The 144179-nt window shown below is 45.8% G+C and overlaps 1 long non-coding RNA gene across 1 annotated transcript; it reads left to right on the forward strand.

Moving 5' to 3' along the window:
• Window positions 1-33862: 33862 nt before the first annotated feature.
• Window positions 33863-115042, forward strand: LOC128344413 (uncharacterized). Its single transcript, XR_008315841.1, has 4 exons — window positions 33863-33954; window positions 38347-38503; window positions 95852-95957; window positions 114568-115042. It is a non-coding gene; the product is annotated as an uncharacterized LOC128344413 (long non-coding RNA).
• Window positions 115043-144179: the final 29137 nt, after the last annotated feature.

The raw sequence follows: 144179 nt of genomic DNA on the forward strand, positions 1-144179 counted from the left end.
ATTTGTTTGCACAGGTTTTCTGACAAGGATTCCTACCTTTCTGAACTGCAAAATATCTTACTTCAGAGAATCAGGACTCCTGCATTAGAAATCTCACGTCACATGTGAAAAAATTGAGTGGGTGAGTTTTCTCTATATTAGTCCGCTGTGCATGCTAATAATAGCAGCAATTTGCAAAATCAGCTTGATGGGCAGACAGCATTTGGATGTTGGTTGGTCTCAAGTGTTTAGATTCTGGCATACAGATCAATGAAAGATAATGAGGTCAGCTGTGTTTCATGAGTCCAATACCTTGAGCCAAAACCACACAACAACTGCTGCTTCCCTGAGACCTTCTGTACAAGACTGTCTAAAAACAACACTGGTTTGATATGTTTGGGCATTCCAAATGGTCAGGGCCTGGCCAGTAAGTCAGTAAATCATCTTGGCTTAAGTCTGAGGCTGACAGTGGAATATGAAAGAATTTACATAATTAAACAACAGGCACAAACTGGGCTCAATATCTAAGGATGCAACCTATAGGTAGAGACTAATGAGGAAACCAAATAAGAGGATGGCAGTTGAAGGCAAAGAGACAGAGTCAGGATAAAATGCCTGGATTAAAGGGAGCGAGGCTGGGCCAGTTCTAGAAATGTTGGAGCCTACTGCAAAATTAGGTTTGGGGGCCCCCTATGTACAGCCAATTTCCTTTTGGCTAATGGTCAGGGAGGTTGTCAGCCCCTTGATCCCCATCACCCTCAGCTGCTCCTCTGCCTCGGTATCACAGATGATCACCAAAGAAAATGGCCCTGGTGCCAAAATGGTTACAAAGGATGCCAACCAATCAAACAACAGAGCTGAGAAAACTGCAGTGAAAGAGTTTTCTGCAGCAAAATGAAAGGCATCAAAGCTCCTGCAGGATCCTCATCTGATAACTTGGGATTTGGCAATTTGTTTTTGTTTTTCTGATTTGTGTGCCATGTAAGTCAGGCAGGTCAAACCCAAATGGGTTGAAGACAAACTTCTCAGTCTAATGTGTGTACATGGGCACCCATGTCAATTTAACATGAATTCAACAGCAAACTAGAGGTGTGTATGAACTGTTCGATGCCAAACCAGCTCAATTATTATTATTATTTCTTATTTACACAGTCAGACAGGTGTTGTTGACTGGTTTGTTTTATCCAGACATCAAGTCCCTCCCAAGGACCTGGGATGGCTGAATTTTATTGTCAATTGTTATAGATATCGTCGCAGAATATAGGCTGTTCCCAGTAAAGCTGCTTTTTGTAACTGGCTGATGGTGATTTCTGTGACCCCTATGGTGTTGAGGTGATCTTCAAGGTCTTTTGGAACTGCACCCAGGGCGCCAATTACCACTGGGATTATTTTGGTCTTTTTCTGCCACAGCCTTTCAATTTCAGTTTGTAGATCTTTGTATTTTGTGATTTTTTTCTATTTCTTTTTCTTCTATTCTGCTACCCCCTGGTATTGCTATGTCGATTATTTTCACTTGTTTTTCTTTCTTCTCAACTACAGTTATATCTGGTGTATTGTGTGGCAGATGTTTGTCTGTCTGTAGTCGGAAGTCCCATAATATTTTTACATCGTCATTTACTTCAACTTTTTCAATTTTATGGTCCCACCAATGTTTGGCTACAGGTAGCTTGTATTTTTTGCAGATGTTCCAGTGTATCATCCCTGCTACCTTGTCATGCCTTTGTAGTCAGTCCGTGTGATCTTTTTACAGCAACAGATTAGGTGGTCCACGGTTTCATCTGCTTCTTTACAAAGGCGGCACTTGCTGTTTGTGGTGGATTTTTCGACTTTTGCTCTTATTGCATTTGTTCTTAGTGCCTGTTCTTGTGCAGCCAGTATTAAACCCTCAGTTTCTTTCTTCAAGTACAAATTCTTAAGCCATTGCCAGGTCTTGGTGATGTCTGATTTTCCACTCATATTGTTCAAATATTGACCATGCAGGGGCTTATTTTTCCATTTTTCTGCTTGGTTCTTGACTTGTTCTTTCTTGTAGGCCTGCTTTGTTTCATTGGTGTTGAATAGTTTCGCATTATTGACCATTTTAAGTACATCTTCTTCACTGTCCTTGATATATTCTTCAAGGCCTCTTTTCTCCTCCTCTACTGTTTGATGGACTTGCAGCATTCCTCTTCCACCGGAGCTGCGAGGGAGGTATAGCCTATCGACATCACTGCGGGGGTGCAGAGCATGATTGATGGTCATTATTTTCCTGGTCTTACGATCTAGCGTCTCTAGTTCTCCCTGGGTCCAGTCAATTATTCCTGCAGTGTATCTGATAACAGGTATAGCCCAGGTGTTTATGGCTTGTATGGTGTTCCCGCCATTGAGTTTGGACTTGAGGATTTTTCTAACTCTCCTGATGTATTCACTTCCAATTTTTCTTTTAACTTCAGTGTGTGCGATGTTATCAGCCTGGAGAATGCCCAAGTATTTGTAAGGTTCTTTCTCTTCCAGGTTCTTGATGTTGCTTCCATTGGGCAGTTCTATTCCTTCTGTTTTTGTTATTTTCCCTCTGTTCATTATTAATGCAGCACACTTGTCTAGTCCAAACTCCATTGCTATATTGCTACTGAATATACGGACAGTGTTTAGCAGTGATTCGATTTCTGACTGGGACTTTCCATACAACTTCAGATCGTCCATGTACAGCAGATGGTTGATTTTACTTGATGTTTTAGATGTTTGGTATCCGAGGCCTGTTTTGTTTAGTATTTGTGAAAGTGGGGTCATGTCGATTACAAACAACAGAGGGGATAGTGAGTCCCCTTGGAAAATGCCTCTTCTAATGCTAACCTGTCCAAGTGCCTCGCCATTGATTGTTAACTGTGTTCTCCACTTGCTCATTGCTTTTTTAATAAATATCTGAATTTTTTTGCTGACACCAGTTGTCTCTAAACATTTTAGTATCCATGTGTGAGGCAATGAATCGAAGGCTTTCTTGTAGTCAATCCATGCAACATCATCATTATTGTTGTTATTATTATTATTATTATTTCGATTTCTATACCACCCTTCCAAAAATGGCTCAGGGCGGTTTAGACAGAGAAATAACAAATAAGACGGCTCCCTGTCCCCAAAGGGCTCACATTCTAAAATGAAACATAAGACACACACCAGCAACAGTCACTGGAAGCACTGTGCTGGGGGTGGATAGGGCCAGTTACTCTCCCCCTGCTAAATAAAGAGAATTACCATGGTAAAAGGTGCCTCTTTGCTCAGTTAGCAGGGGCAGTTCAATCCCCTGTTAGCAGTTCAGTTCAATCATGAACCGAACTGGAGGCAGTTGGGTCCATGATTGAACAGAACAAAGCCCACTTCGGGCAGACTGGTTTTGTATTGAAAGGGTGGCCAGGGGGGCAGCAAGAGAAGTCCTTTAATGTTCTTACCAGCCTGGCGTGAATGTGCAGAGACTGGAACTGCATCGCTGTGGCACAAGTGGCTTACTGAAGAGGGATCGCCGCACGCTTGGGCTGCTCTGGGGAGGGGGAGTGGTAGCTAAGAACCAGTGGCTGGTAAGAACTTTAAACTACTTCTCTCGCCGTCTCCCCCCATCTGCCCTTTAGAGGATCCTCCCCCCTTGCTTGTAAAGGGGAATCCTCATCAGATTCTCCTTTACAATTTTAGCCCCTCGAACCACCAAACCAGTTCAGTCAAATGGACTGGACGAGCCAGTTGGTTTGACTGAACTCATTCAGGGACAGGCAATATGGTTTGGATTAAGTCTGAATTTGAACAGAACTGCCATTTTCGGTTCGTGCACACCCCTACAGCAAACTATTCCTTAAACAGAGACTTGCTTTGGGAAAGCAGAACTCCTTCAGCTTTGGAAGTTGGCCGTACTTAAACATTTATAGTGTGGCTATGATAACATTTTCTTTTAGATACAGCTGTCAGCTTTTGATTCCAAACATTTTATTACATAGGTAGGGCAAGGAACAAAGAGTGGGATGGGATAGAGCAGGGAGTTGAACTTAGGGGGCTTCTGCTGGAATAGAGCTAATAGCAAGAGCTTTGTGTTGCTCCTATGGCTGGACTGGAGCTGTCAAATGCTGGAGCTGGTCTGTGCTGGGATTATAGTATGGAGCGGAGCAGCAACCCCCTAAGGGCCACTGTCAAGAAGTGATTTTTTTCCTGCTAGTACTCACCTACAACCCAGATGGCTGACCAAACTCTGTGGGGGAAGCCATGAAGGAAGCACAGACTTCCATCCTAAAGTTATACTACAGGTTGAGTATCCCTTATCCGGACATCCAAAATCCGGAATGCTCCAAAATCCGGCCACCACACCATAACAAAAACAAAAAACAAAACACCTCAGCTCGCTCGCTCACAGATTCCCAATTTTGCTACTTTTAAACATGCAGTCAAAACTTACTTATTTCAGAAAGCTGTTAGTGACAGGGGGTTTGTAATTCTCTCTAGTTGCGGCTTTGTTTTTATTGTGAAGCTTTTAAATGTTTTTGATGTTCACGCTTTGGCTCTAGAGGGAAAAGGGAAATCCCCCCTCCTCCACTCCCTGCTCAGTTTGGCGCCTGCTCTGTTAGCGTCTGTTTTTGCATTCTGGATCCCATTCTCAAGAGATCTCATTATGCAAATATTCCAAAATCTGGAAAAATCTGAAATCCGGAACACTTCTGGTCCCAAGCAGTCTAGATAAGGGATACTCAAGCTGTAGTAGGAATAAATTGTAGGGGCACTGGATCAGAGGCACAGCAGGCTGCTCTGGGGACCCCTAGAGCAGAGGCGTAACTAGGGAAAACGGCAACCAGGGCAAGCACTGAAATTGCGCCCCCCCGCCGCACCCCCCCCACCGCACCCCCCAACATACATCTGACTGACACACATGCAAGTAACATTAAGCTGTGTTCTTTTTAATTGGCTGTGAAATCTTGGCTTCTGTTTTTCACCATTCAATAATCCATGCAATTGTTATTACTCTTATCCGTGTGCATGCTTCTTTCCAGAGTCCCATCAGCAAAAAGACTGCTCCCTGCCCCAAGGAGTGCTCCATTTACATCTTTATTTGTTTGTTTGTTTAAAATACTTCTGTGCCGCCCAAAACTTGCATCTCTGGGCTGTTTACAATAAAATCATTTAAAATATGAAATCAATTAAACAATTAAAATCATTTAAACATTAAAATCATTCACATCAATATCATTTAAAACCCAGCATTATAAATATTAAAACTATAAATCTAATGAAAAGCCTGGGTGAATAAATATGTCTTCAGGGATCATTTCAAAAGGGACAGGAGCCAATAGAGAGGGAGAGGCAAGCATACTAAGGAGGCCTCTATCTGAGCAACTCTGGTCACACCTTTCCACTTCTGTGCTCCCTCCTCCTTTAAGATATTTGAATCTTCCTCGTTTAGATTCCTCATGTGAAGGAGTGTTTGAAAATCCCCCATCTGCTCATTTATTTGTGTCTCCCCTGTATGTCCAGAGGTGCACCCAGGTGATTTTGGAGCCTGACCCCCACTTCCCTGCTGGAAATTAAGTATCATCCCCCCCACACTCACACTTTGAAACAACTGAACTCACAAGAATGTAAGGATAAAATAGGTGTATTAATGCAAAGATTCATTAGCAGAAACATTTCAACAGGCAACTCCAGTCCAGATATCCCCATCCCACCTCTTTCTTTCCCCGCTCTGGCTCTAAAGCACCTCCTGGCACAGGTCCTAATCATCCTACTGGGGATGACCACACCACTCCCAACAGGCTCAAGACGATCTGGGGGCCCAGGACTTGGGCCCCGAAAGCCAGAGGTAATCATCATCACCGCCGCCGCCACCCCAGTGGCAGGCAAGGGGGCTTCCCGAACTTGAGATGGGCTGTAGCCGTCCCGCAACATGGAGAAGAAGCCCTGCCATGGGGGGATGGACTGCTGAAGAAGGGCAGAGAGTAGGCGCCATCCCCGGCAGCGGCTGCCCACTCGAGTCGGGCGCAAATGCGGAGGAGACAGACAGGGAAAGCGCAGGCAGCTGCTGCCGGTCACTCTGTCCAGCAGATGGCAGCCCGCCCGCCAGGCGCGCACGATCCTTGGGGTGGGGAGAAGAAACCCGAGCTGGCCAGGCAGACACTCCCCTGGCTTGGATCTGCCGCGGGGGGGGGGGGGGGACCAAACAGGGAAGCAGGAAACGAGAGCTGCTGCTTCGCTCCGGCGAGGCGCTCTCCTCCTCCTTCCCCTGAGAGCAGCGGAGGAGAGTTCGGCTTCCAGGAAGCTGAGGACAGGTCCACGCAACTTAACAGCCCAACCAGGTGCAATGCCAAGTCCGCCCGCCCGACCAAGTTCACACACACATGAATCATCACACACACCTTGTCCTGGTGCTTGCCAAGTTGCCTTTATGTTGCTGCTTGTGTTCGGCTGGCCGTTAACTGTCTGAATCCCGTAGTGCTTAGCTTGTGCTCAGCAGCAGCAAACGCTCCCGTCGCTCCGAGTCCGACTCCCTGCCTCATCGCCGACGCACGTGCTGCAGACGGCGAGCTGGAAGGAGGAGGACACCAGCACCACACATGCGTGACTGGGGGCGGGGCGGGGTGAGCAGCTGCGGAGTACTTGCTGTTCCACAGCTTATCCTGTGACAAAGATTGCGAAGGCAAGCAGGCAGGCACTGCACTGCAGTGCAAACTTTAGGCACCCATGCGCCAGAGCCGAGCAATGGGGGGGGCGGTGCCGGGACCGGGGGAGAGGGCTCCACGCCACCACGCGGACCGGAGCGGTCGGACTTCACTCGACTGCTGCGCTTTAAAAGAAACCGAGAAAGGCAGGAGATCGGCGGGGGCACTTTTTGGCGCCCCCCCCCACGTGACCAACCAGGGTGGCGCCCAGGGCACGTGCCCTGCCTGCCCCCCCATCATTACGCCCCTGCCCTAGAAGGTCTGATAAAGTTTCTGTGCTTTATGTATGGCATCCTTCCTTTAAGTCATATGTCTCTCTCTCTCTCTCTCTACTCACACACACACACACACACACACACACACACACAGCAACTTCAAAGTGTTAAGAATCTAAGGACATTGTTTATTTTAAATGAATTTAGATTAAATCAACCCCTGCTAACTTGGCAAAGAGGCACCTTTTAACGTGGTGAATGATTCTCTTTATTTAGTAGGGGTAGAGTAACTGGCCCTGTTCACCGCAGCAGAGTACCTCCAGTGACTGTTGCCAGTGTCTATCTTATGATTCTTTTTAGATTGTGAGCCCTTTGGGGACAGGGATCCATCTTATTTATATATTATTTCTCTGTGTAAACCGCTCTGAGCCATTTTTGGAAGGGTGGTATAGAAATCGAAATAATAATAATAATAATAATAATAATAATAATAATAATAACAACAACAACAACAACAACAACAACAACACAAAAATTATACAACACAGGCAGAATCTCCAATTCCAGTTGAATCAGAGACGTTTCTACCAAAGCATAGAAGGAGAAACTGCAAGAAACATAGAAACACCAAATAAAGAAGAAACAGTGCAATTCTGGGGGAAATTATGGGACAATCCAATAGATTATAATAAAAAAGCAGGCTGGATGAAAGAGGTCAAAAAATGTAACCAACAAATGCAAGATCTAATGATAACACCAGAATTAATAAGTGAAAGAGCAAAGAAAATTAAAAATTGGACCGCGCCAGGTGACGATGAACTGCATGGCTTTTGGCTTAAACACCTAACAAGCCTTCATAAACAACTATCAAAACAGTTCAATCACATTATGAAAGGCGGTGATATTGAACAATGGCTAACAACTGGGAAAACTCATCTCATCATGAAAGACCCAGCAAAAGGTGCAGTTACAAGTAATTATAGACCTATAACCTGCCTGCCAACCATGTTCAAATTATTAACTGGAATAATAGCAGCTGAAGTGATGCAACACTTATTAACTAACAAACAGCTTCCAGTTGAACAGAAAGGAAATTGCCCAAACACCAGAGGCACAGAAGACCAGCTGCTGATTGACAAAATGATTTTAGAAAACTGAAAGAGAAGAAAAACAAATCTAAGTGTTGCATGGATTGACTACAAGAAAGCCTTCGATTCATTGCCTTACCCATGGATACTAAAATGTTTAGAAACAACTGGTGTCAGCAAAAACATTCAGATATTTATTAAAAAAGCAATGAGCATGTGGAGTACACAGTTAACAATCAATGGCGAGACACTTGGACAGGTTAGCATTAGAAGAGGCATTTTCCAAGGGGACTCACTATCCGCTCTATTGTTTGTAATCGCCATGACCCCACTTTCACAAATACTAAACAAAACAGGCCTCGGATACCAAACATCTAAAACATCAAGTAAAATCAACCATCTGCTGTACATGGACGATCTGAAGATGTATGGAAAGTCCCAGTCAGAAATCGAATCACTGCTAAACACTGTCCGTATATTCAGTAGCGATATAGCAATGGAGTTTGGACTAGACAAGTGTGCTGCATTAATAATGAACAGAGGGAAAATAATAAAAACAGAAGGAATAGAACTGCCCAATGGAAGCAACATCAAGAACCTGGAAGAGAAAGAACCTTACAAATACTTGGGCATTCTCCAGGCTGATAACATCGCACACACTGAAGTTAAAAGAAAAATTGGAAGTGAATATATCAGGAGAGTTAGAAAAATCCTCAAGTCCAAACTCAATGGTGGGAACACCATACAAGCCATAAACACCTGGGCTATACCTGTTATCAGATACACTGCAGGAATAATAGACTGGACCCAGGCAGAGCTAGAGACGCTAGTTCGTAAGACCAGGAAAATAATGACCATCAATCATGCTCTGCACCCCCGCAGTGATGTCGATAGGCTATACCTCCCTCGCAGCTCAGGTGGAAGAGGAATGCTACAAGTCCATCAAACAGCAGAGGAGGAGAAAAGAGGCCTTGAAGAATATATCAAGGACAGTGAAGAAGATGCACTTCAAATGGTCAATAATGCGAAACTATTCAACACCAATGAAACAAAGCAGGCCTGCAAGAAAGAACAAGTCAAGAACCGAGCAGAAAAATGGAAAAATAAACCACTTCATGGTCAATATTTGCACAATATAAGTGGAAAATCAGACATCAGCAAGACCTGGCAATGGCTTAAGAATTTGTACTTGAAGAAAGAAACAGAGGGTTTAATACTGGCTGCACAAGAACAGGCACTAAGAACAAATGCAATAAGAGCAAAAGTTGAAAAATCCACCACAAACAGCAAGTGCCGCCTTTGTAAAGAAGCAGATGAAACCGTGGACCACCTAATCAGCTGCTGTAAAAAGATCGCACAGACTGACTACAAACAAAGGCATGACAAAGTAGCAGGGATGATACACTGGAACATCTGCAAAAAATACAAGCTACCTGTAGCCAAACATTGGTGGGACCATAAAATTGAAAAAGTTGAAGAAAATGAAGATGTAAAAATATTATGGGACTTCCGACTACAAACAGACAAACATCTGCCACACAATACACCAGATATAACTGTAGTTGAGAAGAAAGAAAAACAAGTGAAAATAATCGACATAGCAATACCAGGGGATAGCAGAATAGAAGAAAAAGAAATAGAAAAAAATCACAAAATACAAAGATCTACAAATTGAAATTGAAAGGCTGTGGCAGAAAAAGACCAAAATAATCCCAGTGGTAATTGGCGCCCTGGGTGCAGTTCCAAAAGACCTTGAAGATCACCTCAACACCATAGGGGTCACAGAAATCACCATCAGCCAATTACAAAAAGCAGCTTTACTGGGAACAGCCTATATTCTGCGACGATATCTATAACCATTGACAATAAAATTCAGCCATCCCAGGTCCTTGGGAAGGACTTGATGTCTGGATAAAACAAACCAGTCAATAACACCTGTCTGACTGTGTAAACAAGAGATGATGATGATGATGATGATTATGAAGAGGGCCCTTTTCGCTTGTAATTTCTTCTTCCCACTGAGATCCTGGATACTGTGTTGGTCGGACAAGCATGTTGGACCCAATATGCTCTCTGTTGGACATTATCCCATGGAGTTCCAGTATGGCAGGAGGGAACCCTGATAATTGCAGTTCCAAGTAAAATTCCTCCTATCCTGGTGAAACTCTTTCTGAGTTCCAACATGCCTGTTACAACGAAGTTAAATGGCCAGCATGGTGCCTTTCAATTGAGAAGCTGGTTATGGTGGCGCAGTGGTAAAACTGCCGCCCTGTAACCAGAAGGTTACAAGTTCAATCCTGACCAGGGGCTCAAGGTTGACTCAGCCTTCCATCCTTCCGAGGTCGGTAAAATGAGTACCCAGAAATGTTGGGGGCAATATGCTAAATCATTGTAAACCACTTAGAGAGCTCCGGCTATAGAGCGGTATATAAATGTAAGTGCTATTGCTATTGCTATTGCTATTATTTAACTTTTAATTGGTTAAATTAAGCCATTCAACTGAACAGTTGGTCATTTGAACAACTGTGCTGATCATTTAACTTTCAAATTGCCCACATGGCACTGAAAGGCACTACACTGGCCACTTGAAAGTTAAATAGCCAACCTGCTGAGGCAGACTGATTGCCATTTGGCCAGCTGCCATTTAAAAGTTAAGGGGGAAACTTCAAGAAATGTCTGATTTCTAATGTGACCTGGCATAAGAACAGGGAGGCCATGTTGGCCCTCCTGACAATTTCTCTGTCAGATCAGATTGGACCAAATATTTTTTTATGCTGCACCTGTCTACTGGACACCTCGTAGATAAAAGGCCTAATCCTGTGAGAACAAATCTCCCCTCACTTCATCTTCTAGACAGTTTCCAGCCTGGCTGGAAAATAAGGTCTCAGGAGGGCAGTAGACGCCACTTGACCAAGGACATACCGTATTTTATGGACTATAAGACTCACTTTTTTCCTCGAAAAATATCCGCCAAAATTCAGGTGCGTCTTATATGTTTTAACAGTTTAATATGTTAAAACTCTGAAAAACTGGATTAAAATGAAGGTGCGTCTTATAGTCCATAGCGTCTTATAGTCCGTAAAATACGGTAGTTATAAACCTGCAAGTAACTTACTGTTTCAAAATATGGCAGCTGGAAGAAAAGCTAAGAACGAACAAGCAACTCCATCACATGGATGGAGTTCAGTGAATAAGGATAAACTATTGAGAAACAATTGAACATGTTGGATCATGTGTAGGGAAATCTCTGAACTTTGGGCACAGTCTGAATAAATTACTGTATTGTTTATATGTTTTGTGTATTTGTCACAGGGAGGGTTTGTATATTTTGTTCTAAGGAAAAAGTCACCATTTAAATGTAAAAATTTATCTGTAATTTTGTACCTGTTTATTAATTATAGATAATTAATAATTAATAATTATATAATTTCTTATGTTATCAATTGCTATAGATCCAGATAAATCACTAGGTAATATCACATTGCCCACCCTAAACTGAACCCACTCACCTTGCTTTTGGGTTGTTGTGATGAGTTATTGTGTGACTCATTAGTATCACAGACAAGGCAGGCATATGTATTACAGGGTCTTCCAAGATTCCTCGAAATTTCCCATTATTTAAAAACAAACAGTTGCCTTACAAATGAGGCAAAGACTATGCAAATTATGACTTTTTCTGTTAACTCTTTGCCAAACTGAGGCAGTTTTCAACTTGATTCAACATTTCACTTCTGACACCATGTGGCTTCAGGGCTCAAAGTACACTTCTCAAATAAGCAACAGGAACATAAGCAGACCAACCATATGGAGTCCTATACACCTCTTGATCTAACAGGCTGGTGCATGATGGCTGCAATTTGGAATGAATTGCTCTAAGCATAAACATTTAGGTATATTTTACAGAAACACACATGAAGGCAAAGCAATGTTGTGGCATGAACAAAGTCAAACATCACTTGTGTCTCATGTAACCTTGGAGGGGCAACATATGCCCGTTTCCAGAACAAAGGCATTTAACTCAGCATTAGTCAGTCAAAGCTGAAATATCAGCTATACAGTACTGTAGCATTCAAGGGTAACATTGTATTAATTTAACATACAAGATACTGGCACTGAGGAGTTGAATTCTTTTAAACATCACTTCTTTTTATTACTTCTCTTCTGTCAAATAAAAGAGGCAGTCATGATTAAAATTTTCATATTTAGAGTTGCCAGGTCCAGATGGTGAAAAAAGTTGATATCCGTCACCAAAAGAAGTGGAAATAGAGGACACTTTTCACCAAAAAAAAGTCTCAAAAAAGTCTCCACTTTGCATAAAATTTGCACGTTTATTGGTATTATATATGTATATTTTGATTTAAAAATTGATAATTTGATAATAAATACAGGGCCAATTTCTCTCCCTATGATAAATAGAAGAGATTCGCCACTTTAAAAGATGCCTTTTTATTCACTTAGCAGGGGTACCTGCTAACTGAGTAAAGTTACTTAGCTAACTGCTAACTTCTCATTGCCGCCGCCACCACCCCATGAAGCAAGCAAGCTGCACCTGTTAGGCCCAGCTATCTGTGCTCCTGTATCACATGGCTCTGTATCAAAATTGTCTCTATTCCTCCTAATGCAAAAAAGGTTGTTTGGTCCTCAAAATAGTTGCATGTCTGAGAGAGTGGGGTGGGTGGGTTTGCTAGCGGGCAACCCTATATGTTGGTTCCAAAGGTTAAAGAGATTTCAAGTAGAGATCACTCCTGCACTTTTAATTGCCTTTGAAAAGCTTGGGGGAAAATCAAGTTAGTTGTAGCATTTACACTTCACACTGTATGGTCCCACTGTAAGCCTAAAACACACAGAGGCAGGGCCAGCTAAAGGTCCCCTGTGATGGATGTGTAGAGAAGGGGATTCCTTGCTCTGTTGTGAGGCAGAGGGTTGAGGTGTTGTGATCTGAGCACTGGGCAGGCATAAAGAAAGCGTCAGCTTGAAGTCAGCTGCAGTGTGTGCAGGAGATCACCCAGGGTCAGAAAGCCTGCCAAATAGCAGGAGAACTTGTGGAGCTGCTGTGCAGAGACTCCTTGTACCAGCAGCTGCTCCACTCTTGCCTGACTGGGCCTAATGAGAGCTGAAAATAGGCCTGGCAAGACTCCATGGATTTTTTTTTAAGGCATTTAAAAAACAACAACACCCCTTTCAGGGATGGGTCTGTGTAAAGCTGCATGTAGGAAATCCCAGTTCAATCTCCAGGTAGGGCTAGGAAAGACTTCTGTCTGAAACCCTGAAGAGCCATTGCCAGTCAGCAGGGAATGGTTGCAGAACCAGTGGTCTGACCCCATATAAGGCATCTTTAAGCAGACCCCATAAGCAGGCCTCACACTGCTAAATGGGTCCTGCTTCACTGCTAAGGGGCATCTGACCTAACCCATAGGGAGCGAGCCTAAGAGAGTAGTGGAGAGAGCCCTCAGTGGCACTTCATCCTCTGTGGGTTTGGGGGCTGGTCATCATTGTCCAGATCCCTGTCCAGATCCATGGGAAGTTACTGAGAGATGATGCTTGCATTAACCCCTACGGACTCTAGGACCCAGTGGCTGTCCTTTATCCTCCGCAGTAGACTTGTACATTTGCAGATCAGACTCTCCCAAGCCTAGTCTTTACTTGACATGCAATGCAAGGAAGACAACGTTCCAGCAGATGGGGGAGGATGGTATGCTTACTAGACTGATGCACAGTAAACCTCCTCTGGCAGATGGTGTGCCACACATTTTAACAATCAGCAGCCTATTCTAGGGTTTTTTCCCCCTAACTCGCTATAACTATTCTTGGTATCCACACAGATGGCCAATCTTCCTTTAAATATCTGACATTAAAATATTGTTTCCCCAGTCTGGTCCACCATGCGTGAAAGACAGAAGTATGATCAGATGTCATAAAATCACTGCACAGAAATAAGGCTCAGGCTCCCCAAGGTTCAACCACTTGGCCATATATCAGGAACTGCCGCCCATCAAGCCATATCCTGCCATATCCTATTTTGTTTAGATATATAAAGGTTAGACACACAACTGTTGGTTGGGCAGGTGGGGAGGATGGGGAAGGCAGGGATGTACCTACCTCCCACCCAGATGTTCATTGCACTGCTCAGAGAGAATTGGGCCTCCCACATGATCCGATCACCAGAGGACAGGAAAATCCGATCACCAGAGGACAGGCCTCTAGGTACAATGTGCACAATGTGATGTGCCTCCAGGTGCAATGTGCACAATGCAATGGGAGAATCCCCCATGAGTCAGCCACTCTAGATGCCTGGCTCTGTGTATGTCCAGGCTGCGTGCTCGGGCATACCCAGGACCCCAGAAAGGGGTAAAGGGTGCATTGGGTCCTTTAACTCAGGTAAAAGCCTGCATAAAAAAACTCAGGCTACCAATCAGGCCTCAATCCCAGCACTACGCATGAGCAGCCCTACCCAGAGAAGGGCTGCTCATGTGCACAGCCTCATTGTGTAGATGAAGAGTACAGGACTTAACAAGGTGCCCCATGTTGGAGCCATTGCCTGTCCAAGATATAATTCAGAAAAACAATAAAACAAGCTCTTAAGGCTAGCGAGCCAAACTCTATGCCAGTCCATGAGCATTTTTTCTTCCTAACCCAAAATGAAACCAGCTAGTGATGATTCACATTATTAATTCATCACAATATTGACTAAAAATTTGTCAGGGCACTTCCACAAACTCCCATGTTAACCATAGACATCTCTATAGCATACTTTATTTCTATATGAAGAGAGATTTTCTTGTGGGGAGGAAGTATTCAAATATGAAACTCCCCCACTTTCCCCCACAGTGGTCCTGTCCAGAAAAGGCTTTTCCATTTTATTCTGCTGAATGTCTGAACTAGCCCTGATATATAGAAAGCTAGACTTTCCTTTTAAAAGGATGTGTTATGAAGCCAACTGAAACTGCTGTATACTTAACTGGACCATTGGTCCATCGTGCCTGAGCAGGAAGTCCTCAACTTATGAATGGGTTGTGCTCCAAAAATTTGTTTGTAAGTTCGATGTTCATAACTCAGAATGCATATAGTTCACAAGAGCAGGGGCGTAACTAATGGTAGGGCAGGCAGGGCACATGCCCTGGACGCCACTTGGTAGGGGGTGCCAAAAAGTGCCATTAAAAAATTATTTTTTTTTTAAAAAAAAATTTAATTAATGGCAGCACCAGCGCAGCAGCAGTCTGCCCTTTGCGCAAAGGAGCGCGTGGCGCCCCCTCCCCCATGAGCGGTCCCGGCACACCCCCCCCAATTGCCTGGCTCCGGCTGGCTGCTGGCCGCTGCGGGGTCCTTGACTTGCCACGGCAGATGTAACACAGATGCCGAGGCCTGCCGTTCGGCCCGGCGCTGCCCACAGCCATCCCTCGCCTCGGAGGAGTCGGAGGAAACACGGCAGCAGGCAGAGGGACAAAAAAATTTTAGGCGCCCGCGGCGGTGCCGCGGTGGATGTAACACAGAGCCCGACGCCGAGGCCTGCCATTCGGCCCGGCGTCGCTTCTGAACTGCAAGGCGCGCCTGCGTGCCAAAAAACTGCGCAGGCACGCCTTGCAGTTCAGAAGCAACGCCGGGCCGAACGGCAGGCCTCGGCGTCGGGCTCTGTGTTACATCCATGGGCGCCTAAAGTTTTTTTGTCCCTCTGCCTGCTGCCGTGTGTCCTCCGACTCCTCCAAGGCGAGGGATGGCTGTGGGCAGTGCCGGGCCGAACGGCAGGCCTCGGCGTCTGTGTTACATCCGCCGTGGCAAGTCAAGGACCTTGCTTGCCGCTTGCTCACCCCCGCTCCTGCCCCATCTCAATTGGTTAGCGATGCCGGGTCAGTGTTGCTCTGGTGGCGGCCGCCGCTATGGGGACAAGTCCGGACTCTGCTTGCTCCCCCGCCGCCCACAGCCATCCCCTCGCCTCGAAGGACACACATTTGTGGTATTTATTATTATGTTTATTACATTATTATTACTACTATTTTATTTTATACTACTACTATTTTATTACTATAAAATACTACCGCCCTATCCATCCAAAGGCTCTGGGCGCTTGGGGGGGGGGGCGGAGGGGGGGGCGCAATTTCAGTGTTTGCCCTGGGCGCTGTTTTCCCTAGTTATGCCTCTGCACAAGAGTGATTGCTTGTTTGTATGTGCAGGGTGGCATTTGTAAGTGGAGGACTTGCTTCATGTAATATGTGATGGAGCTTTGTATGGGTGCTTGTAAGATGGGTATTTGTAATTGTACTACAAATGCAGTTTTTAATACAGAGTGCCTGTACTCTCTACACAGGCAGGAAATGGCTCTCCAAGGTTTCAGTGCAAATTATTTTCTAACCCTGTTGTGACCCTTTAACTGGTGATGTCAGAGATTCAGTTGGGACCTTCTGTATGCAAAATGTATACAGAACCACTGAGCTACGGGCACCCCTTAAACTTTGTGTTGCCTTGATCCAGCCTTAATCTGGGACCTATTTTAGGCCTTACTCAAAGCCCCAGACAGCAACCAAATATGTTTCACTGACTATTCCCTACCCTTCTACAAAACAAAGAATACACACACACCCCACATCTGGGCGTTTTCCAGCAGGGGCGTAACGAGGCTGGAGTGGGCCCAGAGACAAAATTTTAAAATGGGCCCCTCGCTGATACACACACACTCACTTCACGTGTGACTTGCCTCTGGGGGGCCCCCTCGAGGCGTGGGGGCCCCCAGGCAGCCGCCTTCCCTTGCCTAATGGTAGTTACGCCCCTGTTTTCCAGATTACACACTGTAACATACTCACACCACATCTGCTAAGTGCTCCTCCAGATTGCCTGTGTTTCCAGTCAGTGTCATTACGTTGTCAGCAGAGTGAGTTCACATTTCCCATGCTTTAATTCGAATTTTAATGATGCGTTTTTGCCCTACAATGTTGTAAATGCGCTGCAGGAAAGTAGCTGTATTTTTTCGTTGTAGGAAGCCTTGCCCCACATTTTATTTGTTTTAGCATTTTGCAGTGTGGACAGTTATTTGCCCCCACTTCATGCTTCAGAGAGAGAAACAGGAAGGGCAGGGAGAAATCTTGGCTTTCTCCTCCTTTCCTCCCACAGATCTCAAACCCCACATCTCCATCCTACTCCACTTGCTTCCAATATAAGTGAAGCTTCTCAACACAGAAGGGTAGGGGGAGGGAGGAGATCAGATGGGTATTATTATTATTGTTGTTGTTGTTTACACAGTCAGACAGGTGTTATTGACTGGCTTGTTTTATCCAGACATCAAGTCCTTCCCAAGGACCTGGGATGGCTGAATATTATTATCAGTGTTGTTGCTGTTATTATAGATATCGTCGCAGAATATAGGCTGTTCCCAGTAAAGCTGATTTTTGTAATTTGCTGGTGGTGATTTCTGTGGCCACTATGGTGTTGAGGTGCTCTTCAAGGTCTTTTGGAACTGCACCCAGGGCGCCAATTACCACTAGGATTATTTTGGTCTTCTTCTGCCACAGCCTTTCAATATCAATTTGTAGATCTTTGTATTTTGTGATTTTTTTCTATTTCTTTTTCTTCTATTCTGCTATCTCCTGGTATTGCTATGTCGATTATTTTAACTTGTTTTTCTTTCTTCTCGACTACAGTTATATCTGGTGTATTGTGTGGCATAGGAACATAGGAAACTGCCATATACTGAGTCAGACCATTCGTCTATCTAGCTCAGTATTGTCTTCACAGACTGACAGCGGCTTCTTCAAGGTTGCAGGCAGGACTCTCTCTCAGCCTTATGTTGGAGAAGCCAGGGAGGGAACTTGAAAGCTTCTGCTCTTCTGCAAGCGGCTTCATCCCCTGAGGGATCTTGCAGTGCTCACACATCAAGTTGCCATTCTTAAGCCATTGCCAGGTCTTGGTGATGTTTGATTTTCCACTTATATTGTGCAAATATTGACCATGCAGGGGCTTATTTTTCCATTTTTCTGCTCGGTTCTTGACTTGTTCTTTCTTGCAGGCCTGCTTTGTTTTATTGGTGTTGAATAGTTTCTTGTTATTGACCATTTTAAGTGCATCTTCTTCACTGTCCTTGATATATTCTTCAAGGCCTCTTTTCTCTTCCTCTACAGTTTGATGGACTTGCAGCATCCCTCTTCCACCTGAGCTGCGAGGGAAGTATAGGCTACATCACTGTGGAGGTGCAGAGCATGATTGATGGTCATTATTTTCCTGGTCTTACGATCTAGCATCTCTACCTCTGCCTGGGTCTAGGGATGTGCACGAACCGGTTCGGAGGCCTCCGAACCGGTTTTGAACCAGACTGGTCCGGCGGTCTGGCACTGAGGGGGGGGGTCTACCTTTAAGGGCGGGGGGTAGAACTTCCTCCTCCTGCCACTCTCCCCCCTCCGGCGCTGCATTTAAGATCGAAGTTTTGGGGGCGGCAGCATTCCTCCATGCCGCCCCTGCCCCCGTCGTTGCCCGGAAGTCGAGAACATACGAGCACGCATGCACCCGTCATGGCGCGTGTGTGCCTGTCGCCGCCGTGCGTGCCGAATACATCACACGCACGCTGCGTATGTGGCGCGCGTGCATGGCGGTGACAGGCGCGCGCGCCGCGACGTACACATGCGTGCTCGTATGTTCTCGACTTCCAGGCAACGACGGGGGCAGGGGCGGCAGGGAGGAACGCTGCCGCCCCCAAAACTTCGATCTTAAATGCAGTGCCGGAGGGGGAAGAGCGGCGGGAGGGGTAAGTTCCACCCCCCTGCCCTTAAAGGTAGACCCCCCTCAGTGCCGGACTGCGCCGCAGTGGTTCCGTGCACACCACTACATGTGTCCAGTCTATTATTCCTGCAGTGTATCTGATAACAGGTATAGCCAGGTGTTTATGGCTTGTATGGTTTTCCTGCCATTGAGTTTGGACTTTAGGATTTTTCTAACTCTCCTGATGTATTCACTTCCAATTTTTCTTTTAACTTCAGTGTGTGCAATGTTATCAGCCTGGAGAATATCCAAGTATTTGTAGTGTTCTTCCAGGTTCTTGATCTTGCTTCCATTGGGCAGTTCTATTCCTTCTTTTTTTCTTATTTTCCCTCTGTTCATTATTAATGCAGCACACTTGTCTAGTCCAAACTCCATTGCTATATCGCTACTGAATATACGGACAGTGTTTAGCAGTGATTCGATTTCTGACTGGGACTCTCCAAACAACTTCAGATTGTTCATGTAGAGCAGATGGTTTATTTTACTTGATGTTTTAGATGTTTGGTATCCAAGGCCTGTTTTGTTTAGTATTTGTGAAAGTGGGGTCATGGCGATTACAAACAACAGAGGGGATAGTCAGTCCCCTTGGAAAATGCCTCTTCTAATACTAACCTGTCCAAGTGTCTCGCCATTGATTGTTAACTCCACATGCTCATTGCTTTTTAAAATAAATATCTGAATGTTTTTGTTAACACCAGTTGTTTCTAAACATTTTAGTATCCATGTGTGAGGCAATGAATCAAAGACGTTCTTGTAGTCAATCCATTCAACACTTAGATTTGTTTTTCTTCTCTTGCAATTTTCTAAAATCATTTTGTCAATCAGCAGCTGGTCTTTTGTGCCTCTGGTGTTCGGGCAATTTCCTTTCTGTTCAACTGGAAGCTGTTTGTTAGTTAATAAGTGTTGCATCACTTCATCTGCTGTTATTCCAGTTAATAATTTGAACATGGTTGGCAGGCAAGTTATCGGTCTATAATTACTTGGAACTGCACCTTTTGCTGGGTCTTTCATGATGAGATGAGTTTTCCCAGTTGTTAGCCATTATTCAATATCACCGCCTTTCATAATGTGATTGAACTGTTTTGATAGTTGTTTATGAAGGCTTGTTAGGTGTTTAAGCCAAAAGCCATGCAGTTCATCGTCACCTGGCGCGGTCCAATTTTTAATTTTCTTTGCTCTTTCACTTATTAATTCTGGTGTTATTATTAGATCTTGCATTTGTTGGTTACATTTTTCAACCAGCCTGCTTTTTTTATTATAATCTATTAGATTCTCCCATAATTCCCCATTATTATTATTATTATTATTATTATTATTATTATTATTATTATTTTCATCATCATCATTATTATTCTACCGGGGTTCTTTTATGCATTCCCCTTTTAATTTGCTCCTTTGGCCAGAGACTCATATTAGTGCAGCTGAGCAGATTTTTGAATCCAACCTTTTCTCATGCAATTTTTACTGGGGAAAAAGAAAGCCCATTAAATGAAACCATTTACTTCTGTACAATCCCAATCGCTTAAGAGCTTCCCCATCTCTTACAACATTTTAAAAAGCAGTCAAGACATATTTGATCACCCAGGCTTTTAATTAGATACTGTTATAATTGTTTGATGATTTTTAATAGTTTTAACGTTGTTTTAAATTGTTGCAATATTTTTTTAATCTTTTTATTTGTTCTAAACTGCCCGGAGACTTGCATTTTGGGCGGTATACAAATATGTCAAATAAATAAAATGATAAATACTACAAGGCAAAATGCAGGGAGAAAGAATAGTCACTTACTTAAAAGGAAGCCCATTGAACTGAATCATGATTCACTTACTTCTGTCCAATCCCACAGCGCTCACTGAAGGAGCACTCCCCTCCCCTCTGCCTCTATCTATCTATCTATGTGTCTGGAGGTGCACTGCCATCCTCCCTCCTCAGGAGAAGGCCTGGCAGAAGGAAAGCAGTAAGGGCGATGGCAGAGAGGAGAAAGCCGCAAGGCTCCCCAGCCCTAGCGAGGCTCTGCCTGGGGCAGGCCCTTCCTTAGGGTGAGGCAACTGATGTGATCGCCCTGGGCCCCACGTTTGTAGGGCCCCCATGGTGGTGGTCCCACTGCGGCATGAGTGGTGAGCAACCTGCCTCACAGCCAAGGCAGCAAGTGGTGAGCAGCCAGTTTCGCTCATCTGCCATGGCTCCCAGCAGCATGGCAGCCTGCACAGCCGCCACGATGTGTGTGTGGGGAGCAGCAGTGGCCAGCAAGAGGCAAAGGGCCTGTTCCATGCAGCGAGGCTGCCCACATGCCTGCCTGGGCTATGGAGGGGGGGGAGTGGCAGTGGTGTCCAGCTAGCAGCAGGCAGCCTGCTCCACTCCGCCCGCCTCGACTCGGGGGCAAGAGCAGCAGCGGCAGCCAGTAAGCAGCCTGCTTCGCTCGGTGAGGCTGCCCATGCCCCTGCCTAAGCTCATGGGGCGAGTGGCGGCAGCCAGCAGCCTGCTCCACTCACCCACTTTGGCTCCCAGTGGCACGGCAGCTGGCATGGCTGCTGCCATGTCTATGGTGGGGAGCGGCAGTGGCGAGTGAGAGATGAAGGGCCTGCTCCACACAGCGAGGCTGCCCGCATGCCCGCTTCGACTCTGAGGGGGAGTGGCAGCGACAGCCAGCAAGCGGCGAGCTGCCTGCTGAGCAGGACATACTAGCTGTCAAACTCCATGTGCTTTTGTGTATAAACAGAAGCACATGGCTTTGGCAGTCATAGCAGTCACGTGGGGTGTGGAGTTGTCAGAAGGTCCTTACATCACCGGAAATGGTCAAAGGAGGTGCTTACATCACAAGAAATGGTCAGAGAAGGGGCTTACATGACCAGAAAGGCTCAGAACCAGGGGTATGCCCTTGCCCAGAAGTCTGCCCCCCCCCAACCTTTCACCCCACCCTAGAATATGTCCAGGCATGTCCTGAAGGTGGGCATGTGGCCCCTCTATGAACCTGCCTCACCACCCTGGACCTATAGGAACAGGTTTCAGATCCCAGATAGGTCCCATTGTGCATGCGTAATAATGGGTTGGTAGCCATTTTGTGCACATTTATTGATCAAAATGAGGGTCAAGTGACCCCTCTACAAACAGGACTAGGGGTTGTGTGTTTAGAGGGGCCCTTTCACTGTTGTACAGAGAGCATGGCTGATGCTAGGACTCCACTGCCTCCCACAGACCTATCATTGCCACAGACACCCTTGAACATTAGTCCTATGATGCCAGTGAGTCTGTCCTACCCTCCTAATGGCCTGAAAACCCACCAGATGGTTGGCCTTATTGCTGGTGAGGTTCCAGTTCTGGAAACTAACTTTGCAACAGACCCAATAGATGAGGATGATAAACTAGAATGTGATCGTGGCTGCTGTTGCACCAACCCTGCAGCCCCCATGGAAACTTAAGATGGAGACCCTCCAACTACTATCCCCAAAAAGGAAAATGTGAGTTCACCAGATTCTGAAACAGAAGCTCCTGTGAAACAAAAGCTGAGTAGGAAGAAAATATTGGTGAAGAAAAGACCTCAGTGGTTTTGGTGCAATGACAACTGTTGCCACAATTCAGAGGGGAACTTTTCTGAAGATGAGGAGTGTGGCTGCGATTCATGGTTGTCAAGCAGGTCCTAGAGGTCACATTGTAGGAAACTATGCTGTGTGTCTAGTGAAAATTGGTCATCTTGTGATTGCCTGACACCAATTTCAGGCAGCCCAAGATCTGCTTACTGCAGGGCGGTGTGCTTTACTTCACCATCTGAAAGTGAGGAGGAGGAAGCCATGGATGACAATGTGCTTACAAAACCTGAAAAGCCAGACCCGTATGAGGAAATCTACAATCTGGTAAGTTGATTGTGCTTTAATTGGACTGATTTGTGTGGCTGTCTTTAGCCTGCAGTATTAAAATATTGCCCTCTTCTATACAGGTCCGTGCCTTTGAGAACATGCAACTTGGGGATTTCAGTGTGTCCTGCATTTCCTGTGCATGTACTGATGGTAACCAATAAAAGAAACTTGTTTTAAATATGTGTGTTCATACCTGTGTTAAGCAGAACCATGGCAAGGCACAAGGAAATCCTAAAGAAAATAAATTACACCCCTGGGAGAGTGGGAAGTTTTGGGGATGTAAACCTATTTCTAGAGGCCAGGCAGCACAGTAAAGTGCTGAGTAAAAGGCAAGTTGAGACCTGGCTTTCAGAGCAGGATGCTTACACTCTACACAAACCTGCAAGGATTCATTTTAAAAGAAACAAAACTATTGTTTCAGGAGTGGATGCACAATGGCAGGCAGATTTAGTGGACATGCAGCAGTTCTGTAAACACAACAAAGGCTACAAGTACATTTTGACAGTGGTGGATATTCTATCTAAATATGCCTGGGCTGTACCTCTGGAAGACAAAACCAGCAGGGAAGCGGCCGCTGCTTTTATAGTTATTTTCAGAGAAGGTCGAGAGCCTGCAAGTTCCAGACTAATAGAGGGTGTGAGTTCTTAAATAAACCTCTAGGTTCACTGTTAAAGAAGCATGGGATTCACCACTTTGTCACCAATAATGATGTTAAAGCGGGCCTTGTGGAGAGGCTGAACCATATATTAAAAACTCGGATGTGGAGGTATTTTACCACTCACAACACCTTCAGGTATATTGATGTCTTGCCTGAACTCCTAAAGAGCTATAACCACAACTTTCACAGAACCATACAGTGCAGGCCGGTGAATGTTAGCTCCAGCAATGATCTGGCCGTTTGGAAAACAGTCTATGGTAGCAGTATCCATAAAAAGTCAAGTCTCATGTGTTAAGAAAAGGAGATCATATTAGGATTTCTAAAATTAAAGGAGTATTTGATAAAGGATATGAACAGAACTATACCACTGAGCAGTTTATAGTGGACCAAGTCATCAGAAGAGCTGAAAGGGCAGTTTACCTGCTAAAAGATTAGATGGCTGAGCTAGTTCTCGGCAGCTTCTATCCTGAAGAATTACAGAAAGTTAAAGTGGGAGAGGACAAGGCATACAGGGTTGAAAAAATTCTAGCTACAAAAGGCCACAATAAAGTAAAACAGCATTTAGTGAAATGGCTAGGCTGGCCTGACAAGTTCAATAGCTGAGTGCCAGCTTCAGACCTGTGCAATGGTTCACAGAGTTAGTGTTCACAGAGAACACTAGTTAAGCCTTTACCATCCAATTATCCAGGGCACTGGATCTTCCCGGAGAGCGGGGCTAGCTGAGATATGGTACCCACACACCTGGGACACCATCACAGTAGATACTCCCTTTCAATATGCCAAGGGTTTAAAGAAATTGACCTTTTACTTATGAAAGGGCTATTACTCCACCACTACAGACTTGCTGCATGATATTAATGAAATCACAAGCACCCAGAGCGGTCTAGAGGGGGCATCCTTGCTTTACGACCCAGTTACTAGAAATATTCAGTTCATGAGTCCTAACAACGCTTTCACCTTTTCCACGGGAGCTGAACTAGCCCACATATTAGGGCTCCTTCCTGACACACACCCCAAAGTGATGCCTTACCCTTCAAGCATAGCTGGTGGGTTCAAAACTCTGTTTGTTCTTGATACACCCAGCAAGGATTCCCTTTTCCTGCAGACATAACTGGAGGGTTCAACACTCTATTTGTATATACAGACATTGTAGAGTATCAGATAGTGGGAGATCATCATGTCCCCCTTTTGCGAAATATTACCATGAAGGGCCAGAACAGCGAGTGCGTTAACATTGTTTATGACAAGCCACACTATATCCCTGTGAGCAAGCGTCACATTGACATAATCACTGTAGAGATAAAGATGGACCAAAACAAAATCGAGCCATTCTGTTATGGCAAGGTGATTGTGAAGCTACACTTCCGTCCCAGGAGAGGCCTACAACTTTAAGAAAAACAAAAAATGCCAATTCTGAAAAATTATGGTGACCCTGCCCTTTACAAGAACTATTACAGGGCCCAGGCTGGAAGTGCTCTTCCTGGCTACATGGGTGCCCCTATCATGTATGGGGCTGGAACTGGTGGTATATTCTGGAGCCTTTTCCAGAAAGCTGTCCCTCTTTTGTGATGGGGGTTTGAAATTATTAAGCCACACATTAAAATAGCAGCATGGGGCATTGCTAAAGACATAGTGGGGCATGCCTCCCAAGCTGTTCTGAATTGGATGGATCCTGCCTCTTCCTCACAAGGGGGATCAGGACTGATGTATATAAAAAGAAAATGAAAAGCATTATGTGTGCAGCTATCAGGACCTCCCCGCCCTCTTAAAAGAAAAGGTGTGAGCCAGAAAAAAACTCAGAAGTACAAAAGATGTCCTAAGGGAAAGAGGAAGCACATTCTCGGTGACATCTTTTAAGCCTTAATGGCTTTTATACACTGCAGCTCTGAAGAGTGCATGGAATCTGAACTAGACCTTTTCCAAATCACCCCAACACAAACCAGTATTGAGAGAAGCATATATATTGAGGTGCTGCCACTGACCACACTAACAGACACTGCACCTATGGACTTCTTCATTGCAGAGGCTGGGGATTGTTACCTGGATTTGAATAACACACCTCTATACGTGTGTTGTAAAATTGTCAAAGAGGATGGAGCCAACCTGGCACAGGATGCTGCTGTGGGGCTAGTGCAGCCTTGTTTAGTCAGGTGGATGTGACCCTGGGAGATCGTCTTGTCAGTCATAGCAGTAGCACCTTTCCCTACAGGCATTCATTTAAGTGATGATGAATTACAGTGAGACCACTCTATCTACACAATCTTCAGCTGGCTTATTTTATAAAGACTGTGCCGGGTTCCATGAATCAGCTGCTCTAGATGGCAAAAATGAGGGCTTTATTAACAGAGCTGCCTTTACAGCTGAAAGCCGGAAGGTGGACCTATTGGGGCATCTACACACAGTCCTTATGTTTCAAGAAAAACTGCTTTTAAATGGTGTAGATGTGAAAATTAAACTAATGCATAATAAGGACACATTCTGTCTGATGGCAGACGGAGCTAACCCCCACTACAGGCTGCAAATCTTATCGGCATCTCTCTTCATCAAGAAATGTTCTCTGAACTCTGCTGTGCTATTAGCACACGCTGAGGCTTTGCTCACAGCCAATGCAAAACACCCGGTGGATCGTGTGATTATGAAAGTGTTTAGTATTCTAGCTAGAAGTCATGTCAGTCATGTACAGACCAAAGGCAAGCACCTAGAAGACCGACCTCTGCTCATTAATAGGGAAGAATATGGGAAAGGTTACACACTGTTTGCATTTGATCTGACTCCTGAGCAAGAATGTGGAGGCCACAATTCCCTGATTAAAATGGGGAATCTGAGGGCTGAAATCTCTTTTGCCAGACTACTTCAAGTAACCATCAATATGATTGTGTATGCAGTATTTGACAACCTCATCAAGATAAACCATAGGAGGAATATACTGTTCGACTATATGGATAGTGTACAGCTAACACGTGTGCTCTCTGCACACGTCCCTGCACCCAAAAGTCCCTGCACCCAAAAGACTTTATCTGGAGTTTTTCCTAGTGACTGGCTGCCTAGAAAGAGGCTGCTACAAAGACCTGTGAGTCTTTATATTTGGAGGATTTCAAAAGAAATGACCAAATGGTAGAGCAGTATGTTAAAAAGAAAAAAGAAATGCATGCCCAAACATGCCCCAAATTGTTTTCAAAACACACAAGTGTGTGGGTCTTGTAATGATTTTAACAGAGCAATAAAGCGCCCTTAGAGAGCTTTAAAAGAATGTGTGTGAGTGTGTTGTATGTTCCTTAGCTGCAAAGCAGCAACTACTAGCCTGCAAATTCATGCTATCAATTTTATTGTGCATCTGAAAAACATAAAGACATTAAAAATTTTAGCCAGGTAGATGATTTCCTCTGTTGTTGTTTTTTAGAAACCCTGCAAGAGGGTGGCTGGAGACACAGACACAGCACTTGGATTTTTTAGATACTCTAGAGCAACCCTGGTCGTATGATTTCCAGCAACAGATGTTGGAACATTTAGTTCAGCCAGAGCCCTCATAAACACATTCCAGCCTTTAGGGAAACAGTTGGATGGCAACTTGGGTGATTGCTTTGACCAGATCCAGCATGTTGGAACCAACAACAGTCTCACCCTTACATATAAAGGTGCCCTTCTCATCCCACGATGAAATCACAGCATTCTGCTTCAACTTGTTTAACAAAATCTTTGTAGCGTTCTTAGAGCGCACAGGCAGACTGTCCAAGACCTCTTGGAAGAGGTTCTCAGAATTATGGGAAACCTCACCAGAGGTCTTCTCGGGCTGTGGTAGAAACAGATTTAGTTTCCCCCTTTCTGCTTCTCCTTGTTTCACATGCGTTAAATATTTTTGAAGTAGGCCCTCATAAAGTTTAGCCTTTGCATATTCAGTTAAATTGGATCTCTGAAGAACCCCTTGCATTTCTGTGTCTAAAGCATAGATTGTAGCCATTCTAATGTTTTCCTCCTTGGGAGTGGGGTCTTTTAGCTGCTCTAGCAGGTGTTTGGGGACCAAGTACATCTTTTCAGCATATTCTATTACTGAGTAGTTAAAAGTCCCATTATCAATGGAATGGCGATGCTTTGCAGTGGTCCAAAAAACCCTCCAGACTGTTGGACCAGAAGCTTCTTCTTTCTCAGAGACAAACATTTGTTACTCTGACTTTTAATTAAACAATGCCTTTTTCTTAGCACACACATGCAATTAAATAATCAGATGCAGCACACAAAATGGCCTTCCTCTCGTGTGGAGGAGCCTTAATAAGAACTTTTAAGAGGGCAAGGTTTCTCTTTACACAGTTAGACATGTTGACCTGCAGAGAGGTAAGCCTCAATATAACAGACCCCTTAAAAACAGCCCCTTTTGTAACTGGCCTGTTATTTTTTCATGGTATACACCACAGGCCAATCAGGGCGGGGGTGGGGTGGGGAGAGCCCACTTCTGAGCCTAAAGGTTTCAGCAGTTGTGGGATTTAAATCCATAGTCAAATAAACATATGCCTTGTGAGTGGCATCATTGTATGCTTCCATGAAATATCTTACATTTCCTGGGGAAATCTGATGGGCCAAAGTGGCAATCTGTAATTTATCCCTAGGATTTTTAAAGAGCACCATATATTTAGCATTGAGGCTTATGGTGCATGTGGATTTTCCTTTGCAGAATACAGTCTGTGTAATGAGGTGGAAAAACCCAACTCAAATTCCTATGATGTACATACTGTTTGAAGACCTTCTCTATTTCTGAGTTTTCAGATGAAGCTTTCATGAGATCGTCCACTACAAGAAAACAGGTTTTATTAGGAGGTAACAGAGCATCATCATCATCATCAAGTTTCTCCAGTACACCCTGCACAAAGGTAATAAAGGGGTATTTACAGAGAAGTTGTTTGTACAAAGGCTACCAGCAGGCATAACACCAAGCAATTTTTTCAAGCATCTCAGACATTACAGAATGTGCATTAACCAACTTTTTTTAAAAAACAAAAAAACCCATTTCCCACTGTTGCTAGGTCGAGCTAGAATGTCTGAGAAGGGGTGTTGCCAATGGGTATCCATTTATAAACCATAAAGTGGAGTCTTAAACTTGTCAATAATCACTCTTTTGTCAAATGCAACCCTCTGGGTTTTCCTTAGAGGTTTGGTTTCAATCTTCCACTCCCTTCTGTTTCTAACTATCCCATTTTTCTCCACTACGATTTCACATGCAGGGGACTGGTCTGAGACATAGGCAAATGCTAAATCCTTCATGCTGTCAAAGTTAAGCTTCTGGCAATTCGCAACATTCAAAGTAATTCCTTTGACTTATATACAGGCAGTCCCCCCAGACAGTTTGTATCCATACGATTTTGGCCCAGTGTTCACAAATTCTGTGATGTACTGACCTGATGGCAACACTCCTAAAAAATCTCCAAGAGGTAAGTTGTACTGGCCCTCACAGCTCACAAAAGTCCACAGAATCTGTGTCATCATAGAAACACCTCTCCTGTCATTTGTCTAGTAACTTGTAGAGTTCCAAACATGCATAGGCCATAGTAAAACACACTAGAAAGATGTTTGTGGTACCAGAGGTTGTTAATTGGTCTTGGGCATTTTTCCAAGAGACACAGCTAGTTTAATCATTGAAAAAATCACAGTGAGATACCTGATAGGCATCTGAAAATAGGTAGTGAAATTGCTTGTCAGGGTCCCTCAGAATGTCTGTTTTAGGTAGATTTGTTCTCTGAGCAAATTTTCCCCATAAAGAATTTAAGAACAATTTGGCAATCTGTCACTTTGCAGGGTTGACATTGATCTGGGCCTCACACAAAAGCACCCCTTCTTTTTCCTGATAATCATGTATGTACTTCTTTTTGTCCTCTGTGCTAACATACCACTGGGGAAAACCTGACACTTCCTGCTTCTGGTGAAGAAATGTGTTGATATACTCAGAAAAGAGTTTGTCAGATTTGTTTTCAAAGTGCCACACTTCATAGATTTTCACAATCCTGTACCCCTTAGCCACAGCTGCTTCAAGTTCCACTGTGCACCAACTCCCCACCAATGCCCTTTGCTCGTTATTGTGTGTGCATGGCTCCAGCTGCTGGGAATTTGCACAGGTTCTACACAAAGAAAACATGAGTTTTTCATTCACCCTTACAGGCAGTACAGGAAAGAAGAGCCCACAAGGTGGGAACACTTCAACTTTGGCAATACCTAGTCAGAGAGTGGTCCAAAGTTTTCATAAATTATCTGGGGATGACCCAAGGGAAAGTTCCTATTTTTCATAATGAACGGGTAGAGAGACATGAAATCTGCATAAAGGATCTGCTCACACTCCTCTGCCCTGTAATATAAGTGCACACAAGCTGTCCTACCACCAAAGAGAGCATCTCTAGGTTCCAGAGGTGCGGGAAACTGCTGTCTTGCTAGGAAACACTGTAGCTATGGATCATTTTTGACCATTTCTTTCCACTCATGCATGCTCCCATATAGATATGAATTCATAGCCCAGGTGGTTTGGGGGGGGGGTTTAACTTCAGCTTTTCTCTCCTTAGCATTGTGGAGAAATTCATTTGTTTTGTCCAGCATGGGATGGTGTGAATGCCAGGAGTAACACTTAAGACAACTATGCCAGAAACAGCCATTGAATTCAAAGGCTATTTTTCCACCACCAGCAACAGAATAGCCATCCAGATAATATTCTCGGATTTCCAGTTACACCCCATGAAAATCTATGGGAATCTCAACCTTAAATTCACGACCATTCAGGGCATGTTGAATATGAATCTTTTCCTTGTGCTCTATGTATGTCAACCACTGAATAGCAGAGATGGAGAACTTTTTACACTGCTTGTGATAATTATCAGGAGCAGGTATTGCAACCTGGTATTCCTTAAGAAACTGGTAACAAAACATCTTTAAGCACACACTGGCCAGTGTGAGGTATAGAAATGAATCAATGCCAACAACAGTCTTGACAAGGCGGTCACCCTTGGGCACATTGGCTATCTTCCAGGTCACTTCAAGAATCTCATGTCTGTATCTTGTACCGGCTTGCTCCAAGATGTTTACATCTTGCTTGCAGTAATGGAACAGTTCTTTTTGCATATCAAAAGTGTTTGCCTTGTTCTCTTCATACCACTTTAAAAACTCTGCTTTTTCAGCTGGCATCATAGTTTCAGCACCATAGTATTTTACACCAGGCATCTTCCCCACATATTTCTCATTTTCTTTGGTGTTAAAGAAATGGGGGAAATACCCTTTGGAGCCTTAAAACCCCGTGGCTTTAGGTAATTTCGCCAGTACCACAGGCAGGTGAGAGAGGGAATGCATAAATTTTATATTTATGTTTTTGACTGTGATGCATAAGAGTTTTCCACCCTGAGTAATTGAGTCTACATCCAACCACTCTTTTATCAGTTCTTTTAGGATTAATACCCCCTCATAATTCCTGCTGTTATGGGCTAAAAATAGACAATCCTTAAAGTGTGTGTTGCTAGTAACAGTCTGGACACAATCTGCAAGGCATGACTCACCACTAAATTTCCAGGTTTCTCCAGCTAGGCTCCATTTTTCCCTTTTCTTGTTAAATTCTCAAATCCCCTGTTTCAAGGGGAAAAGCCACTGTTTCAGCTTCAAATGCCCTCATGAAAATGAGATTTGGGGTATGTCCCCCTGTTTCTTGTCTGCACTCACAATAATAAAAGACATATTTTACAGATATTTCTGGGTACTTAATTTTCCCCATGAAGCACACATGTTGTTCAGGTTCTCAGAATGCTCCCAACACACACGGCACTGCTTTCCCCTACACTTCTGCTTTGTTTCATGCTCTGCTTCAACATAATGTCCACACTTCCTACATAGTTCTCTTGCAATACATTCTACTTTTTCTTCTGCAGCAAGCTTCTTGTGTCTGTTTAAGCACTCACGGGATCTCCATTGTAGTTTTCATGTGGAGCACCTGACTATCTGACCCACTTACTTCATGCATGCTTTATTCAAATAATGGCGACACATGAACATGCAATCGTGGGTAGGTGTATAGGGTGAGTTACACACCTCACAAAAGTTTCTACTTCCAAATAGCCCCTTTACATTCATGACCCCGTAGTAGTGGTCATCGTGAAGTAACATAAAACAGGTTTGAGAATAGTGCGGCTCAGCACTTTTTTTAAAAAAACCCAGCCCTTCTCTTTATCCCAGCAAACTACAGGTATAGTGATCTGTAGATGACGCACAACAGATGCTATATCAGAAAAAGAAAACTTTTTATCTTTGGTCCAGCCAAGATCACTGTGTAATTTCTTGGCACCTGCTGTTATTTCTGAGGTTGTGGGACTCTCAGACCTGATTGTCATGAAACCTCCTGCAAAGCATAAGTTAGTGCCACAAATATTGAAATCTACCAAGTACCGCATATTTTTAGCTATTATGGAGCTATAAGGTATGGATTTTAGAGGTCTACGAACACTGCCCCCTGTTGGGGAAACAACAACAAGCTGTAATCTTAGTGTAGATCCTGCAAGTATTTTGGCGTGACTCTGCAACAGCTTACTAATGGTTATAAAAACTCTTCAGCATTTAGGTCACGTATGTGTATTCTAATCATACGAAGAGGATTAGCCAACCCGTCAGCCAGTAATACAAGTTGAACATAGTCATCTGGATCTATTCTTACATTCACATCTTGCTTCAGAAAAGGGTCTTATTCTCTCTAAATTCACAACACGGAATTCATAATAGATTGCCTGAGCTCTATAGCGGGGAAACTCCCTTTCCCACTCCCTGACTAGATCTAGATACACAGCACCATCCTCCTGTGATTCTTCATAGCTGGATGACTGAGAATCCATAGGTGAGTTTGCTTGAGACAGCACTGAAGAATCATCATCAGAGGGGGGTTCTAAAGAATGAGTGCCATCGTGTGGATTTCAGCCTCCACCTCCACGCCTTCTACTGTATAGTAGAAGGCCCTGGTTGTGGATTTTGCTGAGCAACAGTACTTTCTGTAGTCACTTCTGGCGATGTTTGTGTTTTCCCGCCGCCTGCCCTTTGGTGTATGGTGTATGGGAATAAACTATCTTGTTTTTAATTTCATTCACAAAATTGGAGAACCCTGCCATCTCAGGAACGCCACCAAACCATTTGTCAATGTCCATTCTACATTGATCCAAAATTCTGATCTTTCTTTCCAGCGTTCTGTGCTGTCTTCAGTGGTCCACTTTCAAGCACTTAATACTCTTCACTAGATCTGCGGGAACCAAGAGTCGGTTTCCTTGTTTGGTCAGCATGTCGTCATCAACCTTCCAATGATTCTGATCTGTTTCATCATCAGACTCTAAAAAGAAAGGGAAAATGAACATGCAAAAGTATAAATCAGTCCACCCCACAAGTCTGTTGTAAGTCTGATTTCGTTAAATCTAGTGCCCTAGGTGAGACTCAAACTCACAAACGTTGTACATTGCTCTGTGCCAATTGTTTTTGTGTAAGTGGAGCTACGGTCTAAATACAAGGATCTAATTACCAGTTTCCCCACAGTTAGATCTGGTCTTCTTTAGGGCCGTCTGCTCTTCTCCAGGTGTAGAGATGTGATTTCTTTTCATACCCTTTTTGCCGCCAACAGCATTAGCTAAACTTTCTGTGTGTGTAGTTTCCTCTGCAAGCAACAGAAATATCATTAATTACACAACACACTATCTGTACAGTATAAATGTAACACACAACATTTTAATAAAATACCCTGAATGCAATCTTGCTCAGCAGACCTGGTGAAAACCTCTTCCAGGCTGTTTGTCAGGTCAACGGTGTGGGGGAAACACCACCAGGCTATCATTAGTCCTTTAATAGTCTTAAACTATTAAAAAAAGAAGAAAGATATGCATCTTTAATAAAATACCCTGTACAGAGGGTCCCTGATGTGGAGTGGTCTCTTCCTCCTCCTGTTTTAATATTATGTATGGGTCTGTGGCGTTATCCTCTTCAGGGCTCTGGTTAGACTGTTGAGAGGATTTTTTACCTGTTGGGAGATAGTCAGTTTATAGGTAGCTCTTTTTTTTGTACAAAATGTTGAGGACAAGGAAAAATAAACCTACCCCTCAAGTGCAAAGATCCTGCTCCCTTGGGTTTCACTTTGTTAGTGACAAAGTCACCATTTGCAGGAACACAAAATACACCTTTAATAATATATAAGAGTCTCAAAACCACACTCACACACCATCTTCCCTATTCTGTCTGACGCTTCTCCATCTCTATGTGTTGTGACATGCCTCGCCATGCAGATGAAGAGAGAAAGCACGTATTAATTAAGGCATGCCCAGACATGTTAAGAATCACAGATCAATTTCAGAGAAAGTACGTTAGGAATCACAGAACCATTTCTTAGCAGTGTCCTTGACCATGAAGCATCTGAAGATTTACACCACAGCCCTGAACTACATAGAATGGGTCTGTGGAAAACCAGAAAAGAGGGGGGACAATGTTGCATATCTATTACAGCAAATGGAAAATGATATAACCCCTTTTTAAAATTCTTTACAGGTCACTGGTATAGAAGATTTGGAAAATATTTTCATACAAGTAATGAATGCCAGATTTGCTGATGGAAAAATCAACAGAGGCTGGCTCTTAACTATATTTCTGTTTGGTGCTCTGATTACAAAACAGTTACAGCCCCTACCATCCAGAGAAAACAGAAGCAGAATGGCACATTGTATTACAGATTACATTGTGACAACTAAAAATGATTCGATCCTTGTCAAAGGAGGATGGGTAAGTATATTTTATTTATTTATTTTACATTTATATCCCGCTTTTCCTCCAGGGAGCTCAGAGCAGAGTACATAGTTATGTTTATCCTCACAACAACCCTGTGAGCTAGACAAACATAATTGTGACTATGCGCTATGCATAGCGAGATCTTACATTGATTGATTGATTGATTGATTGTAGAAGAGCTGCATTGCAGAGAGTTGGTTTCAGCCTGTGAAAGTAAGAATTCTGCAGATCCAAGCAACAGTTAAAATTGAATTACATTTTATTTCCTGTGTAAATATGTATTTTAAGAATAAAATTTTAAAAAATGCTTGTGATTTAATTTTTAAAAGACCAACAAGGATGGGATTTGAACCCATGAGTGCATAGGACAAAGGAATAGCAGTTCTTCACCTTAACTACTCAGCCACCTTGTCTGATTACTTAGCAAGAACAGCTAAGTAATCTCAGTTAAAAGCTGAGCAACAGGCCCTTCCCACCACATGGGCTTTTGGGGCTAACCACTTTTTAAAACCATTACAACATAGAGCTTTTTCTCTAAAAACACAATTAAACTGGCAAAATAAAACTATTAAACAGAAAAATACAGGCTTGGAGACACAGCAAAAATTAAATTGCAGACTGGGAAAAACATGATACTAAACTAGCAAAAAACCAACACCCCACTTAATCTGCAATATGCAGCCCCTCAAAATAGATTCAAACACATTGAAAAACAAATCTCTGTTAAAAGCCCTCCCAGCCACATGGGGGCCTTGAGGCGGGGGAGGTAATAGTTTTTTAAAACAGTTAGAACACACTTAAACTGGAAAAATACTTGCTAAACTAGCAAACCCCACCCCAAAATAACCATTCTTCCAACTGCAAAAGAGTGGCTGCATGGCATGACTGTTTTTTAAAAAAAATCTCTTAAAAGAATGCCTCTTTAAAAAATATCTCCCCATATTTTTAAATCCAAACATTAAATTCCAATTAAATTCCACATCCCCAACCATGCTGAAAAGATTATAGCAAAATATTAAGCACCTCAGATGTTTAAAAAAGCCACTTTTTATTTTATAAAATAAATGAAACATCGTGAAAACACAGGAATTATCTGAACAAGGCAGCATGCCTGTGACCCTCTCCCACCCCTCCCAAAATAACCATGCTGTCAACTGCAAAAGAGCAACCCATATTCTAGGGTGGGGTGGAAGGCTGGGGGAGCCAAACTTCAGGGGTGAGGGCTATACACTGGTTCTGTTTGTAGAGGGGGTCACTTGACCCCATTCCAACCAATAAATTTACACAAAATGGCCACCAACCAATTATTATGCATGCGCAGTGGGACCTTTCCAGGTTCTGAAACCTGTTCCTGTTAGTCAGGGTCAGGGACGGTGCCACCATTGGGCGAAAGGGTTCAAAGAACCCAGGCTGCCCACCAATCAGGAGCCGCGAGCGCGGCTCCTGACATGCCCCTGCATCTGACGTCAGAAGCGGGGGGCGGGGCCAGGGGCCACCGCAGCCACACATATGGCTGCTGCAAGCAGCCTCGCCATGCTACTATCAGGCCGGCGGGAAGGATATCCCGCTGGGGGACTTACCCAGGACAGAGCTGGGCTTGCCCGCCGAAGCTACAATAGCCTCCCGCGTTCCAGAGCAGTAGTTCTAAAAATGCACACAGCACGCGTCTCCACTAACTTTCATTCAGACCAACAAGCTCCCATCCCCGCTGCTGATGTCTTATAAGCGATCAAAGGCTAGGGGAACTTTGGCTGCAACACTTGAACAATTCTCAGTGGCAGCACAAAACTGGAGTATATCCTCAGGGGCGGATTAAGCTTTTCCCAGTCCACAGTCAAAAATCACCCATTTACCTTAAAAAGATAAAAAGAAAAAAGCGCTTCTGCGCCCTAGCTACGGAGAGAGGGAAAGGTTGCCTCTTTTACCTTTGAAAAGGACACAGCGCGGCGGGACGAAGGAAGGCGGTGAATGCCTTCCAGCTCCCCTCCTGGCCTTCCTCCCAGGGGACTGCACGGACTCTGCTGTGCAGCCCATTTTTGGCCTTCCGCCAAGTGAGGAAAGCTATCCATTGCCTGGCAATGGCCCCATATTGCGGACTAAGGAAGGGAAGTCCTGGGAGCAGCAGCAGCGGGGAGGTGGTGGGCAGCAACAGGGGAGTCGTCGTGTTTGCACACACAGCTGCTGCTGGGGCAGCGGCAGCAGCCACCAAAGGTGCAGAAAGGCGTCGTCTTTTCAGGCAAGCTGCCTCTCTCTGTTCAGCTGAGGAGGCTGGAAAACGAGCTGGAGCGGCAACAGAACAGCAGCAGCAGCCTGCAGGGTGGTGGTCTCCTCGGGAGAAGCAGACTGGCATGGCTTGGGAGTTAGGGTGAGTGAGTGGTGGGCGGCGGAGGGATGCTTAGCCAGACATACGGAGGAGTGGGGAGGGCAGAGAGAGGCAAGCAGGCTCCTTTCTGAACGGGGCTGCATGGGGAGACCACACCCCCTCATCTGATGTCAGATGTGGGGCGTGGCTAGCCAGGCATGTCTGACATCAGAAGCAGGGGGCAGGGCCAGCGGGCCGTGGTGGTGGCTGCACACAGGCCGCCACCAGCCTAGCTCCGCTCCTGGTCAGGGTGATGAGGTGTGTTCATAGAGGGGTCATATGCCCATCTTCAGGACATGCCTGGACATATTCTAGGGTGGGGTGGAACGTTGGGGGGCCAAACTTCCAGGGCGAGGGTGTACCCCTGGTTCTGACCCTTTCCCCTCTCTGACCATTTCCAGTGATGTAAGGACCTTCTAACAGCTCCACACCCCACGTGACTGCTATGACATCACCCCAAAGCCATGTGCTTCTGTTTATACACAAAAGCACGTGGAGTTTGACAGCTAGTATGTCACCTAAACTGCTCACACCCGCCTCAGCTCTGGGGTGGGAGCAGTCGCGGTGGCCAACCAGCAGCTTGCTCCACTAGGCGAAGCTACCTGCATCCCCCCTCAGCTGGGGGGGTGAGTGGCAGCACCCAGCATGTGGCAAGCAGCCTGCTCTGCTCGGCGAGGCTACCTGCCTGCCTGCCTCAACTTCCGGCGGGGGAGCTGAGGGGGTGCTGTCTGCCGCCGCCATTGAAGAGAGCGCCCACCCAGGTGTGTCAGTTCCTCTCTTTCTCCCTTCCAGGTTTGCCACAGGATTTCCTTTTGCTCCCCCATTAAAAAAATTTTTTTTTAATCACATCACATACACTCCACAACTCCATTGGCCCAAATGGAGCAGGAGGAGGGGCAGATAGATGCGTTTCAAGGAGAATATGGACACTCCTGCTTGGAAAATACATTTCAGGGGATGGAAAATATGAATGGCCACCACCTTACAACAAAGCATTAAACAACCCTTTACTCTCATTTTGAAACCATTACACTATTCCATCACAGTTTGCAACACATTAACCATTGCAAATTTTGTAGTCTGGAAAATGTCCTGGTGTCCATGTCTCATTACAATAATGCTTTTTCTCTAGCTTTTTCTGTTTCATCATCAGATTTACAGCCATTTCCTAGTCCATCCTTTCCTTTCATCTCTCCCTTTCTTCATGCATGTTACTTATTTCCAATATCAAAAACAATTTTGTATTATCATAAAACATCATTTATGTTCATGGGGGAGGCAACTGACTTGAATTACAGCTACATGATTCTGCAATAAGGACAATGTGTGACTTTTTAATTGACATTCCCAGGGCAGAATGTTGCTCTGTATAGCTGTATTTGGCAACAGCTTTCAAGAAAGCAGAGCAGCAGTCCCAGGGCTAGACTTGGAAAAGAATATTCTCCAGTGCATTAATGTGACACCCCTACTAGGGTTGGAACTCCCTCCTTGGGAGATTGCCGGGGGCTGTCAGGCAGTCAGACCTCAGCAGGCAACAGAGTGGGGAGGTTGCAGCCACTGTTTTTCCCTGCCTTCCTCTGTCGTGGCTGGATGGGGTTCAGCAAGTCCCCCTTTCGGCTCCCTATATTTCTCCTACAGCCCAGCAAGGGCTCTCCCATCCTCCACAAACTCCGTGGCTCCCTGTCTCATCATCGGCCACTGCTTTATATGCCTTCCTGCACTCTCAGCAAGTCTTGTGAGAACCCGAGGTCTCATCCATCTTGTGATATGCTGGGCTCCTGCAAGATCTTGCAGCCAGATGTGCCCTCCAGGTAGTCTGCCTCCCCACCTGCCTCCACCTGGGCCTGCTGCCAGCCCTCCTTCTCTTGTGTCGGGACCAGGTAAATCATGCCACTGCGGTCAGGCTTGGCCCGCCAAAGCCATGGATGGTGTGAAGGCGTGACAATTAATTATAATTGAAGAGAATATTTCAGAGAATTATTCTATGAATTCTATTAAGTGCATTGGATAATATTCTTTTCCAGGTCTAGGACTCCCAGCTGTTCCATGGATATGAGAAGAGCTCTATGGACGGTGAAATGCAAAAGGTATCAAGCTACACCTGAGAACCTGGGAAACCTCCATACATCGTGGATGAACCCATTATGGAGGCTTCAGGATCCAGTTCCATGACATGGAAATGTAATGTAGCTTATTTAACATCATTTCTACCTATGCAATTTTAAAACAGCCTGTTAGAAAAGCAAAGGTTTAAACTGTAACATCAACTAGCTTGGTGGTAAACAGCAGAGAGATGGGAGGAATCTGATCATTTCAAAATACTGCAGAAAAGAACCTGCATCGGGGTGGGGGGGGTGACACCATCTCACGGACATATTATGAAGCTGCTCTCAGCTCATGCTGGATAGGTTTTTCAGCCAGCTCCTTAACTATTCTCTTTCAATGCTGGATAGAGTTAGGTAAAACTGGTAAAAAATAATTCTGTCTTCTGGATCTGTGAAGGGGATTTAAAAAGAAAATCTGATTATTCATTGGAATTCTAATCAGTTTCATTTGCACGGCCATTCCTCCCTCTGTTATTGATTGCTCATTTCACATAAAGGCCCCAAATGCATTGTAGTTTCACTACAGTGTCTGTCTGTCACTCACTGTTGCACTACATTGCTAGTTCTGTAGACTGAGGCTATAAAACAGATGTTCTTGTACAAAAGTATTAAAATACAGTCTTGCAAGGATACACAGCTATCAGAACACAGCATGTCACTGCTGGGTAGGAAAAAATAAGCCCTGAGCACTTCCTGAATTAGGCACACAACATGAGACTGAAAACTGTAGATTTTGTCTAGTTGTTTTGGAACACTACCCTTCTTGAACAGAGTTTCAAATTTCAAACCAAATTCTGAATCCAGCAGCATCCCTTTATCACAGGCAGCTAGCAGGGGCAAAGCTACAAAGGTTATCCACATGACTCTGTAACCAGGGTGGAGATGGCGGGGTGGGTAGTGGTGCGAGGTAGGATCACATCTAACTTCCCCACATTCTATCATTTCCTTTCTTTGGCTGCACCACTTTCTTTGGCTATGCCCTTCTTTTCTTCGGTGTGGCCATCTGGAGGCTGGGGAAACATAACCCAGCCTCCAGAAATCCCACAATGCACTGTGCAAGGTGCAATGCACCATGCACGATGCAATACACCGTGCAGTGTATTGGGGGATTTCCCTGCTGCCGGGTGCTCTAGCTGCCCAGCTCTGTGGCTGCTTGGGCTGCAGGTAACCCAAGCAGCCACATGACCAGGAACTGGGGTAGAAGGGTGCTCTAGCCCAGGTAAAAAAACTCAGGCTACCAAGCAGAGCAGCAGCAGGATCAGGACCAATCCCAATCCCAGATAGGGCTGTGCAAGCCTGACTATGGCTGCTCGTGTGCATGCCTTCACAGTTAGACAAGGGGTGGGGGGAAATATCCCTGGGACCATGCGGAAGGCAGGGCCTGCCAGCTGGGTGACATCTAGCTCTTTGCTCTCCCCCCTCATCAATGGTGGCACCATTTTTTAAAAAAGTTGAAAGAGGGCACAGAAGGAGCAAAGTGCACTTCTGGGTGGGCAAGCGGTGTCCCACACATTAGATTTGAAACAGAAATAATAGAATATTTCACATTAATAATCCTGAACATATTTTCACTTACATTCTGTTGGGTAGGCAGGTAAGGGGGGCTACTTTTCGGGGGGGGTTGCCCACCCATGCCCCTTATGCCCCTGGAGACACCCCATGCCCCTTATGCCTTTCTGAAGAAGAAGGCAGGTTGGGCAGAGGCTCAGCTTCACGTTTTGGCCCATTCCAACCTTGCTATGCTCCTGCCAGCTAGTATTGCCCTTGTCTGATCCCATCAATTGTCTGTGGTATCATTCTGACCCACTCTACAGTGACTTCAAATCTTGATTCCAGTTAACAGAGAGAGAATGAGGTAAGGGACATTGGTTTTTTGACCAATCTAAGCCACTGTCTGTCACGAACTCACTCAACAGAAGACGCTGGCCAGAAATATATGACACAACAGCCAGTAGCTCAAGTTCTAGTTTAAACAGTCTCACCAGGAATACAGAAGTGAGGAGTGAGAAGCCCAAATTCCAAAGTCACAATCTCTCTGACAAAAGCTCCAAGCAGATTTGATGTGTTGTTTTCAGCAGTTTGTTCAAGGCACAGGCTGCCCGATTTATAGTCAGCAGCCATTTGCACTTAATCAGCACTCCACCATCACCAGCTGCCATGGATTCAATCCGGCTCCTGTCTTCTTGCCAGCCAACAACTCCTCCGTAATTCCTTCACCTACTACTGACATTTCCCCGTTCTGCGTTCTCGAGGAGATAGCGGCCGTTCAAACTCTGGTTCAGATCCTGACCCTTCTCTCCAAAGATCACCCGGCCCTGCTGGCCCCTCCTGTGCCAAACACTCACCCTGGCCTGTCTCAATTACCTCTCCATTCACATCACCAGCCTGCTCCTCCTCAGGCGCCTCCCTACTTTCTAGTCAGTCATCTGCCTCCCACTCCTCTCCAATGTCCTCGAGTGGGGGCATGATGACACTATCCATCCATTCCTATTTTTCTGACATTATATAGCATATACCAGTGGCTCCCAGTCTGGGGGCCTCCAGATGTTGCTAAACTACAACTCCCATCTTCCTGAGCCACAATAATTTGTAGCTGGGGCTGATGGCAGGTGTTGTTCAGCAGCATCTGGAGGCCCCAAGTTTGGGAACCATTGGAATATAGTATACCTTAACCAGAAGTAAGAGAACCAGATGTGCTCGCACAGGGAACCCAATTCAGACCTAAAATGTATTGACTATACTGGTTGGAAAGCAATTATATTCTATATTGCATGCCACATGTAATACCACAAGACATCCAAAGGGAATGGGATGTTTAATCAAGGACCTTCACTTACTGCCTTAAACTAATGAAGCTACTAAGGTCAAGGCAGAAGCACTGGCAGATATATGTAATGGGAAAGGCAAATTGCCTGCCTTTATTATTTAAGCACAGTTATTAATCCTGCCCTACAAGTGCACTTCTCATGTAAAGAACAGAGGTCAGAATGACTTGCTTTGTAGCACTTTTATTGAAAGCAGGAGAGTAACAGAATTTGAATTTACACAGTGTACCCAAACCAAAAGGTAAAATATAGAAAAATAACAGTATAAACACAGAAAACCTGTTTGACTTTTAGAATATGCCTAACTGCAAAAAGGAATGATGCATTGAACTAAGAGCAGCAGCTAGCAAAAGACATCTGACAGGAGTAAATGGAACAGTCTCCGTTTTCAAATACTAATACAAACCATTAACAGGAGATATCAAGTCAAGAACCCAGATTATTTCTGATAGCTGATAGTACTTTGGCTGAGCTATTTCATGCTTCACTCCCTAAAGCCTGATGGTCAAGGTAGAAGGAGGTGTGGGGTGGAGAGAAGTAACAGACAAAGATTTTGAGGGTTTTGAATTGTAATTAAGTTTAGAGAAGCACCATGAGCCTTGAAAATATCACTGAGAACACAACAAGCAACAGGCAAGTGCCTGCATCACTTGGACTCTTCCACGGTCACGTCCAAAGGAGAAGATGCACACAAGTTTCTGCTGCTTCCCAGGCTACCTTACATCTGTAGACATGGCCTCATGCAATTTTCACAGTGCCACCTTCTGGCTACCTCTTCCATTCCAGGAAGAACCCATCCCTTTTCATTATCATTTTTGTGGCATTTGGGAGAAAAGGTGGACTCTTCTCAGAATGCAAGAGCAGGTGGCAGTGTGAAAGGTTCTCTGCTAAGTATGTGTACAGGGGGTACAAGCATGCTAGCAAGCAGCATGGAAGCTTGCAGCAGCATGTGTATAGGGAGCAAGATGACACTTGGAGCTTGTCTTTGAACATTCTGCAGTTTATTACCATCTGGAAATGCCCTGAATATTGGTCCTTTGGTCCTTTGGCCCTTCTCTAGCTCAGTATTGTCTACACTGACTGGAAGCAGCTCTCCAGGGTTTCAAGCAGGGTTCTTTCTCACCCCTACCTGGAGATACCAGGAATTGTACCTGGCACCTTCTGCTTGCAAAGTGGATACTATTGAACTACAACCCCTCTCCATAATCACAACTCTCCATAATCACAACTCAGGACCTTCTGTATGCAAGGTCCCACCCTAGTGTTTTTATTAATTTATTAATTAATTATTATTATTATTTATTAATTAATTAAATTACTAACTGGGGATCCCCTGCTAACTGGGCAAAGAGGCACTTTTTACCGTGGTGATTCTCTTTATTTAGCAGGGGGAGAGTAACTGGCCCTATCCACCCCCAGCACAGTACTTCCAGTGACTGTTGCTGGTGTGTGTCTTATGTTTCTTTTTAGAATGTGAGCCCTTTGGGGACAGGGAGCCATCTTATTTGTTATTTCTCTTTGTAAACCGCCCTGAGCCATTTTTGGAAGGGCGGTATAGAAATCGAAGAATTATTATTATTATTATTATTATTATTATTATTATTATTAAATAAAATTATAACTAAATAAAATTCTAGATGGAACAAAAGATTTTCCATTCATTCGTAGCAAGCCCTGTAATGTGTGCCACAATTCAGAACTTCCCAAAGGGAATGGTGAGGATAGGGGCCAGAACAGTCAGAATAGGGGCTGACTTTTTCAAATCCCCCATTGATTTTTCTGAACATGCCCATTGCTGCTGAGAAGCAGATGGTTAATCACACGGTGGACTTTGCTGCCAATGTGCTCGCTGCATTTCCCATTATCACACACTATGACAGCGATCTAAACAAGAGCAGCAACCGCAGCTGTGCCAAGTTGCCTCGTGCCAGCGGTGTCTTCAGTGCTTGCTACAGCCAAGCAGAAGTAACAAGAGCTACGGGAACATAGGCCTGACAGACCAGGGAAGGGTTGTTGGAGTGAGCAAGGAGCTGGCAGTGCAAGAATCTCTTCGGCTCTGACTAGTTTAACAGGGCCTGACATTAGAAAGTACAAGGCACACTGCATAACTTGCCAGGTTTTAGCAAAGGAAGCGAGATCCTCCTTTCAGTGATAAATTGTTTCTTTGTTTGGAACAGAAGGCAATAACGGGGAGAAGAGGAGAGATAGGAAAGGTCAGAAATACACAGCTAAGTTTCACCTGCAGATAGGGGTGTCAGTGTTTCAGTTCAAACATGCCGGCACCAGGGTGGAGTCAGTGGGACTAGCGCAGAGGATGGGCCTATTCCCACTCTAGCCAGTATAAACATGGACAGTATGATAGAGTAGGTAAACATAGATGATTTAAACAAATTAAAAATAAGTTCTTTTCATATGAAGTTGTCTTATAGAAAGTCACTACCATTGGTGTAGCTACATTGTCTGGCAAGGGTTCTCAGACAAGGGTCTTTCCCAGCCTTATTTGGAGATGCCAGGAATTGTTTGCAGGACCTTCTGTATGCAAAACAGGTGCTTTACTACTGAGCTACATCCCCATCTTCTAAGCTATGCCCTCATCTATTTTCATTCAAACCTTATCCCCCCCACCCCCCACATTAGTATATGTTTCCTTTTTTGTGAAGAAAAAGAGAAGACTGCCACATGAAGACTGGCAGCCCACAGGAATAAAATAATGTGGTTTTACAGCTCTTACACAAGCATCCATTAAGAGGAACCAAGCCTCAGTTTGCCTATGGACAAGGCCGAATATCAGGGTATCAAATTGCAGCCCTCCAGCCGCTGGACTACACCTCTCATCTTTCCCAGTCCCAATGGCCAGTAATCCCAGATGATGGGAGTTGTAGGCCAACACTTGCAGGAAGGCTACAGTTTGAGACCCCGTCTCTATATGGCAAGAAGCCTCCAAGAGGCTGTAGCAGCCAGTGGTTCCCGCCTGCTCACTTCTCCTCCCTCACTCCTCCAGCACTCCTCACTTATCCTCCCTCCCTGCCTAGCTGCTTGAATTTAGAGCATTAAAGAGGAACAAAAGCTGCAGGGACTTCCTTGTTTGTTTCTGCAACTCCAAGAAGCTGGGCATTGCCTGAGGGAGGATAGGTGAGCCAGCAGGAGGGCACATGGCAGCAGCATTGAGAGAAGGCTTGACTCTCTGTAGGTGACTGTGGCAGCTGTTAGAGCTGCTACAATCATCTGGAGCCTTTCCTCTATGTGGAGCTTCATTCACATGCTCCTGTATGAGCTGGGACCAACACTCTCAGTTCGATTCCCAAGGCCCTCATTCAATTTTAGTTCTAGTTATCAAATCTTTACTGCCAAACTAAGCTTCTGTGCCTCATGTAAAGCCATTTTCTTTTTTGGCTTTTTTATATAGCCAAGCACATGCTCAAAGCGAAGGCCATGAGTATAAAGCCATGCATCATCATTCCAAGGGGGCAGTATATCTTCATTTCATGTCATGATTATTCAGTTCTGCTCCTGCGGTTTTTGCGTGGCTAACATACCCATGTATCACTACTTCATGCTGTTTGGTTTTTGTTTTGCATCTCTGAGCTAAGAAGAAGATGAAGCTACATAATAAATTCCTCCAGCATTTACTCCTCTTCTCCCCCCACCTTTTCCAAGAACAGAAGCATATCTGCCTGCAGCAGCTAGTACTCTCTCTGCAGACAACTCCTTCTCCCCAACTCAACACTAATTCTTTATCCTGATTCACTGTACACCAGCAGGGCATTCACGTGTGCCTCCTCTGCAGCATTAACTTCTTTTTCTGGAACTTTCTAATTGTGCAAAGAGACCAATGTCTGAAAATATGGCTTCCACATGTTGAACTAGTTTCAACAAAACAAGGATATGTAAGCCCACCTATCACTGACCCAGCATTTTAAAATGAGTGCCCATTTATTAGACACTGCCTTCCAGGCAGAAAGTAGACCCAGAATGAGTTTGCTTCCCAAAATTATCCTCAACCACCTTCTCTGCAAGCTTCGATGCTGAATCTTTTGCAAATATTGTCTGCCTGGTCCAGTGTTTGCTATCTGCATTTAGCATCCTATGATATTTCATTTCAATATTTGGTTTTAGAGAGTTGATATTTGACAGTATCTGAGATTTAACATGTAGTCCTATTTACTATCTGACAGCATCTGATCTCTGACAACGATATTTCATACCTCATAGCATTTGATAGCTGACACGCAATTTGATAGTGTTTGATAGTAGACTTCTTCCCAATCAATCAAGATGCCAACAAGTCTAAAGTAAGTGATGAGGAAAATTTTCACATTCAAAATATTATTTCAGATATTGAAGTAATAGGCACACCTGTTCACCCCTTGCAAAAGGTTAAACAGCATCTGAAAATGCATCTTTTTATCTTGAGCATTTGTCCTCTGATATCAGCTTCTTTTTTTCCTCACCTTCCTTTTGTGTCCCTTCCCCTCTCCTAGCTGTCTTTTCTTTTTAAGGTTACCAGTTGTGGGCACAATTTTCTTCTTTTTAATGTAATTATTGGATGGTCCCCTAGTACCCAAGGTTTTATTATCATCATCATCAACAACAACAACAACAACAACAACAACTGCTATTACATTTCATTTCACATGGTCAAAATTTGGGTAGTAAAATTGTGAAGTGTAGAAAATTTAGAATATTTGTGAACAATAATTTCTACTTGTGCATGAAGCTACTAGAACTAAGACTACCATGTGGAGCAATTTATTGTGGCCGGGGATGGTGGGAGTTATATTTCAGCAACAGCTGGAGTGCAAGGGTTGCCTACCCCTGATCTAGAGGCTAGTGATGAATTACTTTTCATGGACAGACTCTCAAGTCTACAGAGGCCAGACCAGAACTGAAACTGCCACAAACCCCTGCTCGGAGATAGCTTACAGCCCCTCATAACTAGACAGCACAGAGAAGGCAGGGGGAGAAGGCTAACATTCAAATATTACTGCTGTTAGCCAAGGTATGAGAAGAGAAAGCATAAGAAACAAAGTGTGGAGAGAGAGAAAGCATCACCTTTAATATGTGGCAATGCACTAATAAGAGAGACAGCCCAACAGGTCTCAAGTGCTCAAATTTCACCAAACTGTGAGTCCAACATATAAATGTTTAACTTCTGACATTGGCTTACATCCAGACTAAATTACACTGGATAGTCCTACTGAAATTTAGTAGTCCTTCAGAGTGACTCCTGAGTAGGAGTAACTTCATCTGGATGTCAGCTATTTTGTTTCAGCTCCATCTTTAGGTTATGTAACTAGTGCTGCCTTCCCTGGCCATGCTGTAGGACCTTTACCACTATGCAGGTAAACTGGAGACCAGCACAGGTTCTGCTCATGCTCCAGATGGCTTTTGGGGATTAAATGTGCCAAATGAGGAACACAGAAAAAAGCCAAACTGATTCACCAGTGTGCTTGCGCTCTCTCTCTCTCTCTCTCTCTCTCACACACACACACACACACACACACACACTCATTTCCAGCATGTCTGTCTTGGTGTGTAAAGAACAAAATTACTTGCTTTCATATTTCATGAAAAATAGCTTTTGCTTTTATTAATTTTTATTAATATGGCATTATTCTTTTGCGCAAGGGCTGAATAGAAAATAAGCCCATTTCAACCCATTCAAGAGTGAAATTAAGTTGAACAACAAAGCAATTTCTATTAGTGGAGGGAGGGAGGAGGAGGAAAACCAAATTAGGGATGAATAGAGAACTCACAAAGGCAGAGAAGTGTGTCAGGCAATAGTGAAATTAAGAAATAAAAGCAGCTGCTCAGGCACCAGCAATACAATGGCACTGAGTTACACCTCACTGTGACAGTGTTTCCCTTAAATAATATATAAACATCAGAAAGCTCAAGAATTATGGTGAAGTTTGGAATACGAATATGATGAATATTTTTATACCACTTGGCAACAAAAAGTTCCCAAAGCAGTTTACATAGATACTAGCTGACCCCGCACAGAGCATCTGTGCGGCGCTTTGGGGTCGACTGTTTTCCCCTCCCTCTTCCTCCTGCCCTGGTCTCTCATCTCTTCCCCTTCCCTCCGACCCCACGCTCGCCAGCCCTCCCCCCTCCCCACGCAGAGCTGTGGCGGGCAGCCAAGAAGGGCCCCGCCGCCGCCGTTTTTTCTCCCTCCCATCCGCCTGCCTCCACAGCTTTTCTCTCCCCCCCTCTGCCCTCCCGCTGCTGCCTTTCTCTCCCCCCACCTGCCGCCGCCTTTCTCTCCCCTCGCCCGCTGCCGCCTTTCTCTCCCCCTCGCCCACCACCTACCGCCCACTGCCCACCGCCACCTTTCTCTCCCTCCTCCTCTGCCGGCCGGCCGGCCACCACCAGCACTTTCCTCCCCCTCTCTTCCTCAGTCCTCACTTCGGAACTCTTGCAGCGTGTTGAGAGAGTTCCACCGCCAAATCCTGGGCACGCATGTCCCAAAAGAATTAAATATATCTATAAATATATAGATAAATAGATAATTAAAATGGCTCCCTGTCCCCAAAGGGCTCACAATCTAAAAAAGAAACAGAAGATAGACTGTTCACTGAATCACTCCTAACAGCCCACATGTGCATGGGAATACCCAAAAGCAGTGCACTTAAATGCTCTATGACACTGAGTGATGCTGCTTCCCATTCTCCCTCCTCCTGTCTTTTGATGAACCCTCCCTCCCCCACCAGCTGTGAGGTAAAATTAGAACCCTGATGATTAGAACCCTATGCTTACCCGCCAAAGAAAGAAGGCCCCAGGGAATGGGTACTAAGATTTGTTTGTTTGATTGATTGATTTCTATACCGCTCTTCCAAAAATTACTCAGGGCGGTTTACACAGAGTAATAATAAATAAATAAGATGGATCCCTGTCCCTAAAGGGCTCACAATCTAAAAATATAAGGTGGGTGTTGTCGAATGGCAGTGAAGCACAGTGAATTATTCCTTCCACTAATCCTCCTCACCGTTGAAATATCTGCACCAGTCTGCCTCTGCACTGTGACTGATATACTATTAATAGAAATCTGGACTCATTTTGGCAGGAAACTTTATTAATTCCACACTGGAATTTTCAGGAATTTGTTGTTTACGTTCATGTCCTCCATGCTGGGCCCCAAATAACAATGAAACTAGCTAGATCTCATCATTCCTTTTTTCTAGCAGAAGTGTATCTAGCCTATGCATGGCCTCCAGTCCAAAGATACAGAATCCAGCCTTCCTCTGGGTCCTGTCGGTCATTTGAACTAGACACCCTGCCACCTGCTCCTTCCCCTGCTAGGGTTCAAGAATGTGATCACCTTGGAGTCAGGGTGCTTTTGGACCTGGACATTGCTCAGATATAAGGCAACTTTCAAAGCAGGTAGTAGTGCCATTCCACTTGACTGGAAAGTTCCCCTAACCCAGTGTAGATTGTAGGCAGGTTGGACCTTTGAGGTATGACTGAAGATCCCAGTCCTGACATCATCTCCACCTCCCTTGTAGCACCACCCTTCTTCCCCCTTGCCAAACTAATCTCAACTTCTGAGATGCCGCTGGTGCCGCTACTTGGTTTTGTAGATTGGTGGCAGTGGCAGCAGTGAAGGCGGAGCTTACTTACAGCAGCTACCACTGCAGACACCCTCCATCCTTGCCACTGATGTTGATTTACAAAACCAAGCAAAAGCAGCAGTTCAAAAGGTGACGCCAGCTTGGTGAGGGTGAAGGGGGCAGTGCTGGTAAGGGAAGCAGTGGGGCTGATATCAATGTTGGGGCTGATGTCGGGGGGGTGCCCGAGGATGTCTCTCACCTGGGATGCCGTTTGGGCTCGGATTGGTCCTGCACAGTAGAGCTGCCAAACCTCTAGGATTGTCCTGGAATCTCCAGGATCAATCTCCAGCTGCCTATTAAAAGCAATCCTGTGGATTCTCATGGCTTGGTATTAGAAAAAAATATTGAGAAAAATCTCCAGGAATAGCTTTAGTCAGGATTGGCAACCCTACTGCATACAAGCAGAAGTCAAATCACAGTGGCAGCAGGGTGAGCCTTATCAGAGATCTGTTCCTATTCCAACATTATATATTGCATGCACACATAATCTCCCAATAACTTGTAGAAGTATAAATATATTGTGATGACACTTGCCTGGCAGCTAAATCAACACCTGTCGAGGGAAGTTTGATGGGTGCCATGAACCGTCTTTCCACATGCTTACTCTTGACAGTAGTTTCACCTTTTCATTCAAGTGACAAAAGAACAGTGGAGAGCAAGCCAGCTTCTGCATTGAAACTGACCCTTAATTCTGTGCTGTAATGAAAATTGCAAGTATCCTGCAATCCACCCCAGTTACACGTCCTCTGTTTTTGGCAGCCATTGTGCTAGGTCATAGCTGGTATACAGCAACTGCTAAAAGCACTTGGAAGGCTGCCACCAATTGTATCTTATTCATTGTCGTGACAAGAATTCCTTCACTGCTCTTTAAATCACATTTCCCCGCCCCCCTTGTGCTGAATACAAGTTTCCTTAATGATCAAATACTCTGGAACAATGGAAAGTGGGAGAAAATTCATTCTCCTGTAATCAACAGGCCAGATTTTTTGGCAAGATAGCAAAATGCACACCGGCCCCAACAATTCTTCCTGGCTTTAATCGCTCTCACTCACGCCATTGCTTGGTACAACCAAAGCTGAATTAACTGATCATGGACAGTGTCTAGATCACGGCTGTCAAGCATGTGGGTCTTATCATTCATTCATTCATTCATTCGATTTCTATACTGCCCTTCCAAAAATGGCTCAGGGTGGTTTACACAGAGAAATAATAAATAAATAAGATGGATCCCTGTCCCCAAAGGGCTCACAATCTAAAAAGACACCAGCAACAGTCACTGGAAGTACTGTGCTGGGGATTGATAGGGCCAGTTACTCTCCCCCTGCTAAATAAAGAGAATCACCATGTTAAAAGGTGTCTCTTTGCCAAGTTAGCAGGGGTTATCAGCCATTTAGAATCTCTCACAAAGTTCACCAGCACCCTTACTATATTACAGACAATATATCCATGTTGAGGGCTGCCAAGTGGTGGCCCTCAGCTTAGTAAAGAGGGAGACTTGGCAATGGCTAGCATTGCAAGTCATGACTTCAGCCCCTCTCCCATTCCTTTTAAATTTGCAATACTAAATAGCACAGAGTGGCATTTTCTGAAAACTGCAGCCAAAGCCAAGACTGTGCCTACACCAGAACTCCTTGATTAATTTGTTTTCATTCTCGTTCCCCTTGTTGTCCCAGTGCCGCTCTTTGGGAGTGTCTCTTTTTGCTAATCTTTTCTCCCTCCCATTTGTGGAGACTCCATTGAGAACAGAAGACCCTTTGGCTTTTCTTCTTTTTTTTAAGGTTGCTATTCTTGGACTTCACCAAGCTTTGTAAGAACAATAGCTTTTTGTTGCAATCAGGCTTGTGTGTTTTCTCTGGCAGACGTGAATCTTGATCATGTCTATATGATGCCTGCTTATTGGGAAATTAAACCTTGGATTCGTTTAATCCCAGTGAAAGAGCTAAAGTGGGAACAGCAAATACTTTTCTTGCTTGATAAACTCCCCATTAATCCACTATACTTGAGCATGAAGCACTGTACAATTATGAAGTGACGGGGTCACTTTTGGGGGTCTCCCATGTGCTATGTGTTGGAAGTGAAGGACTTTGCGCTGTCTCTTGTCTCAAAGACAGTGGAGGACGGACTAGTGAGTCAGAGGGCTAGAGGGTCAAGACATTGGTCATCCCTTCTCTACCGCTCTGACACTATCCCTTTGGAATGTAGATTGCTACTCTTAGGGACTAACTTCCTTCCTTCCTGCTTTGCACTTGCTCTTTCCCTTTCTCTTCCTGTTCCTTCTACCTTGCAACATGCAAGCTCCTCTCCCCTGCACCATGTGTGCAGAGATGCAGAATCCAACTGCATACTGCTATCTAGCTAGATTAGAGATCCTAACTCCTCACTTTCCTATCTAGAATGGAGTTCTCTAATAAATACCATATATATAGATTTGAAACTATGAACTGGCTCCAAGTTACTTTACTCTCACTCAGCATACATGCATGCCTAACTAAATACCACTGTGTTGTGCCTCTGTGCACTCTGCTATAATGAAAAAGAGTTTCTCCTACCAGAGAGAATTCCCAACACTATGGGGGTAGCATTTATCTTCCAGTTTTTCAAACACACCCTAAAGGGTTTGAGGCAAGAGTCACTGTTGTGACTTGGCAAAGGAGTTTCTCTGAGACCTGATGCCCAAGGGGGAGGCAGGGAGTTGCTTTCATGTCAGTTTGGGGAACAGCAAGACTTACCCAAAGCATTCAAGAGCTGTGTGACCAAGGGCTGTGTTGGTAAAGATTTTTAATTTCCTACAGTTCAGTGACTCAGATACTACTCTCAAGCCTGCATGTGTCTCTCAGGGTTGGAGAAATGTGTGGGTATAGGAGGTTAAAAAAGAAACTTCCAGGTCCTGAGGGGTTTGAACTAGGAGTGCTGGGAACTAGCCTAGGCACTGGTCCCTTGCATGCTACACCGTTGAGAGCTAGCTATGGGCTAATCAAAGCAACAAACAGAAACCACCCTCTCTGAATCGAACTCCCTAGCCAGGAAGTCAGAGGATCAGGACAAACAAGCTGTTTGTCCCCATGGTCTGCTGCTGCAGTTGCTCACATCAGAAATCACTTTGTTTCCCTTCAGTGCCTGAATGCTTCTCTTGCCTACCTTTTTACTCATCTTACCCTGCCTGCCCCTAGCATTAACTTCCTTGATTGTTTTCCTCCTGCTCTGTCTAGCCCTTCTGATGGAAGGGAACCAATTTTCCTGGTTCGTTCTCTCGGTTAGGTTATTTGCTGGACACCAGAAGCAGAGTTTCAAAAAGAGCTTTATTGAGAAGGTTTGCAAACAAAGCTCTGGGAGGCAGCCGCGCCGACATGGGAGGGCCCGACCCTTAAATACCAAGCCACAAACAACTCTATTGCATACAAGCTGTTGCCCCAGATAAGATAGTAGACCTTAGCAACTGCATCCAAAGCAGGGGCGTAGCAAGGTTGGAGTGGGCCCAGAGACAAGATTTTAAAATGGGCACCTCATTGATATACACACACAAACACACTTCACAATATATCGTGCACTCACACTCACATCCCCATTATGAATACGGTGAATATCCAGTTCACATTGAATCTAGTTTTTTTACTCTCTGCTCCTGCTGATCTCCAAGAGACGCAACATAATTCATAGGGGGTGCAACATGAGCGGGTGGGGAGTCATGTGATGTGCCTCTGGGGGGCCCCTTGAGGCAGTGGGGCCCCAAGATGACTGCCTCCCCTTGCCTAATGGTAGTTACACCCCTGATCCAAAGTGTGCTGGTCATGTTTATAATCTGTTTGCAACCTGCCCCCAACCCCAAGGGTGAGGGTCTAGTCTTTGCTCTTGCAATAGCAGTTTTGGCACATCAGCATCAGCTCTACTTGCAAAGAACAGATAACCACACCCTGTTTTCAGACAACGGGCGCAGTCTTATCAGTCCAGCCAAGGCTGATCTGCTAGCATGTAGCTAGCAGAGAAATTAATAAAGGATTATACCCCCATAGAAATGACCACTTCCAACACTCCCCCTTTCTACCACTCTTAGACATTCTGTCTATAGGGGTCGTTCTCCCGCTATTTGGCATCGAGCCTCTGTTGCATCTCCCATACCTCCTCCCTGGAAAGCATAACGAGGCTGGGGGTCCTAGGGTCATTCTTTGAGCCTTGGGGTTTGGGTAACATAGTCAAAAGATTGCAGCAACACTGGAAACAGCAGCACCCAGTTAATAGCAAAAGAACAATCAGCAATATACTAAGTATGGGTTTGCGAAGCCAGGCTAAATTTGGTAGCCATGATGACCAGAGGTCATCCCACCAGCTCATTTTCGTGGGGGACAAAGTTTGGGTGATCTCTCTTATTTCTTTAATTTTCCCTTCTATGGGGGCCTTATTGTCTGTGATATTGAAGCAACAAAGCCCTACAAAATGCTCGCACCCATAGTTATATTTTAAGAGCAAGTAATCAAGAGCCACCCTATTTTGTAGAACCCCTGTTCTGACCTGGTCTAGCTCTTCCAACAAAAGGGAAATGGCCTCGGAGGTCTTCTTGACCATTTTCTGAAGAAGGCAGGCCATCCCATTTGTCAGCCGATGCAATATAATGGCAGAACCAGGCAATCCGACTATGGAAGCTGACAAGGCAATGTACTCAGCAGGGGCCAGCAACCGTGGCAAATAGGCAATTTTTTCTTCACACGCCTCGTTCCCCAAGTCCTGCTTAGCCCGATGGGGCTGGGCCAAGGCTCGCTGCAAGTAACCTTTGGAAGGTAATGCCGCCATGGAAGTCAGGTGCCCGAGAGCGCTGGCCCACCCTGGCTATAAGTGGGTATATGCGTGTGAGCTAAGTGGCCACACAATAGAAAGAAACCTAGGGGCAAATACACATCAAACTGCTCAGAATACAGGGTTTGATTATGAGAGCAGTTTAGGGAGAGGGGCAAGTGAGACGTGGAGAGGTTAGGCCCTTCCTCTGTGGCCCGACCCGGCCGAGTAAGGTTTCTGGACACCATTAGGCAAGTAATGGGGTTCTGGGCATTTCCCAATGTGCTTATTTGGGCCCTTCTCTGGATCGTGGAAGGTTGTGGTTTGGGGGCCCCCAAGGAAGAGGCCCTGATGGAGGTCCCATTCTCCAGGTGGAATCCTCCCACCTGCTGAAGCTTAGGGATGGGCCCGGATTGGGGGTGGGGGGTCGCTTTAAGAGCAGTGGGAGGGTTTACTTACCCCTCCCGCCGCTTCCCACGGTGGCGCCGTAATTAGTAAAGTAATTGGGACGGCAGGATACCGCCCTGTCCCCCCTTCCCCACAGCGGCTCTGCAAAGCTCCCAGTAATGCTTTGTGCACGGGCACGTCAGTGACGTGAAGCGCGCGCACGTTGTGCACGCGCGCAAGCATTACTGGGAGCTTTGCAGAGCCGCTGTGGGGAAGGGGGGGGCAGGGAGGTATCCTGCCGCCCCAATTACGGGCGCCACAGCAGAAAGCGGCGGGAGGGGCAAGTAAACCCTCTCGCCGCTCTTAAAGCGACCCCCCACCCCAGTGCCGGACCTCAGTGTGGCAGTTCAGTGCACACCCCTACTGAAGCTCCCTAACGGACCCAGGCAGACCATACATACAGGTAGAAAAGTTTCCCCAATGGACAGAGTATGGGCCACACAAAAGGAGGAGCTATTAAGGGCTGTGGAGGCTAGCTCTAGGAAGAAATTGTGACTCAGGGAGTACCGGAATTCATCCAGTTGCTCACCCCCTGCTTCGGGCATTGTCAGATTTGTTACCTGGGGTTCTGGCAGGCTAGCCAGAGGGATTTGGTTTTTGCTATTTCAAGGCTCTCAATTTTTCTACCCATTTCACAGCTCGTTCCTCCCTCTTCCCCAGTCCCTTTATTACTTGCTTTCCCAATTTTGAGGTTGGGTCCAGGCAACCATAAGCCTGCGGGCGTTCAAGTACTACTATCAGCTCATCCCTGGTACAGGAACCCTGGCTGGGGCGGTGGAGGAACTTAATTGTCCTTCTCAGTTGAGAGGTTCCAAGGGTGTCCTGGGCCGAGTTGGGGGGGCACTGACACTTGTACAGAATTAGGGCAATTGGCTGGCTTGCCCCCGGCTCTCCCCACAGGCAAATCACGATCAGGGCCAATCCCATTTCCAGGCAACCCCTACTCAGGCAGCCCCTCATCCCTCTCAAAGAGGTAAGCAATAGCCCAGTTCTTGGAGTTTTCTTCTCTTCTCAGCTTCAACTTGATCGGAGGTGCAGTAGGGCAGGTTTCAGGTCAACTACAGCAGGTTTTAGGTGTGTGTGATGAATCCACGCACTCTTTTCAGCCACCTTCACAGCCATGTGGGTGGTCAAAAGGACTTGGAAGGGTCTCTGCCAGCATGACTGGAGGGGTGAGTCTCTGCAGAAGTTCCGGATCCAGACCCAGGAACCTGGCTGATAGGGATGCAGGTGACAGTCCAGTGGCACAGTCTGCGGGAGCACCCCAATCTTTTGTAGTTTGGAAACCTGTCTACTGAGAGAAAGAAGAGAGGCATGTAAGTTATCATCCCCTCCCTGGAGGGACAATGACCTGGGATCGAGCCCCCAAGTGGTGCAGGGTGGGTGTCCAAACAACATCTCATATGGAGAAAGCCCACAGTCTCTCCTGGGCCTAGTTCTTAAAACAAACAGAACAACGGGCAACACCTGAGGCCACCTTAACTGGGTCTCTTGACACAGTTTTCCCAATAAAGTTTTTAACTCCCTGTTTGCTCTCTCCACTCCCCCCGAACTTTCTGGGTGATGAGGCGAATGAAAGCTGCAGGTGACCCCAAAAGCAGAGTAGAGGTCTTGGAGAATCTTGGCGGTGAAGTGAGTTCCTCGGTCAGCATCCAGTGTGACCGGAAGTCCAAACTAGGGGGGTCCTTCATCAGGGCCCGCAGGACCACCGCTGCTGTAGCGTGGGCTGCAGGGAAAGCTTCTATCCAGTGGGTTAACTGGTCTCGGATCACAAGGACGAAACGGTAACCTTGAGCTGGAGGCAAGGCAATAAAGTCAAGTTGCAAATGTTCAAGAGGGAGGGAAGCCCAAGGGCGCCCCCCTTTGTGAGTCCTAGGCCTCAAGGAGGCATTGAAAGCTTGGCAAGTAGTGCACAGTTTTGAAACCTTGGAGGCCTCTGTGTAGATTCCTGGGGCAAACCACACGGCTTGAACTGCATCCACGATAGCTTGTGTCCCACAGTGGCCCTTGGCATGGAGCTGCTGGCATAGGACGCGTAGAAGGGCTCTCGGTGCTATAGGGTGACCATCTGGCACAACCCCAAAATCCCCATCACTTTGGGCCTCATACAACCTTTCCCAGACAGGGGGTTCACTTGGAGTAACAAAAGTCAAATAGGGTTGTTGTGGTTCCATTTTAAATACCGGAGCGAAGACAGAGGTGGCTGTCTGCTGCCAGGCAGCCCATTTAGCTGCTGCATCTGCAAACGAGTTCCACCGGGTAACCCTTGACTCATCAGTCTGGTGGGCTGGGCAGTGCACCACGGCAATCTCTTGGGGTAGGAGAATAGCATCGAGCAAGCCCAGGACCAAGTCTGAGTGGGCTATCCTTTGACCGGAGGAGGTCAGGAAGCCACGTTGTTTCCACAGGGTTCCAGTAGCGTGACAAATACCAAAGGCATATTTGCTATCAGTGTAAATGGTAACAGTCTTACCTGAAGCATATTTGCAGGCTTCAGTCAAAGCAATCAGCTCAGTGGCCTGTGCTCCCAGTGAAGGAGGCAATCCTTCCACCCACACGATTTCATATAGACTCACCACTGCTGCTCCTGTGAACCGGACTCCGTCTTCCATGTAGGAGGACCCGTCGGTGAACAACTCCAGGTCGGGATTTTGCAGGGGCACATCCGGGAGGTCTGGCCTTGGTGTTTCCACCATTTGGATGATGTGCAAACAGTCATGGTGCCCCATAGTCCCCTCCTCGGGATCTGGCAGCAGGGTGGCTGGGTTCAGGGTAGTGCAACGTCTGAGAGTGACGTTGAGTGAGGCTAGGAGCTCTGCCTCATAACTAGCAAGTCTCTGGTGGGTAAAGGCTTGGGTTTGGCACTTCAGGAGGATGGCTGATACCTCATGAGGGACCCAAACTGTGAGGGGGTATCCCATGACTAAATCCTTCGACCGCTGCACCAACACTACGGTGGCAGCCAGGGCTCTCAAGCACCCCACTATGCCCCGGGCCACCAGATCAAGTTGGATAGAGTAATAGGCCACCGGTCTTTGCCCCTGAAAGTTTGGGTTAGAACTCCCGAGGTGACTCCTCCCTTCTCGTGGACATAGACGGAAAACGCCTTGGCGTAGTTTGGCAGGCCCAGCGCAGGAGCAGTTGCCAAAACTTGTTTGACCTTGTCCAGTGCTTGGGACAGTTCTTTGGTAGGTTCTACTTGGTTTGGCATGTCCTTGGTCGTGAGAGCGACAAATGGTTTGGTCAACTCACCGAAGGCAGGCACCCAGGGCCGACAGAACCCCAGGGTGCCTAGCAGAGCCCGTACCTGTCGTTTCGCGGCTGGTAGTGGTATGCGCAGGATTGCGGTTATTCTGTCTTGAGACAGTTCCCGTGTTCCTGGACCTATAATGTAACCAAGATACTGTACCTTGGGTAAACAGAACTGAAGCTTGGTAGGGGAGGCCTTGTGTCCTCTTTCCGCCAGTCCGTGGAGCAGGGTCAAGGTGTCAGTCTTGCAGGCCTCTTCTGTGGGCGGTGCGACCAGCAGATCATCAACGTACTGGATCAGCGTGGAGCCTGCTGTGAAGGTGATCCCTACCAAATCCGTGGCTAGTATTGGCTAGAACAGTGTTGCGCTTTCGGAATACCCCATGGGCAATCTCCTGAATGTTAACTGAGTGGACTTCCAGGTAAATGCAAACAGGTACTGGGACTCAGGGGCCACAGGTATACTAAAGAAAGCAGCACACAAGTCCACCACCGTGTAACTGGTGGCATCATGAGGTATTCCAGTGATAATAGTGGCAGGGCTGGGCACCACCTGGTGTCTGGGAATCACGTACTGGTTTATTGCCCTTAAGTCCTGCACAAATCTATAAATCGGGGACCCATTGGGCTCAAGCTTGGGCTTTCAGACCAGGAGAATGGGGGTATTTGCTGGGGACTTGCAGGGTACTAGGACCCCTTGGGCCAGGTAGGCATCAATCAGCTTTTGAATGGAATTCAAAGCTTCCTTAGGTAAAGGGTATTGGGAAATACACGGTGGGGGGCCCTCCTTGGTGTATATTACCACAGGGATGGCAAACTTCAGGAGTCCCTCATCGGTTGAAGACCATCCCCATAAGGAATCAGGTACCTCTTTCAGGGCTGCTGGAAGCCGAAATTCCGAGTCTTCTGTGGAGACGAACAGAGAGGCGAGCATGTGCTGCTGCTCAGATGGCAAAGTAAGTTTTAAAGCGTCAGGACCGCAGTGAATGGTGGCTCTCAGTTTACACAAGAGATCTCTGCCAAATAGACTTACAGGTGAGTGGTCAGTCAAAAGAAAAGAATGTTATATGGACAAGGGTCCAACAGTGGTTATCAGAGTGTCAGTTTCATCAACTTCAAACCCTTTCCCCCCCACCCCCACAATTCTCTGACTCCCCGTTACCTCATATGGTACTTGGTTGGGTTTAACTGCTAACAAAGATCTAGATGCTCCTGTGTCTAACAGACATGTATACTTTGTTCCTTAAATATCAATGTCCACATATGGTTCCCCACTGTTCCTTGATTGGTCCACGAGTATACAAGCAGCTTGCAACAAAACCCCTCCCTCCATCTCCACCTCCCCTAGTCACTGTCCATGGGCAGGGAGATACTCATCCACTTCACGGTGCACCGGAAACTGCTGCAGTGGCGGCGGTGGTGGAGCTGGAGTGAAGCTTCGGGATGCTTCTCCACGGTACTACTGGTGGTCGGCAGGGTAGCCTCGCTGGTTCTGTCTTTGCGGATAGAAGGGCAGATTTCCACCCCCCTGTCCTTCGCGCTGGCGAAGCCTGCAGTCGTGCTTAAAATGTCCCACTTTTTTGCAATAAAAACAGCGTGGTGGGTTTTGACTTACGTCTCGGTTTTGTCTGACTCTTGGGTTGCTCTGATCCCGGGGTCCACGGCTGGCTGCCTGAAAAGAACTCACCAACAGTTTGAAATCTTCCTTCCTTTCCTTCTTCTTATCTTCCTTTTCTTTCTCTGTCACTTTCTCCTTCCTACTTTCAAAAACATACATAGTGATGGCCCTTATTTCTCCTATTGGCTTATTATTCCAGCCCGGACAAGACTTCTGAAAGAAAGTTTGAATGTCTGGTGCGGCTTGGTTTACGAAAGCTGCCGCTATGGCTTTCTGATCTCTTTCATTTTCAGCATTTAATTGGGCATGGGTCAAAGCCCCTTCACACAAGCGCACATAGAAAGCGTCTGGGTTTTCTTCTGGCAATTGAACAATAGCATGAAATTTCTCCCAATTTATGGGCTTCTTCGCTGTTTCTTCTAGGGCTTTCAACAAGGTTTCCCTGGCTGCCTGATAGGTGGTCCAATTTCCATCATCATTATAGTCCCAATTTGGCCATTGCCTTGGCCAAGCCGTGAGGGGCTGGGGAGCTCCCTCAAGTTTCAGACAGTTTGCATAAACACTTGCCCTTTCATCAGGGGTCAAGAGAGCATCCAAAAGTTCTGTTACATCATCCCAACTGGGATTATGAGACCTTATTATTGTCCTAATACGTTTGATTACTTGTTGGGGGTCTTTCTGGAAGGATGGAGTTTGTTGTTGCCAGACCACCAGATCTCCTGGGGCAAATGGTACGTAGACCCTTACAGCCCGAGGAGGTCTATCCGCTCCTCTGTAAAAATGCTGAAGTTGTAAGGGGGCCATGATGGCTTCGGACATTGGGGAAGGTGGCTCGACAGCCACGTCAGATGGAGGGTTTCCTTCTCCATAGGGCGGTGGCGGTGGAGCATTACTGGACCTTGGGGGACAGTTACCATCGGACAGTTCTGCCCAACAATACCAGTAACTCATCTGCCTAGGCGCCAGGTCTTCTAACTTTCCTCTTAAGAGTTTTAATCAACAGTAGTCAAAGGTGCCCCACTTTGGCCAAATTGGATCTCCTGAACCGTCCAAATAACCTTGCCACACCGAATTCAAGGAGACAGCTCGGCTCTTGGACATACCTGTCTGGACAGGGAGTTTTCCCATGTCCCATGCCTGCAGGAATTTTCCCAATGGTGTCCCTGGCAGAATTTTACTTCCTCCGGAACCCATTTTTACCTGTCCTTACTATGATACTGGTATCCCTTGGTTTTCCACTTTCTGTGGAGGACGCCCTAATAGTGTACCAAGACCCAACTCACCTGCAGTCGTGGTACCACACTTTCGCTCTTTTTCCTCTTTCTCCTTTCTTTTTCCATGTGGGGACTGATGACTTTTGAAGGTCTGGAACTGGTGTGTCCTCAAAGGCAACCTCTTTACAGCCCAATCATGCCCACAGACTCTCCGAAGATATGCCTGTGGAACCAAGAGGCTCCCGTGCCGGCTGGCGGACTTTGTGGAGTCCCGGGGTAGTCAGGGCGACCAAGAGGTCCCGGCGGAGTCGCAAATTGATGGAAGGAAACCAATTTTCCTGGTTCGTTCTCTCGGTTAGATTATTTGCTGGACACCAGAAGCAGAGTTTCAAAAAGAGCTTTATTGAGAAGGTTTGCAAACAAAGCTCTGGGAGGCGGCTGTGCTGACATGGGAGGGCCCGACCCTTAAATACCAAGCCACAAACATCAGTGCTGAAAATAGATGGCATTGGGATAGTCTCAGAGCAAACCCTGGATAGCCTGATATATCATATTATCCTAAGCAGTCCAAAACATAATAATCAGAAGCCATAGCATTGGCATTTTGCCCCTGTTTCAACTCTTTATGCCCCTACTTCCTTCACTAGGGCCTCTCCGCTGTAAAACTTCCTCCAAGCCAAATTATTCTGGAGTCATCTGGGGTGATGTATACTGGATGAATCAATATGGCTCCCTTCTCTCTCTCCCCGCCTCCCGCCCCCCTCCACTCCCCCTCCCACCCACCCAAAAGTCTTTTATATAACCTGAAGCATTCACCAATCAATAGAATCATAATTTGCAAAAAGATGCTGTTTGAATCAAATGCTAAGCAGATTATTTTGCTGTGTTCAAGGCAACTCCTCTCTCTCTCTCTCTCTCTCTCTCTCTCTCACACACACACACACACACACACACACACACACCATTCTCCTTCCCAAAGGCAAAGGATCAATAAAGATATGAAAACTCTTTTGTGGGCGCCTGTGTTGATAAACAGCCCACAATTCATTACAGTGCACCATTCAATAAGAGAGCTTACTCTGGCTTTAGAATAGAATGTTTGCAGAAAGTAGTTTTTAGATTTTTTTTTTTTAATGGAGGTAGGAGCTAACTTCTGCTTAGTTCTTTTCTTTTTTAAAAGAGTGAATAAAAATATGTAATTTTAACGCTACCAAATAAAAGTTTCACAAACATCCATGATCTTTGTCCCAGTTATCTATGACAAGCACAATTCATGTGCATAGGGAGCAACATTCAAAAACATCTTCTTATGCCATGATCAGGCACCCTACCCTAACTCACAATACACCATCTTTACTGGTGGCCATATTCACAGTTTCCCTACATGTTTAAATTAAAGGCACCCATCAGTGGAGACTGATAATCCAGGGGTCATCTTTATAATTAATTATCTTAACCAGCCAGCGTGGGGATGTGGCAAGGCAATGCGTGCCAGTGAGGGAGGCACCTGATTGGCTGAGCTCTGTTTGGCCGGCAGAGGCACCTGATTGGCTGGGCGAGGCCATTGTGAGGAGGCGCCGTCTGGGCTGCAGCCTGGGCTGGGAGGCGGGAGGCAGCAGGATGGACTGGCCCTGGCCTGGCGCCAGAGGGGGTGAGTGGGCTTCTATATATTTAATTATCTTGGGACACGTGTGCCTAGGATTTGGCAGCGGAACTCTCGCAACAGCTGCGAGAGTTCCGAAGTGAGGACTGAGGAGGAGAGGGGAAATAAAGTGCTGGTGGTGGCCAGCTGGCGGGCAGAGGAGGGGGAGAGAAAGGCAGTGGCGGGCAGCAGGCGGAGGAAGAGAAAGGTGGCAGCGGGCAGCCGGTGGGGGGCGAGAAAGGCACGGCGGGCAGTGGGTGAGGGAGAGAAAGGCAGCAGCGGGCAGGGGGCAGGGGATAGAAAGGCAGCGGACAGTGGGCAGGGGAGAGAAAGGCGGCGGCGGGCAGGGGAGAGAAAGGCGGTGCTGGGCAGCAGGCGGGGGAGAGAAAGGCGGCAGTGGGCAGCAGACGGGTGGACAGAAAGGTGGCGGCGGGTAGCAGACAGAGAGAAAGGCAGCGGGCATTGGGCGGGCGGAGGGGGAGAGAAAGGCAGTGGTGGCAGGCGGACGGGAGGGAGAAAAAACAGCTGCAGCAGGGCCCTTCTTGGCTGCCCACCACGGCTCTGTGTGTGGGGAGGAATGGGAGGGGAGGAGGGCTGGAGAGCACGGGGCCGGAGGGAAGGGGAAGAGAGGAGAGACCTGGCTGGGAGGAAGAGGGAGGGGGAAACAGCCAGCCCCAAAGCACCGCACAGATGCTCTGTGCAGGGTCAGCTAGTACTATTTTATTACATTATTGAAGAATGCAAGCTTCCTAATAAATCATCATCATCATCATCTACTGTTGCTGAACTGTTTCAAAATCAAAACCAGGCAATCTCCCCTTTGCCTTCACCTCAAAAATCCAAATGCTGTTTAACAGAAAAGCAACAAGAACTATAGCAAAAAATAACTGAACACATGAACCAAACAACCACCATGGTTCGACCAATTGTCCCCAGACCCCGGCCCAAGAAGACACAGAGACATTAAATGGATGAAAACGGGCCACGCTTTATTAATAATAACAGATAAAGGCATAGCAGACTGAAAACCAGGTGATTACTCACCATCATCAAACAGTGCGGGCCCCTAGGCATAGGACAAGATCTGTCATCTCATCCTATCACCTGAACCGGGTGACACACCCTGACTCAGGATCCAGGCAGGTATATCCCGCCTGTTTCCTTCAACGCCAACCCCCTCTTTTGAAGAGGGGATCAGGACGGCTCAAGGTCTTCACCCACCCCGGACCGCACAGCCGAAAGGTCGGTGAAAACCCTAAGCAGGTTTCATGGCCATCAATTTCTCCCCGTGCCGCACAGGCAACAAAGGAGCGATTGACCAATCTACCTTTTTGACATCCAAAGGTGCTCACCAATACTCTATACCAGCCACATACCCCTTAGCCCGCACTGTTACTGCCACCCAGGGAGGTTAGCCGTTGCTTGACCTCCCTGCCCCACACCTTCCAAAAATGCAGCAAGCCGGGTCTGAATGTCGCCCAGGTATATATCACATCCGGCTTCAGAAAGATGCTCGCCATCAGGGTGATATACCTCAGGGAAGCGAACCGCTAAACCAGGCTGCCGGACCACCTCGCCTCCAGCCGACTCTATCAATTTACCGATAGCAGCAGAGACCTTACGCCGAGCCCTCTCTAAGGCAAGTCCATCATTTGCAGTTCGCCATACCTTCCGCTGAAGCCAAGAAACCCACAGAATGTGAACTCCCGGTATCCACTTCTGTAAAATGGCCAAATCGGAAGAGGCTTGCTGCACAATGGAAAGGCCAGTCCGCCGGCCTAAATCATTCTCCCCCAAATGCAATACTATAACGTTGGGCTTGGGAAACCTTGCTAAATGATCCTTAATAGCAGGGAGCAGCTGACCCCATAGCATGCCCCGCATTCCCAACCAATAAATGGAAGCCTGCCGGCCAAACCCCAATTGAGAGCCCCAGTGCGAGGTGCTGGTCCTCTTGAAGGCCCAGAAGACCAGCGAATGGCCACAAATCAGGACCTGTACAGGAGCCACTGCTCCACCAGTACCTGCCAAGAGAAAAGAGACAGTTCAATAAAAACTGCCTATGCCCGCTGTCAGCGCACATATCGCCTGACCGCCACGGACCTCCACTGGCCGATTCGCCGCATCACCTCTTCGTGCAGGCCCATCCTGGCTGCAGTGGTAGCTGCCCCAATCCGAAAGGAGTGCAGCGTAAGCCCCTCCAACGGAACCCCGGCCGCACCACAGTCAAGAATTGGTATTGGGTGAGAGGGGACTGATCCATATGGACGAACAGACACCCTCCTGAAGCAGGCCCTAGATCAACGTAACACCTCAGGGCGCTCACTGGACAGACAAGAGAGTCGTTGGCCGCCGTCAGGCGCACGCACTGTCCTTTACCGCGTTGATCAGTTTTAGAACGACGGAGGAACAGCCGAGCCTCCCCTTCATGGAATGATAAATCAGAGCACTGCAGGCAACACCCTCGTGGGGAGCCCCTGCTCCTGGGCAACAGTTCCCCAGGGTGAAAAGCACTGAAAAAAGCAACCAAGATAGCTGCCCGGAAGAGAACCACCTCCCAGGGACCAGAACAGCAAGCCTCAAAGCGCCGCAGCGCTGTGGCAACCAGTTCTAAAGTGAAAGGACGTCTGGAATCCTTGGATCCAGCGGTTCCCCTGGCCCAGCCCTCGAGCATACGCCTAACCCTAGGGTCTGAGGAGGAATCACCAACCCCCTTTACTTGAGCTTCAAAGGCCAGTGCTGCCAAATAGCCCCCCGAGGTGGAGACAGCCCACCCTGCCCTGTGTAAAAAGACTAAAAACTGTTGTAACTGGCTCACTGGAACAGGCCAAACCTGCTCCAAACCTTCATTTCTCCGAAACAGGGAAAATGCCTGCAGCTTGGCTGTGTAGCTGGCTCTGGTGCTGGGCGCCAAAGACGCCGCTATGGCCTGTTGTGCCTCCAGCTGCCAAGCTGCCATAGAAAAGCTGGCATGGGATCCGGGTGCGGAGCCGCCTCTGGTGCTAACTCTCTGAACCTGTCCAACTGAAAACGGGATAGAGCATCAGCTATATCATTGCGTGCTCCTGGAACATGCCAGGCCCGGAACAGGATGTTGGCCTTAAGGCATTGCAACACTAAGGCTCTAACCAACCCCATGTCCCTCTTGGAGCGTGAAGTCTGCATATTAATGATTTGGACTACCGCTATGTTGTCGCACCAAAAGCGAACAGATGAGTTGGAGAACTGATCTGCCCAGATGTGCACCGCCACGACAATAGGAAAGAGCTCCAAGAAAGTAAGATCCCTACCGAGTCCCCGTTCTACCCATTCATCAGGCCAACGAGCTAAGCACCAGCGGCCCCTAAAATAAAGTCCAAATCCAACGCCTGCTGCATCCGAGTGGACCTGAAGATCAGCTTCGACTAGCTGTTCGCTCCTCCAAAACGCTACCCCGTTAAAAGACAGGAGGAACGATTCCCAAAGGGCCAAATCAGCTCGGGCACCCTCTGTAATCCTGACCCTGTGATGGGGGGCCCTAAGGCCCAACATCAAATCTCACAGTCGACGTAAGAAGGCCCGGCCAGGAGCCACGACCCTGCAAGCGAAGTTGAGGTGCCCTACCAATGACTGAAGTTCCCTCAAAGTGACCTTGCAAGCCCGGCCTAGTGCCCTGACCATGTCCAATAGGGCCGCCAGCTTCGGTAGAGGCAATCTGGAGCAGCCTTCCCTCGAATCTAACTCAATCCCCAAAAATGAGAGACAGGTGGAGGGGCCCTCCATCTTATCCTTAGCTAGAGGGACCCCGAGCTCGTCAGCCAGTTCCATAAAGGAACGAAGTAAATGATGGCATTCTCCCAATTGGCCCTACCAACAAAAAGGAAATCATCCAGGAATGCACCGTGGATAGAAAACCCGCCCTCCGCCTAATTGCCCATTCCAAAAAGGTGCTAAAAGCTTCAAAAGCCGCGCATGAAATGGAACATCCCATGGCCAGGGCGCGGTCAAAATAGAAGCAGCCAGCGAAGGTAAAGCCCAGAAGCTAAAAATTGTCGGGGTGAACCGGCAGCAGGCGGAAGGCAGACTCGATATCACACTTAGCCATAAGCGCCCCAGCTCCGTTACTCCTAACTATCTTAAGAGCCTCATCGAAGGATGTGTATCTTACGGAGCACAAACTGTCCAGAATGCCATCATTAACTGATGTTCCCCAAGGGTGCGAAAGGTGGTGAATTAGCCGGTATTCGCCTGGCACTTTTTTGGGGACCACCCCTAAAGGCGAGACCCTCAAACCCGGGAAGGGCGGGCTTTCAAATGGGCCCAATACCCTACCCACAGCTATTTCCTTACCAATTTTCTTGATAACCACATGTTCCTTACCAACAATTGACTTCAGGTTGCGAGGGCAACTGAACCTCCACCGGGTGGAAGAAACGATCCTAAACCCGTCATTGAAGCCCTGGCTCAAATAAGCTGCAGCAGACCGGTCAGGATAATCCCGGAGCAAACGCTCCAGAACTTCAAGCCGAATGGGGCTGGGACCCTTTACCCGCAGAGGGTGAGGGAGGGGGACCCTTCTTGTTGTTGCCGGGCCGGAACTTGGACCCGGGGCCGCTAAACTTGGACTTAGGGCAGGCGGAACTTGGATGTTTGGACCCACACAAGCCGCAGGCATGTTTGAAGCGACAGGAGGACCGGGAACACCTACCATGGGTGTTGTATTCCCAACAGACCAAGTGGGGTTGAACCCACTGCTGGCCCGACCCCGCTGCTGGCAGTGCACCCGCAGGTCTAGATAGCAGGTGCCCGCTATCAGCACGATCCCTGTCTACAGGGTGGGCTTGGGACATAATTACCAGCCATAGCTCCTGAAGGGGGGTGTCCCACGGCAGGGAGGGATCCAGAGCTGCTCTCATACGAAAAATTTCATCGTAGCGGATCCAAGAGGATCCGGCAAAATCAGATACCGCTCTATGGATTATATCCATATATTTAAAGAGTGCTGGACCCCGGGCAGGCTGCGCCTGTACTATGACGCCCATATAGATGGTAAAGCCTGACAACCAGTTTCTCCAAGTTTTCTCTACTGGCTTCCGCTTAGTAACTTCGTGATCCTTACAGGACTCTCCCTCCTTGTGTTTCACTTCCGGCTCCCGGATAAGGAGACTGAAAATGTCCACATATTCCCCTTTAAGGATCTTCTCTCTGGTAGCAGGTAGCAAATGATCCCCCAGCGGCAGCCCCATACCCCCGTATGGAGCATGATGCCTTCCAGGGAGTATCCCCATAGGGTAATAGCCAGGTTGACTACCAGTAGCAGGGGCTGGGTTAGGAACAGCTCCCGCAGGGGGGCCAACTGTGGTTACCTGGGACGTATTACCCATCCATACCTGCTCAGCAGCACCTTGCAGGCCAGCTTGGACGCCCGGAAGAGCTAAAGGAAAGCCCATGCCCCATGGATGTGTATATGTAGACTAGGGATGTGCATAAAACCGGTTATCCCAGTTCGGTTCGGATCCGAACCAGGTCCGAACTGGACCGGGGTGGTTCGGTTTTGGTTTTGCCCGAACCACCCCCCAGTCCAGTTCGGATCCGAACCGGTTCTGATCCAAACCGAACTGGTTCGGATCTCAAAAAGTAGCTGGTTTTGAAGGGGACCTTGTGTTCCACCTGCCACCCAAATTTCAAGTCGATTGGACCTTCCTCTGATTTTTTACAATTTTTAAAAAAATTCTCAATTTTTGCCCATAACTCCCTATGTGGAGCACTTAGGGGCAAAAAGCTGGGGTGGGTGGTAGCCACCCATGGGTGTCCTCCACCCCAACAATCCCAAGGCAATTGGTTGCTCCTAGTATTATTGGTGAATTTTTGAAAATAAAAAATTTCCCATTGGCTAGAATGGGGGTTTTGGGCTGCCCCAGACCCGACTCTGTGGGGCGGCAGCACCCCCAAAGTGGGTCCGGGGCCATGGAAAAAATGGCCTCAGTCCTTCCCAGCAATCCCCGGAGAGATAGGAGTGATGGTTTTTTTTATTAAGATTTTCTAAGGCATTAAATAATATCTAATTGGAAAGAATAGAATGTGTGTCACTGGGTGAAAGGTGATAAAAAGCCACGTAGAGAGACAGTTATTCATTTAATGCCTTAGGAAATCCTAATTAAAAAAACCATCACTCCTATCTCCCCGGGGATTGCTGGGAGGGACTGAGGCCATTTTTGCCATGGCCCCGGACCTACTTTGGGGGTGCTGCCACCCCACAGAGGCGGGTCCGGGGCTGCCCCCCAAAAAACCCCAATCTAGCTAGCCAATGGGATTTTTTCTCTTCTTTTCAAGAAATCCACCAACAATGATAGGTGCAACCCAACAATTGCCACCCCAGCTTTTTTGCCCCTCTCTCTGGGCGCCCTAACACGTTACACCCAGTCAGTCCACCTTAATGCCTACCTACTACCACCACACCTATCCAAGCAACTAAGAGGACACTCAGAGAGACAACACCAACTCTCTGATCTAACAAAAAGGCCACTGCTGTTGCTGCCTGCCAGCACAGCAGCAGCAGCAGCAGTGGAGCAGCACACTAAGCACAACAGCACACACTCAGAGAAGAAGCAGGAGGCGGAGCAGCAGACCTGCTGCTCTGCATGATGGGTGATGTGATGCCCAAAGAAACCACTGCCTCACTCAGTGCCTGCCACTGACTAGGCCCGACAGACAGAAGCCAGCCAACCTGCTCTGCTCTGCTCTGCTGCTCCCCATGGACGATGCACACACACCCTACATCTGCATCCAAACCAGACCAAGTGCGCAGAGTCAGCACAGGCCAGCAGCCACCAGCCCAGCAACAACAACTACTACTACTGCTACCACCACATCCAGTGTGTTGCTGCTACACTAACATTCCCATTCCAGTCACGCGCACCACAGCCTGAGCCTAGCACACAGTCAACAGCTGCTGCCAGCCAGTGCCTAGCAAGCCAAGCCAACATGAGGAGGAGACCTAAGTAGACGGCGCACGCACACCAACCCATCATGATGCAACTGCAAGGGGAGAGGGCGCAATTACAGGCAGGAGGAGGAGGCGAGGCAATCCTAGCACAGATCTGAAAGTTTAAAATCCACCAGGACAGGACATCTTCTTCTTTTCTACCACCACTAGCTGTAGTGTCTAGTTAGTGAGTGCTGTGCAGCAGCTCAGCTGAGCTGCGTGTGAGGATGATAGTAGCTAGTTTAGTGTCAGCAGACTGAGCATTGAGCATGGGCAGTGGCATTGGGAAGCAACACAATTACACAACACTTACCTGCTGCTGCTGGTTCTAGAAGTTGCCTCTTCTCGTCTTTTCACCTCTTCTTCGTGTGTGTGTGTGTGTGTGTGTGTGTGTGTGTGTGTGTGTGTGTGTGCAGTGAGTGCATGCCTTTTGCCTTACTTGAAAGAAATGCTTCTCTGGTCCACCACCACATATTTGCTCAAGGACACAGAGAGGCCCAAGGCAGGTGGTGGCACCAGTGTGAGTGCATGTGTGCTGGTGGTGTTTGCCACCACAGGTGTTTTGTGTGTGTATGTGTGCACTGCTAGCTAGGAGGGGGAAGGGAGGGAGGGAGGGAGGGAGGAAAGGGGGGAAGAAAGGGGAAGGGGAGAGGGATGTGGCAGAGGGGATGGAAGGGGGAGGAGGGTCCGGCTCAGAGTTGGGTCAGCCACATATTATGCACACAAGTGATCACGTGTGTGCTTCGGTGGGAGACCAGATTCTCATCATCTGCCAGGCCGGGGTTTGGGGGCAGGTGAGGTGGTGGTGGGCTGGAAGGGAGGATGGAGGGTGGTGAAGAGGAAGGGGGGAGGATGAGGGGAGGGATGGAGGGAGGCATGGGGGGGAGGAAAAAAAATGTAGACAGACACACAGCACAGACACAGAAGACAGCACACTACACAGAAAGCATCCACACACAGAGACAGTGCTAGGCATCCATTCACACAGACAGACACTGAGACACACAACAGGAAGAGACAGACTGAGCCTGCACCACACACACACACACACACACACACACACACACACACACACACACACAGACCCAATTCCCCCCCTGCATAGTTATCAATCAATATGTTGTGTTGGCAGCCAGTTCATTACTATTCTGATGGTTTTTGGTTTTTTGCCATCAGCCAACATCAACAGTGACCACAATCAAGATGAACATAAGATGATAATAATTCATTCATTTCATTATAAAAAATCATCAAATTATTTTCTCCATGTAAACCAAGCCCCCCACACACATGATTTCTGGTAACATTTTCAATAAAATTAATTCATTTAGCATTCATCAATCATTTTGTTCTCCCTTTGTTACCTCTTTTTTTTTCTTCTGCATAATTTTGAGGGTTGGTTTTAACATGGGGTTTTAAAGAAAAAATTATTTACATGTTTATTTACATACAAGTATTTACAATATTTACACTGCATTAGAACGTATACCCGCCACTGCCACTGAGTCTAGTACTATTTGGGCTGTGCTACTTTTGGGGTGTGTGCCGTGCCCACGCCAGGTCCCCAAATGCTGACAGTTGGAGAGATAAGGGCCTGTGCTGGTCAGCATTGGGTTTCTTTTTAGGTGGGCATGGGCATTGTAAACGTCTGGCCAGTCGCAGCACTACAACTACTACTACCAATGCATCTCTGTGTGGGCACACTACGCTCTGCGACTGGCTGGCACAGCTCAGCATCGGGCATGTCAGCTCAGCTAGAGGTGGATGTGGGGAGGGGAGGGATAAGCACAGAGGTTGAGCCAGGCAGGTGACCAACCATAGGGCAACCCACGGTAATCACTCGCCCGGCTTAAACTCCAGCTTGGGGTAGCCCAACAGGGGGAGGTTCAACTTAAGGAAGACCAGCTGCTCCACCAGACCAGGGTCCAAGCGGGAGCGAGAGGGTGTCACCACATCCCCGGCATGTGAAAACACCCGCTCGCTCGGGACACTGGTTGGGGGGCAGGAGAGGAGGCGCACAGCCACCACCGCCAGGTCCGGCCAGACTTGGCGGCGGCTCACCCAGAACTGTGCGCAGTCCACGCTGTCTCCCTCAACAGGCTCCTCCAAGTACTGCGCAACGCATTGCTCAGCACTGGAGGGGGGCCTGGCAGGTCGCGCCTCCTGCATACCAGGCATGGCGCCATAGCAGAACCGCTGAAACCACTGGGCGGATCTCAAGTCGGTAGCAACTGGCTGCTGCGATGGCGCCGCCTGGGATGCCGCGCTGCTGGACTGGGAAGAGGAAGGGGAAGCTGACGCTGGCTGGCCGCCCATGCTGCTGCTGGGTGCGGGTTGGGTGGCTGCCCCCGCACCACTACCAACATCCTGGTCTCTGCGGGCCCTAGCGGCCTCCTCCTCCCTAACCTTCTCTACCAGGATGCCCCTCCACCTGAGCAATTCGTCGGCACTCACAGCATTGCCCTTGAGGGCTGGGTGACAGAGACAAGCGAGGACATACTCCTCCCTCTCTCCCAGCACCCCAATGAGCCGCCTGTCAACCCCAGACTTCAGCCTCCCAGCCAGAGCACGACCCTCTGGCGTGGTCAGAGAAATCTGGAGTTCACCCATAGCTGTGGGCAGCGCCTGGCTCAAGGGAGTGGTGTCGGCACACAAGCCCTTCGTGGCAAATTGGAAGGGCTGGAGTGCCGACACCGCCTCGGACAACTGCTTCCACTCTGCGTTCGAGAGGTCGCAGACATCCAAGGACTCGTCCCTCGCCAGGGCGCCAAGGGCTCTCTCCTGCTCCAACAGGCGCTGGAACAGGAGGAAGGTGGAGTTCCACCGCGTCTCAACATCCAAAGGGATGAGATGGCGAGGAAGCCCAAGGTCATCCTGCTTGTGGCGAAGCAGTCTCCTGGACTTCTCACTGCGGTGGAAGTGGGCGGCCAGCTTGCGGGACTTATCCACAAGCATGGCCATGGCAGCAACAGCAACTGGGATGGTGCGGCCCCCACTCTCCTGGGACGCCTTCAGCTCCTTAAGGCCAAGGGCGTCCCTGACGGTCAGATGGAGCGTGTGTGCCATACACCGTATGTTCACACAGTCCATGAATGTCTCGACAGCGGCGGTAACGTTGGCTCCATTGTTGGTGACAATGAAGCCGTAGGAGAGGTGTGGACACCCGCCAATCCACTCCTCTATCTGGCGGTCGAGTACGGCCGCCACCTCCTCCCCGGTGTGCCTCGTGTCCATCGTCTCCACGTGCAGGATGGCCCACCTGTGCTGTAGTGCAGCGGGAGCCGCACCGGACCTGGAAGCATCGCCCGAGGAGGTCCCCTCACTCTCCGGTCCCCACCAGTGGGCAGTGAGGGCCAGGAAAGCAGCGTGCATCCCACTGTCACTGGTCCAGAGGTCAGTCGTGAAATGCACGCTTGTCCCAGCCAGAGCTGCACGCAGCTCGGCCAACACGAGCTCCCTGCACTGGCGGTACAGGGAGGGGACCACGTTCCGGCTGAACGTGGTCCTTGAGGGGATGACGTATTCGGGCACCAGGTATTGGAGAATCCGGCGGAAGCCGTTGTTCTCGACCACCTGAAACGGCTGGTCATCGGTGGAAATCATCTCCCCTATGAGGCGGGTGAGGTGATGATGGTCCACGCGAACAATACGCTGGCTGCCCGACAACTGCGTCCACCGCTGGACTGGCAGTGTAGCCTGCCTGCTGGCTGGCACACTGCCGCTGCCCGCCCTAGTGGCAGATGCACAAGGTGCACTAGCGCTGCCAGCCTGTCCCCTGAGACCTGGGTGGTGACACACTATGTGTCTCCACATAGGCGTCGTACCCAGGTGCGCAGGGTCCCTTCCACGGATGACAAGCATCCTGCAGTGGACACAGCTGGCGTGGAATGGGGCATCTTGAGGGACCTCAAAATGCGCCCACACACCACTGACCTTGGCCTCCTGCGCCCTGGGCGCCGTCCTAGGCCGTTTCTCGCAGGGTGGCTGCAGTCCGGGGGGGCGGCCGCTGCTGCCTGCCCACTGCTGCCACCCAACCCGCCCCTTCCGCCCTCCACACCAGAGGAAGGGCCCGGCTCAACTGGCATCGGAGAGGCAGGCCTCTCCTCCACAACCTCGCCAGACCGCTCCCCACCAGAGTGTCGGGCTTCACGAGGGGGGCCCCCACTGAGCGGCGAAAGGATAGGGGGAAGGGGCCCCAGAGGGAGGGAGAACCTGGCTACATCCTCCCCGCCCTCTACCTGCTCTTCCACCTCCACAGTCTCCTCCACCACAACAACTGGCGGTACCTCAGCAGCACCTGGTGCCGCCGAGGAGGGACCTGCCACAGCCCTAACGACGCCTCTGCCTCTGCCACGATTGCTGGCAGCAGGCGGGGGGAAATTGATCCTGCGCACCAAAGATGGAGCCGGGGCGAAGATTTGCCCATGCCCAATGGGGAGGAGCGGGGTGTCCTCGGGCTCCCCGCGTCCTCTCCCTCTCCATGCCGCAGGCACACCCCGCACCTGGCCTCTCCCACCTCTGCCTGGCAACCTTGAGCAAGCCCTGCCCGCCACATGGCACTCAGACATGCTTAGGTTACAAGGAGGGAGACTTTAAGAGGAAGGCCAGAAAGGGTCAAAAAAATAATTTGGAGGGGGTTGTGAGGGGCAAAAAAAAAGCCAATTGATTTGGAGCTGGCAGGGGGGGAGTTTGTTTTTTAAAAAGTAAGCCAATTGGGGGGAAAGGAAGACTTTTTGATATGGGGGGGGAAGCCAATTGAAGTGAGGGGGAGGGTGACCTTTTAAAATTTGGGTGTCAAGCCAATTGGGGAGATGGGGCTGGGTTTTTGTTTTGTTTTTTAAATGGGGATTAAAGGGTGGACCCCTGGTGTGGGTGGCACGGGCAGTTGGGTGGAGTGGTTGTGGTGTGGGTGGCAGGTATTTCTATTATTTTTGGGGAGAATGGATGGGGGGAGGGCACAGCACCTACCGGGGGGGGGGGGGAGGGATGCAGTCAAAGCTTGGGAACCTGCAGATCAAAGGAGGAAACCCTTATTTAGTGAACTGAAACACAGTGTGTGGCAGCATCATGGTTTGAACATCATCATCATATGTGTGTATTGGCCCAGCATGTAGTGGCAGCATCAGAACCCATGACCCCACTCAGACTGCCCCAGAGGCAAGGAAACACTCTGGCATGGCATTGGCCCAGCATGTAGTGGCAGCATCAGATCCCATGACCCCACTCTGCCCCAGAGGCAAGGAAACACTCTGGAAGGCACCTGTTCAAAAACCAACTGCAAGACGCATGCAATGCAACACAACACACAGCTGCAATTTCTTCATTGGGCATGAAGACACAAGTTACAACAGTACATCTCCTCTCCAAGGCTCCCTCCCTCCTCCCCACACCCAAATGCATTTCAAAATAGGGGTGTCCCTATTTAAAACCGCCAGCTAGGGAGAGAAAGGGGGCAACAAAAGGTGCACAATTGCACACGCACTAACCCCTCTTCTTCCGGTCCTTCTCCTGCCGCTCACTGCTGGTCACGGATGCACCGCCGCCAGCCAGCCACCCTGGGTTGGGACACAGGCAGGGCAGCCGCACGAGGCACAGGCAACCGGGGTAGTTCAACGATGGAGGAGCAGAAGTGAGGAGACAACACTATTTATGTGTTGTTGCTCAACTCACCCCCAAGCAGAGACAAATGAAATGAACAAACAACTTTCAAAAGAAAAAAAACCCGATGGCGGGGACCTCCAGGTGAGGCCAGAGGTAGGCTACTGTGTGGCTGCAGCTGTGGAAAGAAGAAGAAGTGAAGGGATGAGGAGAGAGAAAGAGAGAGAGAGAGGAAGAAGAGAGGAGGAGCTGTAATGTAGCAGCAGGGAGGGGGGATTCAGGTGTGGGAGGACAGCAGCAGCAGCGGTCCCAAGAGGAGAGACCAGAGGGTGTTGGGGGGGTGTTTCAGGGGGTCTGGGGTATGTAGCAGGGAATCAGGGGGGGCAAGGGGGGAGAGACCAGAGGGTGTTTGGTGGGTGGGGTGTGTTTCAGGGGGTCTGGGGTATGTAGCAGGGAGTCAGGGGGGCAAGAGGGGGAGAGACTAGAGGGTGTTTGGGGGGTGGGGGGTGTTTCAGGGGGTCTGGGGTATGTAGCAGGGAGTCAGGGGGGCAAGAAGGGGAGAGACCAGAGGGTGTTTGGGGGGTGGGGGTGTTTCAGGGGGTCTGGGGTATGTAGCAGGGAGTCAGGGGGGCAAGAGGGGGAGAGACCAGAGGGTGTTTGGGGGGTGGGGGGTGTTTCAAGGGGTCTGGTGTATGTAGCAGGGATTCAGGGGGGCAAGAGGGGGAGAGACCAGAGGGCAGGGTGTGTTTTGGGGGGATTAGTGTGCGTCAAGGGGGCAGAATCTGGGTGGGAGGGGGCAGGGCAGGAGTGGAGGAGATGGCGGTGGGGGGAGTGGGTTTCTGGAGGGGAGGGAGGGGGAAGCTAGGAGCAGAGGGCCACACAGAGGGGAACAATCAATGAATCAAACCAAACCAATCAATATGAAAAAAAGTCCAAAAAAGAAAACCTGGGACCAAACTGGGCAGAAAGTCTGGAGGTGGGGGGGGGAGGAACCAACAACAACCAGCAGGGAGGAAGGGAGTGGGACACACACAAAACCAGAACCAAAAGAAGCTAATTTCACAACAAAATCCAAAGGAAGACAGGACTCAACAGGCAGCAGCACCAGGGAGGATGGGGAACACTCAGTCTGGGTGGGAGGGGGCAGGGCAGGAGTGGAGGAAGTGGCGGTGGGGGGAATGGGTTTCTGGAGGGGAGGGAGGAGGGAAGCTAGGAGCAGGACCACACACAGAGGGGAACAATCAAATTTGAATCAAAACAATCTATATGCAAAGTAAAAAAAAGGAAACCTTGGACAAAAGGCAGCCAGAAAGTCTCGGGGGGGGGCGACAACTACCAGGGAGGGACTGGGGAGTGGGTGGGACACACACAGCGAGCAAAACCAAAACCAGAAGAACCTAATTCCACAACAAACTCCAAAGGAATGCAAGACTCAACAGGCAGCAGCACCAGCGAGGAGGGAAACAATCTTATCTGGGGGGGGGGGGGAGCTAGGAGCAGGGCCAGAGGGGAACAAATTAACAATCAAAATCAGAACCCAAGGAATCAATTGCAGCAATAATATAAACTAAATCCTCAGAAACAGAACTCAGGAGGCCAGCAATAACAATGGCAAAAGTTATTAATTAAAAACCAAATGCAGCAAATATATAAATTTACACAGAAGCAATAAACAATCAAATTGAATGAAAGTCAAAAAGTGGAACAAAAGTCAGGCAAGGCACAAAAACAGCAAAGCAATGCAGGAGATGGGTGGGGCTGGGGGGGAGGGCAAGCCAAAACTTTGGGAGGAATGAGTGAGGGAGAGAGAGAAAGGGTAAAGGGAGAAGAGAACAGAAGAAAACACAACAGGAAAAGTTGGGAAAAGTTGAGGGGAAAGTAAAGAGGTAACTTTGGACAGATGAGACAGACACAGAGGGCAGATGGACAAAAGGTGGCACACAACAACACACAGAGAGAGCAGAGAGACAGACACACACTAATATGACACACAGTCAGGGACTCACAGCAGACACCAGCAGCAAAAGAGCAAGGTCTCAGAGATGATCCCACAACTGCAGCCAAGAGAAGTTTCTAGGCAAGAGGCTTGGGTTTATATAGGTTTGAAATTCCCTCCTTTGGAAGCCCCCACCTTTGCACTCCCCCCACGGCCAACAGGGTGCCAGCTCTCAACAGTGCAACAGCCAAGCAGCCTACCAGACCAAAGGACTCATTCTGGCCAATCAAAGGATCAATAGCTTAGCCAATACAATGCCTGAAAATAGCATCACAAAATGGATGCCAGGAGCAAAAGTTTCAGGAATGAGCCACAAAATGGAGGACACACTTCAAACTTCACAGAGACACTGAAAACAGTCCATAGAAGCCTCTGGCACACCCAAACCGGTTCGGAAAATCCGAAACGGTTCGGATCCGAACTGGCTCGGATTCGGTCCGGATCAGTCCCAAAAGGGCCCAATTTGGTCCGGGATCGAACTGCTGAATCTGAACCGAACCGCACATCCCTAATGTAGACCAATATGGAATTGTGCCCCAGCTCCCCAAGGCAGGCATCGGCCAGGGAACAGAAGGCCACTGGCCGGTGCCGCTGGGAGGTGTAGGTGCTGCTGGCTCACCCGGGACGACAGGAGCCGAGGGATCCCCAGGCGGCTGACCACCAGGCGCAGCAGGCGGAGGGAACGACGGCGACGGCAGCACCGGAACCACATCATCAGGCAACGGGCAGGGCAGCACAGGAACCGGCAACTCCGGAATTGGGCCAGTAGGCGTAGATGGATCTTTGGGCCCAGAGGGCAGAGCCGGACCGGAGGGGCCTTCTCCTTTTTCCAGCGCATCCAACCTACTAGAAAGCGACTTTAGCAATTGCGTCCTAGCAGACCCCCTGGTCCTGCGAGGTACCTTGGGAGGAGGGACACCCCCCTGCCCGATGGCCCAGCACCCTTATCAGAAGGGGCACCCCGAGCTTTTTCCAAGGCTTCCATCCTACCAATGAGACCCCTGATAAGAGCCATTTCATCGTCATCTTTGTCAGATGAAGACGGAGGAGGGGCTGGCCTCTTAGGCTGCCGAATAGGCCACCCCCCTTTCTTCTCCTTAGCCTTCCTGGGCTAAGACCCACCAACCAAGCACCCAACTAGCAAGCTGAAAAACGCCCCTCAGGCCCCAAAGCCCCCAAGGAGTGGACCTTGAATTCAAACTGTGAGGGAAGGAACGACAGAAAGGCCCCAAGGGCTAGACTGCTATCCCCAAACGGACAAAATTCCCCAAATTCCCCCCCCCCACACACACACAATAATGCTAACTCTAAAACTCTAAAGCGCTGGGCCAGCTAGGAGAGGCCCAAAGCCACCTACCCCCCCGACCAAAGGGAAAGGAATGGGGATCTGAAATCAGGTCTCCCCGGGCCCAGTCGAGCACTCAAGCCACTACACCACGCAGGCTTTGAAGTAGGGGGAAGCCAACCCCAGAAGACCACCCCCACCGGCCCGTTAGGGCCCAGACAAACCCAGGGCCCAAGCCCTCAACAACGACCAGCAGTGGAATGGAAGAACTGGAAATCATCCCAGGATAAGGGTGGCCCCACGCCGCAAAACGCCGACTGCTCTCGTCGCTGAAAGAGGCCGTGAATCGGTCTGCGGAAGGAGCGGCACCAAGCCGCGAATGCAGCCACCAGCCAGTGAGGAATGGCCACCACAGTTGCCCCACAGGACACACCGACCTATGCAGCCACAGCGGACCACCTAGGCACCGCTGACTGGCCTCCACGCCTGCTCCCGGGCGAACCCACTCCCAAAACTCTCCGAAGGAAGGAGCCCTGTAACGGAGCTCCTTCCCTGACGAGAGTCAAAAGCAAACTGCCGATCTGGGCGTGGATCAGCAGCATTGCTGCCGATACCACACCCCCTTTAGCCGATCGGACAATCAAAATCCTTCTTGTGCCTCGTACGGAGACGGGCTGGGACAAACTCCCTCCCCTCCGCACAAGGCCAAGGGGAGGGGGACTCTAAAAACAGCTCTAAAAACCAGCTCTAAAAACTTCCAGCTCTAAAAACAGTTGCCAAAAAACAACTTGCTCAGGCATTAAAAGATGTCAATGCTGCACTTGCAGAAATAACCATCAATAATTTGCAAGAAACAAACCAACTAATGTACTGTGCAGCAACAATAACAACACAAGAGCTTGGATATAAGATCAGTGGACCTGTAAAAAAAGAAAGTAGTACATCACCTAAAAGGAAGATTAGATTAGAAAATAAAATCGCCGGACTTAGATCAGATGCTAGTAAATTGAAAGATATGACAGACAAGAAGCTGAAGAATGAAAACACCAAACAGTATCTGAACCAAAAATACCACCTTGATTCAAGGAAAATGAGAGAAGTCCTGGAAATAATAAAGCAGCAAATAAAAGCAGTGTCAAAGAAGATTAGCAGATACGAAGCCAGAATTACACAACACAGGCAGAATCTCCAATTCCAGTCAAATCCGAGACATTTCTACCAAAGCATAGAAGGAGAAACTGCACGAAACCTAGAAACACCAAATAAAGAAGAAACAGTGCAATTCTGGGGAAAACTATGGGACAATCCAATAGATTATTATAAAAAAGCAGGCTGGATGAAAGAGGTCAAAAAATGTAACCAACAAATGCAAGATCTAATAATAACAACAGAATTAATAAGTGAAAGAGCAAAGAAAATTAAAAATTGGACTGCACCAGGCGACGATCAACAGCATGGCTTTTGGCTTAAACACCTAACAAGCCTTCTTAAACAACTATCAAAACAGTTCAATCACATTTTGCAAGGAGGTGATATTGAACAATGGCTAACAACTGGGAAAACTCATCTCATCATGAAAGACCCAGCAAAAGGTGCAGTTACAAGTAATTATAGACCTATAACCTGCCTGCCAACCATGTTCAAATTATTAACTGGAATAATAGCAGATGAAGTGATGCAACACTTATTAACTAACAAACAGCTTCCAGTTGAACAGAAAGGAAATTGCCCGAACACAAGAGGCACAAAAGAGCAGCTGCTGATTGACAAATTGATTTTAGAAAATTGCAAGAGAAGAAAAACCAATCTAAGTGTTGCATGGATTGACTACAAGAAAGCCTTCGACTCATTGCCTCACACATGGATACTAAACTGTTTAGAAACAACTGGTGTCAACAAAAACATTCAGATATTTATTTTAAAAAAGCAATGAGCATGTGGAGTGCACAGTTAACAATCAATGGCGAGACACTTGGACAGGTTAGCATTAGAAGAGGTATTTTCCAAGGGGACTCACTATCCCATCTGTTGTTTGTAATCGCCATGACTCCACTTTCACAAATACTAAACAGAACAGGCCTTGGATACCAAACATCTAAAACATCCAGTAAAATAAACCATCTGCAACACAGTCAATATATTCAGTAGCAATATAGCAATGGAGTTTGGACTAGACAAGTGTGCTACATTAATAATGAACAGAGGAAAAATAACAAAAACAGAAGGAATAGAACTGCCCAATGGAAGCAACATCAAGAACCTGGGAGAGAAAGAAATAACTACAAATACGTGGGCATTCTCCAGGCTGATAACATTGCACACACTGAAGTTAAAAGAAAAATTGGAAGTAAATACATCAGGAGAGTTAGAAAAATCCTAAAGTACTAACTCAATGGCGGGAACACCATACAAGCCATAAACACCTGGGCTATACCTGTTATCAGATACACTGCAGGAATAATAGACTGGACCCAGGCACAGCTAGAGACGCTAGATCGTAAGACCAGGAAAATCATGACCATCAATCATGCTCTGCACCCCCGCAGTGATGTAGATAGGCTATACCTCCCTCACAGCTCAGGTGGAATGCTGCAAGTCCATCAAACAGTAGAGGAGGAGAAAAGAGGCCTTGAAGAATATATCAAGGACAGTAAAGAAGACGCACTTAAAATGGTCAATAACGCGAAACTATTCAACACCAATGAAACAAAGCAGGCCTACAAGAAAGAACAAGTCAAGAACCGAGCAGAAAAATGGAAAAATAAACCACTTCATGGTCAATATTTGCACAATATAAGTGGAAAATCAGACATCACCAAGACCTGGCAATGGCTTAAGAATGGCAACTTGAAGAAAGAAACAGAGGGTTTAATACTGGCTGCACAAGAACAGGCACTAAGAACAAATGCAATAAGAGCAAAAGTCGAAAAATCCACCACAAACAGCAAGTGCCGCCTTTGTAAAGAAGCAGATGAAACCGTGCACCACCTAATCAGTTGTTGTAAAAAGATCGCACAGACTGACTACAAACAAAGGCATGACAAGGTAGCAGGGATTATACACTGGAACATCGGCAAAAAATACAAGCTACCTGTAGCCAAACATTGGTGGGACCATAAAATTGAAAAAGTTGTTGAAAATGAAGATGTAAAAATATTATGGGACTTCCGACTACAAACAGACAAACATCTGCCACACAATACACCAGATATCACTGTAGTTGAGAAGAAAGAAAAACAAGTCAAAATAATCGACATAGCAATACCAGGGGATAGCAGAACAGAAGAAAAAGAAATAGAAAAAATCACCAAATACAAAGATCTACAAATTGAAATTGAAAGGCTGTGGCAGAAGAAGACCCAAATAATCCCAGTGGTAATTGGCGCCCTGGGTGCAGTTCCAAAACAACTTGAAGAGCACCTCAACACCATAGGGGCCACAGAAATCACCATCAGCCAATTCCAAAAAGAAACTTTACTGGGAACAGCCTATATTCTGCGACGATATCTATAATAACAGCAACAACATCAATAATAAAATTCCGCCATCTCAGGTCCTTGGGAGGGACTTGATGTCTGGATGGAACAAACCAGTTGGTGGCACCTGTCTGACTATGCAAACAAGAAATAATATAATACACACACACACACTGCCCCTTTAGTGGACTGCTGCTTGGGGCAGCTTACAACATTAATAAAATAGATATAATGCAGAATAAAAAATTAATTAACTTTTAAAAGACCAGGTTAAAACCACAATTAAAATAACACATTTTAAAACTGAAATTAAAAGTTATCAATATGGATGTGCTTGAAATGCGACTTGGCTTCCGAATCACTGCGCAATCCCTTTAAAACTGAGGGCTTCCATCCATAGCTCCTTTAACATGAAGGAGAGCAGGTCCAGCCCTGCTCCTCCTCCAATCGCCACCACTTTTATACTGGTGGCAAATACTCTATCAGCACACGCCAGCAGCATTCTCCCCCAGATGCTCCCCCATGGCACCAGCACGCACATGGCCTCCACACATGTATAGATTTCCATTAGTGGCCGGACCATGAGCAGGGCTTGAGATGCCGAATGGAGAACCCTGGCAGATTCATATGGGCGAATGTGGTCCAACAGGTGCTCCAATCCCAAACCTTTTAGGGCTTTAAAAGTCAAGACCAGCACCTTGAATCTAGCCCAGAAGAGGACTGGTAACCAATGACACCACTGCAGGATGGTTTCACACTCATGAAGTGACTTGCGCCCATGAGCATCCTAGCAGCAGCATTCTGAATCAGCTGAAGCTTCCAAACTGTCTTCAAGGGCAGCCCCACATAGAGTGCATTCCAGTAATCCAATCTTGATGTCACCAAAGCATGAGTGACTGAAGCCAGGTCTGACTTCTCCAAATAGGGTCACAGCTGGTGTACTAGCCGTAGATGGTAGAAAGCACTTCTGCACACCACCACTGTGCCTTCAAGGACAGTGTCAGGTCCAGAAGTACCCCCAAGCTGTGGATTTTGTCTTTTGGGGGAGTGTGACCCTATCCAAGATCAGATTTACCTCACTACTCAGATAATCAGTTTTACCAGCCCAGAGCACGTTTGTCTTATCTGGATTAAGTTTCAGATTGTTTGCCCCCCTCCAATCCAGAACAGCCTCCAAACCCCAGTTCAGAACATCGACCAGTGCCTCCCTGGTGTCTGCTGACTTCAGTGATACGTATTGCTGGGTGTCACCCGGATATTGATGACACCACAATCCACACCCACAGATGACCTTCCCCAGAGGTTTCATGTAGATGTTAAACAGCATAGGGGGCAGAATGGATAGCTGTGGCACCGCATAGACCAAAGGCCAAGTATGGCCCTCAAGGCCAAGGTCATATCATGGTGCCCAAGTCTCAACCCAGAGAGACGACCCAGAAGGATACCATGCACCTAGGTAATTTTGGAGCCTGGACTTAAAGACCTTTGGAGGCCTCCCTGCTGCAAGTTAAGCATCCTTTTTTAACACGTAGGTGCTTGAGGGCACAAATCACACCACCCAGGACAGACTAAAGAGGATTTGTGGTGGGCCCTGGAGGTGTGGAGGCCCTGGAATTTGATCCAAAAGTCCAGGGGTAAGAGCAGCTCTGACCATGGTGATGGTATTGAAAACTGCTGAAAGGTGCAGGAGAATTACTATTGATTATTATCTATTAGTCCTAGACTCTGGAAAAGGGCATAGAACCATAGAACCATAGGTGCCCACAGGACTTTGCCGGTGGCGGTAGGGAGACGGGGGCAAAGCCAGCAATCCAGTACCCCATTCCCTTAGAGTATGCCCTATTGAATTCAAAGTGAATTGATTGCACTTTGAAATCAATTAAGCCCTCCCGTTCAGAACCAAGCCCTAGACTGCAGTGCTTCAGACCCTGAAGGCTGCCTCCTGCCCTGCTCCCTCAGTGAATAATCAGTCTCTTAAATAGGCCACATTCTGGTGTGGAGTCAGTTCTTTATAGTCTCTTAACAGACCTGCAGGTATCTCAGTTAAGGAAGAGTGCATGAATGTGGGATCTTGGGAGGGCTTGGACTGGCCACATGAGTGGGCTGGGCTGCTAGTTCTAGGGTCCCCAGTGGACAGGTAGACTCCTTCAATATGGGAGTCCCTCATCTGTTCATCCTCAGGTGAGAGTTAAGATCCTTCAGGGCTCTCCAATCCCACATCTTTCAGATGCATGTCTGGGGCACTACTACCTATCGTGTCTTGTGGGAGTTGAACAGTTCTGGTCTCATGGCAAGGACTCACCAAGGGAGTGAGGTGTAAGTCAAGGTCAGCAAGCCAAGGTCAGAAGTCAAGAGGTTAGGTCAAATCAAGTCAAGTCACAAGCTGAGGTCAGAAGTCAGGCCAGTCTACATAAGAGCAAGGTCAAGAGCAAAGATCAGGTTGAAAGCTTGACAACAATGTTGCTTCAGCAAGGTCCTGCAGAAAACCAAGCTCTTTTGGAGGGCTCCCCTGGTCTGAAGTGCTGGAATATTCAAAGTGTCCACACTTTTTCTTGCAGTTGCCAGCTGCGGAGTAGATGAAGTGCTGGTGATAATGCAGCTAATGCAGCTTCAGCCTCCTCTTCTGAGCTGGAGGAGGATGAAGAAGGCAATGGAGCATTATCAGGTTGAAGAGGGGTTCAGAAGATACAGGGGTCCCCTGAGTCCTGGGGGCGGCGGCACTCACATATGGTTTCCCTGCATCCTCTATGTCCTCAGACTCCTCAGATGAGGGGGGATCAGACTAAGGGATTATGACAGCCTCTTACTGATTACCCTCCTCCCATCTCTTCCTCTGAGGTCTGTCTTAGATGAATTGGGGTCAGACTCAAGGGTCATGACACAACCCAGGGTTAAGGAGGTGAAAGTGTCTTCTTCTGAGTGGGCATCTGGATCACTGGCTAGGGTTTTGACACACAATCCTAAAGGAAGCAGAAGGAGTAATCACAGAAACTAGCTTTTGGAAGAGAAATGAACAAAGACAGAATAACTGGAGAATTATATAGCTCAGCTAGCCTAATTGAAATACTTAGTACACTGCTTTTGAGTAATGCTACAATGTGTAAATAATCAACTTTAACTACGCAGAAGGGAAGCTAACATGGACATGTCAGCTTAAATTCAATTGACTGGTTAAGTATCTTACGGGCCCATCTTCAAATTTCTCTGGAGATCACAAGCCCCATGTACTTCAATGGGATCATGCCCACAGCATGCATTGAAAGCTCCATTGCCTGTGGATGCTAGTGGGTTTTTTTTTTTTATTCCAATAAGGCATTTGACAGAGATCTAGCTTGACAGCCCTGTGAGTAATCCTGAAATGTAGCTTGATGGAAGTAGCCATTGGGTGGTCACAAACAACTTGCTGAAACATATTACTCGAAATTAGTAGATCAATGTCATCCTGGAAAGAAATAACTAGAAGGTCCCCATGAGAACTTGTCCAGTGCTGAGAGCTGTTGTTCAGTGTTTTCCATATTGACTTTTGGATAAAGGAGTGGATGGCACATACTTATCAAATTTGTGGATGACACAAAAGCTCAAGATGACTGAATCATTTTTGAAAACATGATTGGGGAAAAGAGTGAGTTTCAGACTATTCAGAATGTGACTCCAAAGGTGTAAAGAAAAGAAATGCACATTTTAAAATGGCAAATCTCGTACGGAATTGCCCCCAGTGAGGTCTTGGGTTTTATTCATCAACAACATGATGGTACAAATATGTGATGATAGGTGATTCAGCATGACTACTTCAGAATAAAACTACACTCCAGCCAGAACATACTAGCAATGTGCATTTGAGGAGCTTAATCTCCACTGAACAGACCATAAAGATAGAAGCCTTGCTTTAAACTTAAAATGGAAAATATATGGTGGGCAGAATTGAGGCTTGTTAGTTGTTAGTCATGACTAAGCACCACTGAAATCAATGAGACAGGTTAGTCCAGCCACGTTCAGACTTAATGGCACACTGTGAGTCCAACAGACCCACAGTTTACCTCCATTCCTCTGGCATGTTCCTAGACAACTGTCCTTTGCAGTCTGGAAGGCTGCAAAGGGGGAGTAACTGGCTGCAAGAAGGACAGCCACGGCAGCCAATAGCTCTTCAGAGAGGGAGGAGCTTCCTCCCTCTAACTCCAGTTTGTGCAAGCTGCACAAACCAAACATCACACTGGAGGCAACAGACCCTCGGTTTGGTGAGTGAAACTTTATTCCAACCAGGTGTTCATTTTCAGTTTGCGGGGCAGAATCGGAACTGTGGTTGGATCCAGGAACCACAGTTCTGATCATTTGGACATCATGGGGGAGGGGGCGAACCTGAGGTGAGTTTGCCTCAGGTTCCCCATGACATCCAAAGGCAGCCTCCTAGTAATTTCAGTGAGATGTAGTCATGATTAACTTAGCCTGGATGCTGCCCAAGCCAGCTGATTCAAATGGAGCAAATATGAATGCAAAGCCCTCTCTCTGAACTAGGGGTTTCATAAGAGCACTCTGGAAGATACTTGCTAACTGGAAAAGTCCAGTTTTGTATAGTAGATCATATATTCTGTTGGTTTTTTTCTAAATGGGAGGGGCTAGGCAGGAGGCCCAAGCATAGCTTCTTCTGTATGTTCCCCCATCGTTCGTTGAGGTCATCTGGAGAGGTCCATCTCTAGTTACCACCAGTATGTCTGATGGTGACTCGGAGCTGGGCCTTTTCTGTAGCTGCTCCTGGCCTATGGAATGCACTCCCAGCAGATATCCACAGTTTAGGCTCGCTGTCAGCCTTTAAGAGAGCCCTAAAAACTTACTTGTTTGGCCTGGCCTTCCAAGGTTTGTAAATTGTTATTTAAAGTATTTTAATTGGTTTTTATTATTTTATTTAACATATTTGTATACAGCCCAAAACTTACGTCTCTGGGCGGTTTAATGGTTTTGAATAGTTTTTAAATGGTTTTTATATTGTTTTGAGCACTGTGTTTTAAATGTTATGTGTTTTTATGTCTTTTTAAACACATTGTTCACTGCCAGAGCCTTTGGATGGGGCGGTTTAGAAAAGAAAAGAAAAGAAAAGAGAAAAGAAAGATAGCTGGTGCCAGAGAGGGTGTGAGGGGAGCAAGCGTACCAGAGACAAATAGGTCACCTTCCCATTACTGGATCCCTGTGGTCACTTGAAGGAAAGGAACTTTTCATATATTTTCCTATAATATAATAAATCAAAATACATATTCAACTGAAATACCTAAAGAACATATATATATATATATATATATATATATAGAGAGAGAGAGAGAGAGAGAGAGAGAGAGAGAGAGCGCAACTCCCTGTTGGCTCACTTCTGTCTGCCAGAACAAGGGTGGGGAAATAACATTTTTCCAATACAACAACATAGTTTGCACACTGATCGCTTTAAAAACGCATCTACTTTCCCCTGTTAATAGGAATGTTAAATGTAAGACTTCTCGCCTTACATTTAACATTCCTACTGTTGTTATTCCAGTAACGAATAAAGACAGCCCACTGCTCCTGAAAATAAGATGCTGCTGCATGGTTCCCCTCTCAGAAATTCATTTAAAAGCATAGGCTGCTCTGGCTTTCAGTCCACTTCATTTTGCCCAGGGGGAAATGAACTTAGTAGCTGGAAAACAGCAAATAGGCTCCCTTCCAAGCCATTGATATTCAGCTCTTCCCTGAAGTCTCCTCCCCTATCCTTTGGGGTGGGGGTGGGGGTTTTCTATTGCACTCCTGTTTCTAGCTCTCCCCTTTCCTTGGGGGGGGGGGGAGGAGGTTTCCCAGGCAAAGATAACACTTCTACCATACCTACTGCTCTCTACTGCAGCAATGCTCAGCTTGTAAGTACCTTCAGGAGATGGGTTGCTCAGATGAGGAAGGGGGCATTCAGGGGAAAGAAGTGGAGTCAGGGGCATAACTATAATAGGGCAAGGAGAGACAGTTGTCTGGGGGCCCACTGCCTTGGCCCCCCCCGAGGCAAGTCACATGACTGACTCCCCCAGCCATGCACCCGCCCGGGCTTCCTTCAGTTGTAGTCATCCTCCAGAATTGATGTGTTAAGACCTTTTAAAAAATAATTTAGGATGATGTTCTTATTGTGGCACATAGGAGAGATATAGATATAGATATAGATATAGATATAGATATAGATATAGATATAGATATAGATATAGATGCTTTTTTTTACCACTATTCAGCCTCATTTCAGATTTCTTTACTTCATGAGCTGAGCTTCAGTGAGGGGGGAGCCCATTTTAAAATCTTGTCTGTGGGCCCACTCCAACCTTGCTACACCCCTGAGTGGAGTGGTGGATGAAAGTCACCCTCACCTCAGAAATTCACTTTGTTTCTTCTATGACCCCCAGCAGGAGTGTTGCAAGCTTGGAATGGGCCCTAGGACAAAAAGTGAAGATGCGCCTCTCCCCCCATTGTCTTCTTCAGAGAGGCATGATGGGGGAGAGAAATGAGCAAGTTGTTGCCTAGCCAGTGCCCCCTGCCAGGGGCATTTGTCTACACACACACACACACACACACACACTGCTCAGTTGTAGCTACACCCTGGCCCCAATATACTTTTTTTTCCTTGATGCTGCCACAGTGACTGGCCCTTGGGTACCTTAGGCTAGGAGGAAGCCCTCAGCTCAGCCTGGCCTATTCCATTCCTCTGCTTATTGACCTGTTGCTAACACATGTGCCCTAGCCTTCGGCTTCTGGGGCAATGGCCACATTCATTTCAATTCAGCTTTACAATAGTTTTAAAAATTGTTTGCATAAAGCCCTGCATGCTTTTATGGCTGGCTGTTAAACTGCATTTTGCGTCTAAAACATCATCGGTGAAAGTCAGTCTCCCTCATATTTTTCAACACATAAAAAGAATCACTTTAAATGAGCTCTAGCTTGATCAATATTAATATGCCTTCTTATTCAAGTTTTGAATCCTGCTGAGAAAGTACAAGTAGAGGGTGGCCTTGCCAGAACTGGGAAGTTAATCCTTCAAGCCAATAAAAATTGGGCCAGTGTGTGATGATTCATTATTGCGAGTTTAAACGGCCAAGTCTTAATCTAGCAACTTAGATTTTTTGCATCCATGTAAGTCTGGTTCTGATCAGGGGTGTAACTACCATTAGGCAAGGGGAGGCGGCTGCCTGGGGCCCCCCAGACCTCAAGGGGCCCCCCAGACCTCAAGGGGCCCCCCAGAGGCAAGTCACATGTGAAGTGAGTGTGTATGTATCAGCAAGGGGCCCATTTTAAAATTTTGTCTCTGGACCCACTCCAGCCTCGTTACGCCCCTGGTTCTGATATATCAATTTCCACCCAGGCAAGTTTGTAATCTGGATATCCACCTCTCTCTTGAGCAGACAATGTTCCTGCTTGGTTTTCATAAATGGAAGCTGCTTCTCTGGCCACCAAGATAGGTTTTTGTTTGGGGGGATGCTTGGGGGGTGGGGGCAGTAATGCTTTTGTTTGGTGAGATGAGATCATCAAGGAGGTGGCCATACCCTGGACCAGCTTCATGACAAGGCAGATGTAGGCAGCTGTCTCCAACAGTATGTAGCAGGAAGACTGGTAGATCCATCATGGATAGTCACTGCTCTGATTCCTCACCTGCAGGCCTGGTGGCCACATTGCTTACCTTTTACTAATAGGATTCATGCAGAGTATTGATTTTAAAACAAATCAGTAGGAACTTCAGTGCTAGCCATGGTAGTCCACAAGAGCAGGAATTTCTTGGTAGCATCAGATGCACATGGGTAGCAAGTGCTGGAGCAGAGATGAGGTGGATGATAACCACACTAGATTCCTGAATGGACTGTGAGTGCTAAAGAAGACTGTGCTCTTATAATGTTTGTAGTCCTATAGGAGAGGGACATTCCAGCATGCACCATTTTTCTCCCTACTGCGTGACAAGCAACCCCTGCCAAACTTCCCTCTTCTACACAACTGTAGAAAGTACAGAAACTCTAACCCTATCTGAGGCATTCCACTAGTCACGTCTCAGTCAGCATTCAAAGTATGGGGTGAAGGGTCCCCTACTTCGAGTGAAACTACAAGCCCCATCCTAACTTGCCCCAGTTTTAGTTGGATCATGCCCTCCTTTAATCTTCTAAAAAGAGTAGACCAGAAGGACATCACAAAAGGTAAGGAGGCTGGCTTGTAATTTGAGCACTATTGTGAAATGACAAAGTATTTTATTTCTAGACCAAATACATAATGTGTGAACAAGACACAAGGAATGTAATTCCCCTAATTAAACAAAATACAGCCTGGTCAAACCAAAAACATCTACTAGTGAAGGAAAGTGGGGGATGGGGGGAAACCTTTCAGCTCCAACTATGACATAAAATAATTTTGTCCAAAAATTTGTGACTGAACAATCCAATTTCAATTCCTCCACTATAGCTTTCTTGTAGAAAGTAAATACTAGGCTTTATTTTGCTCTTCTCCTTCCAAGCACCTGTAATAAGATGTCTGCAATTATTGTTATGTCTGCAAGAAGCTGGTAAATAATTCAAAAGAACTTTTTTGGGGGGCCATTTTTCACTTTAATTAATCCACATAGAATTTAGTTCTCTGAAAACAATAATTTCAGCTAGGGAGCAGCAAGCACTGCAGGAAGGGGTGGTGGGGAGGTTGCTGCTCTAACTACTTGCCCTTGCAGACAATTTCTGGAGCTGCTATTAATAGAGACTTTGCTGTTACAGAAAGGGGTGGGAGGGGGAAAGAGATCCTCCTTTCCCAAGGCACTGCCCTCGGTATTTTATCCTTGCTGTCGTGTTTTTCAAAACCAAACCTTCTAAAATGTAATGTGTTCAAGATCTGACAGGAGCTTGACTCAGCTAGGGCTACCCAAAACCCCTCTCCCTCCGGTGCCTGAAGCAATGTGGCAAGGTGCAGCCCCTCTTTCCCATTGGCACATACATGTGCCCACCCCTCTTACCCAGCAGCCTACCAGCCTCACTGCTGCTGCTGCCCCCTCCGTTTTACTCTGCAGTAGACCGCCACTGCTCCCCCCCCCCGCTGCACCTGCTCCTCTTACTCTTGCTATTTTAAAAAGAGGGGATGGAAGAAGGGAGCATTGAGATGCTTTCGCCAATCATTCTCCTCTCTTCCACATTTCGGCTTCCTTCCTCTTTTCTAAAAAAAAAGTGGGAATGGGAAGAAGAGGAGGAGGAGGAGGAGCAGGCATCGTGCTGGTGCCAAAGGGAAGGCCAGTGGAGGTGGCTGGCCAGAGGTTGGTGGGGAAGTGTTGAGTGCTCCCACCTAGGGTGGGCTAGCTGTGCCCTCAGGGCTTAGTTGCATGACCATAGCCTGTAGCAGCTGTGCAGGCAAGCCAGCACAGGCAACAGTCAAAAAGCGGGGTGGGTGGGTTTGTACAGGGTGGGCGGGCGGAAATCAATGCAGACCAGTCAGTAGCTAAATACAGGCAATCATATATGTGTAAAGTTATTTAATAGCATTAAACATTTTATTATATTCATGCTATTTACCTGCTAAATGGGCAAATAGGCACCTTTTAAGGTTCTCCAATAATCAGGCAGTGGCAGGATTGTATATTTCTGTGAGAGCACCAATGTAGTTGATGTAGTATTGGACTTGGACCAGGGAGGCTTCGGGTCCCTATTCACTCATGAAGCTCACTGGAAGGTGTTGGGGAAGTCAGTCTCTTTCAGTCTAACTGACCTTGCAGGATTGTTGTGAGGCATCCCCTCCTCCATTGCATGCTGCCCTGAGATCTTTGGAGAAAGGATGGTGTACAATTATGGATTATCCTCCAATGGTAGTTAAGATTAGCCCTAAGTAGTTAATATTGGCCCTAACAAAAATGGCTACCAAATAAAATGGAAGGTCAGGCTCAAAGACTAAAGAATAAGCAATTAAGAATCAATCCCAGGTTGCTTTATAGTCCATGCAATGTATTGTGGGGAAGATAATAAATAATAACAATAATAATAAACTTTATTTGTTAGCCGCCCCATAACAAGTCAACAGAAGTTGACAGTAAACAGAAAACACAGAGGCTGCTGGGTAATAACACATCATTTATTCTCTTGTGGTGCACAAGAGATTCATTGCTGAGCATTTGCATTTGTGTTTCTGATACCTCAAGAACATACTGTGGTGTGATTCACTTACCTCAATGGCTTTTTTTGCCTTGATTAGCTATACTGATAATAAAACATAATAATACTAAAAAGAATACATCCATAAGCAACTTTAATTAGAAATGTTAATAGTGCAGAGAGCTTGAAGAGAAGTGCATCCTGGCAGGCGAGAGAAAAATGTGCAAGTGGAGGAGGATGGGATATAAGCGCAAGGTGGAAAAGCTAGGTGCTTCTTGGTTTTCCACCCGTGTCCTGTAGGTGGATAAACTGAGCTCCAGGAGTCCATGGATAATTACTGGGAAGAGAATCCCCCTGCTGGTTAACATGCATAATTAATGCAAACTTTAGCCTCTGGTTATGTTTTATAGATGAAGTGTAAAAGCTGAAGCCTTGACCACTTTTGATTAGATACCACCCCATGGGTAGATCCTGTTTTCTGAAGTTTTGCACAGATGAGGATGAGAGACAAAATCCAGGGAACTTTTTATGGCATTTTAAACCTGTAAAACTTACAAATTCGTACTGTGAACCATCTGTCTTTGGAAGATTACAGATTTTCAGTGCTTCCTTGGGTAAAAGCAAGGACAAACTGATTTTTCCATGGCCTGCTGCAAATATCTGTCCAGCAAAGTACAGTCTTGCTCAAGGAATCCCCTAGGCCTAGAGGCTGATGGAGAGGCTTATGATTTTTCAGCTACCCAATCCAGAACAATTTTAGATTGGGCATAGAATCCAGAGGGTTTGGAGACTGGAACAGGAGAGAATGTGAGCATTTGCACTGTGTCATTTTAAGATACCTTGAAGAGCTGGAGTTTGACCCCAAATAAATGTATGACAACCAGGGGTGTAGCTATAATTGAGTGGATGGGTTGAAAGAACCCAGCCCCAGCTCCTGAGGGGCCCCCAGCTCCACCCCTCCTATCTTCTTCATTATCTACCTCAGTCCAAGATGCTTCCAGGGAGAAAGGTGAACACGGGCCCCCTCTCCCCTAACTACGCTCCTGACGACAACCACATCCACCAATTTTTTTTGTGTGTGTGTCTTGTAGACCAGGGATTCTCAATGTTGGGTCCAGAAGTTATTGGACTTCAAGTCTCATAATCCTCAACCAAAGATCACTGGGGCTGGGGATTGTGGGAGCTGAAGTCCAATAACATCTGGAGACCCAACGTTGAGAATCCCTGTTCTAGACTTTGGATACAGAGAATTTTCGATTTGCAAGGATTACTCAGCTCTGCAGAGAGATATACTAATGCAAAGTCTTTAACACTGCAGAATTCATGATGGGTAAGAGTGTGCATGAGAAACTTGTAAAAGAAAGGCCTCAGTCAGAAGCAGGAGATACAGGGTCAGTTCAGGCAATACTTTCCAACTGGCCCCACTCCCACTTGATTAAGAAGTAATGCTCTGTGAGCTTGCACAGGTCTCTTTCTTCTCCCGGTACACCATTCCTAAATCATGTGTGGGAGGGGAGGCAGTGGTTCACCTGTACCATTTCTTAATGGTACATAAAAAGGGTGATTTGTCTGAACCACCCTCCATACACACACACACCCTCCAGGAAAGATGTGCACACTTGCAGCTTAATCACATGGGAACAAGGCCAGTCAGGAAGTATCAGTCAAACCAGCCCATAGGAAGGCAGACTCCATAATGTGCTTCTATACTTTAACCCTATAAACTCTGTGGCAAGAATCTGAGATGGCAATACTGTACAGTCCTCACTAACAAAATTGCAATACTCACACCATGGTGGGGTCCAAGCATTGTTAGCATAACAATTCATCTGGCTTTGTATCTAAGTAAGGAGAACACTTCTTGAAATACAGAGACTCACTGTAAATATTATAATATTAACAATTCAAATGAACAATTCATCACATCCCTTTGAACTACCTGACCACCAAACCCTCCCCCCATTCAACACTATAACATTAGCTTTTAAAAATAAAACAATCTGGCACATCAAGGGGACAAAAAGGGAATTTTAAAATAAGTCCTCAAGATAGCATCAAAGCTGTGAATACCAGTTAAACACATCCTCCCACACCAAGAGTTCTGCCCGTCTGCTGACAGAGACAAAGTTGTGAAAAACAGCAAGGAAAAAAGAGAGAGCATCACCTAGCTTCTCTGGAACAGTCTGGAGGACACACCACTGGTCTAAGCACTAAGATGGCGGCTGCAAAAGTGAATTGAGGAAGCCATGTCTCTCATGGAGATCAGGCCAATGTTCATCTGCTCTGGCAGCCATCCTGTCTCCAGTAGCAAACTTTATCAAATGTCTTTGATTCAGTGGAGATCAACACAAGGCATCAATGGAGTACTGCATCCCTTGTGATGGAGCAATATTGATGGTGCTTTGCCCCTTACCAGGCTGAGTTTCATTCCCTGATAGGAGAGGATGAATCCTCCATTACAAAGTACCTCTGTTGCAAAATAAGTGATTTCTGCCAGGAGCCAAAGGCTATGGAATTGCCTGGCACTGTGGGAGAGATGTTGGTCAGAGCACTGTTTTAAGCCTGGAGTGTGCAGTCTTCAATGGTTTGAATGCTGCCATTCCTCTCCCTTTAATGTGGGACTGGGAAAGATGCTCACCTGCTGTGCTCTATATATGTATGAACCTCTGTCTCCTTGGAAACAAAGTTCCATGCTGCATTTGCCTAGGGAGAGCTTTGTTATGTACATTTTCCTCCTCTTTTAGAAGGAACCTGAAGATGCATTATGGAGCTTTCTCTGCCTTTAAACTTCAGCCTCTGGAAATTATTGCCTCAGCCGACTGGCAGCCAGAGGTTTTTAGCCTACTTTCCTTATGAGATCACCCAGCATTTCGTGTATCTGTGTGCATTCCTCCCCTCCATCAACTTCGCAACACCTGGACCAATATGAAGCAAATCGGGTACAGTTGTTGGGACACATAGGGGCACCTCAATGGCGTAGTTTGTGATGTCATCCACCCCAATTCAAGATGGCAGATGTGTAAACATTTGAGGTGCAAGTGGGCTAATCTGTGAACCACCTAACTGATTTGAACCAAACTTGCTACGTGTTGGGACACATAGGATTGCCCCAATGGCATAGTTTGTGATAATGTAATCCACTCCAATTCAAGATGGCGGACGCATGAGTGTTTAAGGTGCAAGTGGGCTAATTTGTGGATTGTCTAACTGATTCGAACCAAATGAGGTACAGTTATAGTGAGTGACACACAGGGACACCTCAATGGCATTGTTTGTGTTCATGTCATCCACCCTAATTCAAGATGGTGGACACATAGAGGTGCAAGTGGGCTAACTTGTGGACTGTCTAACCAATTTGAACCAAATTTGGTACAGTTGTAGTGAGTGACACCTCAATAGTGAATGAATGAATGAATTTATTATGGTCAGTGACCAGCAATACCTCAATGGTGTCATTTGTAATGATGTCATCCTCTCCAATCCAAGATGGTGGACACGTGAACATTTGAGACACAAGAGGTCTAACTTGTGGACTTCAATCTGAACCAAATTTAGTCCAGTTGCAAGGATAGTGCAAGGAAAGTAGGCAGTTCCTACTAGAACAACTTGTTTATTTAAAAGGAATGGTCATTAGTTCTGACAGTATATTTTAGTTCCACAGAGGCAAGACCATATTTCACATGTGACAACCTTTGAATTTCCCTTATTTCTGAAGTGCTGATTGACTGAAGTCCTAACATCTGGGTGCTTTCCAGATTAAACCGTACAACACTACAGATCTCCTAAGTTAGCTTCCGTACTTCCTGTGTTGTGACACTGCAGTCCCTGTGCTGACAGCAAGGTGCCATTCACATTTCCGATGCCTTCTTTTGGATTTTATCTTTATATTATAATGCTACAACATTGCAAATCTATTGCAGAAAAAAAGCTATATTTTCCGGTTGTAGGAGTTTTGAGATTCTGGGGATCGTTTTCAATACAATCCTGCCAAGTCAAAGCATTTTACCCCTGTTTAGCATGTAATCTGGAAAGTGCCTTGGCTTCAGCCCAAACATTTGTGATCTGGAGAGCCCTAACATTTGTATGATTTTAACTCCTCCCCACAAAAAGGTGTCCATTTGTGCAGACTAATACAGTGTATAGATGTGTATACAATGGAAATTGTCAATTGTCTGGCACTGTTGCTAAAATAAAAGCTAAGCAAACCAAAAGTTACTGGGGGGTGAGATGTCAACCAATCAGGTCATTTCAAAAAGGCCAGATGGCACCTCTGCACAGATAAACCAGGAATTTTTACAGCATACTCCAATTACCTGATTTATTTATTTTTTGTTACTGGTAAATTTTCAGAAAAGGGGGGGAGTAGATGCTTATAAACTACATCCAAGTGTATTAAGTTATCATTAAAATTTAAAGCAATTAATGCATAGCGTCTTGATTAATATTCAATACTTATTTAATGCATAATTTCTATCTGTGAGTACCCAGAGTGTTGGGGGCAATATGCTAAATCATTGTAAACCGCTTAGAGAGCTCCGGCTATAAAGCGGTATATAAATGTAAGTGCTATTGCTATTGCTATTGCTATCTGTGGAACCAGTACATTTTTATTTGTTTTATACACACACACTCTCCTTTTCAGATGAACCTCCCAAAGTGGTTTACATAAAAGCATTAAAATAACGAGCACCAACAAACATCTGTACAAAAAAGCAGAAAAGAACAGCCACAAAAAGACTCTATAAAAGGTAGGTATTTGCATGTTGCTCTCTTAAATCAGGTCATTTGACAGGCTATGTCTCTCTCCCCTCAGAGCAAAAAGGCTGTTAGGCAGCTCTATATATGCAACATACATGAAAACCACACAGATAGAGAGACATTAAACAAAAGAAATAAAGTCAGAACCATTGATTTTGCTAACAGTTGATGCTTCTCTTTCAGTTCATTTCAACCCTTGGTTTCATCCTTTGAATGTGTAAACAGATCAGGAGGGAAAATTCATCTTTAGGCTGCTATGCCAGGATAGAGGATTCTACAAATGGGGTTTTTTTTCCCTTGCCTTACCTAGACACAAGCACTGCCAAATAAGACTGGAAATACATCTTGCCGTGATCTTTTAGTTTTGATTCAAGGAAAAGGGCACAGAACACACACAGCTATTAAGTTCCTCTCTATGGCTGTGCTGCTGCAATTTTTCTCTGGGCTGGGAAAGAGTTAATAGTGGTACAGAAATTCAATATTATCGGTATACAATCCCAACTTGGGCCAGAGGCTGTCACAGTCTGGAAATAGCCAGCCCTGTGCATAGGAGGGAAGGCAAGCAAGTCAACTTCTTGCTTCTCCCACCTCTTGGACTTTACCACTGCCACCAAGTGGAAGTCTACCCCCACCCCTGGCTGTCTTCACCAAATAGTCCACAGTAACTCTCAGCCTCTAATAGTAACTCAGGTAGCGTAGGATGGCATCAGGGAAACAAAACTCAGAGACCACAAGAGATCTGGACAAAGCTGTGTCTTTACTAGAAAAACAAAACAATCAGATTTAGTGTTTCCTGAGTATTTGTTTTTTTAAAAAAACCCATATAAGCAAAAGATTCTAGGACATAGTAGGATAAACACATCCAGCTGTCCTGTCTAAAACTCTGTCCCTGATGCAGCCAGTCTCACCTGCTCCTCAGGCCTTCCAGTAGCTCTCTGTTTCCTGTGTCACTTCTGAGCCTTCTTCTGCCAGCCCAGCTTTCTTCTTTCTCTCTCTAACACACTCTGGCTAAAAAACCCTCTTTAACCCTGCCTTTTCACACCTTAAAACTACTCCCTCCACCCTCTAAAGTAGCCAATAGGGAAGGCAGATTTTGTATTCTTGCTTTCTGTTTCCTGGGCTAACGATTTGACCTTAAGATGCCATTTTAAAAACGTACAGCATAATCAGAACAATACACAAAATGGAGGACTTAATCTCAATCCTCCATAGGCACTATGAAACATAAGCAAAGGATGAAGACTAGAGGCCCATGTCTTTGGGTTATCTATAGAGGGCAAATGTTTTCAGTGCCATGGATTCCATTCACTCATACGCTTTTTGCAATAGTGTTTGTCTGGCAACCATTGTGCACAGAATCCTGGCAGGATATACCACTAAGAGAGTTGGAGTAGGCCAAGGCTTCACTACTGGACGGCAGCAGGGCTCTTTCCAGACTAGCTGTTCATCAGCAGCAAAATGCCTCCTTTCGGGCAAGTCGCATTCAAGATGTAAACAGCAGGGGGAGCAGTCTCACAGCAACTAACAACCCAAAAAACAGCAACCTTTTCACACTGGATAAATGATGTCCTAGCTCTATATCACAGCGATTAAATTCAAAACAAGGCATTGGAAATATGAATGGCACCCTGCTGTCCATGCAGGGACTGTGGTGTCACAACGCAGGAAGTATGGAAGCACACCTCAGATATAAATGTAAATAAATAGATACAAATAAAATTCTAAGGGTCTGTATGCTGGCGATACCAGCCAAAATTTAGAGATGATTAGAACTTTTTCATGAACCCTGCTACTTACTAAGATGATGGGGAGGTTTGGTTACAGCTGCCACCAGCTCGTTTGGTGGCTACATGAGACTAGTCCTTCTCTATGGCTGCCCCAGGGCTTTGGAATGTGCTCCTTGTCAATATAAGAGTTTCCCCATCTTTGTCTGCCTTAAGACACACTGTTTTCTCTGACCTTTTGCTAAAACTATTTTTAAAATGTTTTTGATAAAGCTATTTTTAAATTTTTATTATTTTAAAACTGTTTTGTTTTTATTGAGTTTTAAAGTTGTGCACACCACTTTGAGATTTAGGTGGTTTATAAATATAAATATAACAAACAAACAAACTCCTCCTGGTCAGACAGATTGCATAGACTAAACTCCTTGTCAATCTTTCTCTGAATCCTTGGGACACTGCTTATTTTTCCTAGACCAAAACAAAAAAGATTACTCAACTCTTTCCAATTTCTGTAATTCCATATATTTCAATTATAGTCTTTCTGAATAGGGAAGGCTAAAATCAGACTCTTGGCTAAGAGGAGAAAGACAAAAAGAGTTTGATGCAGATGGATGCTTCCTCTCTATGTGCCTTTTTTATAATTTACCCACCAACTGTTGATGAACTCTGCTTGGTACCTACACAGCCAAAAGAAAGTCAAAGAACATCTTGACATCCATAGGGGTCAACCAAGCCTGATTTAGAGGAGCATGACTAGTGTGCAAGTACCTTGTCTGCCCAGATACTGATAATTATAACCCAGTACTGAGACATAGCAGAGTTACCCATTAGGAAAAATTTTTTTTAAATTTAGAAATACATGAAACTATAATGTGTGTGCTACAAATTATCTCATAAATAACACTGCATCACAAGGCCTCAGGCAACTTCCAAGCAATAAGGGAGGAAAAACAATGAAACAACGGCCACTCCATCAGTAGAGGCAAAGGCTAGAACACAAACAAGAGGGAAGATGACGAACAGCAAGGGCTCTGTGGTGGTGACCTACAATATGTATCCTCCGTTTGTTTTCTTGTCTGAAAGCATCATAGTCTACGGCTGCAGCAAATGTAAGCTGGTGGTTCTATTGGAAGGAAAAGGAAGAGGACCAAAGGAGCGAGTTCCCATACCTTGCCTCATTAGGGAAGATGAGGAGGAGTTTTAGGACAGGGCACACAGAGGACACTGTAATGAAGGTAATAGCAGGAGGAGACTGTGAAGAAGGAAGATGAAATCTGTGACGGGGAGGAAACTGTGGAAGAAAGTGACTGTTGGTTTCAGGAGAACCAGAAAGCATTCTGAATAACTGAGAAACTGTTTTCAGTGTCTTGAAGCATCTGTAGGAAGAGGAGGGGGGGTAGTGGTGGCTGGTAACTCCCTACTGAGAGATACAGAGGTGGCTGTATGCCAGGCAGACCTGTTAGCTTGTGGAACAATCTGTGCACCAGAAATGCACTACCAGGATATGGCAGACAGGTTGGCAAGACTTTAAGTCCACTGATCCTTATTCCTTCTTGTTCATCCATATGGGAACAAATGACAGTGAGACTAGTTAGAAAATAGTACAAAGAGTGTTCATCATCCAGGGCTGCTCATCAGACTGGGTTTCAAGTGTGCCAGAGAACTCTCTCCTGGAACTGTTACTCTTCCACATGGTTACCAATGACTCTTGGGTGGCATGTAGGGAATCCTCCTTGAATTTGCAAATTGCAGATGGCATAAAACTGGGAGAGATAGCTAATCCCTCAGAAGACAGAAATAAAATTCAAGATGACCTTGATAGAACAGAAAACTGGGCTCAAGTTAAAATGAAATTCAGCAGAGACAAATGCACAGTTCTGCACATAGGACAACAGAATCAAATACACAGGTATAGGATGGAGGATACCTAGCTTGGCAGCAGCACACACACAAAAAGCATTTCTAACTGGTTTTACTCAGGGTGGTTGTTGTTGTTGAGCAGGATTTGGGTCACCTTGTTGTAGAATTTTATTTTAGTATGGATTATGTCCAATCCCACTAGTGCTTCTGTTGTTAATGAACCTCTCTAGATAACACACATTACGTAACTCAGTTCTACATCTTTAAAACAAAAAGGAATTAGGAAATTACTTATGTAGGTTTGTAACAGAAATGAAACATAAGCAGTGTTGGCATTATTATCTAGTTTTTATAATTAAGTGGGCACAAACCAGTGATGACCAAAGCCTCACCTCCAGTGCATAAAGCACACAGAGCAGCTTTTTCTGTCTCCCTCCTGCAGCCTAGATCTCCCTGCCCCGGACTCATTTCCCAGTGCTTAGTGTGCAAAACTCACCAAGCAACTATTCCGGCCCCTCTTCAGCCCAGAGCATTGCACATCTACCCATCCATCTTCCCTTCCCAGCAGGGGCCTTCTTTGCCTTCTCCAGCAGTGGCACAAGTCACTGCCTACCTCATCCTCTTCCTCTGCTCCTACTCTGGTGTTTAAAGGAAAGGGAAGGGAAGTGCCTTGAATCCATGGAGTGCTGGACTAGAGAGTTTCTGTGAGACACTCCAGGCTAGTACCCTATTGGCTGCAAGACACTTCCTTCTGCTCCCTTTCCGAGCCAGCCAGAGCAATGGCAGAGGAAGAGATTGGAGAGTGTGGCACTAGTAGCTAGCATGCCAGGTGTTTTGGGAGGTGGTGGGCCTGGTGCCAATAATGAAGGTGGCCAATTCAATGGCTCCATTTATCTATCTATCTATCTATCTATCTAATTTGTACACCACCCCAAACTTTCACCTCTGGTTGGTTAAAAGCAGCATAAAACAAGTTAAAAACATATTTTAAAAAATTTACAAATTTAAAAATAAACCAGAGATTAAAACAGTGTTTTTTTAAAAAAGAACTGAGAAAGCTTGGGCGAAAAGATGGATTTTCAGGTGTTTTTTTGAAAAATGCCAGAGATGGGGAGGATCGTATCTCAGCAAGGAGCACATTCCACAATCTCGGGGCAGCGACCGAGAAGGCCTGTCTCTGTGTAGCCACCAAATGAGTTGGCGGTAACTGGAGACGGACCTCCTCAGATGACCTCAATGGGTGGTGGAGCTCGTAGTGAAGAAGACGCTCTCTTAAATAACCAGGGCCTAAGCCATTTAGGGCTTTGTAAGTTATAACTAGCACTTTGTATTTTGTCTGGAAACCTATTGGCAGCCAGTGTAGCTCCATCAGTAAAGGAGTAACGTGGTCTTTCCGAGATGACCCAGAGACCAACCTGGCTGCCGCGTTCTGAACCAACTGAAGTTTCCAGACTACATACAATGGCAACCCCATGTAGAGTGCATTACAAAAGTCAAGTCTGGAGGTTACCAACAGATGTACCATTCCACTGCATGAGGTGATTGCCTCAGGTTGTCTGCTGGGCAGGCTCAGGTGTTATATGGCTCTCAAATATGTATGTATCAGGACTGTCGGCCCTTGGAAGTTGTACAGACAAAATGTTTAACATCAGTCTTTGCCATTGCCTGATGTGTACCTAATGCTGCTTTGAGATTAGAGGCTGAAGGTTGAGACTCGAGTTTGATTACAATGTTTTACCTTTTGGCTACAATTTAGTTATTTCTGATAGGCTTGGCCACTCTAACAATAGTGGATAGTTTGCATGTCAAATGGAGAAACGCCCTTGCTGACAAACTCCAGAGCTATGGGTTAAATAAAATAATGACTTCCTTAGGCTATGATAACGCCAAGGCACTACTTAAACGATGTGCCCAATATATGGAAGTCTAGAGAGACTGGTGCCCAAATATCTTGGTGTAGGAGGAGTAAGGCCTGAATAAAAGCCTGCCAACTATTTATAACAATATTGAAGCAGCATAGAGCACTCACAATGGCCCACTTTAATGTATTCCTGTCATCCTTACTGGAGACCGATTTCAGAAGACCCCATATTAAAGTTGAACATGTCCATGTAATGAGCAGGAAGAAGAGATAGTGGAACATGTACTCCTCCATTGCATTTTTAATTGAGATATTCGCCAGAAGTTAATTTTACCTTCTTTAAAAAGATGTACCCAGGCAGGTCAACTGAGTTTTATACTTTACTTCTCCTTTCCGATCAGAGTACAAGCATCTCATACAATGTGGCTAGATTCGGCACAGTGGCTTGTAGCATACATAAACAGTTAACCAATAACAATAATTAAAGCTATGTCGATCAGGAGAGGGCTGCTTGATTTTGTAACATTATTGCAGCTAGAAGTTCACTGTTGTATAGGATACTGTATTGTATTGTGTTTTAGTTTTTCCCTACTTTGTAATGGCTGATCATGGACTGTAATAAACTATCTGTCTACTGGGGAGGCTGTCCATAGCACAAACTTGCAAAGAAAAGAAGTTTTTTTTTACTATATCATTTTGTTTAAAGATACTTCTGTTCTTCCAGAGCTTATCAGCAGCAGTCTCCAGCATAGAATCAATTTGAATTCTGCAAAAGTCAGAGTGACTCTCATTTTTCTGATCTCATCTAAACAGGGAACAAGTGTCTTTGATATTGAAAATGCCTAACAAGTTGGTTCTCTTTGATATTTAAGTTTAAATATGTGCATTGGATGTGGTCAGCTTTGAGAGAAAACAGGTGGCACATCCTAAGGGAAGGAAATGGCAGATTGCTCAGTTGGGCAGATATCCTTTCAGTTAGCAGAATGACAGTGATCTTATCCCCCTCAGGTATTAGTATATTTCCTGACATATACTGCCATACCCATAATAGAGGTAATGGTTATGTTGTCTAGAACAAACACAAAGGCCAAATATTAATCTTCCCAAGAAGAAAACTCAGGTCTTTTCCACGTTAGGGCCCTTTAGCACTGCTGATGCACTGGTCTTCCATAATCAGCTGGAAAACGATGGTTCCAGATGGCACTTAATATAACTATGTTACAATCCTGCAATGCCCACCTCCATGGACAAGATCATATGTATATTTATTCAGAAGTCCCACATAGTTCCAGAAAGTGTGCCTAGGACTGCATCCTTTAGTCAACACCATGGAAAAACACTGGAATGCAACGGTAAGGCAACAACGTTGCCTGGATTCTTCATAATAACAGAGTAAACACATTAGCCATTTTCTCTGGAACTGACACCTAGAAGAAGCAGCTTCTGTGTAGTGAAGTGCAGAGCAACTGTGGATCACAAAGATGCATCACTAATGAAAGGATCAGTTTCACAAATGCCAGTGAGAGAGCAGCCTAGCAGAACTCAGAGACGCATCTAGGTAATTTTGGAGCCTGTACCTAAAGGCCTTTTGCCCTACTGCCATACTACCCCCCGCCGCAAGATAAGCATCATCCCCCTGCATGCAGACACCATGTCTCATGCAATATTTTATACACCACAATGTTAAGTGCAGTATTTTCACATCACAATATGCTCAAGGAAAGGAATATGCTCAGCCCACTGACCTGCAGATACCACATTTTTGCATTGACAATCCTGCCAATCTGGGCTGCACACAGTGGGGAGAAGATTGGGCAGGCTGTGGGTGGCCGCAACACTCAGACGCTGCCCTCACCACAGTCACGCTCGGCTGCCCGGCACAGAGCAGGCTGGTGGCACCACACCATCCAGGACAGACTAAAGAGGATTTGGGGGCCCTACGGGGTGAGGAGGCCCTCGACCTCTGCCCAGAAATTCAGGGGGAAGAGTGCCTCTGGCAGAACTTCCCAACTTACCACAGTGGTGCCATGGGGAAGCAGCTAGTGACACCCTTCCCTTCCCCAGGAAACTCTTTGTGTCACCCAAAAATATGTCCCTGGGTGGTGGCACAAAGCTCAGGGATATATTTTCAGGTGGTACAGAGGACCACACAGAGAAGGGGAGGGCATCAAAAATTGCTGTTTCCCTACTGCACCAGTGCAGTTAATTGGAAAGTTCTGTTAGACTACTCTCTCACTGTACCAGTGCATCGTTGCTCTGTATGTCACCATTGACATAAGCAGCAAGAGCTGCTTTAAACCAGCTTTTTAACAGGGCGACGTTTGCTGGTTGAAAGTTGCAGTCCTACAATTTTTCTTGAATCAAATGATATTTAATTATGTGTATACATATTTATGGTCTTGCCCATGGCTTTGTAGACTTTAGTTGCTGTGGGTTGGTTGCTCACACTCCAAAACTCATACTTCCCACTCACCTTCTGGGCATTTAAGATTTTAGAAAATGTAGACCTGACATACACTTCTGTAGGAGGCCACAGAAAACAATAATTTCAGAAGCCTGATTGATTGATTAAGTGCCGTTAAGTCGGTGTCGACTCTTAGCAACCACATAGATAGATTCTCTCCAGGATGAACTGTCTTCAACTTGGCCTTTAAGGTCTCTCAGTGGTGCATTCATTGCTGTTGTGATCGAGTCCATCCACCTTGCTGCTGGTCGTCCTCTTCTTCTCTTTCCTTAAACTTTCCCCAGCATTATGGACTTCTCAAGGGAGCTGGATCTTTGCATAATGTGTCTGAAGTATGATAGTTTGGGCCTGGTCGTTTGTGCCTCAAGTGAAAATTCTGGATTGATTTGTTCTGTGATCCATTTGTTTGTTTTCCTGGCTGTCCATGGTATCCTTCAGAAGCTTCATTACCTTTAATTACACTTAAAATGAGTCCTATTGTTTTCAACAGAGGGCCTAGCCTCTGGAAAGGCAAGGAGGCAGCAATATTCTACTTTACTATGTTTTATGCCACATGCATTTCCAGACAGCAGGCTTTACTGCAGATTTACTGTGAGGCTATACTATGAATTCGAATTTGTCCCCCAAAAATCTGATGCGAAAAGTGGATTTTTTTTACCCCAGACATAAATTGGGCTATGCTCTAACATGCAATGAAAAACCCATATCATGTCTGGAGTGCTCTCCGAAAGCTTGCAGGGACTTCAAGGTAAATCTGGCCAATTTATGTGAACGCACAGGTTCCATTCTGGAGGAGAAATGAGCTAAAAGCACCCCAGGCTTGGACTGGCCCACAGGGCAACAGGGCATATTCCCCTGCGCCCTGCCCCACTCAGTAGCAGTGAATACTCCCACCCTTAAGTACCCATTCTGCTCAAAACCCAGCGCCCTCCCCACATACATCCCACCGCCCTCTCAGTTACCCCAGTCCAGCCCTGGCCCCATCCAGTAATGATTTCCTTTGAACAATGCTCATGTCAACTAGTGACATCTACTGATTCTCTAACAAACCTCATCTCTAACACTCAAAACCACACTTAAAATACAACTGCCCACAATGGGGGGAAATGACACATAACACCAACAACTGTCACGTGCAGCCAAAGGGAATGCTGGGAAGGAAAAAGTGCTAGGAAAGATGGGGTGGAAGGGAAGAGAGAAGAATGGAGAGGTGGAGGCCCAGCAAAACCAGTGGAGGAGGATTTCTCCAGGCACAAAGAAAGGAATAGAAATAAAGGAGGGAGGGAGAGAAGACCATAACTTGAGAAGGTAACACATAAAACCAGGGGTACAGATCCCCCCTACACATTTAAGGAGCCCCCCTCGTTTTACCAAACTTCCCCCTCCAAACTGAATAACTCATATCTCCTCACCGAAAGGTGTTTTTTCTCTCCCTATCAAAAATTTAAGGGAGGAGTTGCTCTTCAAGCTTGCCCTCTGTCTGTACCCTGCATAACACCAACAACTGTTCCCTGTCATTTTACCCATTAAAAAATGAAGGGGGTGGGGGGAAGGAAGGACTTCTGGCAGAAAGAAGTTCCACGAGTCATTTTTTATTGGCCTTCATCTAGTAGCACCATAAAGTGCTGTGTGGAACCACACTTTTTAATTAGCTTCCAACTGGCTATAGAAGAGCAAAAGGTGTATACGATCTGGAAAGAAACCAGAAGAGCAATACCTCAGCAGTACTACAGTTCTCTAGTGTGGAGAGGACCAGTGTTCCTTCTTGGAAGTGCTGCATTATTACTTGGGCTTTGTATTTGTTTCTCCTGATCAATTGGAAGTAATTGGAAGCCCCAGAGAGTTCCACTGGGCTTTCATTTGGTTATTCAAGCAGCTGGAGTCTTTCAAAATGGATAAAGAATAAAAATTTCCCCAGCACAGAGGGTTGTTTTTTGTTTTTTTTAAAGAAAGGATATATTAACTGGCCTATGTTTGTTCTGAATAGTTTTACAATTCCTGTAGATGAATACAAAAATACCACTGACCAAAATGACACAACAGACTTTAAACCTTATGAGGTTCACCTTTCCTTTTCTTAGAACACAACGATCCTGTGCCAGTGCTGTGTGCTCTAGCCTACTTTGGGTTCGATTCTGCCAGGAAGCAGGACTTTTATTTGATGTACAACCAGAAGTAAAATGTGCAGTCCCCCTCCACCAAAAATGCAGTTCCAAAAGAACATTTGTGCAGGTCAACAATTCAGATCATGCAAACGTTGTACTGTATTATTTTAGGTGATGTAAAAAGTGACTGATAAGGAGAAAAGTAAAGTGAGTTGCTCAGACTGCTCCAGAACCCAGACCCTGATCAAGAATATCTACCGCTCCCCCCCCCTGCCAAAGACACTCCCACTGTCTTCACCAATGAATATAACACTCTTCTGCAACAGTGCTGTCAAATTTCCAGTGAAGAAAGTAAGACCAGCCCTGCAGGATCAGGCTTGAGGCCTATGTAGTCCAGCTTCCTGTTTCACACACTAACCCACCAGATGCCTCTGGAGAGCCCACTGGCAAGAGGTATGTGCATGCCTTCTCTCCTGCAGTTGCTCCCCGGCAACTGGTATTGAGAAGCATTGTGCCTCTGAGACTGGAGGTGGCCCACAGCCACCAGACTAGTAGCCATTGATAGACCTGGCCTACATGAATTTGTCTAAGCCCCTTTTAAAGCCATCCAAGCTACTGGCCATTACCACATCCCATGGCAAAGAATTCCATAGATTAACTATATGCTGTGTGCAGAGGCGTATCTAGGGGAAATAGCACCTAGGGCAAGCACTGAAATTGCGCCCCCTGTCCTGACACCCATCTTTCAGATAAGTTTACCATAATATCAGCTGAAAAGTACAAGTCAAGCTCGTTAATCTTTTAATATTTCAAAAACTATTTAGCAGTGGATGTAGCCAGACCAAAAAATGCTGGAAAACTACAAATTGCAGTATGCTGGGGCTCATGAAATACCCAAATACTATGTGGAGGTGTACTTGGAAAACTAAACAGAAGTGCCTATCTAATTCTCTACTATGCATTGTAGCATCACTATTACATAAGTTTTTAAAATAAATAGAGAATTTGACTTTTCCCAGATACTTTGAAAATAATTAAAGGATATGCAGAGTAAACTGTGTCACTGCTTAGAATATATTCTAGTATTTTTTATTTATTTTATTTATTTATTTTTATTTATTTACATTTATATCTCGCTCTTCCTCCAAGGAGCCCAGAGTGGTGTACTACATACTTGAGTTTCTCCTCACAACAACCCTGTGAAGTAGGTTAGGCTGAGAGAGAAGTGACTGGCCCAGAGTCACCCAGCTAGTTTCATGGCTGAATGGGGATTTGAACTCAGGTCTCCCCGGACCTAGTCTAGCACTGAGAGAAAGAGAGCAAGAAACTCCCAGTGAGCCTTAATACTAAGGATTTCACACTGATTCAAAGACAAACTCACTATTAATAGCCATATTATTAAGACATCACATTTAACTCACTTATCACAAGAAGCAAAATAAGAGCAAATGAATACAATACTAGCTCATAAGCTTCAGCTCAGTATTCACAGTCCTGGTTCTCTGTACATAGTGCCAATCTGAATATGTGTAGAGTGACTTATATTAAAATTTTTTTTAAAAAAATTCTTTACCTGTGGCCCCTTTGGGGGGCTTCCTAAAGGCCATGGGGGGGGTCTTCAAAGGTTCCCCCTCCCCCACTGGCCTCTAGGGCCTCACAGGGACCATTTGAGCATGTGCAGTAGCTATATATATATATATATATATATATGTATATATATATATATATATATATGGCTGCTGAAAACAAAATGGCCACCGCGCATGCTCAGATGGCCTCTGAGAGGCCTGGCATGGCCTAGGGCCTCACAGAGGCCATTTGAGCATGCGCGGTGGCCATTTTGTTTTTGGTGGCCATTTTTAAAAAAATAAAATAAAAATGGCACCCCCTTCAAGTGGTGCCTGGGGCATGTGCCCTGCCTGCCCTACCCTAGATACGCCCCTGGATGTGTGAAAAAGTACTTCCTCTTGTTGGTCCTAAATTTCCTGACCATCAGTTTCTTGGGGTGACCCCTGATTCTAGTGTTGTGAGAGAGGGAGGAAAATTTCTCTGTCCACCCTCTCCACTACATGCATAATTTTATACACCTTGATCATGTCTCCCCTTAGTCGCCTCTTTTCCAAGGTAAAGAGCCCCAGATGCTGTAGCCTAGCCTCATAAGGAAGGTGCTCCATGCCTCTGATAATCTTGGTTGCCCTCTTCTGCACCTTTTCTAGTTCTACAATATGCTTCTTAATATAGGGTGACCAAAGCTGTATGCAGTACTCCAGATGTGGCCACACCATAGATTTGCATAAAGGCATTACAATATTAGCATTTTTATTTTCAATCCCCTTCCTAATGATTCCTAGCCTGGAATCGGCCTTTTTCACAGCTGCCATGCACTGAGTCGACACTTTCAATGAGCTATCCACTACAACCCCAAGATCTCTCCTGGTCAGTCACTGATGGCTCAGATCCCATTAGTGTATACTGTATATGAAGTTAGGGGTTTTTTGCCCCAATATGCATCACTTTACACTTGGTTACACTGAATCACATTTGCTGTTTTGTCACCCACTCCCCTAGTTTGGAGATATATTTTTGCAGCTTCTCACCATCTGTTGTGGATTTCACTACTCTAAATAGTTTAGAGTCATCTTTAAATTTGGCCACTTCACTGCTTACCACAACTTCTAGATCATTTATGAAAAAGTTAAAGAGCATTGGTCCCAGTACAGATCCCTGGGGGACCCCACTTCTTACTTCCCTCCATTGTGAAAACTTTCCATTTATCCCTACCCTCTTTTTCCTGTCCTTCAACCAGTTACCAATCCACACATGAACCTGTCTCCTTATCCCATGACTGCTAAGTTTACTCAAAAGCCTTTGGTGGGGAACGTTGTCAAAAGCTTTTTGGAAGTCCGCGTATACTGGGTCAACCAGGATTTGGCAGGGAGACCAAACTCTGGAGCTGAGGATTCGCAACAGTTGCCAGACATGATTTCTGATGGGGAAGAGCCTGGGATTTCACCTGTCTTGAGAAGGTGTCTCAAGAGGCAAGCTCAGTGGCAGTCACGCAGGCACAAGAGATCAGAAGAGAGGAAGCCGAAGCGCTGACTCAGGGAAGCCTGATTGGCTACTGGTTCTCTTGAGCCATCTATATTTAGCAGTCTCACTTGCTCAGATGCTGTTTGCAACTTTTCGCGGGCTGCAGACAGTGTGCTATTTGAATTCCAAAACTTTGTCCGAGTTCCAGTTTGCCTTGTTTATGCTTTCCTGCTTTGTTCTGCTAATTCCTTGCTTCTGTCATCCTTCGCTATTTTTCATTCTTTGCTCTGTGTTTTCTTTTCACTTATTACTCAGTTATTGTTAGAAGGGGTACCTAGTTCAGTTCAGGGGACTTAATTCATTTACTGTTGTTCTTTGTAGGCCTTTTATTTTTCATTCGTGCAGTTCTGCTACTGCTTTCTGTTAACTCACTGGGGAGTGCTGAAGGGGGTTGTAAATCCTGTTGGCCTAGCGGAGCTAACAGATTTACGACAGTTTTGTGATTTCTAAAGATCAAAAACAGCAGGCAAAAGCTCTACAGAAGCAGCCCTGCAGTTGCAATTTCATCTCTAATCAGGGATAAGGGATAGCAACATAGGCAGCTGCCATATACTGAGTCAGACCATTGGTCCATCTAGCTCAGTATTGTACACAGACTGGCAGTAGCTTCTCTGAGGTTGCAGGCAGGAATCTGTCTCAGCCCTATCTTGGAGAAGCCAGGGAGGGAACTTGGAACCTCAGATGGTCTTCCCAGAGCAGCCTGATCCCCTAAGGGGAATATCTTACAGTGCTCACATGTAGTCTCCCATTCAAATGCAACTAGGGCAGACCCTGCTTAGCAAAGGGGACAATTCATGCTTGCTACCGCAAGACCAGCTCTCTGCATCTTGTTTAACTGAACAAGATACAGGCTGCAGTGTTCCCTCTAACAGGGATTCCCAGATGTTGTTGACTACAACTCCCAGAATCCTCCACTGCAGTGGCTTTTGCTTGGGGATTATGGGAGTTATAGTCAACAACATCTGGGAATCCCTGTTAGAGAGAACACTGGCATGCTGGTCCAGTTCCGTTTTCCAAGTTCCTTAACAGTCTATTAACCAGGATTCCTACTGAAATTACCCACAACAGCGACAACTTCAGTGGGGGATGATGAAGGAAACATCAGCTTAAGCAAAACATGCCTCCAATCTCCAAGTTTAATAAATAGGATTTCTCTCTCTCTGTGACTAGGAAGTTGGTTCCTGCAGAGCTCTTCAGGAGCAGCATATAAAAGAAATTATGTTAAAAATGATTAAAAACACCTTGACAATGTCCTTTCAATGTAATTAAAAACCTATTTGCAGGCATGCCAAATGTTTAGTAATTACAGAAGCACTTTGTTCTGTAGTACTAATGGAAAGAGATTGAGGTACTTTTAAGCAAATTCCAGTTTTTAAGAAATAATTAAACAGAAAATGAGTTACTACATTATTCCATTATTTACCAATGCTTGTAACATGCTTCCATTTCTCTGCTATCATTCTGCAGAAGGCCAAACTTCTGTAATCATTAAGATCTGAATTTTCTTTGACTGTTAAAGAGAAATAAAAATGTGTAATAGAATGAGTAAGAGCTGAGTCAAAAGGTGATAATATGACAGGAGGGAGGTACTATTAATCCATGCTATCCAAATTTTATTTAAGATTATAAGATCATGTCTTTTTAAAAAAAATTCTTTCATCTCTTTCTTGACCAAAAGTTTAGGATGTGTTCCAGTGAGGGTTGGCATATCTTTTTGTCCTGGCAGAGGCTATACAGCAAGAGGAAATTCAGAAAATGCAACTTCCCCCATCAATACACTTCCATGCCAGTTAAATCTGCACTTGTTAAATTCCTGCCTGTCTTGCAGCTACTAAAAACTCAGATCATCTTGTCTGGGAGGAAATGGCAGTCTCATTATATCCTCACAAGAGCTTGAGAGATAGGGACACAGTTCAATGTTAGTGGTCTCATTGCACCAAAAATCACCCTTTTGTGGTAGGGTTCCTTTTGAATTTGAGGACATTTAAATCCTCTTCTCACAAAGTCCCCTTGATTTTGTGGGATGTAATCACACCATCCAGAACCATTTCTCTGTGACTTCCAGCCATGTGACACTGTTGCTTCCTACACAAACCAGCAACCCCACAAAGGAAGGAGATCAAAATATCTCGTGGTCACATGGATGCAATTCTGGGTGGCAACTATGCGGTGCTAACAGAATGTTTTAATTGGCCTATAAAGATTGATAGAGATTGCACAAGGCCACCTAGTGAGCCTTTAGCATCTTCTCAGAATACAAAGCCACAGGAGGTAAAGATTTCCCTGGTATGGAGAAATCCCTGGTGATGGGGAAACTTTTACCTCCCAGATGTCTTCATGGTGCAAGAGTCTTGCCAAAACATAGTTTGCAATCTTAAGAATGTTTTCCAAAAGGAAGGTCTTACTCTTTTCCCGCCATGGCAATACTGCTGGCACCTAGAGTTGTACTAGTACTAGCCATCAGCAGCAAAATCCTCCTCTCCACAGTCTGGAAGGCAGCCAGCAAGCTACACTACCATCCATGGGTGACATTAGAAGGAGAAGGAGAAGGAGAGGAAGAAGTCGGAGGCATGCTGTCCAGCACAATTAAGGCGAGAGCATCATAGCCTTGTGAGTGAACAATTAGAAACATTGTTTGGAAGCAGAAATAAGACATTCAGAATGGTGGAGGGAAGGATCCTTTGGAGTCTCATGTCAGCTGTCATGGTCCCATCCACTAGTTGCCTGTAACACAAATGGACCCCTCTTCACCCATGTTGGAAGAGGTGTTAAAAGTAAAAGTAAAATGTGCCGTCAAGTCGATGTCGACTCTGTCCTGGCACCCACAGAGCCCTGTGGTTTTCCTTGGTAGAATACAGGAGGGGTTTACCATTGCCTCCTCCCACACAGTATGAGATGATGCCTTTCAGCATCTTCATATATTGCTGCTGCCCGATATAGCAGTCTTTCAGGGATTTGTTTTATAACATTCACAAGTAGTTAGTTCCTCAGCAATGAATCTGTATGCCAGTGGAATCACTTGATTTGTTCAGCCAATTTGCCCAAACAGTGTGGTCGTATTATTGAGCCAGGACCAACTTGAATGATTCTTTGTCTGCTGGCTCAACCAAACGTGATAAAGGTTTGTGTGCACTGTGAAAGTACACACCTAGAATATTAATGGTGCTGGCCTAAGTGATGAGGGAAACTACTCAAAGTAGTTCCATTGAAATTAAAAGGACTTTTAATTTCAATTGGACTAATTGAGTAATTGAGTTGAGTAATTTGCCTCATATCAGCTACTGAGCTTATTTCTGAAATTAGGTAGGGAAGGTGCAACCATTATTAGACTAATTTACAAACATTTTAACTCAATTTAACTCAATGTTTCACTCATGGGTTTTGTTGTTGTTGTTTAATTCTAAATGGTATCAGAGAGAGAGAGAGAGAGAGAGAGAGAGCATGCTGCTTAGGCCTCACTCGTTCATTCACTGACATAAAACTCCCAGACTAAACCACGAAAGATAGAAATATGCTGTTTTAGAGGTAGGTTCCAGACCTTGGCCACACTACCAGAAAAATCAAAATACGCGGGGGAAATAATTAATTTCCTGGGAAATGCGGAAAAAACCCTCTCCTACTGGAAAAGGGGAAATGATGCCTTCTGATAAACTTTGGTAGTTTTCTTGGGTTCCTGAACAGACAGGAAATTCAGGCTTTCACAGAATGACAAAGAAAAAACAAGTTATATTGTTTCAGTTCACTGGATTTCTGTCCATGCCAGATTTCCACAAAACTCAATTAAAAACTTGAAATATTTTGCACTAGATAGCGTTGTTAGTCTCCTAGAATTTGTCTTTTTAGGGGTTCTTGGCAGCAACTCACTCAAAACAAAGCCGTTCTTTGTCAAGGAGTGAAGGGAGAGGACATGGTCATTTCATGGTACAGGAGGAAGGCTTGCAAACTTCAAGCCCCTGAACTCATATAATGATAAAATTGATGTACCTAAACTTGACATGAAAAGAACTTTCTAAATTCATTAGTCTCATTTGACTGCCTGTTTCCTTTGTTGCCTATTTGAATTGCACCCATTGAGAAATAACGTCAGTGTGTCAGAAACGGATGAGAATTACTCACCTGCTGAAACAATTTCTGTCTGTGAGCTGTCTTGCAAGAAGCACAAAATGCTGCTTCGGGAGGGCGGCAGAGGTGAGCACATCCAGCATTCAGATGCAGCACTGCCCAGTCCACCTAACCAGCGATCAGTGCTGTTAGCTAGAGCACTGGTCACCTCTTAGGCCTGGAACAGAGTAAATTCTATGTTTACAGACTCTGGCTCTGTAGTATCTTAAAAACCTGACAGTAAAACTTAGATTAGCCAAGAATCAGTATTTATTTGTAAATAACCCTCAGTCATTTATTTCTAAATAACCCTATTTGTGCACATGTAGAGCCAGCCACGTCTTTACTTGTCTTTGATAGCTGATATTTATTTAATTGGTCAGAATATGCCAAGCACCAGATAAATAGATTAATGTATGTATTTGATTAATTTTTTATATTTTTCATACGTGGGATCCCCCCTCCTATGTTTGCCCTAACAACAATTACGTGTGGTAGGCGTTAAACTGGCCCTCCTTCCTCATGGATTGGGCCCCCTGACTCTACAGGACTCCTTCCTATCCTCTTGAGAAAGAGCTATCCAGATCAAGCTTGGGATTCTCCCTTCGCCTTTTACTAGCTATGGGAAACGACCAGGCCAAACCTGTACTTAAACAAAGGGTAACAGACTTAGAATGCCAAATAGTCTTAGGCAGGGTCCCAAACTTGCCCAGATCAGAAAGTCTGAGTTACCTCACCTCTCCTGCTGCGTATCTGTCACTGCTGGAAATCCCAGCCCACAGGAGGACCTTCACTCTGGCAAGTTGCTGCACCCTCTGACCAGCTGTTCTAGAAGGCAGGTTCAGGAAGAGTCCGCCTGCAGAGAGACTATGTCCTTGTGACAGAGGGCAGGCTGAAACTAGAGCCTATGTCCTCCTTTTCTGCTCCTTTTATAGAGATAGTCACGCCAACCTCATCCTGTCAGTACTCCTCAAGTACCCTGGTCGCTCAAGTGAATTCTGTACCTTGCTGCTGCTCTCGGATGTGTTGGAGCTAGGACCCTGGCAGCATCAGCTCTCAGCTGCCATGTCTCATAGTGACTACTGTGGCGGGAGGTGGGGGGTTAGGGTCATGGATAAAAGTACTTGACTCCTCCCCTCTTTGTTCTTCCAATGTTAGCCTCCATTTTGTCTCTCCAGAGATGGCTGTTTGTTTTGGTCTCTCTCTTCAGCCTTGAGCAACAGCTGAAATTAAGCTGCAGGCTTTTTCACATTTGTTTGTAACCTCTTCTTTAAATAAATCCTTGTAGTTCTTCACTACTAAAGAACTGTCTCAAGACCTCTTGATTTGATGCTTTTTCACCAAACTGGTTTTGCTTTGCTATTTGGGGATTGAACTGCCATTCTCTCCCTACAGGGTGAAGACTCCACCATCACACACAATACTGCAAAGTTCTGTGCCGCAACGTGTAGAATCCACAGGACCATGACAGCTCCTGCCTGGAGGGACCGTGGGCTGAGCCTACAAAATTCAATCTTAGCTTCAGCTCTCACACAGGCTACTGTAACCTCCTTTTAATTGCATCCTTTTAATTTCTCTTGTGTACCTTTAAACACCCTTAATTATTTTAATTATTTTTAAGTACTCTTACACTTAGAGCCCTTCTGGCCCACTGTTTACAAGGATGCAGACTTCTCTCTCGTAGACAGTCTCAGTTCTATTTTATATTTTATATTTTAATTTTTAAAAAATTTCTTCCACCTTATTACTACCCTACACTTTTATAGCTTCACAGCTGTAGTTTTATATTTTATATTGTACCCTTGTCTGTCCCTCTTGTATTCTACTGCTCTTATGCTGGTCTAAGACCCAAATAAAGGAATTATTGTTATTCTTCTGTGTGGTAGGCTAGGCTTGGAAAGTGACTGGCCCAAGGTCCCCCAGTAATCTTCATGGCCAGATTAGGATTTGAACACATGTGCCCCTCAAATACTCGAGGCAACCTCTGAGATCCTGCTTTGTGTGCCTCAAATGAATGAGGTTCAGCAGATACCTACTAGGAGCAGGGCTTTATCAGTAGTGGCACCAGCCTTTAGGAATAAGAAGATCCCTGCCAGATCAGGCCAAGGCCCAACCAGTCCAGCATCCTGTTTTCCTCAGTGGCCAACCAGATGTCTCTGAGAAGCCCACAAGCAGGGGTTGAAGGCATCAACCTTCTACCCCTGTATACCTGTTGCTCCCCTGCAACTGGTATTCAGAACAATACTGGCACTGAATCTGGAGGTAGCCTATAGCCATGCCATCAAGAGGAGTTATCAATGCCCTCTCTAAGCTGGCCCCTCAGACCCTGACATGGCATACTTTCTGACACCATCAAAACCTGGCTATTTGAATACTGTTGTATGTCCTCCTCATATGCTGAGTGTTGCTTTTATCTTGCTGAAAGATGTGTTGTATAATCTGTTGTTTTTGCTGTTGTGCTGCCACTGTGAGCTTATTGTGTATCTTGAGGTTGTGTTTCACTACTGTTGTTTTTCTTTTCTTTTTTATCTAAACTGCACTGAGGGTTGTTTGGTGTTTTTTCTATGATAAAGCGGGATACACATTTTTAAAACATTATTGTTAGTAATAAAATATTTTAGGGCCTAACTCCATGTTGCATGTGTGTGTATGTATGTGTGTGTGTGTGTGTGTGTGTGTGTGTATATATATATACACACACACACACACACATACACACACACCTACCTGATGGCCCTTTTATTCCAAGAAAAGCTACTTCAGAAGAGTCTGCAGCAGAGAAGTGATAGAGATAAGTCAGGCTGCTCAGCTCTTTCCTCTCTTGCCACTTCTCTCCCTCCCACACACCAAAGGGTTCCAAAAATATGCTTGGCCTTGCAATAATATAAATAAATCCCAATCACCTGGTAGAAGTTATGAAGCATTCTGTACAATTCAGTCCTGCTATTAGGAAGATGAGAATCATAGATTTTTGTTTACATTTGAGTTGAGGTTTATACATGAATAATTGTGTGTACAATTATAAACAAGAATGCTACATTAAAGATTAATATTCAGCTTTTTAAAGTGAAAGTTGAACTTCTCGGCACTTCCATTAGTATCCTCAGGCTCCAAATATTAGGATCTCTGCCAAGAAGAATGTTTTCAAGTCTATTTTTCTTTCCCTTAAAAGAGAATTTAATTCTAGTTGGTTTCAATTTCACTGCCCATTCCTTCACTATTCCCAATTGTTTACAGTGTAAAGGCCACTGATATTTCACTCACAGTCACACTGTAGCATGAGTTCTGCCTCCTTTGAGGCATACTCTTGTATACAACAAAACAAAAGGAAGTGGTTGCCCCACATTTGGTGGCCAGGTGTCCTCTTTTATCCTAGACAGTCCTTTATGTCCAGATATCATCCACAATTTGATTTTGGATGGAGCTGACCTGCTATGCATTTTGGAGACCTGGTCAAGAGAGGCTAGTGGTCCATTCTGGTCCCAGCTTCTCCCAGTAGGATACTCTGTGGTGCAGCAGGTGAGAGAATGTGGGCAAGGGGATGTGGCTGTGGTCTATAAGAACACTGTCTCCCTTACCAGGATCCCTGTTGGAGAATTGACCCATATCAAGTGTCTGTACCTAAGCCTAGGGGCCAAAGATAGATTGGGACTACTATTACAGAGAAGAAATGCTTGACTAACAAGCAGAAGGTTGCTGGTTTGAATCCCCGCTGGTACTATATAGGGCAGTAGTGATACAGGAAGATGCTGGAAGGCATCATCTCATACTGCATGGGAGATGACAATGGTAAACCCCTCCTGTATTCTACCAAAGGCTCTGTGGGCACCAGGAGTCAAAATCGACTTGACTACACACTTTACCTTTACTATTGGTGTACAGATCACCACATTTTTCAACAGAGTCCCTAACTGAATGTCATGTACCCTGAGTCTGACACGGAGGAGTCCAAGGATGAAAGGGTTATGACCCCTGAACTGGACACCAGAGGCTCTCAAGGTGAAATGGTTGTGACCCCTAAGCCTGACTTTAACCAAGAGGACTCACAGGACAAAGCAAGCTTCGAGGGGCCCTCACCCCCACCAGTGGAAATGCCAGCACCTGCTGACCCCCTGAACACACCCTTGCTTGTGTCCTCTGGGTCAGAGGATAAACCCAAAGCATCCCAATCCCCAACGTCAGCCACCCAGCTATACCACAGCCAGCACTTGAGAAAAAGGGTGCAGCCCCTTTAAGACATGCCAGGCTCGGATGGAGGGCTGAAGTGCTGGCTCTGTATTTAAGGCCTCAGTTCACCTCCACCATTTGCAACCACAGCTCACCTCTGCAGGGATGAAGGACCCTTTAGGTTCATCCACCCAAGAAGATTATTGGATACAATAGGATTCTGAGAAGTCTTGGAGGGGTTTTGAGTTGGTTCTGTCGATGATGCTCTGGTGCAAACTTGGAATAATGAACTCATTAGAGCAGTAGACACAATTGCTCCTAAGCGTCCTCTCCAACCTGCTTGAAAATTAGCCCCGTGGTATTCGTAAGAATTATGGGAGCTGAAGCAGTGAAGTGGATGACTAGAGCTTCAGTTCAGTTTTATTTAGGTCTCTGACCAGCAATACAAAGTAGGCAGATAAAAAACTTTAAACATTAATATCAATTTATCCAAAATTATAACAATTGGATTAGGTTTTAGAGTCTGTCTGATTCTATTGGCCACCACACAATATTTGGCTACATGGTACGTAACGTCAAAGTCATGGTCAGCAAGAAGAAAACAAACAAAAAACTCATTTGAACAGCCTGGAAAGTTTCTTCGAAAAGGAGCTATGAGAGAAATATAAGAATCTTGATTAAAAGTACAGTATAATAAAACATGAGGTATAGACTCAACTGCTCCATTTCCACACAGGCATACCCATTCCTCATAAGGAATCCGCTGAAACCTACCCTCAAGAATCACTGACGGGAGAACACTAAAACTTGCCAACAAGAATATTCTTCTATACCTGAAGGTAAAATGTGCCGTCAAGTCGATTTCAACTCCTGGTGCCCACAGAGCCCTGTGGTTGTCTTTGGTAGAATACAGGAGAGATTTACCATTGCCTCCTCCCATGCAGTATGAGATGATGCCTTTCAGCATCTTCCTATATCGCTGCTGCCCGATATAGTACCAGTGGGGATTTGAACTGACAACCTTCTGCTTGTTAGTCAAGCATTTCCCTGCTGCACCACCTAAGGTTAGGCACCATTAATGTGCAAAGACACCTAGCTGATTTGGAGTTATGTATTTGGTTCCCACGATCTTAGATTGTTTTGGTGTGCGAACTTGGCACATTTGTGGCCCCATGCTATCAATAGCTCAGGTGAAATTCCAAGTAAAAAGAATTTCTTCACTATCAGTAATTTCCATCATGATTGAAAGCCATCCTTCAGTATCAAAGGTGCCAAACCCTTAGGGAGAAAATTAAGCTTTTTTACGTACCACTAGCCAGACCCTAGCCTCCACACTTGGTACACCTGCCTCTAAATGTAAAATGACATTAGACACATAACAAGGCACTTGAAATAGGCTTCTCAGTAACTTTTTTTGGGTTGTTTCTGAGTCCACAAATTGGAATACAAGGTTATTGGGGCACCATATAGGAGATGGGTTAATTCTTTAGCTTCGTATAGTTTGATAGCAGTTGGGATAAACTGTCCACCTTGTGGAAGAAACATGTTTCATGCTCTGTTCTGAGAACCTTTGATAGGCTTTTATTAAAAGCTTTTCAGCTGAGAAGGACCACAGAGTTACAAGCTTCCCTCACTGGCTTTCTAAGTGAAATTGCTTAGGTGCATCTTGAGGCAGATGCAAGGCTCAATGGCAAAGACTACCGCCCTTTTATACAGTATTGTCAACAGTTTAATACAATCCTGCATGTTTTACAAATGGAATTTTCCAATTTTCTAGAATCCAAGTCATATAGCTTATACAGCAGTAAGAGGATGGGGCTATTCTCACGATCGAAGAAAATCGGGCTAGCCTCTGCTAGCCCGATTTTCTTTGATCGTGAGAGCCACTGGGCTCGGCTGCAAGCCCGGTGGTTCTAGAGCGGGTAACCCGCTCAAGAACCCCTGCCCTAAAACCAGGTTTGTGGAGCGAGTGCTCCGTAAACCTGGTTTTGAAGATTGTGAGTAGCCATGGTGCGGCTTCGCGCCATGCCGACTCATGAGGAGACCCCCAGAGGGGAGGCGAAATGCTGCCTCCCTGCTCTGGGGGTCTTGTCAGCATGCCCTGCGCACTCGCGCAGGGCATGCTGGAGCTTGCGGGGGCCAATTGGCCCCCACTCTCCCCAGCCCCCACCGGCTCCGTCACAGAGCTGGCAATCGTGTGGGTGGCCAGTCTGGCCGCCCAGGGCTCCCTCTACGCTCGTGGGCTTAGCCCGATCTCCCCGCTCACTGCCCCCAACCGGGTCTCACTGATTGTGAGACCCAGTCCAATGTTTAACTAGATATAAACATGTTTCTTCAGTTTCTTTGCAGCCTTCCACTGATGGAGCAGAAACTGTTTACCAGAGACTGTTTATCAAAACCTTTGCTCCTTAGCTCACCCCTATTATTCTCTTTTATTATTTATTTATTTATTTATTTATTTATCACATTTATAAACTGCCCCATCCAAAAGCTCTGGGTGATGTACAACAAATTGAGCATGTACACATTACAGTCAGGTCAAGACAAGGTTTGGGGGGTCTTTCTTTTCATTTGTTACACAACCTCTAGTTTGTGGGGTGGGGGACCAAGATTGCTGAAATACTTTTTTGGGCATTTTGCATTACAAACTCTTTATGAACATTCAAACTGCCTTTTGCTTGGGAAACTACACCTAAATATTTAACATGGCCAACTTGTTCGATTTTAAATCCGTCAGTACTCCAATTCATCTTCTTAGGGGACTTTGCAAACATCATGATTTTAATTTTTTAAATAATTAACCTGCAATGAATCTTCCCTGCAGTAGTATGCAAAAGCCTGCCATGCTCTTCTTAATCCAAAGGGAGGGAGAGATAAAATCACAGCGTCATCTGCATAATGGGTGCTTAGATGCTAATCTTGGAGAGTGGTGATCTAAATTACTTAGTCTTTCCACCAATACTTTCCACTTATATAAAAAAATGAACAAAAGTGGGTCTAAGATAACTAGAGCGCAAATGGAGAAAGACTCTACTCAAATCCGACAGTTTACAACATAGAGCACATCTAAAGTTCTATGCTCTGACAATACGTGCAGCAGCAGCATCAAGTTTATTACAGCCATTGGCCAGCAGAAACCGAAATAACAAACATATCCAACACAACAATACTAAAACACAATAAAACAAAATACAGTCATTCATTAAAAAATTAGTTTTAAAAGCATAAACAGCTCCCACAGTTTAGCACTTAATTGAGACTTTAACCTAGTGGCAATATAAAAAAAAATTGCTACAATTTTTGTAATATCAGAGCTTACATCCGCAAGACAGTAATATGTATAAAAACGTTCGCACCTCCCAGGAAATTTGAGTAACAAAGGGGAAATAAGTTCTTCTCTAGCATCCCGATACAAAGAACAGTACAGCAATACGTGCAGCAAAGAAGCAGTTCTTTTCTGCCCACATTGCACCTACTAGTTCATGTCCAGCAGAGTTGTCAAAGGTTGTAAGAGAGCTAGTATGAGCCCCTTCCCCCTTGAGTCCAAATTTGGAACATCGCTGTCTTTCAACCCACTGCGATGCTTTTAATGATTTTATTCATGGACAAAATATCTCATACTAGGGCCAAACTCTATTCTACAATTAGGCCAGAGTCTGTTATGGAAGTATCCAGTAACTCCTCTTATGTGATCGGACTGGATCACTTTCAGTTTGTGACTCCTGAGGACTTAGACAAGCTGTTTCAGACTATGTGTCCTACCACCTGCTCTCTTGACCCTTGCTCAACTTGGCTTATTTTATCTAACTATCAGATTATTGGAGAGGGTATGGGAAACAGCATAAATGCTTATTTGAGGGAGGGTAGACCACTCCTGAATCATTAGAATTCTGGAGGGAGCTAAGCATACAACTTCTCTTTCATACAATTAAACATTCCATAACCTTCAGATCACAACAATAATACAGAAAGTGTCAGTTCCGCTCTAATCTATAGGCCTTAATTACACTTACAAGACATTCCTTTTACAAGTTGTTTAACATCTGCCATCCTGCCTAACCTGAATGTACCGGAGAGATAAACCACAGTCCGGCAGTAAACAAGGTCTTTCATAAATCCATCACACTCTTCCCCCCTGTTCACATAAACCCCATGGTGCTTTATGTGAACCAGAGTCTTGCAGCTCCTGCTTTAAGGCTCGACAAGAATACAGAACTGAACAATCAATACAATATTAATGTTTGAGCATAGTGGTCTATAAGGCATATAGTTACTTAAAAAAAAAAAAAAGCATATGAATACAGCTTTCAATGTAGGAATGTAGAAAAGGACTTCAGTCCCATAGTAATATGAGAGGGGAGCCAATTGCATCAGGGGGACAGAAGCACGGGCAGCCTCTGCCTCATCAATGCACTGACTGCTGGCATGCTTCCAGACTCCATTCTGGAAGCCTGGGACTCACATATCTTAGAAAGCATCTTGCCTTATATCCTGCCACCATCTTTGCTCAACAAACCAGGCCCTACATCATTTACCATCTATTTTTTTGCAGAATGTTCTGTTAGAAGTAGGGTTTTACAGCCTAGGCCCCTGGCTGTGGAACTGTCAGTTTCCGAGTCTGAGGAATTATTCCCCTTTCTTTGCATTCTGGAAGGGCTGTAAAATCTTCCTCTTTCTTTTGTCTGAGATGTCTCCCTACAGTGACTTCTTTAGTTGGCAGATACATTTTCTAGATATTTATGCTTAAATTATCTTCTTATCAATTTTATATTAGTGGACCAAAGAACAGAGATTGGGTGAAGTGCATTTGAGGGGGGCAAGCTTTGCTCTACACATTAGATTTCTTGGGGGGGAGCACATTCCATTCCCCTATCCCAAATATAGCGACTTACATACTGCACAGCCACCCGTCGATGGCAGTGAGTGGTGTGTGTGCTGCCTTTTTCTCTTTTGAAACCACACTGGCGTGCCTAACACAGAGTGGGAGCTAGAGCAGCTCTGCCCAACTCCTGGCATTCCCAATGGAACAGGGGCATAGCTACTATTGGGCAAGGGAAGACATTTGTCTCCGGGCCCACTGCCTCGAGCCCCCCCCAGGCAAGTCACATGATCATCATCCCGGCTCCCCAGCGCCTGTGCTTCCTTCGGTGTTCCAGCTGTGGGTATTCTGTGGCTCTCTGTCTCTCTCGAGTCCCCTCCCTCCTTTCCCCAGCTCCCTTTTGTTCCTCCTTCCCAACCCCATCCTGACCCTGTCCAGCCTGCCTTCTCTGGTGTCAGTCAGGGCTCTCATTGGCTGGTGGGTGGATGCGTGATGCAGCAGAGGCCTCTGCATGTGGAAGCAGAAAGGAGCAGCTGCATCAGCTGGCCGGTGGGTGAGCAAGCAAGAGAGATTGCTGTGTGTGAGGGATGCCCATGCTGCATTTATCAAGGCCGCTTCTCGCCTTGGCTGCTGGTTTAAGCGCCTGGCCACTGCTTCATTTATAGGCAGGGAGGGCAGCTGCTGTGTGTTTGTGTGCTGAGGAGGAGGAGAGACATGGAGCCTGACTCCTCAGGTGAGCGCTGGCTCCGACGGGCTCCTTCCTCCTTTTTCTCGGGGCATGGAAGAGTTGAGGGGGCTTGTGCTGCTGCCACAGCAGAGAGGGACACCCAGAACTCTGCTTTAACAAAAGCCATTACTGCATGCAAGAGAGCCTCCAGTTTATTTGCTTTTCGTCCTAATAAGCAAGCAGATAATTTGAGGGGGGGAGACAGGTGGGGAGAGGTAATAACATGGTCTGTGTATGGCTGTTCTTGGCATTTTTACAGAGGTGGCAGCGTGTGGAATTTTAAAAGTAATAGAGGACCTATTATTTTGTCTCCTGACAGAACTTCCTGGTTATTTTTGGTGCTATTTCCCCCTCTCCCCCTAGTTAGGTTGGTAAAAAGTAATGGCTTTTCATGCAAAACAGTTAGGAAAACCAGGATATTACAGCTGTTACTGGGGCATTAGCAAATTCCTCCCCGCCCTCGCCAAGTTAGAAGCGAAGACTTCATTACATTTCTAACTCAGGTCAATGGTTTGGTTGGCATTTATCGTACCTTCCCGTTCCCTTCTTTCTCACCTTAATGAGTTCGTATTTAATTTCCAATAATATTTATAATTCTAAAATGGACAGGCTTTATCTGAAATATTACAGAGGGCTAACGTGTTTCTTTTTCTGTAAGAATCTCTACTTTCTATACATTTATGGAATACGTTTACTGACTATAGAAATCATCCTTTTAAAGAATACTTCATTTACACAAAATGCCAATTCAAAACTAACAGGGATAAATACCTTATCTTAATGTCATACAGTGGGACTCTCTTGCTCAAATATCAGTTCAGAAGTACTGATACAAAATATTTTTTAATATCAGAACAGCATGTCTTTCTCTAGTAGTTTCTCTAGTTGGGATGTGCGAAATGATTACTGTTCTTCATTGATACTGTTGTATTAGTTGGGTCTGCTGTTATTTACACCTTGTAACTAGTTGGGATAGTTAGCAGAGACATTGGGCCAGGAGAAGGAGAGGAAATCAGTGTGTGGGGGGGGATTTTAAAATCTCATCTCTGGGCCCACTCCAACCTTGCTACGCCCCTGCAAAGGGAGTTGGCCAAACTGCTCTAAGTTAGGGTGTTGTTTAGGCAGAGCCTCCCATGCCGTTGTTAGGCACACCAATGTGGTTTCAAGATGGACGGAGGCAGTGTGCATGCCACCCATTTCCATCACATGCAAGTCATCTTCTCTAAAGCAAGTCCTATTGATTTTGGGTGGAGTTAGAACTTCCTCACCTTACTTCTGTCACTGACAGATGGGAGTGAGCCTATGGGGCACCACTTTTTAAATATATTGGTGGATGTTAATAAAGATGTGTTCTGAGTACGTGGAAAGTGCTTTCCCTTCAAGTATAGCCACAGGTGTCCAGCAATGAGAGGAGGGCAACCTCTCTGGAGAGTGCTTGCTTGCCTCCCTCTGGTGCTACCTGTGTTTTATATGATTGCAGGGTTTTCTTCTGTGTTGTAAGGCACTTTGAATGCATGCTGGGAAAGCAGGATATACGTATTTTAAATAAATGAATAAAATAGTCAATTTTTATGATACCCCATACACAGGATCGTTAAGAATAACTGTGGTCACCAAATACCCATATGAAAAACCTGGTTAATTAAAATCTGGGCAAATAACAATTAGATCTCTAAGTCCACACTAAATTGCATCAGGAGTAAAATTAACTAGTTTTTTCATATGGACCTGACTTTATACTACAATTATTCTTAACAGTCCTATTTTCTTGTATAAGAACATAAGAAAAGCCCTGCTGGATCAGGCCCAAGGCCCATCTAGTCCAGCATCCTGTTTCACACAGTGGCTCACCGATGCCTCTGGGAAGCCTACAAGCAAGAGATGAGGGCATGCCTCCCTCCTACTCTTACTCCCCTGCAACTGGTATTTAGAGGCATCTTGCCTCTGAGGCTTAAGGTGGTCTGTAGCCCTCAGACTAGTAGCCATTGAGAGACCTGTCTTCCATGAATTTGTCTAGACCCCTCTTAAAGCCATCCAGGCTGTTACCACATCTTGTGGCAGAGAATTCCATAGGTTGATTATATGCTGTGTGAAAAAGTACTTCCTTTTGATAGTCCTAAAGTTCTTGGCAATCAGTTTCATGGGATGACCCCTGGCTCTAGTGTTATAAGAGAGGGAGAAAATTTTCTCTGTCAACTTTCTCCACGCCATGCATGATTTTATAGATATCATGTCTCCCTTCAGTCATCTTTTTTCTAAACTAAGAAGCCCCAGGTGGTATAGCCTTACCTCATAAGGAAGGTGCTCTAGGCCCCTGATCATCTTGGTTGCCCTCTTCCGTACCTTTTCCAGTTCTACAATGTCCTTCTTAAGATATGGTGACCAAAACTGTACACAGTACTCCAAATGTGGCCACACCATAATTTTGTATAAGAGCATTATAATATTAACGATTTTATTTTCAAACCCCTTCCTAATGATTCCAAGCATGGGATTGGCCTTTTTCACAGCTGCCGCACACTGAATTGACACTTTCAACAAGTATGAAGCCTTTTCTAATTATGTACCTTACTTAACTTCTTAATTCTATTGTGTATTTTATACTCTTGAATATGCTTTTCTCAGTCTTACATACTTTGGTATATGCATGGATCACTTGCAATCATACACTGCAAAATGGATTTCTCAGCCTCACAGCATATCTAAAGTTGATTACTCAGCAAAAAGTCAAAGTTGCATTAAGTTCAACAGGACTTACTCCTTGTATGGCTTGCATGAAAAAAAAGGTTAAAATCTAGCAAAAACTAGATATTGCAACAGAATGGAATAATCATTTCAGTGTCATGAAAAACACAGGCGCACTTCCTGATGAGATAAGACAAGTGATGGGTTGGACAGGACAGGGCACTGCAAATTTTGCTGTGTGGCAGCTGTTTCAGCACATGGCCCTGTTTTAACCGAACTACGAGTTTCAAGCTGAATTCTGCTTTTAGTGGTATTTGGCAGCATTCCTAGTCCATATGTTTCCCCCTCATGGCTCGCAGTGACTTCTGCTCCAAATCATGATGCAAATTATTTTGTTTGTAAAGCAACTGGCCCCCAAGGACGGCAAGTGCAGTAGAGACATCTTTGCAGCTATCATAAATAAGAGGAAATGCGTGCAGAGTGCATCTGCTTGCTTGCTTCATCTGCAGGCACTTGAACCATCTCCTGGCCAAAGGGAATGCCTCCTGCTCCTGTGTACTGGAGTGTACAGTGCTGAATTGTACATGGACCCATGGACCACCTGGTATTCATTTTTCATCATTGTTGTGTGCGCGTTGAAGCCAGCTTGTGGTGCCTTCTGGGAAGCTTAGACTTTTTCAGTAAGACCAATAACTTGATGACACTCCATTCTAATCTAAGGGGGAAGACAGCAAAGGCAAGGAGGAAAAGCCATTCTTACCCAAGGAGGAAAAGCCATTCTTACCCAAGGAGGAAAAGCCATTCTTACCCATATGGCCAGTGTGCTACAGACTCCAAAGGGGTGACTGTCTTGTCAGGATTCCATAGGCCTTTCTTAGCAGATGGGGAGGCTGATTGCATTTGCTGATAATAGATTAGAAGGCTTATCTCTGATCTTGTCTTTTCCCCAGGTTAAACAATTTCCTGAGGGGCTCAATAGTAAGGTGTACGATGAGATTTATTAAAAGGGATAAGCCATGATGAGAAGAGGATCCTAATTATAAAATATGTGCTGGCTTCAGAAGCATGTACAAGAATAAGGGGAGTTGAAAAGCAAAGGAAAGAGGTTTGCAAGAAGGGATGCAAGTTACATCAAGGAGAATATATCTCAGAGTAGCCTGTTGCATGTATGTTGAGGTACATGGTGAGAAACTTGTTATCAAGAGCCAATCAGCAGACTGCATTCTTCATTATTAAGAAGTGCTTTTAGGCTTCAAGTGTATATATGTGAAGTCCCATTCAATTCAAGAGGACTTGCTTCTGAGTAAGCATAGAAGTGGGCTTTATTGATAACCATTCATGATTGAGTTGCAAAGGCATTTTCCTTTGCAGGATGGCAATGTTTGGATAAAACCCACAGCTTTTAAGTCCAAGTGGTTTCAGTTTTTGTACTAAACATTCAAGTGGCAGTGTATGCATCCACATATCTGCAGGCCCTTCCAGATGCTGATATTTTCTAACTCTATTGCAATTTACCATGGAAATAAAAAGGGGAAATCAACACAAAGAAGGGCCTTCCATTATATCCTTTGGCAATCTGTGAAACAAATGTGAAGTAACCATCTTTTTTCACGGTCCTTTTATTCTAACTCAAAAACCCTTTCCACACAGTGGCTGACATGCTGTGCAGCTCAAAACCTGCTACAGGTGCCGCTACAGGAGTCTAAATCAATGCCCGCAATCTTATGCAACAGGGCTCACCTGTTTCTATTAAAAATTGTGCAATAGCACTTCCATGATGCTACATACATTGGAGATAATTAATGTAGCACTGCAGAAGTGTGATTGTGCAATTTCAAATAGTGGTGTACCAGCTCTGTTCTGCCACCCCAGGTTCAGAGGCATTGTTTTAAATGCCCACAGCAGAATGGACAGTTCAGACCTGCCCACATTACACTGTGCAGCATGTCAGCTGATGACTTTTGTGATGTCATAGGCATATAGGTGCACCTTGGCGCTTTCCAGATTAGCCGCTCAACAGTGGCAAAATGCTTCTGTTCAGGAAAATCGCATTCAAAACATAAATAGCAAAGCACCCAGCAGGGGAAGCAGTCTCACAAAAACTAACAACCTGAAAAAACAGCAACCTTTTTTACGCCGGACATACAACATTTTATCATTTAATTGCAGTGATTAAATCCGAAACAAGGCATGTAGTGTCACAACACAGGAAGTGTGGAAGCACACTTCAGAGATATGCCATGATCCCGTTGCAGGGTCTAATCTGGAAAGCGCCCTTATGGATGAAACTGTAATGCAAAGAGGGAGCCCATGCAGCCTGATTATAAGCATATTTCTTTAGAAATAAGTATCACCAAGTTAAATTAGGCTTAACTCAGTGTTACTTACTTATAAGCAAGTACCACTGAAGTACTCCCACGTAAGTGTGCATGGGATTACATACGCAAATGTAGAGTGATCTTATGCTTGTACATGGTGAAGTCCCACTGAGTTGAAAGGGGCTTACTGCAAAGTAAGTATGTACAGGATTGGAGCCTTAGAGCCTTATCTACCCAAGACCATCTTATTATTTCAAAAGGTTCCAGCCACATAAACTCTGGTTTGTTTGTGGAAGCTTGCCCATTTAAGAGGCTATGACAAACAGATAGCTGCCTGTCAGATCAAAAATGTGTGTGTGCCATCTGATGTGACCCGCCTTGGGTGGGTATCTGTGCCAAAGCATTGTCTGATGAGATGAAGGCATCTTCTACAACTATTTCTTATTAATGAGCAGTCTGGGCTCTTGAGAAGAGTCCAGGGCTCCTAACAGTTCGATAGAGACAGAAGTTCAATCAGCAGAGTTCTGCCTAATGAAAGGGTGGTGTGACTTATTTGGTCATGGAGTCCTCCAAAACTGAGACCTCCAAACATTTGGAGAATATGCCAGACTGACTGTTTCTCACTGTGTAGATATGCTGGAGTCTCTTTACTTCTGAACACTAATCACAATAAACCAGAGAGGAAAGAGAAATTGCAAGCTCCAGGGGGAAAAGAAAGTGACTCCTGTGTATTTCAGGCACCAGGCTATGGGACCCTGGATTACAGAGGAAGAGGGACTGAGCAGCCATAATCTAGGGAAAAGGTTGAGATATTGTCTACACTGACTGGCAGCGGCTTCTCCAAGGTTACAGGCAGGATCTTTCCCAAACTTGCCTAGAGATGCCAGGAAATGAACCTGAGACCTTCTGCATGCAAAGCAGATGCTTGGAAGAAAAGGAAAGTGGGAACCTGCTGCAGCTGCTGGTTGGCTGAGTATGTGCTCAGTTATGTGCTGAACAGGGGTGTGTAGCTATAATTGAGTGGATGGATTCAAAGAACCCGGGACCCCCAGCTCCTGAGGGCCCACAGCTCCTCCTCTCCGAATTTTCTTCATTATTTCCCTCACTCGAGGGGTCACCTGGGAGAGGGGTGAACACAGGCCCCCTCTCCCCTAGCAACGCCCATGGTGCTCAGTTATATATTGCAGCTGCTGGTGTTCTCAGTGTGTGCACAGAGTGCTCCATTTGCAGATATTCCTTCCATGCCAGTCATTTAGTCTAGAATAGACATCATTTCTTCACACAGGTTTCATGGAGAATCCAGATGAGACTGCATTTCCGAATCCAGCCCTCTCACCTTTTTACAGATTTGATTTGTGCCCATTTATTTCAGTTACAATGCTGTTGCAGCACCTGCCTGTCCAGTGAAAACTGGCAAAGCATTGTTGAGGTTTCAGAGCTACCTTTAGAAACTTTCTCTAGAAGTGGCGCCTGCTTCTTAGCTTCTACCACTTTTTGTCTTCTACCACTTGAATTAGTTACTTTCTGTTCACCCACATGGCCAGTGTTCCTGATCCGGGTCTTAATCAATTGGTTCATCCTCCATACTGTGGAAGGAGGAAGTTTTCATTTCTGGACTCCCCTGTGCAGGTAGAGCAATTGTTCGTTCATTTTTAGCCTACTTTCCACTAGGCTTATGAGATCACCCAGCATTCCATGTGTGTGTCCATGTGTCCCACCACTATCAACTTCGCAATACCCATTCCAAAATGAACCAAATTGGGCACAGTTGTAGGGATACCTCAATGGTGTAGTTTGTGATGATGTCATCCACCCCGATTCAAGATAGTGAACACATGGACATTTGAGGCGCAAGTGAACTAACTTGTGAACCACCTAATCCAGTGGTTCCCAAACTGGGAGCCTCCAGATGTTGCTGAACTACAACTCCCATCAGCCCAAGCTACAATTTATTGTGTCTGGGGATGATGGGAGCTGTAGTTCAGCAACATCTGGAGGCTCTCAGTTTGGGAAACACTGACCTAACCAATCTGAACCAAATTTGCTAAAGATGTAGGGACACACAGGGATGACTCAATGGTGTAGTTTGTGATGATATCCACCCCAAATCAAGATGGCGGATGCATGAAAATTTGAGGCGCAAGTGGGCTAACTTGTGGACCATCTAACCAATTTGAATCAAATTTGGTACAGGCGTAGGGACAGATAGGGACACCTGAAACATAGTTTGTAATGATGTCATCCACTCTGATTCAAGATGGCGGACACATGATTGATGTGCAAGTGGGAACCGATTTGTAGGGACACATAGAAACAACTCAAACACATAGTTTGTGATGATGTCATCTACCCCAATTCAAGATGGTGGATGCATGGACATTTGAGGCACAAGTGGGCTAACTTGTGAACTGCCTAACCTATTTGGACCAAATTTAGTCTAGTTGTAGGGAAAGGGAAAGTAGGCAGATTAGTTCTTGCTAGAACAACTTATTTCTTTTGCTTGCTTGTTTATGATCATAACCAATTTTATTTGCCATACACTCATTGCAGGAAATTTCCATGCTACGTCCTAGTGCAATATTACCCTCTGCACTCATGTTGAGCAGGAACTGCATGTGATTTTTGCAGCACCACTTGCCAGTTTTGCTTTCATTCCAAAAAGAATTTGCCCCTTTCCCCCAGTTACCACAAAAGTGATATTGAAAAGGGGTGGGTTCTTCTTGTAATGCAAGAGCTGGACTGCAGGTCATGTTGGCAGTTAATTAAAGGGGCAGAAGTTGAGAAGCAGAATCATCTTAAAATGAAAGGGGCAAGGAGGAACTATTCATTAGAGAGACGGTGGCAGGGAGAAGCGGGGCTTTTACTGAATGGGACTTACTTCTGGAGGATCTTGCTCATGAGGATGGATGCTGTTGGATTTTTATGGAGAATATTGTGCCATATTAAGTGCAGTTTGGAACAACCTTTTCAATTCTGCTTCCAATTGATTGCAGAAAAGTACTGCCTCAGCAGCACTAAAGGGGTCTAATGGGAAAGCAACCGATAACTAACTTTGTTTATTTATTATTATTTTATACTTTCCTACCACCAGCTGATGATTAGGGTGCTTTACAAAAAACAATAATACACTCTCAGCACTCCCAATGCTTACAAAAATAATTTAAAAGCATAAAAAATATTAAAACACATTTTTAAAAAAGCAAGAAGGGGGGGAAGGAAAGGTATACTCAAGGGAAACCAAACCAACATGCTTTAAAGCATCTGGGTGCTTTCCAGATTAGACCCTGCAATGGGGTCAAGTTGGATCTCAGAAGTGTGCTTCCACATTCCTGCGTTGTGGCCTCCCAGTCCCCACGCGGACAGCAGGGTGCCGTTCACATTGCCAATGCCTTGTCTCAAATTTAATTGCTGCGATATAGAACTAGGACGTTGTATATCCGGCATAAGGAAATTGCTGTTTTTTCAGGTTGTTAGTTTCCACGAGACTGCTCCCCCTGCTGTTTACATTTTCAATGCAACTTGCCTGAACGGAGGCATTTTGCTGCTGTTGAGCAGCTAGGCTGGAAAGCGCCCTGGAGAGCAAAAAGGGTTTCAGATAGTTGTCAAAGATTTGGAGGGGCAGTAGCAAGCAGTGAGGGTGGTGACAGGGCCGGGGGGGGGCGGTGAGAGGCACCTTTAAAAATCAATTAGCAGGTGCTTACCAGTGTTACTGCGGCACTTGCAAACTGTCTCAAGCAGTGGTGCTCTGCCCGGCATCTCATATGGGGTGGTGGCGTGGCGTGGCCTAGCATTTTCAGAGGCCATTTAGACACCAGGCAGGGCGCCACTGCTTGAGACAGTTTGCAGGTGTTGCAGTAACTCTAGTAAGCACCTGCTAATTCATTTTTAAAGGTGCTTCTCACCACCACCCCTCCACTGCTGCCGCTACCGTGGAGGTGGGGGGAAGATGAACATTTGGGTGGTGGTAGTTTAATGCTTTGGGACCCACCACAGCAAAGGGACAACCTTCCCCTGCTGAGTGAAAAGCACCTTTTAAAAGTGGTGATTATCTTGATTTAGCAGGGAGAGAACAACTGGCCCTATCCACCCCCAGCACAGCATCTTTCCAGTGGCTGTTGCTGGTGTCTGTCTTATATTTCTTTTTTAGACTGTGAGCCCTTTGGGGACAGGGAGCCATTTTATTTATTTATTTATTTATTTATTTCTATGTAAACCACTTTGGGAACCTTTGTAGAGAAGCGTATATAAATATTCGTTGTATCCGTAATTTTATCACACACACACATCACTGCCCCCATTGCTAAACCATGACAAACTACACCTGCCAAAACTTCTTCTAAGCAGTTATAAAAGGTACAGGATCCCTGTCCTCCTTTGTTTCTGCTCTCCCAATACTCAGCTTTCCCTCATATGAAGAGGCTGGTAATGTCTAAAGGAGGCAGTGTGGGAAGAAGTCCTCTTCCCTGGGGTCCTCCTGCCTACAAGGAGCATGTCCCACCAGTCTACTGCATGCCACTTGGCTTTTAACTGGAGTGGGAGGAAAGTCATCTTGCCACATGAGTCAACAGTGGAAATAGCACTTGGCTGACAGATAAGATACTAAACCCAAGTCCAATGACGATCACATTTCCATTTGCTAATTTTTGTTCCTGAAGGGCTTAAAGCAACCAGAGCCACCACTAGTTAATTTTCTCTGTGTGGTCCAACAATCTGTAATCCAGTATGCTGAGTTTGTTGTCACATTCTTTATCCTTAGAGCAGAAGATCCAGCCAGATGGCCATCAGCTTGAAAAGCATAACAACATCTGTTCTATTTTTGTTTTGATTGTCTATGACTGATAAACTGTGGGTTCATATATATATATATATATATATATATATATATATATATATATATATATATATTCACTTATTTTCTCTGACTCTCAGAGGACTGGCAAGGCTGAGGAGCACAGCTGGGTGGGTGGATTTTCAAGTCTAAAGCACCTGCTTCTCCAAAGTTCAAATTTCCATTTATATCTATGACTTCACTGGTTCTAGCATTTAGAAAACACCTAGCTGTCATTACTTCACACATTTTGCTGTGCATTGTCTATGGTTTCTAGCATCTGGCTCAAAGCTGAATTCATAGAGCCCATTAAATAGATGCCAATTTTGCCCTGCTCTTTGGTCTACCTACATGGCAAAGCTAAGTTTAGAGCAGTTTAATTGCCATGTCTTTCTCCAAGGCGTTCTGGGAACTATAGTTTGGTGAGGATGTCCAGAAATCTCTGGATGCCTTTGCACATAACAGCAAACCATGGGTTCAACGGACCCGCAGTTTGCCCCCATTCCTTCTGCCGCGCTCCCAAATGATCCGGATCTGGAGTCTGGGAGCCTGAAAAGCGGGGAGGAACTGGCTGTATGGGCTTCCTCCTTCACATGAAGGACAGCTGCTGCAGCCAGTCAGAGAAGGAGAGGGAGGGAGGAGCTTGCTACCCTCAACACTGGTTTCAAACACTTCCAGCCTTCGAACGACATGATGTCACTTTCAGACCTGAGGTTTCGGCAGTGAAATTCAGGTTTGGGGTTGGAAACCTCAGGTTGCTTTTCTTGTGGAACTGCGGGTCCCCACATTCTGATGACCACAAACCTGAACCTCTTGCATGGTTTCCTCTGGTTTGGCGTGATGTCCAAAGGTGTCCTGTATTAAAGAATCATAGCCTACTTCACAGAACTGCAGCTCCCAGGAAAGAAAGGAGACTGTTGAGCCAGTTTAGGTATATATGCTATGGGTGTATGAACGCCCATAGTTTCTGACTCTGGACAAAAAGCTTGAAACTCAAAAATTTACATTTGTAAGTTCACTTTCACTTTGGAGTGGAATATAAATTTTTAGGTTGCAAAATGACAGTTAAAGAAATCTAACTCTGTTTGAACAATCGGCTACTAAGAGATGAGTCCATGGACTGTAAAAGTCCATCACGGCTGCATTGTTTCAGTATCTTCAGATGTTGGATTCAGCCTTGGCTTGGCCAGTCTGTTGTATGGAGGCTTTCCCTTGGCCACTGGCAAATGGAGTTCACTACTTAAAATTGTCTAGAGAAGTCTTTCCAACGAGCTAGATAAGCAGGTTGGCTAATACAAGCCCGTCGCTGTGTCTGCAGAAGTGACTTAGCCAGCAGCAAAGTCTTTCCGTGAAGCAAGTGCCAGGCTGGAGAAAAAAACTGCTCCTGCAAACTCAGCTAATTCTCCTGTACAGGCTGCCACTCACAGTGCAGCTGAGACAGGATCTGGTTTGTTCAGTAGCATCAGGATGGATTAGAGGATGAGCTGTTCTGATGCTCATGGAGCACGTGGCATGCTGGGACTTTAATTCCAATTACAGCTGGTGGTTTAGATATAGCCAGTGCTGCTTCTCTCTGTGTCAGCCTCCAACACATGAAGCTTCCAACCTTTATCCTAAATCATTTTCTATTGCCTTCAGTGGGTGGCAAATGCTTTGCTGTTTCTGCACATTTCTGGGGATGGAAGAAATTCTTGGTTACATTGGAGTCAGCTGTGTTTCATCAGAACCAGCAAAATAACTGCAAAATAAATTCTGCCTCTATTCAGGGTGAACCCTGATTCTTATGGTATGTCTGCACCAGACCAATTTTTGCATGCCTTGCCTGTCCTGATCTGCACTCTTATTGTTGGGACCTTCTAAAAATAGTTTTCAGAAGATTAAAGACGTATTAATTCCAGTCTGCACACTTGTGACTATCCCCAAGCCAAACTCCCTCTGCTGTGGCTCACCAGGTGTTGGACAAAACCACAGCCTTTGCTGTTGCAGATGAAGTAGACAGGTGCTTTATGAAGCCCCCACTTGGCTATATTCAGCTTGGTGGACACAAGTTGTGCAGGCCAACATTGCTCGGTGGCTTATAGCATCTTGAAAATTAACTGGTTTAGTATGGTAGTATTGGTATTAATTACACTTTTGTATTCTGTTTTTTTTCTTGGAACTACTTCCTTAAGACTCCCAGACAGTCTCCCATCCATCCAGAACAACCCTGACAAAACCTTGCCTATGGCATTATTAGCTGCTTCAGCCTGTTGTTGCACACACCAAAAAGGCCCTCCCAGGATCAGCACAGCAAAGATGACTGCCTTTGGTGTGCTGTCTCTGAGCCCAATTTCTTTCCACAAGAGATCACTTTGAAGGATGAAGGGATGGCTGGACCTAAGCAACCGTTGGGGAACTGGATTCAAAGCAAGTGTTCTCTAAACCCAACTCCCACCCCCTCCCATGACTTATTCATAGCTGGGAAAATGAAAGGAGGCAAAAGAAGAACAAGAGTCTGTTCCCCCCTTTGCAATTCTTTGCAGGCTCCCACTTGCAAAACTGAATCCGGAATTACAAAGGGAGTGATGACATGCCTAGCTCCACGTCTTCCAGATGTGTGGGAGGTTCTCAAGAAAACAAACAACTGTTAAAACTGAAACAGTTCCGGGGAGCTGGCTAAACACACCAGAGGGACTAGTGTGGGGAATCAGCATGACTGTATCATTGCTGTATCAATTTGTGCAAAGTTTTGGTCTGAAAATGATAAGACAGAAATATGGTACAATCAGATTTATTTAGGGATAATCAGGGTACATGAAAATAAAAAAGATTGATTTGGCAAGGTGAGGAGAAAACAAAATCTTAACTAATAGTATTAACTAGAGTCTCATATACAGGCGTTTTAGCTTAAGGTCTGAATTGTCAATGAATTAGCTTAAGGCTTTAATTGAGAAAGGACCCTGATGTAACCTTAAAGAGAAGGGAGCAAGGGTATTTAAAGGGATAAATGGTTAGTACTACCAGTCCTGATCCATTGGTGCATTGAGTGCACTTGCAGGTTGGAGTGTGAAGGTAGATTTCCTTGCAGGGACAAAGTAGAAAGGCAGGAAAAAGGAAAAGCAAGAGTGGTGCAGTGTGACCACTTACAGGATAAGGAACCAGGATAGCATTTGGTTCCAGGATAGGTCAAGGGGTGTTCTGTTCTCCAGGGTACTTCTCTGAGTTCTCTGTTGTGTTTTCCCTCCTAACCATGTGCTTGAGTTAGGGATGATGATGATGATGATGATGATGATGATGGTGATGGTGATTCAGTGGTATCAAGTCGATGTGAATTCTTAGCAACCACATAGATAGATTCTCTCCAGGATGATCTGTCTTCAACTTGGCCTTTAAGGTCTCTCAGTGGTGCATTTATTGCTGTCGTAATCAAGTCTACCCACCTTCCTGCTGGTCATCCTCTTCTTCTCTTTCCTTCAACTTTTCCCAGCATTATAGACTTCTCAAGGGAGCTGGGTTTTCGCATAATGTGTCTGAAGTATGATAGTTTGAGCCTGGTCATTTGTGCCTCGAGGGAAAATTCTTCATTGATTTGTTCTATGATCCATTTGTTTGTTTTCCTGGCTGTCCATGGTATCCTCAAAAGTCTTCTCCAGCACCAAAGTTCAAAAGTGTCAATGCTTTTTCTATCTTGCTTCTTCAAAGTCCAGCTTTCGCATCCATAGAATGTCACCGGGAGAACCATTGTCTGAACTATTCTAATCTTTATAGGTATAGACATGTATAGGAATACAAATAGGTAAAATCATGCCCTGGGGCAATGCATAGGTCACACTCCCTGACTGCAGGCACTGAAACTCACATGTAACAAAGAAGTTCAAGTTCGCATGAACCAATCAAGTGGGTGTGGTCTTTAAGAAACAAAAGATGGAATGGCTGGTTGAGAGGTGTGCATGGAGTACTGAATGGGTGAATGGGTGAACTCAAAAGCTTTATCTGAGACTGGGACATCTCTTCCTGGGAGAGAGAGAGGTTTACTTTTCCTGTTAACGATCCTACCTCTGGGTCCTTGCCAGCTCATTAACATTGTGATAGGAGACTGGGGGTGGGGGGGGGGGGTGCCATGCTTATCTAGGTAGTTGTAGGAGCAATTAGCTAAATTGATCCCATTGTGAAGGGAGTTAGCTATTTCTTTTGTGAAGGTCTCTCTGGCCCTGGTCTGCTTGCTAGCTTACTCCTTTTTGAAAATGAGTCCATGGGTGTCGCCCTACAGTCATTTCTTATTCTGACCTTGGGCAGTGTTGCCCCATGTTTGCTTGTGCCAAGCAACCAATATTGCATAGTTTGCCAAATATGCACATGTGCAGTGTTCACGATCCCATGAGCTCAGGTATCCAAGATGGAGGTTGCAAGCCTGCAACTCCAAATCACATAGAGGGGTGCTGTCTTCAGCCCAAAACAAGCTGTTTTGGCAACACAGGATGGGCAGATCAAGTGTTGCTGTCTCCTAAGCAGCATGGTGTAGTGGTTAGAGTGCTGGACTAGGACCGGAGAGACCCGGGTTCAAATCCCCATTCAGCCATGAGACTAGCTGGGTGACTCTGGGCCAGTCACTTCTCTCTCAGCCTAACCTACTTCACAGGGTTGTTGTGAAAGAGAAACTCAAGTATGTAGTACACCGCTCTAGGCTCCTTGGAGGAAGAGCGGGATATAAATGTAATAATAATAATATTAATAATAATAAGCACTCAACACCTCATGAGACATCCTGTGTCAAACCCAGTTTGAGGGCTTGCTGCCAGCCAGGCATGTCCCCAGCCAGTGGCGGAGCCTGACCGCCAGCGGCCTGTGTGTGGCTGTAGTGGTGGCCCTGCTCACCTTGCCCCCTGCATCTGACATCAGATGCTGGGGCTAGCCACACCCCCGTGTCTGACATCAGATGCGGGGGGCGTGGCCTGGCTCCTGAACGGAGCCCCGCAGCTCCATTTGGGAGTGAGTCAGGCCAGCGCAGGGCTGGCTGTTCAACTCCCGAAGGGGCCACGCGGCCCCTTCAGGAGCTAGACTCGGGCTGTTTGTGGTGCAGCCCAGAGTGGCTCTTCCCTGCAGGGATGAACCGCTCTGATCTGTGTCGGGAATGCAGCGCTGGCCATTTAACTCCCGAAGGGGCCGCGCGGCCCCTTTGGGAGTTAAACTTCTGCTGATGCTGCATTTGCAGCGCAGCTAGGAATGCAGTGGCCCTTTAACTCCTGAACAGGGGCCGCATGGCCCCCGCTCAGGAGCTAAACCAGCACCCCCATGAATGACGATGCAGGCTGCATGTTGGGGCCGCGAAGCGTGGCCCCTGATTGGGCGTGGCCCAGGTTCTTTGAACCTGTTGGCCCAATTGTGGCTCCACCCCTGTCCCCAGCCTTACAGGTTGCTCTTTTGGAAAATGTGTTGTGCCCCACTCAGCCCCTGTTTCTGCTACTTTATCACTTGTAAAGATAAGGTTGTGCCCTCGAGTCGGTGTCAACTCCTGGCGACCACAGAGCCCCGTGGTTGACTTTGGTAGAATACTGGAGGGGTTTACCATTGCCTCCTCCCACACAGTATGAGATGATGCCTTTTAGCATCTTCCTATATCGCTGCTGCCAAATATAGGTGTTTCCCATAGTCTAGGAAACACATCAGTGGGGATTCGAACCAGCAGCCTCTTGCTCACTAGGTGCATCATTTCCCCACTGCACCATTACTTGTAGCCCAATCCTAGTCATCAGAAATAACTCCCAGCACTGAGTTTAAAGGGGCTCACTCCCAAGCAAGTGTGCCTAAGGAGGATTGAGAACTCATCCACTACTGCTTAGTGCTTCATGCTTCCTTAGGTGTAGTCTACTTGGTCTGAAGGAACTGCAGCATTTTAACTGATCATCAGGAGCACTACCTTTGAAGATGCTCTCTGCATGCTTTGCACTATGAGGAAGAGTGATGCTCTGCCCGGATCTCCCAGGGGGTGGTTAATGCACATAGCATGGCAGGGGAGGGGCTACTACTTCAATGTCCTCATCAGTTGGTCATCCTCTTTTGAAGACTTTAATGAAGTATACAGTTTTAAATGCCATTTTATTTCCTTGCATTTCAAGGTGTGGAAGAAGCGACCCTTTGGAGTCTTGCCATAATTAACATTCTGCACGTTATCCACTTTCAATACATCCTGATAATAATCATTAATAAGACACCCAAATGGCTTCCGAAAGACAACATGAAATATACATTAAAAGCAAAGGAAAAAAGAAAATGGCCAAAGAGAAAGCAATCAATTAAAAAAAAATCACTGAATCACAGCCAAAAGCCCCTCTTGCCTGGCATCCCTGAGAGATGCATTTCAGGAATACATCGGTTGATAACCTCCCCGATTTACAAGGCAGGCTGCTTGTCAGAGCTGACCTGCACTGGATTTAATTGAAAGTCTCCTGTTGGCAGTGGGAGTGAGATATTGGAAAGGGCACCTTGATAGGAGAATGTAGAACAAAGTGACTTGTGAAATGGAGAAGGGACTCTGAAGGTGTATGGTTGGGGGTGGGGTGGGGGAGTAGATATAAAACGCCAGTGAGTGAGCAGCACCCTCTGCTGGTCTGTTCCAATAAGTACCTAGAATAAGACAGGTGTGTTTAGGAACATAGGAACATAGGAAACTGCCATATACTGAGTCAGACCATTGGTCCATCTAGCTCAGTATTGTCTTCAAAGACAGGCAGTGGCTTCTCCAAGGTTGCAGGCAGGAATCTCTCTCAGCCCTATCTTGGAGATGCCTCCAGGGAGGGAACTTGAAACCTGCTCTTCCCAGAGCGGCTCCATCCCCTGATGGGAATATCTTACAGTGCTCACACATCAAGTCTCCCATTCAGAAAGAAGTGGCTGGTGATTTGAGGTGGCATGGCAATGGCATCATAAGAGCATAACAACACCCCTGCTGGATCAGGTCCAAGGCCCATCCAGTCCCGCATCCTGTTTCTCATAGTGGTCCACCAGATGCCTCTAAGAAGCCCACAGGCAAGAGGTGAGGGCATGCCCCCTCTCCTGCTGCTGCTCCCCTGCAACTGGTATTAGAGGCATCCTGCCTCTGAGGCTGGAAGTGGCCTATAGCTCTCAGACTAGTAGCCATTGATAGACCTGATCTCCATGAATTTGTCCAAGCCCCTTTTAAAGCCACCCAAGCTAGTGGCCATCACCACATCCTGTGGCAGACCATAGATTAATTATGTGCTGTGTAAGAAAATACTTCCTTTTGTTGGTCCTAAACTATTGTTGGCCTTCAGTTTCATAGGATGACCCCTGGTTCTAGTGTTGTGAGAGAGGGAGAAAAAATCATGTGTTTGAGAACACAGCTTTGCCAGTATGCCAAAAGGAAAGGAGACAGGGAGTGTTCCTTGAGCAAGGTGCTTTCCTTCAGGGATATGACATAAAAGCAAAGCCTCAATGGCTACAGCCATGCTCTAAGCCAGGGGTAGGCTGTTTAATTGTCAACCTCAGCCAGCCTAATCCTCTTCTGTAGTCACTGCAGGGGTAATTCTGGCCATGGGCACTGCAGGAATTCTTCTGAGTGGAGGAAGAATATACATACAAATATGAGCGTAAAATAAAATATATTAATCGTAATATAATTCTGTCTTGACCTGGAATGTGTTCTTCAGCTCAGAATCCCTTGAGGAGAAGGTGCTTCTCTGTAGGCCCTGAGGGGTCAGCGGCTGGGCTCTTAGCACTTATATCAGCCCTGGGCAATCCAGTGGCTTCACACAGCCAACTGGAGGAGCCAATAGCCCTATTCAGACATTATGTTATAGAAATGTACAGATATCTGTACACTTCTACATGTTTTTGTGTGAATGACTGTACTGGTGTTCATTTTAAAAGTGCACCTGAGTACAGGCCCTTTAAATGCATGCTACAGATAGGAGCTGTAGTGTTGTACCTGGGTTCAATATAACATGTGAATTGTACCTGTGTACAGATCTGTACATGTATACACAAGTACATGTAAACTGCTTTGGGAACTTTGGTTGAAAAGAGGTATATAAATATTTGTTGTTTTGTCTTGTGTTGTACACTGTGCATTCGATGTACAAAGCCCCATTTGGACTTTTAAAAATTCACTGCTGTAACTGTGTTCAGCAGCGCAAATGGGTTGGAAGTCCCACCCCTGGCCCATCAATCACCATTGCTCCTCATGCTGAGAGTGCCATTTGTCTGACTAGGGAAGATTCCTATCTGTGATGGTGGACATTTCTGTTATTGCGAGGCTGGGGCGATCCAGCCTCGCACTCATGGAAGCAAGGCTGTTTCATGGCTGGATCATGGCAGCCCACCATCGTGGACAGGGCACTTCCCTGTTCACACAAACACTGCTCTGTGCATGAGGGGCAGAAGTGCTGGTGACTGACAGGCTGGGGGGTGGGGTGAAGACTGCCAATGCATTTGCATCATTGTGCACGGTTACAGCAGTGCATCTGTAATGGAGCTTAAGTGTTGAATATATCGTGTGGATAGGGCTAATGTCACTCATACCTGTTTCGTTTTTGCTTGAAGAAGGCTCTAAGGCTTTGGCAAACATAGTCCCAGGCAGCTTGTTAAGGTAGCTTCTGCACTGCTTAAAAGATCCAGGGCCCGAGCCCACAGGGCCTGGCTCAGGAATATTATCTCCCTCTATTTTAATAAATAAACCTTTTCATGGTTCCTAAATGAATCCAACACTCTTCTAGTTTTCTAAACCATTAGACACCAGACACCATGTCTGGCATGTTGTGGCCAAGAGGAGCTAGAGTCCAGTTAGGATTCAATCAACCTGTTCTCATGACCATGTGGGGGTGGGCTGGAAGGGAGGCACACTTCTGCCTCGTGCCTCCCAGATGACCCAAACCCCTGTTTGGGTCAATTTACCTAACCCCCAGACAATTGGGCTGCTGTGCACTCCAGGAGGGAAGAAAACCCAAGCTGTGTCCTCCACTATCCCACAATGCATTGTGAAAGCAACAGAGTGGCAGCCCTCAATATGGCAGCAGCTCAGCTCTGCCTCACCCAAGCCCTGCAAGCCCAGAACTCTATGATAAACATGGCCACTGGCAGACAGAGCTGCATTTATTGCAGACTGCAAAACAGAGAACCACAGAAGAAGACAGAACAGGCTTGATTGTTCTCCTACCTCACTTTTAACCTGGGTAGCAAATCTGGACTACCCAGGTTCAGCACGGCTGGGCTGAGAGGACTCCTAGTTTCTCAGACAACCCAAGATCCCTGGTTTAACCCTCACCTACCCAGGGATCTCTGGTCATGTGAACAGCCTCAGTGTCTGGCCCACAGTACTTGCTTCATTTTAAAATCCCCCTCCTCTTTGCAAACTTCTTGTAGTGGCCAAATCTGCCACTGCTTGGAATTTGTGGGGGAGGCAGTTAATGTGCATTAGTCTCTTACCCCTCAAATGGGGCAGGGGTTTTGCTGCCACTGCACAATTTTTTTAAATGGAGTTACTTGGGAAGTTAACAGTTACTTTTTTGTGGGGGGGGGGAGTCTATACACCTCCTTCTCCTTGGCTTTCACCCCCACCTTCCATTGAGCCCAGCAGCTGGGTGCTTGATGGACATGAGGGCTGCCCCCTACCCCCAGGGGGATGCCTCTTTCAGCATGCAGCACCCTCACAGCTGCCAGACACAATGGAGGCAGTTGCTGGCACCCATCATGCCCAGCAGCAACCCAGGTGCCAGCCTCACTGAAGGGGGAGGCAAGCGGGTGCCTCCCTCTTCACTTTGCCTACAAAGGGAAAGTGAAGGGGCAGAAAATGGAAGATGAGCTGAGGAGAGGGTGTTCTGCTCCGTTCTTCCCCCTTTCTGTTACTCCGTTCTTCCCCCTTTCTGTTACAATCATGGGGAATGAAGAGGCTCAATGACAGAGGAGGCAGTGATACACCTGCTAGCTGAAATCCAGCCCAGAGCACGTACCCTGGCTTTGTCTAAGATAGATCCCGGGCATGTGGGGAGGAGGGGGGATGATCACAATCTTTGGATCTATTATTTTTGTTTAATGTTGTGGAGAAAAATGTTTCTTAATGAATTTCAACATTTTTTGTGCCAGAGATGCTTACCTCTAAGGGGGAAAATATATACTTACTTCTTCATCTTTATTCATTCTTAAGCCATTGCTTCTTCATAAGACATTCATCGCTTCTTGCTCATCACAGTTTTGTTTGATTATGATTTATCAACCTATTCTGGCTCCATCCCCCCCCACACACTCGCAATTTGACACCATTCAAACTAATCCTGTAAAAGATCTCTATAAACTTGTCAACTTTTTGAAAAGGTGTTTAATTCTTCATGGCAGAGCATTATCTTTCAATCCTTTCAACATGAGATCTGGGGCGAAGAGGCCTTCCCTGCTATGGGATGAGAGCTGATTAGCATCTACCATCACAATGACAGAGGGAAAGATAACTGAATTACACGTTAACATTTGATTATTTTGAATTATTTAATTATGTTGACCAGCAAGGATCTGAGTTTACATTGTCACCTGTCCTCTGGTGTTTTTCCCTCCTCTAAGAAAAGGCATTTTAATGTGGTTCATCTGTCATATATAGTAAAATCATAGAGCTTGGGAGCCATCTAGTCCAACCCTAAAGCTTGTATGGCATATGTTGTAATGGCTTTAAATGTCAGAGACTGAAGGTCAACTACAAACAAAACTGAGCAAGTGGTGAAGCCATATTTACTTATTATTATTTACTTCTTTATTTATTTATGTTACATTTTATATCCCGCTCTTCCTCCAAGGAGCCCAGTAACTTAACTGGCACATTGTTTTTAAGGTTCTATTACACCTTTTAATTTATGAACATTCAGTGCAGTTCACAGTATCATAAAACAACTCAGAATATTACAGCAACTTAAAAGAATAGCAGAAAGTAAAAAGTAATAAAAGGACCCATGAAGGCACTGGCAATTTGCTGAGGGCCCTCATGAAAACTGGAGTTGACCCTGAAGAGGGGTAGTAACAAGGAGCAGGATTTCCTCAGTCATGGTGCCTCTGGAACTCCCATCCTCTCTGTCTGTCTGTCTGTCTGCCAGGCTCCATCCCTCCTCGTTTTCTGAAAGAGACTGAAAACATGGCTGTTCTCTGCTTCTAATGAGTTGATGTTGTTGGGATATGCAACATCTGCCGCCTCACTTACTGTGTATAGTTTGCATGTAATCTGCTATGAAGCCAGAGGGGGCACTGGAGCTTCCTCAGTACTGGTTGGGCTAGCTAGGAGTTTCTTTTCTCCTTCCTGTTCCTGTGTGTGAGCCAGCAAGTTCTGTACTGACTTCTAAGCATGTGTTGCGCAAGCAAAGTTGTCTTAAATCTTGCACTGTTGTTTGTTGCAAAAACCATGCAGACAGCTCACATTTTGCAACAGATGCTGCTACAGATTATCACTCTGTTATTCTGTATCATTTTGTTTGAACTGTGGATAATTTTTCC

This window comes from Hemicordylus capensis, chromosome 2, assembly GCF_027244095.1.
Source record: "Hemicordylus capensis ecotype Gifberg chromosome 2, rHemCap1.1.pri, whole genome shotgun sequence".
Lineage (NCBI taxonomy): Eukaryota > Metazoa > Chordata > Lepidosauria > Squamata > Cordylidae > Hemicordylus > Hemicordylus capensis.